This window comes from Coloeus monedula (genome assembly GCF_965178545.1).
Source record: "Coloeus monedula genome assembly, chromosome: 8".
Classification (NCBI taxonomy): Eukaryota; Metazoa; Chordata; class Aves; order Passeriformes; family Corvidae; genus Coloeus; species Coloeus monedula.
This window is the reverse complement of record NC_138788.1, coordinates 7,886,089-8,030,267: the sequence shown is the minus strand read 5'-3', so window position 1 is coordinate 8,030,267 and position 144,179 is coordinate 7,886,089. Positions and strand designations below refer to the sequence as shown.

General features: G+C 40.5%; 1 protein-coding gene across 4 annotated transcripts; it reads right to left on the bottom strand.

Moving 5' to 3' along the window:
* Window positions 1-54,479: 54,479 nt before the first annotated feature.
* Window positions 54,480-116,221, bottom strand: CCSER2 (coiled-coil serine rich protein 2). 4 transcript variants are annotated; one of them, XM_082286251.1, is made up of 11 exons: window positions 116,135-116,198; window positions 115,262-115,446; window positions 102,836-104,309; window positions 101,731-101,933; window positions 88,085-88,175; window positions 84,931-85,093; window positions 84,131-84,317; window positions 78,700-78,783; window positions 77,829-77,915; window positions 76,246-76,344; window positions 54,480-59,687 (listed from the first exon to the last, which is right to left on the bottom strand). In XM_082286251.1, the coding sequence occupies exons 3-11, from the start codon at window positions 104,268-104,270 to the stop codon at window positions 58,866-58,868; spliced, it is 3,171 nt and encodes a 1,056-aa protein (XP_082142377.1). In that variant the 5' UTR covers window positions 104,271-104,309; window positions 115,262-115,446; window positions 116,135-116,198; the 3' UTR covers window positions 54,480-58,865. The 4 variants fall into 4 exon arrangements, with proteins under 4 accessions (XP_082142377.1, XP_082142376.1, XP_082142378.1 ...); XM_082286253.1 differs by lacking the exon at window positions 115,262-115,446 and adding an exon at window positions 67,939-68,023 and having other exon boundaries at window positions 59,450-59,687; window positions 116,135-116,221; XM_082286250.1 differs by lacking the exon at window positions 115,262-115,446 and having other exon boundaries at window positions 116,135-116,221.
* Between the last annotated feature and the right edge of the window lie 27,958 nt (window positions 116,222-144,179).

Genomic DNA, 144,179 nt, shown 5'->3' with positions numbered 1-144,179 from the left:
AGGAATGATTTCCATGGCGCTTTTGATCCTGGACTCTGAAGGTGAAATTTTCTGTTCAGGAGCTGATGTGTAAGTTTTTATGAGGCTCTCATTAACCTTAGCTTGAAACTTTCAGTGGGACACACACTTTTACTAGACACTGTGTAGAGGTAAATTTAAGGAAGATGAAGTCTATTAGAAAACAACAAACTTCAAACCCAACTATTTCACTCAGGAGATTTTTATCTGAAGTCTCATTAGATGACTCACAACTATTCTCAAGCCCCAAGGAACAACCGCCTGGAATGTCACACGAAGGATGCTGCAGACATACAACTCTGGTTTGTAAAATCAAGCCAAGGCAATAAACTTGGTCAACAGGCAAAATCCAGGGTAGCTTTCTCTACAGCACTGGGGCACTGACCTGTGAGAAAGGGGAGGGGGGAAAAAAATTGAAGACCACTTCTTAAGACTGTGCAGAGAAACAGATTCTCAGGTGTTAACCCTCAGCACCAGGTGCCCAATTCACAAGGTAACAGCCTGGTTGTAACTTTTCCACCTCAGCAAGCAGGGAAAACAGTATCAGTCCTTATAAGTTGTAGTCCTGCTTGTGAAGGATGAAATCTTTAAAAAACCTGGTCACTGCTGACCAAACAAATACACAGTATAATGTTGGCTATAAGCTGCAGCTGAAATGTGTGTTTAAATTATACACAGAACAAACTCAATCACCATCCATGCTTCCAAGGGTGTTCAAGAAGGTATTTAAAGATTTCTGTGAACAATTTGCGAAGTGAAAACATCCAAACCTGTTTCAAAAGTTCTTTGCCTCAGACACCAGCTCTATCTCTACATTAAGTTTTCATACACAGAGGCAGAGAGCAGATGGCCAGTGCAAGCAGACAGTTTTCAACAGGGGTGTTTCAGTCTCTCAGTCAGAGGTTTATCTGAGCAGCCTGTGCTCTGTTTAACAGAAACATCCAAAGCCCAAAGATCAGGATCGCTTAACCATTCACATAAAAAGATGAAGAAGAAATGCAGACACTATAGAGTTCATTAAATGATGCTGTTGATTGGCAAGTCATCTGTCAACCTGACACTGGGCTATTTAGACACCTGAAAAAGACCTGTTTTCAGAGTCCTTCTGTGAAAACCTGAACAACGTTTGCTCTGGGATGCACATCATGTTAGCTAAAATTAACATTTTTGTCTCTCAGCTTTTTCAATTGTCTAAATTCTGACCTCCCAAGCATTGTTTCTCTTTGCAAGTTTAACTTGCTGTGATGTAGATGGAAATAGTGCAGAGTATTTCAAGCTGCCTGGCTCTGAAGGAATAGAAAGGATGTAATCTTGGAGGTGGGAAAGGAGAGAAAAAGAACTGCTTTGTTGTAACACACTACTCCTTGTTCAAAAGGCTGTGTGACACCTCCAAGTTTTGACAACACAGCTGCATTTATATCTACTTGTGATGAGAGTTCCCATCAGCTCAAACTTGGCATTGTGCCTGACTGGCAATTCATTACTTACTGTAATGTAGGAGCACTTTTTAAATCACAGCAGCTCCTCTTTACTGCTCTCTCTCCACTCTACCCTGAGGAGCTGACGTGCCTAAGTGGAGATGCCACCACCGAGCTCTGGGGCAGTGTTCCCCAGCTGGTGCACAGGAACAGCCTGTTTATTCCAAACAGGGGCCTCAGAGAGATGCTCCAAATCGTAGTCTGAGGCAGCCTCTCTCCCCATCCACCACAGAGATAGCCAAGATATGCAAAATGAGTAATGAAGGGGAAAAACATAAAACACAGCTCTGTTCAAGAATTAATGTGCTCATTTTAACTCAACAAGCTCAATCTTCCCTGTTTACAGCCTAAATTATCTCCTTTAACACTGAAACAATAGAGGGAGAACACTGCCACTGCTTCCCTCATGGTAAGCAGACAGGTGCATGCTGCTTGTTGGAGTTAAAAAATGAGCCTCCTAATAGGATAATATAGTTTGGATTATATTAGTTAGAGAAAAATTGAGATGAGAAAGCCTCAAGGGCATAATCATCATGAAACATGGGGCTGATTACTGAGAAGTGCTGAGCTGCAGACAAAGTCATTGGGTGTTATATGTGCATGATAATATGATCACTACTGTCTTTCCACAAACTATGGGCAAAAGGTAGATTTTCATACAGCTACCCATCCAAGTTTCCCTCTCTAAGTGTTTTTATACATAAATTTTTAAAATCCGCAGCTCATAATCGTTCCCATTTAAACCTCTGCAAGTGCACAGAACAGCAGCACAATTATTTATAATCCATATGTAGAATGCAGAAATTGTATAGCACTCGATGAACATGCACTGCTGCACATTCATGCAGAGGAACAATATCACAGAGACATTGCTTAAAGGAAGATCAATCCTCTTGACCAATGTAATGAAGAGAAAATTAAGGCTAATGAGAAGATCAATCCAAGAAAATTCAAAAACTTCAGCTATTACTCCAACTAGAGACCAGAGGAAAAGTGGTTTTACATCACTGGGATTTTCCAGTGTGTCTGAGGAACCAGAACACTCTACAGCTTCACAGGCCCTGTTCTGACAGTGAGCAGGGAAAGGATCACACAGCACCAGCTGCACCTACCAGTGGGCTGGGCAGCCTGGACTGTTATCCTATAGTGAAAATAAAGGTACTGCAGCAAAGGAACAAGAAAAAAACTTGGCAATCAAGAGCGTTCTTGAAAAACCTTCACACCTGTGCCAAGGGAACATCTCTGCTGGTATCAACCCAGACAGGAGCTCAGAGCAAACAGGAGGAAGGGCAAAAGTCAGAAGCTCTAGCAGAAAGTCCATCAGTGATACTTTAAGTGACTTGAACTGTGAGCCAAGAAATGAATAAATTATGACATCAAAGTCTGCACTCCTATTAAGTGACAGGGTCCTAATTTAATATTTATTTTTATGTTGGGGGAATTCATTACCCAGAAATGTTTATGTGCTCTCTAGAAAAAACATATTTACTTTCTTCTTCTTAAATTACTGTTATTGGTATTCCTATTGGCAGGGGGAAATACAGAACCACACAAAACTGCCCAAATCACAACATAACACTTCAACATGTCCATCAGCTAATGCTAATTTATAATTGAACACCATGTAGGTACTCAGGAAATCCATTAAACTATATAGATTGTTCCTTCAGGATCAGTGCTTCAGGTTGCTTTACATAAGGAAAGGCATCCAAGGTCTAGGACACTGTGAAAAACCCACAGATCTACAGAAATACTTACCAGGCATTTCAGGAAAGACATCTGACAATCAGAATGCTTGATAACTTCAAAAAGAATACACTCACTGAAGACATCCACCACAGAAAAAGCCTGCAAAGACATAAAAGGACTTGAATGGCTTTGAAAGTCAGTCAAAACTCATTCGAAATTGTGATTCCATGGTTTAACCCTAGCCATTTCTTTTCCTTACACAGATGGCCCATCTGTTTGACTGTGAAAAAAAATTGGCAAAGAAGGTAAATACATTAATGCTTTAACAGTTTTTAATGCTATGTGCTAATTGTTTCTATTACCAAATCAAAGGTGTGGGGCAATAAAATGGAGACAAACCCCATGAAAAATCACAACTGAAATTAAAAAAAAAAGGGAAGTCTTATATCTCCAGCAGAGAGGCATTACACCTGCTGCCTCTGAGTCAAAATGCTTTGCTGTAAAAACCTGCAACTCCCATCCCCTTTTGAAACAAAACTCTGAGCATGCCCTGATGATAAGCAAAATGTCAGAGTGGGGTCAGTGCTGTGTTCAGATGACAAGCACAGGAGAACAGAACACCATTGGCACCATCCAGGACAGACAGAAATGCTCTGCAGCATAATAGAAGTCCTTATATTTATTGAAAAACACATTTCTTTGCAATACTATGCTGTAAGCCAATTGTTCTTTTTCTCAAAGGCTCCTAATTTCCCACGTATTAGTTTTCTCCAGTGGTGCCAGTTGTTTATATGGATTTTCACACGTACAGTTCTCTCTCTATTCCGTGAGAAGTTGGAGATGAAAACTCTTTTGAAACCTTTTCACTGTCAGAAGAGACTGACTGATGAGAGCATAAGGCTGGCAACACAGAGAAGGAAAAAAGCCTTGTTTGAGAGTCCTGTCCACGTGTGACAGCAGCCCAGCAGGGATTTTAATGGCAACATGCAGGTAATTGCTGTGCAGCTCAGCACTGAGTGCTCCAGTGTGTGCACACATGGAAACTGAGAAGAGTCTTCCCTGCTCCATCAGCCAGTGCTGGCTCAGAATTGAGAGCTGCTTGCTCTGATGGATGGTTCAGGCTCATTAAGATAAGCACATGACGTGGCCAACCCCACCTGGACATCATCTGAGCAACTATCCCAGGTAAAACATCTCCTGTCATTAAAAAGAACTGGAGCAATTGAGCTTCTACTGCTTCTCCTGGATTAAGACTTCAAGAAAGCTTTAAAGAAAGCAGTCTCCCACTGTAAGGAAAGAGATGACACCAAATCACTACACCTGGCTCACGGATCTGCTGAGATCTTGGGGGTGAGGACTGATAAGCAGACAGAGCTCATTTTCCTTACTAGCAGAAATGGGAAATAAGGCAAGTTGGAAAGATGTATGCCTTATAAGGGAATCATGTTTCGAGTGCTTTGAGGACAGGCTCCACCAGAGCACTCAGAATTGGCACTCTGAGCTAAAGGAAACTCAAATTATTAGACGACTCTGAAAACAAAAACTGCTGTGCTTTACCCTAAAAAATTCAAGTACCACACTGTCTGCAGGACAAAGCTGAAGTCTATCAGCAAATCTCTTACCTTCCTTACACCTCCTCTTCAGCATTTTAAGATTTTAAAAATTAGCTGCTTATCCCCAGCTTTATCCAAAGGAGACATGGCATTTTGTGAGACATTCATATTTTGATCTGTCTAACTAGCAGGAGATCTCTGGAATATACCTTTTACAATAGGATTGCCAGTGTGCATCTGCTCCTTGTTCCTCTTCAGCTTTGCACTGTTTTCAGTAACAGACTACATCTGAGTTTGATTTCCTGCTTCCACTGGTCTCCTTGGTACTCTGAGAGCCAAAGTCACCACTGAAATCTTGGCAGAGGTCAAGCTTTAATTCACCAGTAATGCAATCCATTACAATTACAGATAAACTGCATAAGTGCTGGATACATTTATGCAAGTTGTATAGGAGAACTTGTCATTGATTTATCCTTTGCCAACCTGTTTAGCACCCTGGAACAAAACACAGACTTTCAGAAAGCTGCTCTCATTCCATTCAGCAACACAACACCTGTGAGTGAGAGCAAATGCTACTTCTACAGGCATTCTTCCTTACTCTGAAAGGGAAAGTAATACAGATTATTGGTGTGTAGAACTTTTACTATTTACTTTTCTTTCATGTCTTGACTTCATGAAAGCATTCCTTCATTGATTTTTTTTTTTTTTTTTTTAAGTCAAAGCCATTGATGAAAGGGAATCACCCTTTACTGTACCATAAAGTGCTGCCTGCCACCCTCCAAAGGGCACTGCTCCAAATTAAAATATGATTAGACTCTCTAGGGTGACCTTGTGAAAAATCAGGGATGTGTTTATTTCCCTGCCTTCCAAATCAACCTTGCTCGATTTAGAAGCAAAGAAAAGATGTTTTTCCTAATTGCCAGCCCTGAAAATTCTTGGAGTTTTCTAAGACTCTGAGTCTGTGCAGTCTCAGCAACAGTAAAGACAAGGAAATAGTCAATGATTCTCAGTGACAAGCACAAATAGTTAACGATCCTGGGAGCTACCTGCAAGCAGACTCCAGCTCACTCATCTACAGCTGGGCTGAATCTGCAAGGCTGACAAATAAAAAAGCAATAAATGTTTCTTTCTTTCACCAAAACGTTAAGTCGTCATTTACAACACAGAGATCCTTCATAGCTGCTCTACAAGAAAGGGGTTTATCTGCCCCTTAATTTCATACAGCAGTTAGCCAAAGCTTTTCTCTGCCTTTTTATTGAAACGACGCCTATTATAGGAGATACATGTTAGCATGGGCAGCAACTCAGGAACTCCTCCCTGGGATGTGGGGCTGACTGGTTTTACATTAATGGATTATCCCAAACAGTTGGCTTCAGTCATGGCCAATGGATTTGACTCCCTGTACTTGAGGAAAATCTTAAATTCCCCTCGAGAGCCAAGGACTAACCTGCACTCCCAGCAGGCTCACCAAGGATTACCAGGAATCAGCATTCATCCAGCTGAGAAGCCAGAGCTATACAGGAACAGGGCACCGGGCCACCAGTTAATCCCCTACTGAGACAGAAGCAGAGGAAGCTGTCAAACCTGCTTTTCTGCCACTGAGGCTCGATGCTTTGGCCATCACAAAACTGACCCTAAGAGAAGCTGGCTGAAAGTGCTGAGCTGGAAGCACAGCATTGATTAGATTGCACTCCCAAACCCTGGCAGCAATCATGAGCAGCACTTGCTGGACAACCTACAGCACTTGACTCAGCACTTACTGGACAATGGCAGCCGCCACTGTCCAGGATAAAACATCCCCAAATTACAGCCATTTTCTATCTACACATCGAGAGTCACAAGACTGTCTTTTCCATGACAACACTTATCTACTTTAGTCCCATGCTGCTCCTTGCAGCAGGACACAAGCTTCCCTTCACGCTTTAGAGACAGACACTAGAGAAGTCTGCTGCTGAGTGGAAATTAAAACTGTAGTAGCCACTAAGCTGGGAAAAAGATATTAATTCCAGGAGATAAATAGGGCAATGCTTATCCTGCCACCTTCTATACGAGACTCATTTAGGTATTCCTATAAGGTGCACATTTCCTGCTCACACACAAGCTCTTCTACCTTCAAATACAACCCCTGTCTGATCCCTAACTGGTGTTAGCATCAGGGGCCTAAGGTGAATTTTGAGACTGGTCATCTTTAGCCCAGCCTTCTCAAGAGAGAACACACTCTACATTTCTGTGTGCTGCACAGGTGGAAAAACTTCCAAACTTCCAACAAATCTACTCTTGTTTTTTGCAAATGTCCAAAATGAAAGGTCACATGGAATGCACCATATGGAGCAAAATAAGGATGCCAGCTCTATTTTCTCATTTTGGTATCTATAACAAAGTTCACCAAACCTCCATGTGTGTTTGTTTTAATGTAACTCACAATCTGCACGATTTTAGAGAAGGCTTCCAAAATGAACTACATATAACGCCACTGGTTACTTTCACATGGCATCCCTTTAAGCCCAGGTGCAAGTCAGAAGCAGATGTGGACATTCATTTTTTTCTTTATTTTCAGGCAAGCTAGCCTATCTGCCCAACTTTATACACCACCCTTGGGAGGTATTCCTGCTGCCTTGGATTTACAGTGCCAAAAGGTAGCTTCTGTGAAAAGACTAATATCCATGCAGCTAAAGCAAAGAAAGGAATTCTCCTGGAGGGTAGCTCAGAGCAGGACCCGTAACCAGGCCCTCAGAGTATCACTTCTGATAAAGCTCTTTCTCCCCACTGAGGAACCAGGGAGAGGAGGAAGGCTGGCTTCTTTAAGTATGTCCCTTAAATCAAGCTATTTCAGTATCTTCTAACGGAACATTTTGGGGTCTGAAGCTTTTCCTGATTTTTTTATACTTGAATTCAATCAAACCCAGTCTATTTACATAAAAAGCCCGTTTGAAAATAACTAGCTAGAAGTGCCAAATTGCCAGCCCTGGAGGTGAAGCATTTTTTATGAGCAGTATGGAGTTCTCATGAGCAGAGGCAATGAAAACCTTTCAACACAGTCACACTTTCAGCACCCTTCACAATGCCTGGCACATAAAGACCACCAAAAGGTGGGAAGGACTCATTTCAATACTCTTTGAAAAGGTACAATCTTTACTAAAAATGCTAAATAGCTTTAAATATGTATCAACACATACTGTCCTTTCTTAGGAAGTAATAAAAAATATGTTGATTCATTTCCCATTGAATTTCAACTGGTAATTATCTTTACAGGGACTAGAAGGCTACAAGGTATGTAATGTGTAATGCAACTTCTAACTATTTCCACCCTGAAATATATCAGAAAAATGGGGAACTTATTGGTAGAAACTTCTTGTGACTCATGGTGGGTTTATGAGTTGTCAGAGTGAAGAATAAATGCAGTAACTGAATGGGAAAATATAACAGCCATTCTGTACACACCATAGCTCAGGTGTAGTTCCAGAGTTGAGAATATCCTTATCCAGCAAAAGCAATTAAATACATACTTAGCTTTAAGTAATCCCACAGGAATCTACAACATCTAAAAAGTAAGCAGTAATCATGAACAAAATTCTCTCTCTGAAGGAATATTTATACAACTGAATGTCCTAACTGAGGCAAAAGAAGGATTTCCTTGTGACTTTCTCACGGTTGAAATTATTTGCCTCATCTCTGAACTATTAGTTTCAGTGTGTGTGTATGTATCTCAGTGAAAGAGAACAAAAAATACAAAAAATATTCATTCTTGAGCCCATTTGCTCACATGTTGAGAACACCAGAGTTTCTGGAAAGTGAGGCATGGATTACAAGAGACTCCTGAGTGGCCACAAAATGAGTGATAAAAGTATTTCATAATTATCTTTCCCAAGTACGTTCCTAATTCTGATTCTAAGTCACCTTAAAGTCCACTCACTGACACTCCTGGCTTCTTCTCCTATATCAGCTCTCCTGGGAAAAAGCTGGTTTGTTTGTCAGCACGGTCCTGTTCAGCTGTGGTTTGCTACAGCCACTGCCTTTTCCCAGAGCCAAATAAAGCACCAAGCATCTCTTTTGCTTTGCTGGGATAGAATTACTGGATGAAGTACTGGGGAGAAGGTGTGTGGATATCTTATTTAAACAGTGGCTGAGGGAAGAGCCCCATGATGGATGAGGTGCTCAGTGCTTCCCTAATAACTCACTAAACCCAAACAGCTCATGAATTTCTTTTTCCTCACAGGGCTCAGGAAACCAGGCATGGTTCTGTCTTTGCTTAGAGAATGAACCACTGCAGGGATGGACAAAGGGTGGAAAGTTTACCTTTCTCAGGTGTTTTCTGATAATAGGAAGTGTAGAGAACACCCGGGATCACAGAAAGGTTTCTAGTCTGCTTAGATGAGATGATTATAGACAGCACCTTGCATGCACCAAACAGACCATTCACACAGGGGTGAGGCTGGGTGAGAACAGGAATCAAAGAGCATTCTCTTGTCTGCTGCTTGGGCACAGCAGAGGCCAGGCCTATGGCACAGTGTCCACATGGACAGCACAGCCAGATGCTACCACACGGCTTAATCATAGCAAGTCATGAACCCTTGCTGCTGTCCCCATCTGTCCAGGCAACCCAAAATTCCTCTTTGAGCAAAAAGTGACACCTGTCTGATAACTTGCCTAAGACTTTGACTTCCTAAGAATCACACATACTGCAAACAAAAAAAGACACAGGACATCCATCTTAAAGATCCTCACGTGTGCCAGACCTGTTGTTCCACTCCCACTACAGCAACACACATCTTGGGGCCTTCCCTCCTCTCCCTTTTATTGTATTTTAAAAGATAGCAAGTCTGTTAATTAGTGTCAAAGAAACAATGCAAACTAGCTGAAAGCAGCTTTTCTGCCACTGATCACTGACAAGCTAATAGGCCTGACATTTCCTTCAGCACACTACTCCTTTGATTAATGCAGCTGCACAATTTTTTTTTTTTGAAAATTTGTGTAATACTCTCTCATGACAGGAATTGATTTACAAATATATGAAAAAGATGAAGAAGAGGTGGACTTTCAGGATGGGGAAAAAAGTTATAATGAGGTTCCCAGCCACAGTCAGGGAGGCTGTTACACTGACTGAATCTTGGGCAGTTTATTACTGACTTAGGTACTAGCAAGGATCTCTTAAAAGGCAGAGGGGTCAGCAGCATTTTCCTGTGATGGGAACCTGTTGCTAAAAATTCTTGGAGGACAATTTCCTTATGTGACACTGCCAACACTTCTTCAAAAGACTTGCACAAAAATAAAGCCCTTCTTCAGTATTTCAGTCTAAATTATTGAAAATAAGTTGCTATTTTTTATTTATCTTCTTGTTCTCTGCTGAGCCAAGCTGCCTCCAGCTGTCTATCCCAAAGCTCAATGGCTGCTCCAGCATTTTTGAGCAAAACAGATTCTCTTGTCTCCAGGCTTACATGCATGAAATGCAAAAGTAACTTTACATTCAGTCTGAACTTTGTATTTTCAAGTCTGACTGAATTTGCCATATGAAATATGAAAACTCAACCTGAGAGGTTCAGTCTGGATTTTTATTTTCAGCTTTTCCTTGGCAAAAAACAACCACCCTCTCTGCTTGTAAACATGATCCCTTGTCCAAGATCATCGGTGGAGTTAGTGGACTGGAAAGTGGAACATTTGGTTGGTTTTTGTTTCCAAAGTTTCCTAGAAGAGTCACGGTAAAATCAATACCCTGAGACGACTCTGCCTGGGGTCCTTGAGGAAAATACCATACATGACCTTACAGTATGTTTGTGCCCATCTATTCTTCTGCTCTCATTCCATCCTTTCTTCCAAAACTTTCCATTACCAAAGTAGAGATATAAACACCTTCAAAAAGCTTCTTGGCTGTACATGTTTTAGCTGATTTTTTTTTTTTCTTCCCTACACACTAAAGATATACAAGCTATAAAATCCACTCACTCCTTAACACATGGAAAATGCAACCCCCACCGAGGATCAACCATCGAAGCAGATTTTAGAAGACTGAAACCCTTCAGCAGACCCACTGCTGGCTGAGCTGGCTGAGAAAGGCCATGCTGAGCCCAATGGGGGGATGACTAAGCAACATTTCACATCTACAGCCAGGGATATTCCCTTGAGAGAGACAGATTCAAGTCCCTTTTCACCACAGTTCTAAAAGTGAAACCCAGGTCTCCCCTGTCCACACCAGATGTCCTTGCCACCAGGCTTCTAGCTGCTCCTGTGCTACAGCATGTGACATTTTCTTTGGCTTCTGGAGATGCGGAATTTCCTGAACACTAATGAATTTCCATGAAAGGTTTCGGTTATAGTGAATCAGCTTTTCCTAATGAAAAATGACAGTGACAGAAATTTCTCTGCCAGCTCTCTCACATTGGATAACCTTCAGAAACTCAATTCTTCTCTGTGTTTCTCCATCTTGAAACAGGGCAATAACACCAACCTCTTTTTCATAAACTTCTCTGGTATATCTGGACAAAAGCACCGTGTAAGAGCAAAGTATCATTATTATTTATTATTCTAAGCATGCCTGAGACAAGAAGGGAAAAGCAAAACACTGCGATACTCACTGAGGTAACAAAATACAGCCATTCCTCTGGTAACACTTTTTAAATGTTACAGCTCAGCTTTCTTTTTTTTTCCTTTTGGTAGCTGTCTAAAGGGTTGATAAAATTCCCCAGTATTAAAACTGAAAAAAACCAATTTCATCTCTTAAAGTAAGTAGGCAAAGTAGACAGGAGAAAAAATTCTATAAGCATACAAACAGCCTCTGATGGTTTTGTCTCAAAGCAAGATTTTTTTGTTGCCAGCATTTTCTTGAGCACACAACGAATCAGTCCTGAAAATCTATCTCCATATTGCAAGTGCCATATCCAGAATATTACACTTCAGGGATTAAATTCTTTGATATCTCAAAATACCACTTAAATTATAGTAATAAAAGCAGATTAAGCACTCAGTATCCTGCCACTCAAATCATCAGCAAAACATCCACACAGAACAATGTTTTATGGAATAAATCTCCATACCAACAAAGTATCTAGATATTTAAATGCCATTCAGCAGAGATTACCACCCAAAGTTATTTCTCACCACATTTCAGTGAGATTATAAAATATCACAAGAAACAGAAATGTTCAAGACGTGCAAAAATCCATTCTCTTCTGCAGAGAGCTTTAGAAGTACTAAAATGCCACCCAGGCTGGTAGAGGACACTTCCTCAACACCAGTTCCATTATCTTTAAATTATCCAGGTACCAAAGTATAAAAACCCTTCTATAATCAAGGGAAATACAAAAAATTATGTCTCCTTTGCTGCCTGTATCTTCCTTTCCTAAATCTTCCATTTCCAGAGTATTTTTCAATCAAGAGGCAATATACCATGACCATAAAAATTATTACAGGCTCTTAAAAGACCCTCTTGGCTTTGGAAAGAGACTTTAAAATGCTAAATAATTTCTGTCAGCCTTCGAGTCATTAAAAACCTCTGGAAAAGATTCAAACTCTGTGCCTGGGAGAGAGAATTATTTCTGTAATTGAAAGAAGAACAGCAAAACACAAATTCTTTAATAGCACATGGACTCTTGGGAGATTAAGCAATCAGCTATCTTGTCAACTCAAAATGTACACTTGGGCTGCTTTTTTTCTGTATTTGTTGGTTTCAAGGTGGAAAACTTATTATTTCATAAAATACAATTAGAGCATTTTGCGTAGGAAGTTCCAGATCCCTAAAAAAAAATGTGCAGAAGCTGGTGAGTCTTCACACACAGATTAATCCATAGAGAGGGGAAATGAAAGCCTTCCTGCTGGCCCATAATGAGTTTCATACTATCTACTAACTGAATGCATCTACCTGTGAGACACTGTGAGTTATTTTCATACCTCAGACACAGAGCAGTTCATTTAAAGTGACTTGTCTTATCTACCTGGTGTGGCTAAGTGGCTGCTGTGCAAAAAGCCATGCATGGAAAGAAAGACACCTAAATGCAACTCCCCTCCCAGAAGAAGACATCGATCACAGAGACAAAATAGGAGTCTGATGAGCAGCAGTGTTATTGGATGGCGTTATTGGGGCATCTCTCTGCTCCTTCAATACCTCCAGGTACTTTACTGAATTTATTTGTCAGAAAAGTCCCTTGGTTTCCATCTCTCAAGCACAACTCTTTGCTTCTCTCCAGAGGGTCAGTCTGTTTCATTGCTTCCATTCCAGTCTGGGCAGGCAGCTACATAAATGATGAACGAAAAACTTAACCCTTACAATGTTCAGAGACAACTCACGGTCAGTTCTTCCCATTTTAGGCCTGGGGAGGTTATTTCCTTCCTTATTTTGCTGGGATTTTTGTTGTTTTGATCAGGGTTGTGTTTGTTGTTTGGTTTAAAATCTTGTTTAGGTTGGATTACCCAGCCCCAATCAAATTACAAACCTTAATATGTCTTTTCTAGTGCACATTCTCACTTCTTTGCAGTCCCAGTCTCTAATCAGGTATGCAGTCTGGGGTTTGCATTTATAACCAGTTTCAACTGGCATTAAGCGGAGCCATAATCGCAGAATCAAAGATTAAATGCAACCATTAGTGGCTTCCCTGTTTTTGCTGGTTATGCTCATTCACTGTTCATTGTCTGCAAGGCTGGTCTCGCATGATAGTGCTGGTTCAGGGCATCAAGGTGCTGCATCTTTATATATATACCCACACATAAAATTAAATTCAAGGTTTGTCTAGTGCTATTGCTCTACAGAGTTTTCTATCCTGCAGTAAATCCCTGCAAGACAGACACACAAGTATTAGGAAGGTTTACAGGGTACAACTGCTCCTGTATAACCAAACCCACTGGGCTGTGAGGTTTGGTGCCTGTTCTTCATTAACCAGCAAATACAGGGAGAGATTAGTTACTGCAGAGAGACAAGTACAGCAGAACTAATTAAAGCAAAGTGCCTCATGAAGGACACTGCACAGTGTTGTAGCAGAACTTCAGAAGAGCTCACAATTCCTGTTCCACCCTACCTTTTGATATAAAATACCGTCTCAAGGCCCAAATCCATATCCAAACACCAACATATCCTCACCAATATCTCTAAGCACCGATGCTGCTTAGAGCAGTCATCTTTCTTTGAGAACAGCAGCCACAACTTTGAGAGCACTGAGTGAATAGTGATGCATTTTGAGATGCTCCCAATTACACAGAATTGGTTTTAAGGCTGCTTTAGAAAAAAAGGAAGAGATCTAATAGGGAAAAGGTTATATGAGAAGAGGGAAAGTAATAGAAAATCAGACAGAATCTAATGAGAACTAAAAATAGAAATTAGGAGATGAAATGGCAATATAATACTTAAACTATTAGAAAACAATCTAAAGATGGAAAAGAGGAATATAGCAAAGGAAAGGTAGCAAAGAGATAAGCAATTCAGGCTTATTAAAATATTCAGAAAAGCTTCAGTTTTATCATCAGTTCATGATAATGAAATGCAAGTAAGTCAAAACGCAGAAATTAAGGTAACTACACATGCAAAACACTGACTGTCTGGTAAAACACATGCCAGGTAACAAACACATGCCAAGAGCAATCTAACTTGCTCATCAAGCACATGAACTACCCTGTCTCTGTGCTGCACCAACACGTCACATTTTGATCTGCTGCACCCCAGGTAGAAACGTAATACAAACAAAGGCTTTATCAGGAACATTTCTTCTGATCCTCTTCCTCGAAATTCTTGCTGTAGTAAGTTACTTGGTGAGATCCTGGTGTGTTTTATCTTCTTCACCAAGGCATATGTGCTACACAGCTACAGGACCTGCACTTGTACTTCAGCACCTGCCTACTCTCTTCCTGTCTCCATGATTTCTGTGCCTCCACTGCTGCTCCTCACAGTGACTCCCCAGAGCAGCAACACTCACACTGACAAGCAGAACCTGGAGTTTCTTGCATGCCTTTCTTTTTCACATGGCTCTGGCCTCCATCTTTCCAGGCACAAATGGCCTGGCTCTACCTTCTTGATATCCTGCCTGCACACCTTTTTGAGGTTCCCCCAACACATTTCTTCCCAGGATTTGCCTGGAGTGATTATTGCTTACAATTCAAGTCAATTTTCTGAGTGCTGAGTGTTAGATCTGACAAGAAAGGTTTAATATTTTCAGTGCTTTTCTGCACAAACTGAATTTTCCATGTAAGCCCAAGACCTTTTCTCGATTTTCATAATGAGAGAACCGTATACACTCTAGAAGAGCCAGTGAGAATACACAGTATTATTTAGGATCCAGCTGCAAGTCTCTCCAGTCCTTACCACAGGCTTTTGACCTTCTGGATCCCTTACTGTCCAGTGGAAACCTAATCACAGGAGTTCTGATTGTTCTGCCTGCTCTCTTCCCCCAACACAAGCACACACTGCCGCAAACAGAATCAAACACAACAAACCCCCTCAACAGAGCATGAAAACCAACATATTCTCACAGAAGCTCTCTCCTAACCCGCTCTCACCATCATCACCAAAGATCCTGTCTGACAGATAATCAACATTAGTTACAACTACACTGTATAAATTACCCAGTGAAGGGAAAAGAACCCCCAACTGTAAGTTACATTAAAACACAATAAATCCCCTATCAAAGTCATTATCTGAATCACTGATGCAGTCAAGCGCAAGGCGCATCTGATCTGTAAAAGGGGTTTGTTTATCAAGAAGAGTTTCAAGTCTTTAAGAAAACAGCATCAGTAGGAATAGCCTCACAATTTATATCTCAACACAGAACAATCTCAGGTATCAAGTAAATATTTTGCCAACACTGAGTTAAATTTGAAGAGGCAGGAATACTGAATGCAGAGAACCCTGACTATTTTCCTGCACCTTAACAGCACAGAGGGCTTTCAAAGATTTTTTTTTTTTTTTGTCATTGCACTACATTCAATCAAGTAATTTAACAGTTTAATTTTGACAGGGCCCATGAATGTACAGTTCCTATTCTCTCCCTCACCAGTCAAAGCAGCGTCAGATTTCACTGCAGAGCTGAGGAATTGGGATGCACAGAGGAAAATATACTCAGCTTAAAAAGATAAATGCTTGTCAAAAGCAGCTGCATTTCCTGTCCGTTTTTCCCCCTCTATTCATTAAACTTAGTGCTTTTCTTTTATCAAAATAAAAATTCTGTCACTGCAAACATAGTCCTAAAGTCTACAGTTACCAGATGTAAAAATGTCAGTACACTTAACACGTGTGTACACAATGCAGAAACTCCAGCCAAGCCACCAGGCTTTGTGTTTCTTTACCCAGTCTTTCTCTGTAAAAAACGTGCTCTAGGAAATTGAAGTGTAAATAAGAACATGCAACTACCAACACCACCGGTGATTTGCAATAAATAGGGAAAATGAGGGGTTCTCTCTTTGCATTCAGCATTATTAACCAGATAAGAAGAAATCCATTGTGATCCTAATAGAGCAGGTGCAATCACAGGGAGGTCTCTTTACAGGTTCTTGCACCATAAAGTGATTTTAAAAAAAACCCACAGAAAATTCTGCAGATTTAGGAATTCTATTAAAATGTAATAGAAAGCATCTTTTTAACATACCTTATTATACCTTAAATTAGGATACTTCTACACTGAAGAAGGATGAATTTTCCAGGAGACTCTGCTGTCTTTCAGTTGCTTGCTTATTTACCAGTACCAGAAGCAGGGAAATATTGCATCCATCCCCATGAAACCAGTCATGGAAATCTCTCCATTATCTCAAGTTAACTTGGACTTAAAACTTAACCAATGTCAGATGCATTCCTGTGTAGAGCACAGGACTCTCTGCCTGCCTCAAACCCCTGAAGAGAAGCATTTCAGCACCAGTTTTTCATGCTCTCTAATCCAGGACGGCTGAAGTAATCTAATACACTTGCTTGGAAATTTTCAAAACCATTTTCAGCTTTGGATTGAAACATCTCAGTCTCATTTTTTTCAAGTGAAAAATAACACTTGCAAGATGTTTGTTCAAGTGGTCCCCTTTTCTTAGGGGAACAGAAATTATCTGTGTGGCAAATGAAGAGGGGAGGTTGATTTTAGCAGAGTTAGGTGGAGGCCTGTGTTTTGGCCAGGTTTCAGGCAAAGGCTGTAAGTCAGGAAAGTCTACACTTACAAGAGAATTGTCTCCAGCAGCACATGTGGCATCTCAATCTTCCAAGTTATAACTTCACCTCCACATTTTTCAAAGTGAGTAAAAAAAAAAAAAGTATTTCATTGATGTAATCCATGAGACAACTGTCTGAGAAATCCAATATGCTATTGAAAGATTACTATTATTGAAGTTCCCAGTAGTTCAAGTAGACACTTTTCAGAAGTGAATCTTGAAATTTCTCATCCTGTCCCTTTATTCTGTTAAGTGCCCATTGATTGAGACTATGATGTGCACAAAGGGTTAATTGCTGTGCATCATTTTTGTTTAAAACAATTCCAGTAGAAAAGGCAGCTGTAATAGCCTATTGTGTACTTACTTTCAGGGAGTCTGAGCACATTTGCTGTGGAAACCATGGCAATTTGAATGTTCCCGGCAAACAAAGAAATAATTACCCTTGCAGCCATTGAAATCAACTATTTGCCCATGATGGAAAAAAAAAAAACCAACTAGGAACAAAGTGTCCATTTCAGCCTTCTTAGACTGCAACAAATTACCCAAAAGTAAGGTATAATCAACTTCAGCAACAAAACTCGACAACCTTTCCCCTCACTCCCTTTTTTTCATTCTATTAATTCTTTGCTGAAATACAGCTAGAATTTTTGTGGAAAAAGTAAGGCCCTTTAAGTACATACAGGCATTTTAAAAGCTGCCTCTCCTGTGTGTTCTGTGAGTCAGCGGCAGATAAAGGAAAACATGAAAGGAAGCTAGAAAAATGGAGAAAATGGAGAAAAACTGAAAGAGTAAAATCTTCAGCAAAAAGCCCCTTCACAGCACTTTCTATAAAACTGTTTGTTGCTGGGTAGCTTGGAAAGCATTCCTGCTTGTTCACAGAAACAAGAAATCCCCCTGAAAGTGGGATCAATTCTAATGAAATTCATAAATCCCACGGAGCAGCTCAAAGAAGGCAGGGACAGGCTGTCCCTGTGGTAGGACAAATGTTTGCAGAGTCTGGAAAGCAAAGATAATAACAACAGCAATAAATTATAGCCATTCCCTGGCTTTCTTGGGCTTATTCTTTTGCTCTGCAAACTTAGAAATAGTGAAGACAAATGTTTAGCTCTTCATTAATTCATTTGCTGTGATTCCTCAAGCCAAATCACAAAATATAAATGGAGGAGCTAGAGAACAGCTGTCTCACAGAAATGGTAACAAGCACAGGGAACTTGGGAAGTACCACTGAAATCTAATGGAAAACCAGGCTTTTCCTACCACTGCAAAACTTTTGTTCAGCCAGTGCTTCTCTCTGATGAGAATCTTCCCTGGCTGACCTGTAACACCTTCTTGGCTGAGGATAAAGAGGAACCATCCTGCCATGTTAGCAAAAACTCTCCCTGCTCAATACTAACACACCACAAGAAATTGCTGCCTGGTCCCCAGAGGATCAGGTGGCAGTGAGGGGCAAACACACCTTGCTCATACCCAAGGTAACCGGCCAAGAGGGCTGGTACCTCTGGAGTTCAAATCCAACATGTACACAAGGCTTGTTGCACAAAGGAGAAAGGCTTGAAGAAATGATCAGGAAGAACAGAAATGATTTATTTTCTTGGGAGAAGCAATTGTGTGCAAATGATCTCCCTTGTAGAATTAAACTCTTTTTTCTTAGCCTGCTAAGAAATGTGAAAGGATGGACAGCCTAACAAAATGGTTAGCAGAGGGAATGGGAAATAATACAGCTTATTGTATTTTAGATTAGCTATGCTTTCACAAAAAGACTGCTCCAGCAGGCTGAACAAAACACCATTCCCTTGTGGGTTAGATAGGAGAAATTACCTTTTCAGGTTTTAATTTTAAGCTTAAATTTATGAAACACTAATCCACGATCCATTAAAGATAGCATTTGCCAGTATAGCCAGCAAATCAGGAATGCTTACAAGCTTTCAAAGTGTGTCTTTTAAAGGAGAAAAATCACTGGACTCAGCCTTTTCCATTGTTCCCATAGTTCTCTGTTTGGCAACACTTCAAAAAGGAATTGGCATAAGAAGCTGTACAATCTGTTCTCCTTAAACGAGCCAAAGTTTTTGCTTTTTTTCTTCGTCTTTGATATATAGGGATTTTTTGCAAAGGGAAGGGACAAAGCAGAACACAGGGAACTTTGTTTCTTTTTTTTTTCATATACAACCAGATATAACCATTGAACAGATCAAAGACCCCTCATGTCCAGTAGCCAGCCCAGCCTATCTGACAGTGGAGCAGGTCACACTACATGTTCAGGACAAATGCAGTGTTACTTCCCCCAAGTGCCCTTTCAGTCTCCAGAAAACGGCAGTTTGGAGCTTTCTGGAGCCAGAAACAATGTCTTGATATTTCCAAGTCTTCAGAGGAATTGTCCCATTGCTTTTCTGAACTCATGCAAGCTTTTAGCATGCAGAACATTCTGCAAGCTGTGTAATCTACTATCGCTTTTTATCAGTGTTGAACTGACCACCTGCCGATTTCATTTGATATCCCTTACTTTTTCTATTGGAGGAGGGAAAAAAATGACCAAACTGTTCTGTATTTCTGCCTCTCCATTATATTCTCTCTCAGCAACCTCTTTTCTAACCTAAAGGCTCTTCCTCCGGATCACTGATTGTGCAGAAGTTTCAGAACCTCCTTTACACCTTCCTATGAAACTTTTCCAGCCAGAACCCTATTGAGCAGAGAAAACCGGGAATAGGCATAGGATTCTGGATGGGTTTGATTTGCTCTATTCTTTCCACAATGTATCTAACATATATGTTTTCCAGGAGAGTAATGAGAATTTAGCTAATACCATCCATCATGGCGCTAAAGTCTGATTCCTAATTGAAAGAGACAGCTCAGAATCCATCATTTTATATGCACAGATGAGATTATTGTTCTCTTATGTTCATCATTTTGTATTTATCTACACACAGTTACATCTGCCATTCCTTTCACTCAATGGCCTCAGCTCATAGGATTTCTCTGCATTTCTTTCAGGTTGGCCTTTGCCACTGATACATTGACATTCTTAGGACAGTCAACAAACTGTCTCCTGTCTATTCACTGCACTCCCAGAATTATTTTGACAGTGACCATTTTGAAGATTATGTGTTGATCAGCACTGACTCAAATACAAGCTTCTCTCTAACAACAATATTCTCCACTTGAAAACTGATCATCCATTTCTATGTTCGTTCCAATTTTGTATCCATGCAATGGAAAGAACATGCAACTTATGGCAAATCAGGGGGAATCTTCTTTCTTGAAGCTCCTTTAGTGAAGATAAAGCACTTTTTCAATATTAAGGCAATCTGCATTATTGGGAATGTCCAATCCATTTGTTTTCTGGCTACTAAAAAAATAATAAAAATTGACGAATCTGTGAGGCTTAACTGCCCTTCTCAGAAATTATGCTATTTCTGCCTCCTCTTGAGCCCGTTTCTGCACAGTGATCTCCCTTAGAACCTTGTCAGTGGTTCTAGTCACAGGGTCAACAGTTGATGTGCACTGATACAGGTTCAGTTTGCACCTGAGACCGCAGCTCTAGAGCCACAAAACCAGGAAAGAGAAGGCACTGCAAGCACTTAAAGGGAAAAAACCCAAACAGGAATTACAGAGTCTTCCATAAGCTATACAAGGGGGAAAAAAAGTAAATCACTAATGTTTTCTTTTACTCTACAGCTTCAACCCAGCTCCAGTTTTGTGTACTGGATGTTCATTAGACATGGCAAAACTTTGATCTTAAGTAATAGACCGAGGCAGAACAGCAGAGCTTTGAAAGGATCCAGTTGCCTTCCCTGTAGTAGTGGTGACATTTGTCCCTCTGTTTCCACAGAAACGGAGACAACAATAGTACTTGCAAATAGTATCTCACCCAAATACATTGTGGGCCCTATTTGCAAACTATCTGACAATGAACATCACTCTGGACAACTTCACAGGAACAAGAGACTGAAGAAATTTACTCCTCCTAGATTGATACTGTAATGTTAAAATTAGGTATTTATCTGCAAATGTGTGCTTATTGTACACATCTGGAAACTCTCTCTGTATTTTTATGACGTGATTAAGCAGCCTCAGTTTGCTAGTACTTGCTTATCAGTCTCTGATGAACAACCTCTTAAAGAATGTTGAAAGATGTTATTTTTCTCTTAACTACTGTAGAATGGAAGTGGAATTGTGTAATTAGTTAATTTTATTTATTCTGCCATTAGTTTAAGAACGATGCACGTTACCTCTCCCAAGCAGTACAACTCCACTTAAAGATTAAATGAGAAGTATCCACTTCAAGATGCAATAGGAAAGACACAGAACAGATTGTTCATGTCCCCATTTAACTATTGCTTAGATTTTAAAATCTATGTTTAACTCAAAATATTCATGTCAGCATATAAAATGCAGAGAATCAGACAGTCCCAGACATGAGATATGTGGTTTGGTTTTTTCTGGGGTGCAACAGAAGTCAGAGAAGGAAGGCTCTGAAAAACTGATTATTGTTCTTTTCCCGAAATATCAGTGAGAACATCTGAAGTATCAGTAAAGTTTTCCAACTTCCTTTAAATGCTGTCTCCTTTTTTTTTTTCCAATTCTGAATGCAATGTTAAAATGAATGAGTCATCATTTTAATATCACCAACTGAAGGATCCATATAAACTGCTGCAGAAGAGTCTTTGTGAAATAGATGCTAAGGAGCAAGTGAGCCACTGATAATGGTTTTATCTCAATGGTTTTTGGTTGAGGCTGAGGTTTCAGCAGATCTTACCAGGCTGGGCAAATCACCCCATCTTCGAGCTGCTGGACTGATAGAGCTGCAAGGCACTTGTTTTCTCTGTGCTGGACAGGAATGGTCGCCTTTGGCAACAGCACAACACAGACATTTGCTAAACAAACATGTGAGCTACAGCCATTAATAAAAGTTTATCTCTAGCTTAGTTTAACTGGCTTTGGAAGGGAATCGACACCAACTGAATTAAATTGCAATTAAGTTTGAGAGAATTATCAGAAGGATTAGTGTGAAGTAACTATTCCACTCCAAAACATAATTCAGATTATTCCCTTTTGCTTGTGTCCTCCCCACACGAAGAAGCTATTTCTCATCAACCACCCAAACCCCACTCAGCTGGACCTGGAAGAATGTATGATTTAGAAACACAATAATTCCACCAATTCCAACAACCCCATCTCTGTGCTTAAAGGTGTTCATCTCTAACTGAACTAAATTAGGCCTTATGCTTATTTTCCATATTTTTCTCTCCCCCTTTGCACAGGAATTTCTACAATAATATTCAGAGAAACCAGAGTTGTGTATTTAAGTGTTCCACTCTAGGGAACACAACTCCTATCTTGAATTATTACCAGCACACTCAAAACCCTCTCTTTTTTAGAGAAATGCCCTAGTCAAAACGGCAATTTTGGTTTCCTGCAGAGATTATTAGGAGGTATCCTTTGGTCCATGCTGTGAGGCAGGTCTGATCATATCCTTGCAGCCTTCCCTTCCAGCCTCACATCTCCAGTTAATCACTGGAAAGCAAGTATTGTTTTAATCACAAGTTTCAATAATCAGCCAAACTTATGGCAGCTGCTGTACTAGAGTAAGAATAAAGCCTTTCTTTAAATTCTTCCATTAATAAGATCTGTTAGAAACAAGAGGAAGAAATTCTGCATCTTGTGCAACATTTAATTAGAAGTACCAAAACACCTTCAGCTCCTTCTGTTTTTGTAGAGCTGGAGAGAAATTTTGTCAAATATTCATACCTTTAAAATGTATTTACCCAATGAGGAGCATGAACCCAGGGGAAAAAAATTCTGAATGCAAAGATCAGATTTTTAATGGAAGAGAAATCAATCTCTCCCAACCCTACCAGCAGCCACAGTCCTGTGGCACATGGCGGAACCCTAATGGATCTTCTGTTGCCCATGTGTCCAATCAGCCTGACTTCCTCAGATTTAACCATCCCTCCTCTCTAGTCAGGCTGGTGCTCATCCTGCACTGCCAGCCTCAGGTTCCTCTGGAGCCCAAGTGTCTGAAGGCAGAGGCTGAAGTGCAGCTGTAACACTCGGATACTGTGAAACCATCTGTGCAGTCTCGCAGCAACTGTTCATCTAAATGTCTTCAGAATGCAGCACTGATGAGCCTTTTCACTTCTGCTCAGTAGGTGATAAGAGAGCATTTTACCCCAAGCTGTGGCCCAGATGTATTGGACACTAAATACATTACTCCTATTTTGTTTTCATTTTAGAGTGAAAATTAATAAACTCTGCTATTTGCAATGGATCAGCTCACTCATCTGCCATGGGATTTTCCCTGTGGCTCCTTCCAGTCACTTCTCGACATTAAGCTACTATAGGGTCATTCATAAACCTCCAGAAAATCTTCAGGCCAGAGGTTACTTTGCTCATTTTAAGAGTGCATTTTCTGTCTGCATTGGAAAATGCCTGTACTAATCCCTGCCATCTCCTCTTCCCTCTTTCTCTCTGTCCCTCCAAGCTTCCAAAGCTGACTTTAACGTGCTATCTGAAACAGAAAGCTCTCACAGGAAGTGACTGCTTCACTGATGCCTCTGTCCTCTCCTGATACTGCCTGAACAATTTTATTCTCATTTACACAGTGATCTTCCTATTGCATGTAATTGTGTGTCTAAATGGTTAATGCAAGGGTAATGATGCCAATGGCCAGCCTACCAAAGTTATTCCAGTGACACAGGTCAGTGGCTCTCCTCCTCTCCACTGAGCTGGTTGTTAGAAACTCACCCTGTTAAGCTGGAGGAGAGCAAAGGTAAACCAGGCAGCAACCAAAACAGGACCTGTGGAGAGCTGGGAAGAAAAGAAAGAGCTGGGAAGGCTGGCAAAGTGATTTTACATCATCACAAAGAGGTGATTGGTGAGACTCCGTGTCATGAAATACTTCATTCCTTCATGTTCACTCTACTCACTGCTCCTATTCTAAACCTCAGAGTTTGCTCTGCCTCTTTGGTTTCCCTTTAAACTGCAGAGTAGAAGGTGAGAAAGTAGTAAGATAAACAGGTTATTTACCTGAACACTTGAAATCTGCAGTTTAAGCAACAGCAAAAGGATATTATGTCTAGTTTCAGACTTTATCTGGAAAGGCAGTAGAGGCACCATAGGAATGCTTCAGAGGAGCTGGCAGTAAAACTAAGAAAACTGGGCTAGAGGAGTATGAGGAATAGCAAGTTTGTAGAGTTCAGTGGCATGTGGAAAACCTGCAGGAAGCATTTACCTCATTTACATGATGTTCACCAACAGGTCATGGCACTTAGGAGCAGCCACTGTGACAACTCCAGCTACAGAGGTAATTTTCAGGACACAGAGGAGCAACCACAGGCCAGTGCACAGTCTCAAGGGCCGATTAGGTAAGAGCTCAGACTGAGCACAGGTAGCCTCAGGAGTCTTTCTTTCAAAGGACTCCAAGGAATTCCTTCTGTAGATGACTCCCATTGCCTTCTGACAAAACAACTGAGCAATTCCTTAACTTGTACAGGAGACAGATAAAGGACCCTCCTGCACACAAAAGCTCAAAAAAGGTGACAGGAGGTAAAATGGAACAGCATTACAAGTGTGTACACACACTAAGAATGTGTTACAGAAATTGCATTTCTTTTCCTCAGACTAAGGCAGCAGAGAAATACTCAGAGCTGTTTCTAGAGCCCAGGTAAAACTGATACCTGTGTGCAGGTTTATTGGCCGAGACGCTTAGGGTTAGAGGATCTTTGAGTCTATTCCCTTTCCAGTGAAGAATATCTACAAAAAGGCATCATTATGTCATTTCACAATTCATGGAAAGAAATATATTTTCCTCCTCTTGAAATCTTGTGAAGTCCCAACAACTAATTAAACCTGATGTCAGAATTTAACCACAGGTGTGAAAAACCAGCTGGTCTCAAAGGCAGAACACCTTAAGGTGACAATCTGTTTCCAATTCCCGTTCAGATTTAACACACACACTTTTCGTTTTTCCATGTAAGATACCACAGGGAAAAAAAGACATCTGTCTCCCAACACTACTTGAATTTAGGAATTGGAAGCCTACCACATTTTCATTTGCACTAGAAGTAAAAGCAAGTTAAAATCCAGTGGGTTTGAGTAATTTTGGAAGATGCAGTGGCAGGTAAGGAGATCTTTGGTCAGATGTGAAAGCCTGGAAGTATAAGAAAAGGTCATGGTTTTGAAGCAGAAGGTTTTGACTTTCACTTCCCATTGTTGAGAATATACTGCTTTAGGACAGTGTGTTAGGAAAGGCAGCTCCTGGATACCTGTTAGGACTACAGGGACACAGAGCAGTCTAATAAGGTCAAGTGTGACAAGTTTTCTCCCTTCTGCAGTGATGAATGGGATCACAGCCCTTGTTTTGGGATAGTCTCAAGGTTCTAAAGCCCTAAGGGGCATACCTCAACATGTAACCACAATTCAGCCTGAGAAAAAGTTCAGAGACATCACTCAGATGCTCCTACCCCGGCCCAAAGGACAAAGCTGAACAAAGTTCTTCAGTCTGCTGCTACTGTTTCTAGCTAAGTAAAACTTTATGCGCTCTACATAACCCCCCCACCTTTTGTCAAAACACACATTGCCATATTTCATCTGAGCTTCCACCCTCATCCAAGACACTGACTGGGAGAATGCAGAGAAACATCCGAACAGCTTCCTTCAAAACCAAAAATCCTGTTAACACTCAGCCAAATTGGCCAACAGACATCCCAAATCAGAGCACAGCACCTGTAATCTGCTTTTTTGGATAAACCTATAAGGATGAGGGCAACATTACAGACAAGATCATGAGAAGCAGAGTAAAGCCTCCCCCACCCCAAAAAGAGACAAATATAAAACAGCTGCAGTAACTCGGAGCGGAGTGACTCTGTGCTGTGCCTTGCTGCATCCAAATGAAATGGCAGGATAGATCTGCTGGAAGAAAAGTTGCTCTACTCTGCACTGATAAGGGCTTAGTGATTTAAAGGCTCATCAGAAGGACAAGTGCTGAGGTCTTGAATTGCCTGTTAGAAATAAGTTGAGGAAGCTGTTATTTACAAAGATCCCAAAACTTGCCTGCTTGGGCTTTGTTTTATCTTTTTGTTGATTTGCTATTTTTGTTTGTTTGGCTTTAGGTTGTTTGTTTCAAGCCAGTAGAAATTTAGTTTTATTAGTTATTTTAAAGTAATGTTTGGGGCTTTTTTAAAAAAAATCTGATACTTGTGGCTGGAGTTTTTTTGTCTGTTTCTTTGACTGGCCTCCAAAAAAAAGACAGCCATACCTTATGCTTTACACAGCCTAATCTTGCAACCTAATATTTATAGCATTTATATCCTAACCTTTTATATCAGCAACTGTTGAGTTATCTCTCTGCCCTTTACTAGACTTTATTACATGCAGTGAGAACAGGGTGGATCCCAGAGGTATATGCTCAGTAAAAAAAATAAAAATCACAGGTTTTAGTCTGTCACGGGTCTCATTTCATATCACGTCACATGCAATGATATGTGCATTTCTTATTTTTTGATTCAAAACTGCCTAAAGTGAATAATCCACTGACACTCCTCCCCACCACCAGGTAATTATGGTCTAATGGGTCTGATACACTGAGCATAGCTGCTGAGCACACTGACATTCTTCACAGGCTAAAACTGTTTCTGTGAGGTTAAATCCTGCCAGTTTAGCTCTTGGAAGCGAGCCCCACTGCACATGTAGGACAGGATACCACCTGAGGGAAGGAGGGAAAAGCTGTGCATTAGACCAGGTGTGTCATCAATCTGCATCTCTCACAAAAGCTTTATTAGAGACACGGGACTTCAGGAAGACTCCACTTCACCTCCTGGAAGGACTCGGTTGCTGAAACTCCAGCTTCCCACTGCTGTGGCTCAGAACAGCACTTCATCTTTCACGTGATGTTTCACAGCCCTCAGGTGGAAGACAGCAAAGTGGCCACACAGATACTCTGAGAAGTGCAAATACTTTGGTGGTGTGACCTTGCTTAGCCGTAGAACAGCTTAGGCAGATTGGAACTGCTTGATTCCAAATGCCACCTGAACGGGAAACAAACAGGATCCAACAGTCCCAGTCTAGCAGTAAGATTACATCTGTACATAAGCTTGGGCATGAGAGATAACCCAGTGGGCTTTTCTTTCCAGACTACATATGAACTTTGATTAGGCATTGCTTTATTATTTTATGTTTATTATTTCAGACATTACCTTGGAAAACTGCTAGATGGTGCTAGAATATGTACATATGCAATACCATGCTAATACAGGGCTTTAGCTGCAATCCTTGTCCCTGGAATTTGATGCAATTGCCTTGTTGTATATAGACAGAGAGCTGTGTCCAGGATGGCAGAATCATATTTCTCATGCTTTGCAGGGGGTGAACACAGAGAAACACTCAGCTGGACTCACATCAGGGCCCAGGTCAAGGAGATTAACTCATCCCCACGTGGCTCAGTGAGAACATGCAGGGCACAATTCTGCACACATTTAACAAGCCTGCAGCTGTATGGGTTCTATGTTCCCAAGAACAAGCCATCCTGCATAAAAAGAGCATCTTCAAGAGACCACTGTGTTCTTCCTCAATGCAAATATTCTTGGAAAGAGAAAAAAAAGAGGCAAAAGCAGGAGAAGGGAGGAAAGAAGCAACCAACCAACAAAACAGAAAAAAAAAATCTGCTCCTGTTTACAGCAAAGGAGAATTTAGTAATGATACCCAACTTGTCTGCAACTCATGTTACCAGTTTAGCTAATATTATTGATTTTTGAGTGGTTTGTATGGGGAAGTTTAAGGACGTCATGTCATAAATATATGGGATTATAAATGAGAAATGCAGTTAAAAAGAAATATGATTACAGAGGAAGTGTCACTCTGGAGCAATTGGGTTTACACAGTACAGACTTGATCCATAATCTATTAGAGCTTTTATATGAGGAAAAAAATATAGACATTTTAAAATGGTATTAATATACTTGATTCTTAACATTAATGGCTAAGCACGTGGACAGTGAGGGAAAAGAAAACCCCAAGAAGACTAAAACCAGCTTTAATTACTGTTAATCTGCAGAGACATTCACATCAGAAATATCACCCTGGCATTTTCCTGTTTACCAGCTGCAGATCAAGCTCTGTAACATTTAATCTTTGTAAGTACTTGCCCTTTGAAAACCTCTCCTTCCCTCATCTTTCCCTCAACAAATCAGCTCCTGTGTTCCTGCTGCACAGCACTTTCTGCCAGCTTCTCCTGCCTATTCTCTGGCTGGGGAGCTTTCTTTCCAAGCCCCTCTCTGCTCTGCAGTTGCTGGGAGGGGAATATCAACTTTCGTCCAACAAATAAAAGCCCTGGGAGCCCAGGACCTTCCTGGGCACATTCCTGGCGAGGGGCACTGCATCTGGAAAAGCAACCAGAACTTGCCCAGCAGAACTGCATGGTTGCCATTAAAGGCAAAGGAAAGTGCCTAAATAGTTGTTGAGATCAAAACAATGCCCGGGCCAGCCTAGAAACACAAGAGCTACTTCAGGGGATCTAGAGCTGCTTTGTTCCTAGATAAAGGCAGCATTTGCACCACCTCAGCCAACAAACCTACACTTCATGGGATGGCAAGCACCAATGACCACACAGAAATAATGTTTACCCTTCAGGCCAGCAGCACCTGAGAAACCTAACACCTAATTTTGCTAAGCTACTGTATCCAATAAGTTGTAGTGTAAATCGATTTGTTTTCAGCTTCTTGTGCTTGTGTGATTCTCCCATATAGAAAAGTTTTTCAGCAGGTGTTTTTCAGGTGTTCCTGAAAATTTCAGGTGTTCCTGAAATCTTTCCGAATAAAAAGTAAAATAAGAACTGAAATTATGAAGTGAATTCACTTCTCAGAAATCATTGTGCAAGATTAATCTATTTTCTCCTGGAAAGTGAGCCTGTCATCACACATCCCATCTCTTATACTCATTCAGACCCCTAGGTAACTGGACCCACCTCCAGAAGATTGCTTTAAATTCCGGTCATGCTTCATGCATTCCTAGAGCAAAATTAGATGGAACCACCTTCCCTTGACCTTTCCTTTTCCAGCATGTTATTTCTACATTTTTGAAGAAACCATATATAATAATAATAATAAAAACCATCTATCAAGACTTATTTCTATAGGTCTTTCAACTCAAGATTTTTTAGTTAGTCTGTGTGACATTTCCAAGAAAGCAAATTACTGGCATTAAATTTATCAACTTCTTTCTGTATTTTCAACATGAAGCATAAGAGAAAATTTTCCTTTCTTGGAGAAAAAAAAATCTTAGTTGCCATGTTGCTACTTGGACTGAGGTGAGGATCTGTTCTTTGCACCAAATAAAAAGAAAAAATAATGGAGAGAAAAAGTGCATAGGATTAGCACAGCTTATCTAAAATCACAATTGCCAACAGAGCTTCTGATCAAAAAGCATCTCAGGAGTAGAACACCCTTATTAACTTTATTGACTCTTTGACACTATTATTATCTGCAAAACACCCATTAAGAAAGATTTTGATTGTTCTTCCTCTGAAAAAATAAACCCTATTTGTTCAAACAATTCAAATTGAGGATTCAAGCAAAGCATTCAGGCACATTTCCAACTGCTGATCTTTACCTCTAATTGTTTCTGCAGTAATGCTGTACCCACCACACCAAGCAATGCCTATTTTCCAGAAACACTCTTAGATAAATGGCTGTACCTGGAGACAGTCTTTTTAAACACAGTAAAGAGCACTTATGTACAAATAAAACATCCAAATCTGGAGAACCACAGCCTCTAAATGGTCAACAGAACCCTCCAGAGACTATAAATGCCCAGGCCACACAGCTGATGAAATTAGCACCTGATCACCTGGTGTTCCAAATCAGCAGATGAGGTTCAAGTGGCAGTGGAAGAAAATCAAGATCACCTGGTGCTCATCAAATGAAGCAGCTGATTACCCAAACAATCTTCATATGAGGTTAATTCAACATTAATGGCATTAATGACATTCACATGTCACTCATTTTGGTCAATTCTGCCTGAAGTTACCTCATTACCTAATCATTGACTAAGCACAATTTCTGTTGCTCCCACACCTCTGCACACCCCGTGGTTATGCTTTTATTCTAGGTAACCAAAAATAAAATTAAAAAATTCATTTTTCTACAGCAGAGTCTCTCTATTGCTCTTCACAGTTTCTCCTAGAAAAAAATTTAACACAGATTTAACAGCAGTACCAGGCTGTAAACATTACGATCTTCTGGGCCTTAGCTTCTGCTCCAGCTCTGCTAACTCTGAAGCCTACTGCCTTTGAGAGGACATTTCCCAGAACAGCTTGCTCCAAGCCCATCCAGAGCTGGGAGATGCTGACTTGCAGAGGGTGGAGAACTGGCAACATCCTGTGGTGCCAGGAGCCAGTGCTTAAATGGAGCTGCCTTATCAAGAGTGCTTCTCCCAGGAGCGCTGGGCCTCACCGGAGGCCGGCACAGCCCTGCACAAAGGAGAATTTTCCTCGTCTCTACAAACACATCAGGAGTCCTACTGATTCTGGAATCCTCCTCTTCCCCTATGCCACTTTTAAGGCCAACTACACACTCTCTTTTCCAGACCATGCAAAGAAACTTGCTTTCTCAGGTCACCACCCTCTAAATCCTGCCTCTCCACTCCCGCAGCAGTCAGACTAGTAGGAATTACTTATCACTGGGCAATATGTTCCTACAGGTCTTTCAAGTATCTGACAAAAGCTGAAACATCCAAACATCAAGTCTGGTGCTCTCTTAATTTCTTGTCAGGAAAGAGCAAGTATTTTTCCCCTCTGACAGTAGTAAAAGAATGAGGCAAGAAAGGATGAGATGTATTTTAACTAAAATTTTCTTACCCTAGTGCTCATGCCACAAATGTGCTTACTGCCTTATCACTAAACCTTATCTTGCTGACAAAAGTTTCCATAACATCCATAGGATTCACAGTGGGAAGTATATGGTCTGAATGCCAGCAGCTCCTGAAGAGCTACTGAAAGGCCAAATCACCTCCTTCATGTACTGACTCAGAAACAAAAGCCTGAGCTGCAGGAGGAGTGCTGCAGTGGAGAAGCTCTGGCAGCATCAAAGGGTGGGAGAGGAGTCAGGGATACAGACTGAGGGACTGGAAAGGCTGAAAGCTGCTGCCAGTGACAAGGAATATTCTCCTTTGCACAGCAGAGAGGTCCCACAGGGACTCTGGACTGCACCAAGGGGACAGGCCCAAATCACTCCAGACCACCTCACTGTAACAAAAGCAGGGAAAGTGCCTGGAGGCACCGGGACAGTGACCAGGGTAGCTGCAGGCCGGACAGGGCCCCAGTCCAGACATTCACAGTCTTTTGGGTGTCTGCAGCTCCTGCAGGAGCTTTCACACAGTACTGGCCTTGTGACAGCTGTGTCACATCAGAGTCGCCACAGCAAAGCACTAACTCACCATGAAGACCTCCTGCCACAGGCTGCCCCGGTGCCATGTGGCTAGCCCGCTGTCCTGGGCACCGGGCAGCCTCGGCCTGCTCCGAAGGGGCGGCCGGGAGCCAAATCACGGCGTGGGAGGGCAGGCAAAGCTTCGGGCCGGGTTCACCTTGCCCGCCAATGGTGAGGGCAGGAAGGAGGAAGGAAAGAGCGGAGGGACTCCTTCGTGCTGGGAGAGGGTTTATCAGACTGGAAAAACCCACGGAGAAAGCCAAAGCCAGGTGGCTTGCAGGGCGTCCTGTACTTCGACAATATGGGCAGCGAAAACACACAGTAACCGATGGAACATCAGCCACAGGGTGTTACCAAGGCAGGGAGAAGGAATTACAGCAAATGGGAGAAGGGGTAGGCGGGGAGGAATAACGAGGACCAATTAGCTACCGAATAGCATAGAACTCTCTGGAAAGCAACCAAATATGAGAAGTAAGGGGAGGGGAGGGCTGTGGCCAATGGTAAGGCACGGATTTATGTATTTTTCACAGCCTTATGAATGCTCGAGGCTTTTGGGCTGTGGCAGCATCAAACCAATGGACCTTTGGGTCCACTTGATCCCGCTGACCCTGGCTTTGGCCATGGCTCACCACAACAACAGGCAACCCCCCATCACCTCTCACTTGTGAAAGGGAAGAGAACTCATCAACACAAATTAATTCGACAGTAACCTTGAGAGAGTGCAGGGAATTCTTTGGCTTGCCTAATGGCTACAGAGGGACTTTTTGCACTGGGATTTCATGTAATCTAACTGTTTGCTATTTAAACAAAAAATAATCTTTTAGAGCCTGCAACTACCTTGGACTGAGTCCCCTTGCAATTACAAAAGTGATTGTGTTTGAGTAGCTAGCTTTCTCCTTCACTGTTCTGCTTCTCTCCACTCTGGTGACTTCTACAGGGAAATCATCCTTTGGACATCACGAGTAGATGCTCCAGGCATTATTGGATTGTCCAAAGCTCAGTATCTCAGCCTCACTGCTAGTACTAGTCAGGGCAGAAGAGAATTGAACTGGTGCAAAGAAGGGCAGTTGTTTAGACACCTTTGAGAATCCTTATGCACACTGAAAAAGTCTCTTCCTATTAGCACTCATAACTAGGAATCACTTAACCTTTGACTGTATAACAGAGCCAAATTCCATGATATATTGGGTTGCCACGGTAGAAGTAATTAAGGAAGACAGTGCAGGAAATAATAATTTACACTGGCATGTCTGGAATCCCAAGTTCTCAGCATGTTCTACAACTGTTAATGAAAAATAGGCAAAAGAGAATGGGCTATGTGATTAATGTTACAGTCCTTCCCTGTGCAGAAATGTCATGGAAGGAGGGCAAAACTGACAGAAGGGGGAATGCCTGGGGTAACAGAATGCACCTCTCTCCTTGCTTAGTTTCATTTTAAAAAGGTATGGGGCTGTTATAATTTCATGCAAGCTTGCAAAGTTGACTGTCCTTATAAAAAGAGCAATTATACACACACTTCAAGCACGAAGCAGCACAATAATTAAATGAGTAATTACCTTCCCACTTTTAAGCTGTCATGCAATTAAACTTAATTAAACATTCTCTATACTTCACTAATCTTATACAAACAGAAGAAGGTAAAAAGGGTGTGGCAAAGAAAGGGCATTTGGCAGAAGGTTGAGCCTATTATTCTGTCTATAATAAAAAATAACACTGTACAGTCAGCACTAGGTTCTCATGTGATTGCCTTGTTCCTGGCCAGAATATAACCTGGTCTGAGCTGCAATATGAGCAATACACTGAGGAAATTCCATACAGTTTAAATTTGTGTCACATTCTTCTCTGTAACATTGCAAAATGCTCTTCAAAAGAAACAAGTTCAAGGAAAGAGAAATGCTGGCATTTTAGAGCAGAGGGAATAAAGAATTCTGTACAGAAAAGCTGCCCCAAATGTATAACAAAATCTTTAACGCAAACACAAGTCCAAGGTTTCTCTTTTCCCCAGCAGAGGAACTGTTGTAGAGACACAATAGAGGAAGGACCAAGAAAAGACATGGGAATTTTGTTGACAAGGAGACAAGACAGCTGTGGTGCAAGAACAATTGTGATCTTGCTCCCATCCTGGTCTGAAATACAAATAAGCTTTGTAGAGGCACAGCCCACATATTTCTGCTAATTATTTATTCCTTCCCAGAAAGCTACTGTCTCTAGCTTCATGTTATTATGTCAAATGACAAAACTAAGACAAAAAAATTCATCCTCTCAAGTAACAAGAATTGTGTCTTCCACCACTCTCTGAGGCAAAGGCAAGAGCAGGCAGCAAAACATCTAAAAGCAAAACCTGACCACGCTCTGTAAATATAAAGTTTAATTCCAGGCGTCCTCAGATTTTGGCCCACCCCCACAACCCACATGTGTGCACACACCTTTCTGCTCCTTTTCTTTGCTACTGAGTCCTGATTCCAAGTGCCACAGAAACAATTTGTGCACATCTTATCAGAACGTAGCTGGGAAAGGCAATTTTGCCATTTTCTACCCTCATTTCTTCCAGCATCCAGAGCAGTTCCACAGAACTGAAACCTGCCATTAATATTAGCAGAGGGGTCTTAACATAGTTTGAGACTATCAGCACAATGATGGGACAAAGACAGGAAGCTTGAAGATAAGGTGTTATTATTAAAACAATGGGGGGAAACCCAATAAGAACACGTAGTGGTTTGGTTCGAAATATCCATTACTTACTTATTTCCCTTCTATGAGATAAGAATTAGGAGAAAGCAAAACAGGTTCAAACTTAAACGGTTGCGATACAAAGAAAGAGTTTTATTACTAATAGAATTAGAAGTAGAAAGAAATAACAAGAAATTAGAGCAAACCCGCTCCCCCTTCCAGCACTTTCCTCCTTTTACCCAACTCATACAAAGGATAACAGAACATGGGATGTTAGTCAGTGTTGCAGTTCTTGAAAAGCATCTTTCTTATGCTTAAGGAAAAAGAAGGGTTTTCTTCTGCTTTACATGGTTCCCAAACTGCCACCAACAGCAGAACTGCCCAGAAAGAAACAATCTGCTGTGGTATAAAACATCTCTCCCATGAAAAATCTTACAGTTCCTTCACACTGTAAAACATGGGCCATCACATGGGGTTATTAATCTTTTAAAGGATGAGTTACTTTGGCCTGCACACAAAGGCTTTCTTCACCACAAGTCTCTAAAAGCCTCTCACTGCTTCTATATAGCCTGGCATAAGCACTCTTCACAATCTTCAGAGGCCACACATGAATTCTCCATCCCCCCATGTTCTTCAAATGGATTAAAGAGACAAACAGTTTGTGGTATTACAGTTCCTTACCACGGCCTGCAAGAAGTTTTTTAAGCTACGCGCCAGAATCGCGGCACCGCCCTCTTTTCTCCCGTCGCCATTTTCAGCTTTGTCTCTCATGACTCACTTTCTCTCTCTCTCTGACTCTGAAGCCGCCATGCTGAAGGGTATTCTTGTTCAGGCTTTACGGTGGGGAAAGCCTCGCTCCCTTTGTGCTGCTGGCTGCGTGGTGTCTCCTTCAGTTCAGCTTGAAGTGTGCTGGCTGCAGACAGGAGGCTCTGCCGGCTCCTGTTGGCTCCGTGTGGCGAGGAGAGGGACGCGCCGGTCCCAGGAAGCCGCGCTGGATGGGTTTAGCCGTGTGGCAGTCCATGGCTGGTTTTAGCCACGTGGCAGTCCATGGCTGATTTAGCTGTGTGGCAGTCCATGGCTGGTTTAGCTGTGAGCAGTCCATGGCTGGGTTTAGCCGTGTGGCAGTCCATGGCTGGGTTTAGCTGTGTGGCAGCCCATGGCTGGTTTAGCTGTGAGCAGTCCATGGCTGGTTTAGCTGTGAGCAGTCCATGGCTGGGTTTAGCCGTGTGGCAGTCCATATCTGGTTTGAGCCATGTGGCAGTCCATGGCTGGTATGAACTGTGTGGCAGCCCATGGCTGGGTTTGGCTGTGAGCAGTCCATGTCTGGGTTTAGCCGTGTGGCAGTCCCTGGCTGGGTTGAGCTGTGTGGCAGTCCCTGGCTGAGTTTAGCTGTGTGGCAGTCCCTGGCTGGGTTGATCTGTGTGACAGTCCCTGGCTGAGTTTAGCTGTGTGGCAGACCCTGGCTGGGTTTAGCTGCCTGCAGCTCGTGGACAGTTCCCCCAGCAGCGACCCAGGGTCCGTGCCATGGCATTGGGAAAGGGGGCAGGGAAGGGCCAGGGCACAAAGACCCCCCCACCTTCCAGTAGTCAAGCTCAAACGAAAGGCAATTCCCTCCTTTCCACGTGGTTTAAACATGGAAATTTTGGGAAGCGTCATTAATCTAAAAGAGTGTCCATCAACTCAGGTTCAACCCACTACACAATACTGATCAGCTTTCCAAAACACTGCTTGTGTCTGAGTGCTGAGAAACCTGAAAAATGGGTGAGAATCACCACACTATACACCCGGCCCTGCTGCCCCATACTATTTATTTACCATTGCCTGGTGATAAACTGCAGCTGTGCTTAAAATGGGTCAAGAAAAGTTTTATGTTTGGTTCTCATTCCAACTCCCACAGCAAGTAAAACATCACAGGTTGATAAAGTCTAAAACACAAGTTGTCCAACACACAGCGCTGTATCAGCTACTGAGAAGAAATGAACTCTATTCCACCTGAAGCCAGGATGGATGCATTTCTCTCTGGAAGACAACACTGCTTCTTCTACATCATAGGCCAAAACAAGTAAATGAACATGCTGAAAACATTGGAAGTGCAGCATTTAGGAGAAGGTTGCTACAGACAGTCCATGTTAGCTTGCAGACAAGCCTGACAGGCCAGGGAACACTGCTTTTGGCTGTTTTGCCCCCACTGTCAGCCCTCTGTTCCACCAGGGGTGGGCAGGGCCATGCAGCCCCTGCCAGGCACATAGTGACAGGGCCAGTGCTCCAGCTCTCTTGCTCCATGGCTGATTTAGAAGCTGAGGACTCTGAATCCAGTCCCAGCTACCTCACAGCTGCAGGGAGCCTTCAGGAGAGCCAGCCTCAGCTGTTTAACCCAACCTGACAAGTTCCAAAGGATGATTTATTTCCTGTCTGCGACATGATATCATTTTGTTAATGGCCTGGAAGTCAACAGTCCTCTATATCTGACAATGAGTAAGTGCTCTGTGATTTGAATTCAAAATTGGCATCATAGAAACCGTATTAAAGTTATGGTTTCTGCCTTATGATTCATTTCCCCACCCATACCAACATGTCCAAAAATGAAATTCCAACAGACCAGAGCTCGTTCACAACTAATATACCCTTTTTTCTTGATTTAGGCTCTGGTTTGGAATTGTTGATTTCCACTTTTTTTCCCCTCCTGCTTGTTTTGTTTCCACCTCTTTCTGTTAGATTTGGTAGTATTACCTCAAGTCCTGCTGCTTTCTGGCGCGGATGCAGCACAGCTCCTTCCAGCCCCAAGAGTGAGACTGTCACCTGCTATTGAGGAACTTTGTTCAGAGGGACAACTTCCATGTTACCTTCACTACGGGAACAAAGAAAACAGTCATCTGAAACTAATTTCCCTATAGGAATGCTCAAGGCAGTGCTGTGGGACAGCAACGTGAACTAACCCACACCATCCCTCTCTGCTTGGCATGCCCAGCCCAAGTTAGTTTCAGCAGATCCAGAAAGCTTGCGAGAGAGATTGTTTCTGTGCCACAATTTTCTTTTTGCATGGTTCCACGATGGTCCTGACATATTTTACTGCATATCTGCAAATATCAGAAACCTTCCCTCTCCTCCTGGATTTACAGCGTGCAGTAAGTGAGGCCCAGGCAGCACAGGGTTGTGTTTAATGCTGGGGGAGCTGCCTCAGGGATGTGTTTAACTGTGGGGGGTGATTGTCTCTTGCTGGTAGGGGCTAAAAATATGGTTGGATTTGTTATTTGCTGGGTTTCAAGGAGCACTTTGATTTATATCAGCAAAACTTGTAATATCACTGAAATACTTATGGAATGAACAGTTGGAGCCTGCTCACACCAGACTCAGCAGCAGGCCTTGCTTTCTGCACTGGCTATTCCCTCAGGATTGCTCAGAGGGCACAAGCAGGCTTCATTAAAGATACGTGATTTTTTCAACTGGGCTTTCACATTACTTCTTCAAAAGGCACAGGAACTCTCAGATTTAGAAGCAAAAAATATAGAAAAAGTAAGTGCAGGAGGAATCCAGACCTCCTCAATGCAGGGTGCTCTAAGGTCAGGTTAGTCAGCTGAGCTTGCTCTTAGGATAACCTATTTCAGTATTTCACCACTGTCATGACCAACTTTTCTCCCTAATAACTAATGAGAATTTCCCTTGCTGTAATTTGTCTCTGATGCCTTTCTTTCTTTCCTTAAACAGCTCCAGGAAGATGTTGGTTCTGTCCTTTGTACACTCTCCCTGCCATTACATTGCAAAATGATCTTTTCACAGTTGAGCCCATAGCAAGGCAGACTGAAAGAACCCACAGTGCCACTTCCATCTTTAGGGCATGGCTGCCATCCCATCACCATCGTGCCTCTAATGTATCTCCTTTCCACTGCACACATAGGCAAGGCCTGGTCCTTTTGACACCTCAGACAACCTCAGGTCTAACCAGCAGAGCTACAACAATAGCTGACCTACCTTACATTGCAAAAACATTGTGATTTCACAATTAATAACTGCATTAAACATTAAGTGAGAAAATAGACAGTCATGAACATGCCCTGCCGGAAACAGCCTCCCTGCCACAGTAACAAGTAGAAAAACAGAGCAATAAAGACCCCTTCTGGCTTCACTCTGGTGCAGTGACAAGTGTATTAGCTGTTCTCACAATCTTTGTTATTGCAATAATAAATACGGACCTGAAAATAAGAAAGAAAAAGAAATCCACTTGGCTCAGAGACTACTTCTTGGCAATCAATACACTCTGAATAACCTACAAAATTGTGGTCTAGAAGAGGTAGTCAAGTCTCACTGTCCATCTTCCTTTAAGCACCGGTGTTCATAATGGCCCCTCATTTAGAAGTGTTCATTTCCATCACTGCTGGAGCTCAGCTCCATTCTCTTTCCCCAAAAAAGAAAGAGTGAACAGACTGAGGCAGCCTTTGACTACACACTTTCACTGACCAGGCAGCTCTTAACCCTGCCTCTCTGAAGTCTCCTCTAAGCTGATTTGCAAAGATCCAGGGGTACAGAAAATGGGGCAAAACCTGCAGAATTACTCAGAGACTTGCTAATAGAGTTCAGTAAGGAGGAAAAAAGCTTCACAGATCTCTTTTTTTTTTTTTTTTTTTTTTTTTTTACCCTGGTAAATTGTTATAGGGAAGAGTTCTCTCTATGCAAGTCAGTGTAACCGGATCGTGGACTCTCATTCTTCAAGCCCAACTCAGGATATTAGGACAGAAAAGCACATACCCCAGAATATTTCAGAATAAAACCCAGGGAGATTTACCTTTTATAAACATGCATCCAGAAGTCTTTTGTTGGAGAAAGTGTTATTTCTGTGGAGAAAAAATGAGCCCTACTCCAGGATGTGCTCACTATCAAAACAAGGAGGTGCAAATGTCTAAAACAGTCAGCACTGTCAGCACCACAGATTAAGATGTGCACTAAACCTTCACACAAACCATGAGACAAGGCTTGTGAATGCTGTTTCATACTGCCTAGAAACAGTGTTGTCTGGTTTTATATATTGTGCTTCTAACTTCTTCAGAGTGCTTTCCTGTACAACACATTAGGCTGTAAGAGATTCAAACATGCTGAGGGTCGCTCCCTTCCACACTGTCACATGGCACCTGAACCTTCAGCTCCACAAACTCACATCTTCTGGGGCACTCCTTCCAATCCTTCAGAGGTAGCTCTGGGTGCAGATTTCTCATCTCCTTTAGCAGTACCTCCCACACAGTCCCATTACCAAAGCTGTGAAAGCAGCTTTAAACTCCCACACAAAGCTCTCCAACAAACCCAGAACGGCCCTGCAGAGCTCCTCACCAGGATCATCACCCTGCAGCAGGAGTCAGAAAGCCAACCGCAGGCACAGAGCAGGCTCACAGCCAGAAGTACCTCACAAAGCACAGAGGCTGGATGTGTGTTAGATGTCCACGTGTCCATGGGAGCAGAAAGCTGCTGCAAGGAAGGCACAACAAAGAAATGCTGGAGAGTCAGCTCAAGGAAAGGAAAGAGAGTATTTTTAGAAGCTTCTAACAAAAAGCTGCAAACAGAACTCCCTTGTGCCTCCTGTGGCCGCTGGGATGTTAAGTGACTGTTCTCTCCCCCTTCTGAAGGAGTGTGGGTGTCTGTGGACAATGAGTGCTCATTAACATCGATTCATTAACTTAGAATTAAGGGCATTGTTTATCACAGCAGCATAAATGCCACAGACTGAGAGACGCTGTGCATTAGGCAGCAATTTCACTGATCAGAAAGATAGGTTTAAACTGCAAACAGCTGTCCATGAAGGGATTGGCACAGGTGATAGATCAGCATGTGGACCCAGGCCTCGTGCAGCAAAACACATTCATCAGTGACCCAGGCTCAGTTCAGAACCACTTAAGGTAGGAATCTCAAGGTGGCAAGTTGGGTGTGTCACAGTCCTAATCCTCTAAAGCAGCTAATCCACAGTTAAGATTTAAATTCAGGGGAATGGTCCAAAATGCTGCTAAGGCTTTTATGGAGTTGGCAGCTTTTCACAATCTAAAACTAATCAGCAAGCCTGCATCCCTGAGCATAATTTGGTCAATTTGGTTTGTGGAAACAAAACTCGGGGAAAGTAGGAAGCGCTGGCTGAGGGCTGGTGAAACACATCTGGAAAAGGGAAAGTAGACCCATGCGTCTGAAGCCATTCTCAGTGCTGTCAGCCCTGAGACACAGTTCAGCCATGCCAACAGCATGCTAAAAGCATGAAACTGCTAAAAGCACAGAAACAGGTACCTCCCAGACTGGAGAACAACCAATCTGTGCCATAGTCAGTACCTTGAGCCAAATGCAGGACTAGAAGCAGATGGGCAAATGGGAAACATATGTATACACAGTTCACACAGAGTAAGGTACACCCAGTTGTTCCACAGGGTGATGCAGTGAGAGTGGCAGAGTTGTAAAGCCCCATCTTCTTGTTTGGTTGGATGCTCAGCTCTGAGTCCCTCAAGGTGAATAGCAATTTCTTCTTGTGAATGAAAGAGCATATCATCAGCTTGCTGTTAAGGGGTGATTAACAGAATATTGAAATTAACATTTCTCCTTCTGACCCTTTAACCTTGTTCAGTTATATTACTTTGACACAGCATTAAATCTCTATCTTATTTGTACCCACCATCAAGCTTGTAAAAGCTAAAACCAGCAGCAACACATTTTATCTTTGAAGGAATGTGCATGGTTGAAAGACTAAAGAAAGCTGCTATCTCCTGTCTTATCATTCTTTATACAAGTTCTTTTTATGATTTCAAAATGGCAAGAAATATGCAATGAAATTCAGTGATAAAATATCTGAAAATGTCTGAAATACTGGTAGTAACTAAAGTGCTTTAGCATCCTCCTCCTTTAAATATCCTCATCTGTGAGGGGATATATCATCTTACGTCGACTGAATTCTGTGAAGTCCATGAACAAAACAAACAGGATTTTCATTCCAGGACAGAGAAGAATAATAAAATCAAACAGAGACTTCACTGGAAGTAGCCAAGTATTCAAAATCCAAAAGGAAATCATTGAGTAGCTTTTGGAGATAGGAAGGTCACACAGTGTCAGTCACAGTATTTGACCTGCCAATACACTGAGCACTGATGACTCCTACACAAACTGAAAAGATTCATAATATCAATGAGAGGGAGAATTCTTTAAACACTTACTAGCACTTTTCAAGCTGCTTTCATTACCTTACATCGATAAGTACACCTCGAACAGGCTTGAATTAGTTATACTGCAATTAAGATGTCAAAAGCAGGCTCTGAAATGGGCATCTATTAACTCTTTCAATAGTCTAATTAGGACTGCAAAACAAGGAGTACATCACAAGGCAATACACATTTCAGCCAGCTGGCCCAAATTGAGATAACATTACTACTTGTAAAAACCTTGGAGAGAAATTCCATAGGAAGATTGGAATTTGAAGGCAATTCTTTTAAAAAACACTTAGTGAATTAAAATACTTAAAGACATAAATCCTTCACTAAAGCCATCTGTCTTACTTGACCCTTTCACATAAATTCCTAGGGAATTTGTTCAAGTGCTTCTGCAATCAAGTCACTCCATGCTAATAAGGTACAGATTTAGCCTGTAAATATTCCTCCCGTAGAAAAGTTGTTTTCCAGCTTACACCACAAAACAGCCTCTCTGCCATTCATCCAGCAGCTGAGGTTTTTCCAGCTCACTTCATGTTTGGCTAAGACACTTTCCAGTTAGAAAACTGAAAGCAAGTCCATATGGAGTTGTTTTCAAAAGGTTGTACTTGCTAGAACCACGCCTACCTGGATAAACTTGTGTGAGAAATGAGACAACTCTTAAAAAGATTAATTTATTGAAAACAGGAAAAAAATTGAAAAATTACAGAAATCAGAAAAATATAAAAATTTGGGATCCTATGGCTCGGTAGATGGTATGCCCCAGGAGCGCAGGGATTTGAGATCTTCTGGCTGAGACAGCACTAGACCTCAGGTAGAGAAAAAACTTGCAGTGCTGGGTTGACTTTAAAAAATTACTAAAAGCCCCTTAAAAGGGGTAAGGCTTTTAATGCCCAGCACCGGTGTCTCCCACAGCTAGTCTGGAGAGAGCAAGAGGGGAAGAGAGAAGAAAGAAGAGAGAGGGAAGAGGGAAGGGAGAAGAGAGGGCCTGCCTCTCGGCTTCGTCCTTTTTATAGTTTTTGCTCCGCCCCCAATCCGCCCACAGCCCGCCCCTTCGGTCCAAGGTGATTGGTGCTTTCCCTTTGATGGATCATCTCTGTCCACCAATGGTTCATCGTTGTCAAGGGGGGTGGTATCAGTTAGAGATAAGGGAATACAATGCCTTCATTAAAATTCAGGTATTCAGGTGCCCATGGAACTTGCCTGCAGAGTAATGGCTCTGCAGCTAGAAATAGCTGCTGGCTATCAAGACTGGGTGGGAGGGTTTTGGCCTTGGAATCAAAATGCAAGTGAAACACCTACAAAAAGTATTAAAATACATCCAACACACCTCAGAACACTTGTAAAAGTATACAGTAAACACAGGAAAGGTAACTCTTATGGTGTACCAGTGGTTTGTAGCTTGAAAAGGGGCAAGTTTGTGATTTTTAACTGGGAAAATTTTAACTGGGAAGGGTGCAACTCTATTAATAAATTTTAAACAAATAGAAACACTGATAATGGAATTGGATTTTTGTACCTGGGCTGATGGGTTAATTGTAACATTCAATTTAAAAATAATTAACTCAAAATTAATTATTTAAAGCACTTAATATGCAAAGACCAAGCACAAATAGGGATTTCATGTATGACACTTGTGTTGTGCATTCTCTTCCCACAGCAATCAGGGCAAGTTTGGTACTTTGAGCAGCACTGTGACTGATGGCCCTGCCGATATATCAGTGCCACAGAGGCTTAAGGAAAGGCTCAGCAGACAGGCAGCTTGTGTACTGAACACAGTCACCATTGCTCCTGTGGCGCACAGGGACAACCTCGGAACACCACTAACCTGGAATTTAACTTCCTTTGACTTTCTCAGGTTTTCAAGTTCAGGATTTAACTGCTTGGCTCCACTAGGAACAGCAGGACGTGAGCAGTTAAAACCCCTAAAAAGGCTTTGAAAGCTACTCGCTAAATGTTCAGGTGTCTCTCTGCAAGTCAGCAGGTGGCAGGAGGGAGGGCAGGCTGAGGAATGAGGGAGCAGTTAGGGTAGGAAAGGGGACAGGAGGAATATATGAGCTGAGTTTGGCTGTTGTGAAACAAGCAGCTCTAAAAAAGACATTGAGGAAGAGTCTGCCAGCTCCCCCTTCGTGCCTCATTACACAGGGTACTGTTCTTCTGCGGAGCTTCCCAGATGTGGGAAAAGTTACTGAGGCTTCTGAAGCAGCAGTTTGTTCTGTTCTTCCAAGACAGTTTGATTTGGGCTTTTGCAGTTTGGCTTGGGCTTTTTGCCCATTGCATCCTGCATTTTGACACTGAGCCTGTAAAACTGCCTCAGCAGCTTCCAGGGCAGGGTGGAGCCTCCAAGCCTCTCTGGCAGGAGGATCAGCAGCTGGAAGCCCTGCAATGCGTGTCATGGCTCAGGCTGTTCTGTGAGCTGGTTCTCAGGACCACTTAGAGCAAGGAGGATGGATGCCTTCCAATAGAACACTTCCGAAATCCCAGAGTGGTGACACGTCATTTCAGTGAGGTAATTATCTCAGATACAGACAAGTCTGTCCACTCCCATGAAATACCAACATTCTTCCTCTCACTGCCCTGGAGCCTGATTTGTCTCTGGCCAGTACAGATCAATTATTTTCTTAACCTAGTTGTAAATCAATTCTCCTGATTGATGCAGACTTCTGGGGGCTGGGAACAATGCTGTAAAATTTGCATTGAAGTACAAATTCAGGCTGTTGTTGCAGCAGCAGGTTCCTAGAAAGATCACAGCAGAAACCCCATTGTGGCCACTCCTGCTGAGAGGGTTGGTTACTCTCTCAGTTGTTTAAGGACTGCTGGGAAGGCCAGGAATGATTCCCACCACAGGAGCCATTGGAACCTGCAAGCTACGGCTCCTACAAATACAGGGAATTTGTTTGTCTCTGTTGCAAAAAGGGAAGAAAACCACCAAAATATGCAAAATTAGGCATAAGTTTCATGGTTATCTTACAGCAGAAAAATTCTTTTGGGTGGTTTTTTACAGTGATTTCTAAAGATTCTTGGCTCCATTCAGAGTCACACATAGTACCCCTTTTTGAATACAAATGCAGTTTATTTTAATTATTATTTTAGTACCTTTTCTTATTGCTAAAGGAAATATACATGTATTTAAATCAAGGATTTCCTCCCACAACATTCATACATATATGTTCTTATACCATCAGAGTTGCTGTCTCAGATACTTACAGGTAAAATGAAATGTCTGGGATAGTTAAAATCCTTAATGAGTTCCAGTTTTTTCCCCTGGTCAGACAGGGAGAGTATGACAAGCCTCACTGGCTATTCACAGGGCCAGGTACAGCTGTGACCCAAGAAAGCTGTAAAAGAAAACAAGCTACTTGGCTGAGTAAATCTTCACCATCAGAGCAGAGCTCAAATTGACAGGTTCCAGTTGATTTCTCTCCCCAGTCCCCATTAATTACAAGCCTTTTTAATTACTACATGCATGCGAGGGGTGGAAACAACAAGATTTAATTACCAGGCTCCCACCAAGAGTGACCCAGCTTGGCCATTGCAGCAGGAGCTCTCACAAAATGCTGTTCAGTGACACAGCAGTGTCATCCTGTGGCACTCAACCCGGGAAAGCAGCTGTTGGTGGAAGCAGAGAGGTCTTTCTGCCTGTTCCTCTTCCTGCTCAAGCAGGGGCTTGGCACAGCTGGTCACCCCACAGCTGGAGTGCTGCTGATGGCAAGGAACATCCTTGCAACTTTCCTGATGGGCAATGTCCATATTGATTCTCTCTCCCCCAGTTCTCAGATTTCTCTTCTTCTAACTCCCCAAAAGGTAGGGTAGGAAGTTCAAATGTTCCAGGAGTCTGCTTTTCCCCTCCTGAAACACACCCATGGTTGGTGTCTAAAGTGGACTTGGGCAAGACCAGACATCCTGATGGGAGCTCAGCAGCCTGGAAGCAGTTCCACCTGGGAGGGGGCAGACAGGAACCCACACATCCCAGGCCCCAGCCCTTTCACTACAGGAGATCATGCCCAGAGCCCTGAAGAATGAATAACCCTGGTGGGTCCAGCTGCTGCCCTGACTCAAAACAGCCTAAAAGTGTTAAATAGTGGAGGAGAGGGACCATCTAAGTCCACATCAAACACAGCAAGGCATGCAGAAAACAGAAACAACGCAAACAATTGTATTTTCACCTTTAGAGCATGCACGTGCACAGCCTGCACTCTGCAACACCAGCCAGCAGTAACAATCTCCCAGCAAAAGGCAGGGGATAGGATGGATTGAAACAGGGACCCAGCACTGCTCAGCCCCTCTGGACAGTGCCTCCAGTCCAGCTGCAGTTGTGTTGAGAAAACCCTGCTCTGCAAGGGTTCAAAGTGAGCCTCAGACAGCAGCTTTATGGGTCTCAAACTGCAGCGTGGTAAACAGCGTGTACAGAAGCCACCACAGTCTATCAGGAAGGATATTAAGACCTTCTGGTAAAGGAACTCCAGCAAACACTTAGTCAGCCTGAATTTATGATCTGATCCTTCAGTTCTTGGCTCCAGAAGTGACTCACCCTTGGCTCCTTCATACAAGCTGTGCTTAGTCCTGAGTTTGGCTTCTGGAGAAGACAGACGGGAACTTAGCTGAGCACCAGCTCAAAACCCTCAGTTGCTGTTTTACTTAACTGTTTTCTATTAATTCTTTCTTGAAAAAAGAAAAAAAAAGTGTTAGCTTCCTGCATGAGCTAGGAGAAGAACCAGCAATAAAGGCTGATAAAAGAATAATTTAGAGCTGTGAACTCAAATCAATAAATAAATTGGAGATCTGTTCAGTCACCACCTCCCAAAGCCGAGGAGAATTAAAAACCAATTAAAAACTACACATCTGCCTCCAAATCAATCAAATGGAAAGTGAAGGACAATTATAGGGCAATGATTGTCAAGAGAAAGTGGATCTTCCTGGACCACCTTTTATGGCTGATCATATAGCAATTAACTTACAAATAACGTAACCCAAAATCACTGCAGTATAAACCAGTGGTTCCAGTTTTAGAAAGCAACAGACTCTTATTGATCAGCTCAGCACAGTTTGCATTTGATTCATGAAACCATGCCTCAGGTTGCCAAGAACAGAGTTGCTCCTTAATTAATAATAATGAGCACCAGCTCAGAAGCCTCACACTCATCGGACCCCAAAGGGGCACCAGCTGAAGCAGGAATCTCAGCAGGCAACTTTTATCCAGCCAGAAGCAGAAGCACAGAGATTAGTAAGAGACAGTGTTTACAAAAGGTGCATTAATGATCTTTGATGGTCTTTCAAAATGTCTCTAACACTGCCAAAAATAACATCTTTTTGGGCTTTAGCAAAGCACCACAGCTCATGAACCTGCCCGGAAGTGGCTGCATCCCTAATTTTCACAGCCATAACTCATTAATAGGCTATCAGAGAGCAGTGAGCAAGCTCATTGTACCTGAGAAATAAAATGCATTTTTTTTCCTGTGGCAGAACCTTCTGGAAAGGAGGAAAAAACTGAGGCCATTCATGACTCATTAGCATGATGCAAAAGCATTTACTCACAAATAAAGACAGAAAGCCCACTGAATGTTCATGTTAGGCAGGAATCATTCCACTTTGGTGCAGGACACCCAGCATCAGCTATTTGCATAGAGCAGATCACTTGCTTGCAGAATTAAATCCACTAAAGCACAAGTGGTGATGCCAGGTCAGAATTTTGTCCCCAGCTTCATCCTCAGGAATACACCAGCTAATCTCCAAATCTACCACCAAGTCTGACATTCAGCAATCTGCTTGGCTCAAAGTTCTGGCACCCAAAGAGGGAAAAGGAGCATCTTGTAGTCAGGGCACTCATGTCATTGAGCTCCTCGAGAGCCCATAAGGTGCTGTTCAGCTGGCAGTGAAACAAATGGAAATGTCACCTGAATGACCGATGCTGTGCAAGGTAAATAGAGACTGAACTGGCTTCCATGGAGTATCTGAGGCACCAAGACAAGAAAAGGTAAACCATTTCCCTTTTTAAAACTGAGCAACTATTTTCTTCAATCCCCTTATTTAGGGGGAAAAGATAACAGCCCTTTCAAAGTGCCAAGAAACCTTCTGTACCTTTCAAACCCCTCATGAATTACACCCACGTACCATAACACACATCACTAATCCTTTCCTTGAATCTGGTCCAACACCAGGTGCTCCAGCTGCAATGTCTTAGCTAAAAGCCTCTGCACCTCAAGACCAAAAGGCTACAGCACCTCTTCCAGAAACTGCCCCAGCAGCTGGTTATTCACAGCCTTTTCTGCAGTGCAGTGCAGGGAGTTCTCCCCACTCTCCCAAGCACCCAGAGACCCCTGGCTCCTGCCCCTGGGAGTGCCCTGTGTCACACGTGAAATGGCCAACGAGGAGGGAGTTGGGGGCTGTCACCCACTGGTATGATGCCTACCAATGGCAATTCCCCTTCCAGAAACCTCCTGAGATGTGGATCTTTGCACCAGAGCAGTGCTGCCATGACCTGGCTGCAGTGTGCAGTTCCCTCCTGGTCTAACAGGGATCACAGAAATCTCAGGGCTGCCTTCACCAAGCCACAGCCTCTGCAAAGCATCAGCCCCAGACCACAAAACATGCCAGAGAAGCACAAAATTAAGAGAGACCCTGGGCTGAGGGAGTGAGTTTCCTTAATCCCTGGCACTGGTACTGCTGGCCACGTTGAGCATCACGAGATTCATTGGGTCAGTCATGACAGGTGGTCACTGTGATCACCAGAGAGCCAAGGCACCAGTGTGCATCCAACCTGAACGTAACAACTGCTGAACAGGCAAGTAACAAAGTCTGAAGGACATCCAACATGGGCAAGTGGCCAGAGATTTCCATGTACCTTCCATCATGGCAGGAAGGCACCTTAGTGTTGTGCAGGTAAAAACCCAAACAAAACAATAAAAGAACCCAAGGAACCCCAAAAAACCAACCACGAAGACCATGTCAGAATAAATGGTCCATCCTGGGAAATGGTCTTGTTTGAGCCAGGGCCATTAGCTTCCAAAACAAAAGCAATAGAGAAGGCACAGCTCTGTACAGATCTGTCAGCAGCTGGGCCAGCTGCTCTGGGAGTAAGGGCTGTGCATTTCCACCAGATCTCACTCAGATGCCCTGCTATGGCAGCAGGCTCAGCTGCAGCCAGTCAGAACACAGCAAGTGCCAAAGGTATGCTGAGAGGTCAGGCATGTTTTAATGGAGCAAATTAAAGGAAGAAAACAGAGGTGGAATCCATACTGAAGCTGCAGCTTCAAAGAGACTCATAAATAGCTGACTTAAAATGAATTCAGAACAGTGTGTGCTTCGTTTTTCCACAAAACCACCCAAACCCCGAAGCTGAGAATTAATTATTCCCACATCTTTGATAGCACAGAGGCTGACAATAGGGCTTTGGACAGCAAGGACACATCTCTGAGGAGCAGACTCGGGACATTTCCTGGTTCCACAAGTAAGAGGTTAATTCCCTGTCAGTCTGCACTCTGCTGTTGAAAGGTTTGTGTCCTCTGTAGTTAGGCAATGAAAAGATAAACTCAGTAATGCTCACGGCTCAGTGGGGAAGAGAGGGACAAAGAAGTAGCTACCAATAACCAAATCACAAAGTACAAAAACCAAATGTAATCTATGACTGACAGGAAAAGTCAGCCTTCTACACTGACATAAGGCAGCACCAGCTTCCTGCTCTTCAGGCTGCTGGTAGGTACCAACAGTAACTCGTACTATAGCGTCTGTGGAACATAGGAGAAAAAGCCATCACTACTTTAAAAAAATCTAACCAAAACCCAAACAACTCCCTCTGCTGGATTCAGTCTGAAAAAATGAATTATTCTACAGAATGGTACAAAACACAACTGTCCTGAGAGATGACACAGATCCAGCAGCAGCATGTTTGCTGAGTACCATGTTGTATTTCCACAGAGCTAACAGTCAAGGTATAAAGGCCTGGCTGCTTACTGCTAAAATTAAAATAAATTGTCATTTAAGAGTGATTTGCTTGCTATTGGTTAAAATAAGGATTCCATCTGAGAAGAGAGACCAGGAAAAATTTTCTGAATAAACAGTATAAGGGAAAAATTATATGTGAACATGGGGACAGGCTAATGTGGACTCAGTTTACCTGAAGGGTCAGAAGGACATTTTTAAACAGTTGCATTGTAGGGGTTATTAAGAATCTTTTCCTTGAGTACTGGAACTGCTAGAAAAATAAAAAAGGTTGAGTCCAAGGTTTCACAGAGCTATAAGTCAAACAAACAAGAGACTCCCAATGTAAAGCCCCAGGTCTAATATATTAGTAATGGAATTCCCTGAAAAATTGCTTGCTTACATCTATCTTAATTCAGGGCAGTAATGTGTAATTTGTAAGTTTTTCTAACCTTGATTAGTACTTGCTCTACTTGTAGAAATCTTATCTTCAAATTAAATCTGATCACAACAGGCCTCATGTTTCACAGGAATAAAATCCAAATAAAGTTTTGAGCTCAAGCACAAGTGATGACTTCTGTTGCTGAAGGTCTGAGGAGGAAGCGTTACCTACTGGATACAAAATTAAAGGAAGCTTATGAGCAAGTAATTATTTCTGTTTAAAGATACAACAGAAATATGCTCAAGAAATCAGGCTCATTTAAAATGCAATGAAAACAGGACCCAATAGTGAGACTGATTTCTGCTTATGTACAGGAAAGTTTACACACGATTAAACAGGAAAGTAAATACACAGAGGTTCTCCTTGAGTAATTTTCCAGCAGTGACCACCAGCACAACAAATTGTGTTGGTGTAGTGAAATGATCACTTCTTCCCTGCAGGATTTGCTCAGCAGGGTTTGTGCACTGAAAGAGCAGTCAAAGATTTCTACAAGGGCTTAGAGTTGCCAGCACATTTGAGCGTTTAGTCTTTATCTCACATCTCCCTTGTGGATTTCCCACCTGAGCCGTCAGTGAGCTGAATGATAAATACAGCCGGCTGAAACAAGACAAGCCTGTCACAGAGACCAAGCAGGGAAAACAACTAATTTATTCCAGTTCAAATTACACAGATTCTTCAGCTGGGGCTTCCAAACTCTGTTTTACCTCCTCCACCTCCTAACAGTTGATTGCGTCTTTCCACTGAGCATCGTTGCTCCTGCTCGCTGGAAACAGTGAATCAGCAGTGCTTAGTTTGGGGCTGGCCCATCAGAGCAAGGAGGACAGGGCGAGGAGGCGCCTGCTCCGTGCTCGTCGCAGCGCCAGAGCCCCACCTGTGCCTGGGAAGGTGTGTGACACACGGGGACAGGAGCTGGCAGGGCCGGCTGCTTGCATTGCACTGCCCTCTGCTGTCACAGGAGCCTGCGCACGAACCTCCTCAAAACACCGCTTCGCTTTGAGCTGACCTACAGAGAAAGGGAATAGACCCAAGGATTTCCCCACGGGATTTTTCCCCACACAAAGTGTTTCGTCTTGCTCGCTCTTACCCACCTGCCTGCTATGAATTTACAATTAAAGTAATAATCCTAATTCTTGTCTTTTCCTGTCAGTAGGGCTCCAAGTGCTTTACCAAGAAAATGTTTACGATCAGATTTTGGGTTTTACCCTTCAGACACTGCCTAAAGCATGTTTGCTAAGGCCTGGGCAATTGGTACTGAGCTTAGAGCGCTTAGCACAACACAGAGACCCACGCTCCTACTCACAGTAGCTGCTGAAAGGCCCTTCTATAACATTTATCATGAAGCCATCCATGTATTTCCAACACCCACCCCTCCTCAAATTTGCTAGTTTGTTCCCGCACTAGCACATTCCAGGATGGGACACAAGAAAACATATGAAACAAATGATGATGCAGTGTTCTTTTGTGCCAGCAATATAAGGAGTGTAATGCAGCTCTGTGAAATAACTTCCAGGACCCTTTTTTTCCTTTACAACAAATAAATTTTTATGACATCAGACTATATTACATGACAGAAAAATAACTTGTGAAGGTAATCCCTTGAGAAAATGAACACTCTCAAAGCAGCTCAAAAAAGTGTAATTAGAATTTTAAATTTTAAAAGGAAATACATTTTAAAGGAAATACGCATTTTTCATGCCTAAATACAAACTCCAAACATACAGTATTTTTTCAGTGCCCTGCATGTCCCAGAAATGCCACACACAGAGCTTTTAACAGCTGTTGATATAATGCTCACACACAGACCTTAACTAATTCCTTTGAAGTCGGGAATCAAATGCCGGGATAAAACGCACAGGAGCATGATTAGCAGAGAGCTTGTGCATCATTAGGCTTCTCTGCATGAGAATACCAAATCTGCAACAGCTTATCAGCATATGGTTTGAACATCAGACTTTCTAGAAACATAAGCTCAGATCCTGGCAGATCAGCTCAGCCTGACAACCTTCTGCTGTCTCTTGCTTCCCTACTCCTGCCTGATCCAGCATCTCCCATGACGGGCTGTCCCCTGTCACTGCGGGCTGCTGCCTCGCCACTGGGGGACAGGAAAACACAGCAACAACCCCAGAAACTACCTAGCAGAGAGTTATAAACCAGGGCTGAGCTCAGGGTTGCCTGTAGCAGTCTCAGTGACACACAATCACTCAGCCAAAGGTGAGTGGAATTAAAAAGGAAGGATCCCACAGACAGCTGTTGGTATAAACATGGTGAACACCTTAGGGATCCTCCTGGAAGGTGGGGCCACAGGTTCCTACCACCCCATGAGACTGCCAGTGCACTGCTTGGGATAGAGATTCCCATGAGGATTTCCTTACAGACTTCAGAGAACTCGTTCACTGTGCCATATTTAACTCACACAGAGAAACCATTCCCTCTCATTTACATGTCATGAATTCCTGTAAATAACTGCCACAGAACCCTTACAAGATGGAAATTCACTGGATCTAATAAAAGAGTCTCAACGAGGTCCACAAAACTTGCATGCAAGGAATTAAAAAAAAAAATTTTAAGACTCCTGAGCAGGCAAATGCAGGAAGATTAATATAGTGTTCAAGAAAACAAGGGAGGATTCATTTCCTCAGGGAATTTTTTCATGCTGTCAGCATAGAATCTTGCAAGCCTTGACTTTGCTAACACTGGTGCTATTCTTATTTTATTTATGAGGAAACTAAGGCAGAGAGATTAAAGGTAGCATGGGATAATTAGCACAGTTTGTCAAACTGAGTAGCAATTAAAATGGAATTGTGGGAATAGCTCAACTTTTGTATTACTAAGCACTGAAATCTATCACACCAAATGATCCAAATCCTTAAATGCTCATAGGTTTAATATGCACATGCTTCTGATACAGCTAAATTAATATATTTACCACCCCTAGACTGATGACTGTGTACACAAAAGGCACTCTGATGCTCATGAGGAAATGAGGGCTGCTTTTCAAGGGTGCCTCTAACTGTAGCACCCAAGATAACGATGCTATCAGGTCTCTTCAGAATAAAATCTAAATAATTGTTTTGATTGGAGAGGTGCTGAGAACAACATGTTGTCAGAATCTGAAGCTCCACTGAAATCTAAATGCTTCTCCCAAATTGCTGCATTTCTATGGAATTTTTGGAAAAAAACCAAACCAAACCCAAATGAAGTAACTGTTGGAATTTCCCATGTCTACAACTGGTTTTAAATGCCTCTCACCTTGGACTATTTCAGGGGCTTGCACTGTAACAGGCTTTAAAAGCCAACCTGTGTCATGAAATGCTTTCAACAACTGAAGCGATTCTCAGAGCTGTGGGGGAGGGCAGCACTTCAAACAGCTCAGAAGTTTTCAGATTGTGCTCTCCTTTGGAATGATCGAATTCAGAATCCTTAGAACAGAGCTTCTGGTCAATTACTTCTGCCTTCAGCATCTTACTAAGAACTCATACTGTATTTTCCATGAGGACTTGGAGCAAGCATGCAGGGCAGCCCACGTATTGTACAAGACCCAAGGGCTCTTACTGCCTGTGGCTTCAGAGAAAACTCCTGGAAATCCTAACAGAAACCCACCTTTTTAGTTTTCAGATTGACTGATTAGCGCTAAATATCGGAGTAACTGGTTTTTAGAGCTGGAGCATTTATGTTTAGTGCCTTCTGCTACAAGCCAATTCCTGTTTGAAACAGCAGCTAATATCCATAACCCAGGCCAAGCCGCAACTGCACAAATCCAGCTGATGTTACAAATACTTCAATATTAACTTTTGTGCTTCAGCTGTATTCAGTTGTGCTCATAAAACCTCCAGACATTTCTGTCAAAGGAAAGGTGCCAGGGGTGTTGATTCTGGGTTGCAAAGGAAGGGAAATGACTGAAATGTCTTACCCTGTCTGTCTCACTCTCTCCCCACGTGTAACATTCTGCCCAGCAGCAATAAAGCAGCTCCGCTCCAGGCTCAGGAGACCACTGCTCTGAGTTTGGAGAGCAGAGGATTGCTCACCACGGCCAAGCAGCCTTTGCCTCTGGATGAGGAAGACAGGGAAGCTGTCAATCACAGCTTTTAGGGACACTATTTCCATAGTCATCAGCTGCACAGTGCATCAGCTGTTTAACATCTGATGATCACATTGGTAAGGATTAGACACCACGGTAACATAATCTGGTCCACCAAGTAATGAAGAGCACAATTACCCAGGAGAACTACAAGGCAGGAGGATTCATTCCCACTACCTTCCTTCCTTCTTGGGCCTCGGTTAAGGAGGTACCTAAAACATGTGTTTGAGCTTGGAAACCCTGTGCAGGAGTTCTTTCCACCCTCAGAACCCATGAAAATTTCCAAAGGCCATCTTGAAGCTCAAAATAAAACATTAGAGGTTAAAGATTACAAGTGCCTGCCTGCAGTATATTTAAAATGCTCTTACTTCAAACCAGGATTCTCCTCCCTTTTTGATCATAGTTTCAAACTTGAACTTCCATCTACTGAAGTAGGTCAGATTAATTAATGGAGCAGATTTCTTTTCATCTCAAGAACAGCAAACCATTCAAACTATGGGCAAAATACTGACATACAATTAGGACTTACATATTTGCACATGTTGTATTCATTTGGACTTCTGTGGGGAAATAACCTTCTCTAAGTATCTTAAAATGATGATTTTAACTAGTTAATTGCGTAAGAGAACTAATAAATACTCTTCTCAACTGCATTACAGGTGCCATAACACACCTTTAAGAATTAGCAGTGTCAGTCCATGTTCATCTGCAATCAATACATTAAAATGTTTAGCTTTTCTAAGTCTTTTTGCCCCCTCCTTTTCTTTTTTCCTTTAATAACAGTCTCATGCTAAAAGCCTGCCATTTCTGTTGGAGAAAGATAGTTCCAAGAAAAAAATCCACTGTAAGCATAAGCCTAATCTCCCTGTCCCCCCAAATTTTCTGTCTACAGTTCTATCTACATTTTGCACAATGGCTTGAAAAAACATAGAAATGAATAGTCAAGAGAAAGGGATACTTATTAGAATTATGACTTTTATTTTTATTCACTAGAGCAACATTGAGGAAAGAATTTTTACATACAGGTTTTTTAATCAACTTTACAAGCAAATTCCAATATACAGTATTTACTCTGGCCTGTGTTAAAAAACCAAAAACAACAAAGCAGATAGCAAGGGTACCTCTTGTTTTAGCTAGTACTGAATTGAAGATTTTGTTACACAGGAATTATATTGGGTTTATGGTGGTGCTTTTACAATTAAGTAGGCAGTGAGCAGCTTTACCACAACAGTGACTGAATTTCCTTGACAGCACAGTTGTAAGATGACTATACTGAGCCCTGCCACCAGGGTCACATTAAATCCACTCTGCTCAGAAAAAAGCCCCTGTAACAAGATAAGGAACAGCTACGGAAGCCCAATTCAAGAACTGATTTCCATTTGTACAGCAAGGAAATGTCCATATTAGGAGGATTATGTGCTGTGCAAAACCAGAAATACTTCCCCCCCAACATGCAACCTACCCCAGTATGACACTTTAGAATGTGCATATGGCTGTGACATGCAAACAAAGGAAGTCACGCAAATGGTATTCAGTTTTCAGGCATTGTTACAACAAGTCAGCATTTAGATCAGGGATGAAATGAACTGGACTGACCTATGATGCAGTCTAGTTGTTTTGTCTACTCTCACTGCTACAAGATGGAAAGCTGAGGAACCCTTTTTTTTTTGGAACTGTTTCAAAATTGCGTTGTTTTGGATTTTCAGGGCCTTCGTAATTATTTCAAGAAAGTCTGAGAGATAATATTGCACTTCTTTTCTCAAAACCATATTCTGGGACCATTATTCTTTAAGAGCTATGCTAGTCCTAGGGAAATCTTGCCATTAGCTTTGATTGGCAGTAGGAAGTTCTAGCTTCAGGGAAGGGGAAGGCAATAATGATCTGGCTGCATCATCAGTGTTAGAATTCCACGGTTAAATTAAAGTCATTGCACAACAAAAACTCAGTACACTATATGAATACTTTTAAACATGCTACAGTGCATATTGATTCTGTGAAAGTGATGTGAAAATACCTTGGAAACAGCAACACTACCGGGGAAATTTGTTTCAAACAAAAGCCACACACAGCAGGAGGCATCTAGATTATTTTAGGCACAACTCCAAGCAATAAAGCTCATTTAAAGTGCAATTCTGTTCTCTTCTTTTGTGTTTATTCACTTGTTAAAACGCGTAATTGCCTCTGTACACACATACTGAACAGTAGTTTAATACTTTTGTGAATATTGCACAAAAGAATGAGAAATCAAAAACAAAAAAAATGGCAATAAATCAGTTTTATAAACCTAAAAAAAAACCCCTGAAGATATCAAATACTTAAATGTATGCATTTTGGATAATCTGCACCAGTACTGATGATATATCTGCACCTTTCATAAGGTAGATATGTTACCTGAAAATACTTAATCCCATTTGACAAGCACTCTCAGTGCCCTCTCATCCATCACTCCCCAAACCCCATCTTTCACCGAGGTGAAGCTTCAAACCTCACTTCACCACTTCTCTCCCAGCTGCCCATCTCCTGACAGCCTTTGCCCGTACTCTGGACTTACTATACGTGCAACAGAGCCTTCCCTGGAAAAGTCTGAAGAGCCCAAACATGCAGGTGTCTTAGAGGGATGCGGGTTAGCAGCTGAACACAAACACAAGCCAGGCTAGCATCTGTCTCATCCATGATCAAATCCTGCTGGCTCCAGCTCAGTGTCTCACTAATCTGTCAGAACAAAATGGGGAAATGCTATAAAAAAGGACTATAATCTACTTATGTTCCTTTAACACATATATACATGCCCATATAAATATAACTTTTTTCTTCTGGAAAGAAAAATTAGGAACTGTCTTTTTAATGAAAATCTTGATCATCTCGATTTTCTTTGCTTAATTTGCTTTGATAATCTCCTTAATTTTCAATAAAGGTGCAGACAGATATCTATACTTTTAAATGTAAACATAAAAATTGAAACATCACTAGATCAGGCTGGCGATACCTCCAGTATAAGAAGCAGAAGATGATGGATCTCTGCCAATAACATTAGGTGAAAATCGTATTTTTACACAAAATCATATACAACTAACAATAAAATCAGCTTCTCTTCAAGGAAAGTAAACTTAAAAAAAACACACCTTCCATAGAAATCTATATGGACCGGAAAATGAACCAGGAATCTGATCATTCCCTCAGCAGTCTTTAAACTCCTGAGAAACAGTTAGCTGCCAGGAGCTAGTTTTGGGGAATATAAAAAGTCACTTTTATTTTCTTATTTAAAGCAAATACGTACACTAAATGCCATCTGATCCAATGGTTTTCAAGGAAATAAATTATTCCCGGAGCATAATTGTTACTGCAATCTCAAGTTATGGTTTCTGATCCTATACCAACTATCACAATTAACATTATTTGTCTTGTTATGTCTTGCTTTCATTGTCATCGCCTCAGTTCACAGAAAGTCCTGCAGCTCCCTTATTTCAGACTGATATAAGTAGTTCTGAAAAAGAATCTCCCCCTACCCATTTTTCACCCCCAAGCTTTTCATTTTTCCACTTCATCGTCAGTTAAATAAAATTCCAGTGTGAGAAATGCAAAATGATTCTAGAACATCAACTATGTACTGAAAACTCAGGTGAGACAACTCTTTTCCTTCACCCAACTGAGGTGTCCATCAGGATAGCCACAGTTAAAGGGCTTATATTATAGAAGCTGAATATTGAATTCATTTATGAAATGTCTACACCCACTCACTTTAATTCTCTCAAAGAAAATACTGTAATATGTCCATGTCCTACAGCCAGAGCCTAGAACAAACTAACACTGTGTTGCATTTTACTGACATCATGTGCTCTTCAGGAGCAGATTTTGAGCCAAGTTGTTGCAGCGACCTTCTGCTGCTGATTTTAAAACCAACTCAAGAACAGGAGGAAAAAAATCCCCAACCAGTAGCATCCAAGAGAGTCATGGGAAAGAAGGGAAGAATTGGAGATGGGACATAACATCAAACTTCTGGAAAGCTTCTGCTTTCTGGATATGCACACATGTAACTCACATCATTTGTGTCATGGTCCCAGAGTGCACCAAGACTACTTTCAGAAAAAAATACTTCTCCTAGAGAGCACAAAAAAGTTGATTTTTTTTCTGCTTTATTTCCCCAAAAAGCTCCTTATCATGCACTTCTTCAGAAATTTAAAAAAAAAAAATTACAAAAAAAAACCCAAAACCAAAATAACACATCTCTGAAAAACTCTTAAGAGTACCAGCTCTGGATTAGGACATAGTAGGATTGCTCAAGGCAAATAAGTGGGTTAATTTTTTCCTTTTTTAAAAAATAGTTGCATTTTTAATATAAGTTTTATTCTGTAAAATAGTTTCAAATTCTTACACATATGGCAAAGTTTGTGCAAAATTTCAAGTCAGGTACTTCAGAGCCTTTCAATATTAAACAGAAATCAATAAATACAAGCAGAACAATAAAAGTTTAAAATATTAATTAAAATGCATGTTGTGCAACCTCAACATAGGTGTTCTGGACCCCTTATTCCCAGAGGTTCCCTACTTACCAGTTCCCAAGAGCCTGCATTGGAAGGTTTGGACAAACATCCTTAGCACTGCATTTCAAGGACCTACCCAGTAATGTGTCTATTCAACACAATAAAAACATACCACAATCGTTTAACAAACGATGATGTTTAAGCGAGAAGATTCATTTCACCCTGTGAAATCTGCCTAATGGCTGTGAACAGTGAAAACGGGATAAATAAAGAACAGAGCAACTTCAGATTACAGCAAAACAAAACAACACAACCCACCCAACCCCTCAGATTAAATAACATTAAATATGTCAGTCTTGAGAGAATGATAAATACAAGGATTTTTGCATAGGCCTCTGGAATACAGAGTCAGAATTATGGCCAATAAAACATCTGCTAGTCAGTCTAATTTTCTACCACTCTGACCTAAGGAGTACTCAGAACCAAGAAGTTAAACAGAACAGCAATTTCATTGTCTAATAACTCAAACAGAGGTAAGAAATAATTTCTGCCATCCTGAAATAGTGCAGCATTCTGGCATTTGTGGTCACCACAGGACTTCAGTATTTGCTTAATGACCAAGATTGCAATACCATCTTTATTACAGACCAACGATAAAATAAAGCACTCTCAAGAGAAACTGCACAGCTCGTAACATCAGCCTCAGAACACGGCAGGATGGAGAATGCAAGCCCTAAAACAGATGCAATTTTGAACAGTGACTTGGGATTTGCAGGCTGCAGGTACAGCAGGCTCCAAGGCAGTCACAACACAGAAGTGGTTTATGGCATGGCATTGTGCAGTGAGATGTGGGTACGTCCTCAGTGTGTCTTTGTTTTCGGGAGACGGGAATGCCGACCGAAGGCCGTGCTGTCCCCGGAATGCAAACCAGCGGGGTGTGTTTGCACGTTTTCCTTTCTCTGGGCTGGTGGCCTTGGGATGTTAGACTTCAGGAAGGTGTTCTGAGGCTCTGGAGGTACTGGTGTGGATTTCTGACTGCTCACTTGCTTGGATTTAACAAAGGATGTAGTTGGTGGACGAAGTTTAGACACTCTCTGACTCTGTTTACCCTTTAGGTTATCCTGCCCAGATGTTGGCTGTGTCTGAGTTGAACTACTCAGTGGTAGAAGCTCACGTTCCTTGGAAGCAGCGGAATGATCTGCAGATCGTACGAGAACGGCCATGGTAGGAGGCACTAAAGCAGTTGGGGGTTTCGCGATTCTCGAAGTCTTTGGCTGAGAAGCCTGGTTTGTGAATGAGGGTTGACCTTTCACAGATAATCCAGTCTGCACCTCTGGAGCATCAGCTCGTGTAGAGGTCTGAAAGTGGGAACGAGGTGGTAATGTACCTTTCTTATTATCAGCCACCTCTCCAGGGTCTTCAGTGTTTTTGTTTTTCAAATTGTCCAGATAGGATGCATTTTCATCTTTTGTGTTTAACTGTACGCTCATTAAAGAGTTTCTGTCATTCAGGCTATTTGGGAGAGAGACATTTGCAGCATTTGGATTCTGATCATTTCTATTGTCATGCAGATCTGGTTTAGGATATTCACTGTGGGCCTCGGTATGTGGAGTTTTTATTAGTTTTCCCTGGGCGAGGTCTGTGGAATTGGGAAGGCTGCTGGAAGGCTGTAGTACTTGAGGCTGTTGAAGAGAAAATAATACAAGAATATATTAGGCAGAGAAGACACCAGATACGCTCTGAATCCAACGTGCGCTGACAGGATGCTTGATAAGGGCTGTATATCTGGGTCTTTAAATCAAAACTTTGACTGTGGCCAAACAGGATGGGTCATGGGATGCGCACAAATGGAACTTGTAACTGAAGTGGAAAAAAAATATACCAGCACTGAAATAAACAATAACATACAGACCAAAAAAGAAACCGATCGGCTTAAAAAAGAAACATGAAGAAGGCATGGTTGATGGTTTCACCCAAATCTGCAGGACAGCACAAGAATTAACGTCGGTGCAGATCAGTTCTAATGAAGTGCTTAACCCAACGCAACAGCTGTGTCCAGCCTACAGTCCCTACTCACTGCATACTGACCTCAACTATCCCAACCTTTTTACTGCACAGGCAGGAAAGGAGTTTGGTGGACCATGTGCATTTAGAGGGTTTTTCCTTGCCTTACTAAGGTCAGAAAATCTGACGGAAGTATGTGGTAATCAGGCTACAGACTGAGCTTAGGTAACTGTTTTATCTTGAACTGATTTTAAATGGGCTGATAAAGAAGCAGAGTACATGTGAAACTAGAGATCACACACTACTACACTGATAACCACAGGATAAAGGTAACTGTAGAAGATTTTACATTTTTTCAGAACATACAATCTAATCAGACACACATCGGACAAGAGAATTGCCAGTACCTCTTCTGGGTAATTTCTATTCTCTTTGCTCTGTCCTGTAAAGAGACTTGAAAGATTAATGGTGTACTAGCTTCACAATACATCCTAGACCTGCAACTTGGATACGGATCTTGGAAGCATTATTAAAAATTCTGCAATTCGTGGCAAACTCCAAAACCTAATACAATTTAAACTACAGTTTTAGCAGGCTTGGATGATTTTTCTCATTTTCTTTACAAAGGAGGGGAACTGAATTACTACAAATTAGTCATCACTCAACTACCTGGATTCTCACCAGCTGACAGATTGCATGTACACAGTAAACAGGCTTATTCTGTTTACTAAGTGAAATAGAGCAAATAAAAATGAAGCAATGTTTGTGTTTGGGAGGTTTGACTAAAAGTGTCATTTTAGTCACTCTCCTGAATTATTCACAAGTTCTAAAGAGAAAACCTGTTATTTGTCTGGTCTTTTTAGCTCTTCTTTGAATCAGAGGGAAGAATGCAATGATAGCTGTGCATGCCAGATTCCTGTTAAACTTTTAGGGCCATAGCCCATCTCAGGATTCTTTAGGCTTTTCATCTTTTCCCTGGCAGGATTACTACTGAAAACTGAATCCTCAAAATTCCTCGTCAAGAAAAAATTTAATGGTTGAGGAGAGGATAATCAAGGTTTCTTGTTCTATTTTTAAGTTTTCCCCTTTAGAATATAACAGTTCTACATGTAAGGAAAGGGAAAATCTGGATCTGTGACATCACCTATCAGTGATAGACATAGAAGGCAAATATCCTGAACAGTCTGAAAATTATTCTTTTGGAAAGAGGGAAAAGATTTTTAAATAAAACAAAGAAGCCTCCAAAATGGTGTCAAATGAGTACCAAACTATTATTCCTTGTGTGACCCAAAACTAGTTTAACTTTGTGAATCCTTCTTAACCATACAACCCTACAGGAAAGAAATGCTAAACACAAGGAATAATTCAGTACACTGAGAGGGTTACAGCTTAAATAAAATTAGTCCTCCAGATATTTTTTTCCATTTTCCAGTGTTTATATATGGGTTACAGAAGTTATTACCCTTCCAGTCTAGGAGCTGACAGGCAGATGTTAGCCAAAATGATTTACTGATTTGAGATTTCACCTGCAAAACCGAAACTGCTAATAATGAATGCAAAAACCAAAGCAGCATGTACCCGATTCCCATGCAAATACTACAACAAATAAATCATATTTTCTAATTCTACTTGAAGGAAAAAAATTAAAACATTTATAGCACAAAATATAGTGTCAAATGTGGAAAAATAGTTGTCAGAAAATATTTCCCCCTCAGCTAGGAAGGGTTTTTAAATGTCAGTCTTTGAAAACACAGATAAATATCTAATCTGACCAATAAAAATTCTAACTAAATATCAAATAATTCTAGGTCTACTAAACAACAAAATTTAAAAACTGGTAAGTTACAAAATAAACTAAATTTGTGTGGAAAATGGAGTTAAACATGAACACATCTGAAATACAACAAAGCCATCAAGGTTTCAATAATGCTATTTTGAATTCTTCTGACAAAGACTAGGTAGTATTTGAGCTTTTCCCTCTGGGTAATTTTGCATTTTACATATAAAGATAGCCAGATACATGTTTTCCTCATTATCCTTCATAACCTTAAAAAGTCTAAGCAGCTTATTACTCAGAAAGTTAGCAATTCTGAAGTAGAAAATAGCTACGTGCTCAGAATTATGAGGACACTAAAGCTCTGGTATCAGCTTTGCCCAGTTGTTTTAAGTACTGTACTGCTTTCTAATTGTGGATTTCTAGTCAAGGTCTGTCCAATTATCACAACTACAGATTTTAATCTCATCAAATTGCTACACGCATGAACATTCAAGATGACACTGAAAGCAGCAAAATGCCACTTGCAAAATATGCAAGTAACAGTTCACAAGGTACCTAACACTGACAACTGAATTATTGTCACCACATCTCATATCTTTGCCTTAAATACAAGTTTTCCTTTTACAAAGAAAGTCTTGGAAATTCTGACCATATTACAGGTAAAAACAATGAGCCAGCTGAAGGACTGAAGTACTTGTGAATTCCATCACTTGAAGGAGGAGAAATAGATAAAGAAGCCTTCTGCTTTCCGGGCATAGTATTTTATTTCACACAAGTCCTTGATGAAAAAAGGGTTTCATCTACATTGTTTTGAGAGCACTTCTGGAAATATTTCTGGGCTGGGACAGACCATGACTTGGTACAAACTGCCATGCTACCCAGACTTCTATTTATGTCCCATATAGAAACGTGGTAGACAAACACCTGCACTCCTTTGGGATGCTCCTAAAAAGCGAAGTTGGACTCAAACAATTCAAGTGCAATGTAACTGGAGACAATTAGTTCTCCTCAAACTGGAGTACATTCGACAAAGTGCTCTGTGCACGTGCTCCTTTCTGCACAAAGAAACAGATTTTTCTGTACTGGCAAGAGCTTCAAAGCCTTCCAAGTATTGATGTGCTAATCAAAATTACTCAATTCACTCCCTACCTCATTGCTTAAGAGATTTTTGTATTATTTCTCTCAAGTAACACTGGCTGTTACATCATCCGGAGAAAGATGACATCCACGACAAGGATTACTACTACTGCACAGTTATGAAACTACTGAGATTGTACTAGCTTTGTGTTGGAAAACTGAAACATCATGTTGTACTGTTAAACAAGTTAACTGTTCAAGAAGTTAAAAATGTGGTCGTGACAGTGATACTCATTCAAAATCTTTAGTTGAAAATCCCCTTCAGTTTTGCTTTGGTTATCTCGATCCCCATCTGGATTCCCTATATAATACCTCCATAGAATGAAATAAAGGCATTTTCTCCCTGCAGTATGTTGAGGAAGGAGGGAAGCGATGCAATGGAAAATCTGAGAACTGCATGCACATCTCCCACAGACATGCATCATGCATAGGGCAAAGAAAAAACCCAACAGTGAAAATGCGTGAGGGGGAGACGGGAATAAATCTGAAGTTGTACTGTACCACGCTTTATCACAGAAGTAATGGACTAACTTCTCAACTCCTTGCCAATGGCATAATGGAAAGCAGAGACAAGAAAAAGACAAGGACAATGATGTCAGAGGACCAAGACAAAACAATGAGCAATTGCCATGACAGAACTGCAACTTTTCCCCATTTCAATTGCAATTACCACATCCCCCATTGGTTTTTAATCTGTCTTCAAGAACCAGAGGTAGCAACAGTGTTTAAGTAATGCAGTACAAAAATATTTATGGCAAGACCTGCATTGAATACCTTTGCTCTTACAACTTTAAGGTTTTTAACACAGTTAATCTCTTACACTCCAAATACTGCAACTAGAATTTCTGTGTATTATTACAACTGTATAAATCAAAAATCTTTGCATCCATGCTTATATACATTCAATATCTAACCACGAACAACAAGGTCATAAAAGGCACAGCATTCTATCCTTGGATCATGTTGCCTGTATTTTTAATAACTCCTCTTCCTAGCAACTCATGAGTTGGAAGAGACAACTACCACAGGTTCCTTTTGGAAAGGAGTGGAAGGAAAGGGTCAGAAACCCTGCTTCATAATTCTTTCATTTCCTCATCAGTTGTGCCATCCCTCCTCTCCCTGCCTTGGCACAGGATAAGCCATCATTTCAAACCAAGGCCTGTGCAGACATAGCCCTGCTGAAAGGCTACACCAGACAGCTCTCATTTTCCACCTCTGGAAAACATCAACATTTCACACCTTAAATCTGTAGCATTTGCTAATAGCTTCTTTTTGAACTTCATTTTTTTTTTCTTTCCCTTTGATCTAGCTGTATTATATCCATATTTCAACACTGAAATACAGGATTCTGCAGTATGGAGTATCACTTCAAATAATGACAAAAAACAACCCTAATTTTTTTAAAACCACCATTCACCACCACCATGAGACTAGTAAAATAATTGGTAATGTGGCACAGCGTTACTTTTTTTTCTCCATAGTCTGTACAGAAACCGCAACTTAGAAAATTTTATTTTCTCAAATAAAAATTACTTCAAGTAATAGATACCTAAATCAAGGCAGGTATTTCATCTACAAATATAGATATATGTGCAGCAAGCAGATAAATATGACGATAAACAGAATTAAGTTTTGTTTGCAAACATAAATTTAGTTAGGTACAAGAGACATTTCTCTTGTAGTTGAATCTGCAACTACCCAAATTGGGAGGAAAGAGTTTTTCTTAAAAGACTTTTCTTCATAAAGCTGAACATTCGTGGAGCAAAAGTAATTACATTAAAAAGACAGTAAAGTAATGATTCCAGGACATATTTAATAATTTGTCACAGAACTTGCCAGCTAATGCTCTGGAGCAACTTGGTTCTTCTAACACAAACACTTTGTACACCCTCCAAAGAAGCTGTATTGGTCAATAAAGCTTTGGAAACATTTCAGTGCTGAGCAAAGTGCCTTTATTTAAAAGAAAATGCATGAAAAAGCATAGCCTGCATCTGATTTATAGTCACTGCATAGAGTAGCTTTCTTCCTGGTGATAATAAGCTGTGTGTCACCTGCTAGAATTGCTTAGATTATCTCTGACTATAATGCTTACATACAAAAAGTGTAAATACTTTTTCCAGGATGTGCACAGCAAGTGGAGATGTAACAACTGCAATGCTTGAATAACAAAGCAGTTTTGATCAGCACTTCTGTGTGGAGAAGCACTTGGGGTAAGGGGCCTAGAGAAGGTGGTGTAATATTCTTGTATTACAATACAAGCTCATGATTGCTTCCTTACCAATGTGTATTCTAAATGTTTGTTTCTAGAGCTGCCTCATTAAAGCTCCAGAACACAAATGGAAAGGGTTTTAATTGTATTGAACAAAGTTTGAGATGTTATCAGAATATATCCTAAAACCAAATGAAAAATAAATGACCATTACACAGGAGTTTAGTTCAAGACACGTGGGAATAACAGAACAAAATTATAAGATTTTTATTCTCAAAATGACAAAATCAATGTACTTTTATCAAAGTGTTTATGAGATGCAAAGTGCTGAATTGTTTCCAAGGCTGGTGAAGAAACATGAAATTGATAAATGTGAAAGTATTAAAAATTAATTGTCATTAAAAGTGAAAAACATACATCCAACGTTAAAGTGTGCTGCAGTGCAGTGAAATGCTTGCTGACATTGGTGACTGGTGCATAGAGAGAAGAACCATAAACCTACACTAGTGTAATATTACCTAGCAGGGATATATTTCCTGTTCTGTTCAGCAGGAGGGAAATTATTTTTAGTTGTTTATACACTGTAATATGAACAGTTTACAGATTTATACCCTCATAATCTACAGTGCCTGTAAGTGATCTATGTATCCATCAGCTATCAACAGCACAGTGAAGAAACCTGCAGAATTCACAAGCAGAGATTGTATTTTAGCTTCAGGATCCAGAAGTTAGGAAAGAAGTGCTTGACTTCCAAGTCTATACAGAAAACACAACCAGACAAAACCTGAGACTACCTCATGTTTCCATCATCTTCTCTGTTTGTATTATTGCAAAAGAACACTGACATTAGTGTGTCAGGCTGTCCTACACTCAGTGGTGATGCCCAGCTCACCACATGCCTCAAAACCCCCTAATGTGGCATTTCATACCAGCTCAAAAACCTGCACACTGAAACCACTGAACCAAGTGGGAAAGAAGAATACTAGTGACCATTCCAGTAATGTTCTACTTTACAGAACTCTTCACATAGTGAAGAGGATTTCATTAAAAATGTCTAAGGAACCTCCTAATTTATACTAGATTTTTATTCCCAGTATGGCTCTTTAGAGTAAACCTAGGACTTAAAAGCTAGTGGAACACTCCACTAGTGGAAACTTATTTTCCTAAACAATACATTAGTTATAGTTTAGGTTAACTAGTCAAGGGCCCATTTTCATCTACTTTACTTCCTTTACTAGTACTTCATAGAATGCAATATGTAAGATGCATACTAAAAAATCCAACCTGCTTTAGCAATAAAAGTTTACTGTGGAATCCCAAGTAAGAGGCCACTGCTGTTACTGGAGGAATGAGGTGGAGGCTCAGAAATCTAGCAAGTAAAGTATTCTTCTTCAGCTAAGCAGCCACTGTGAACGATGTGACACCAGAGGCTCACACATGGCAGCTGGGACACCATCCTCCCATTCTGACTCTCCAGTCACCAAGCCCCAAACCCTTAACATTTATATGATCCTCAGGTCTAAAACTGATCTCCTTGAAGTCAGTCTCTTCAATAGGACAGTGAATTACCCAGGCTGTGCTACTGCTGGGCCCTCCACTCAGCAACAGAAGGCACAATCATCAGATTTTGGGGTTCTAAGTTCATTACACACACAGAGTCCCACATCAAACACCACAGAAAAATGAAGCACATCCCTTATTGCACAGAGAAAAGCCCATGAAACAGGCTGTGCATTCCCGATGAGTTGTTTACATGAACATTGTCACAGAAACGTCAAGAGAGTATTTGAAACACAAATCACAAAATGTAAGATTTTTTCTTGTGATGATATAAGTAAGGATCATTGCAGCGTGCAATACATGTAAGCTTAGTTTTCCAAGGTGCAGCTTACACTTCAGATCTCCATTGGCCCTGGAAATCTTACTTGGTTTCCATAATTTTACTTTTTCCTTTATTTCTTGTCCAAATACACTCTTGAGCTTTGCTAGGCAAACACTGTAATTTGGAAATTACAGTACATTTAAAAAATATAACTTTAGCGTTACGAAGTAGTTATATTTCTTCAAACACTTATCTGTTCATAATGCAATACCAAAGCACGAAATAAGACTTACCATTTCTCTATGTCTACGTAAGCATACACTTTTAAAATCAGCAATTGTCTTTTGTTTTGCAGATCGAAGCCAAGTGAACAAATGCATCTTACATCAGCCCACATTGTAGCTAGCACATAAGGAACGTTAATAAACATGCAAGTTGTGCAACAGCCACTTCAATGTAAGAGAAGCCTTTTTACAACAAATACCGAGGGGGTTGGAAAATTAGTTTGAGGGAAGCCATTCTAAAAAGTTAAAACTTTTTGTGAGAGACAATGCAAGTGACACTTTCCCACCAACACTTTTCTGTACAACCACGATGCGTTCACGTAAATACGCCGACAGACGCGCGTGCGGACGCATGAGCAAACAGAACACACACATGGACGGGAGAGTGCATCACAGCCATGGAGAACAGGGAAATGCAGCAAGCAAGACTGATGTTAAGACAAGACTGGAAACAAGGGCCTACTCGGGTTTGCCTGAAGAACTGCTGAGGTCTATTGGCATTTAATGACTGTTATAAAGCTATAAGTCGTAGCTGCTCGTACGCTGGCTGAAGGAAGCGTTTGGTTAGCCACAGACTATCGTGTATGCCTGGAGAGAGATCTGCCTGAGAAAGGAGGAGACTACAAGATGAACAGTGCGTGCAAAGGGGAAGCTTCTACTGGAACACGGTGAGGGAGATGAGTGAGAGGTACAGACTCACTCTGTCTGCGGTGCGGTGGAACACTCCGAGGGATGCCCTGGAATGAGCCCTGCCAGGGAGAGAAGGAGGGAGCAGAATACCCACCCTGTGCAGAAAGAGAGAGGGGGAGAAGTATAATAAAAAAAGAGAACAGGGAAAAACAAGACACCAAAAAGCCACACCATTCTTTTTCGTTTTCCCCCAGAAAGGTATCATTATATTTCCCAGTTGTCCTATTTTGTAAAAGCAAATGTTACACGCTACCAAATCCCAGATGTCCTAAACTAGTCAGAAATCTTACAAAATACCTCCATTTTTATTCAGTATATAAGCACACATTTCTGTCCAAGATAGCCTTTGGGGAAAAGTATAGAAGCTGAGCTTTTCATGATAAAAATACATGATAAAATTGTATTTATACAGCTTTCAAATGTATTTTAGAAATGCCTCACCAAGTAGTAGCTTGCTTAGTTCTAATCTACTGAAAAACCAGTCAACTTTAGCTTACAACAAAAAATTTCTAATGCATAGAGACAAATCTTCCAGCAAGTCCTGGTGCTTTAGAGGCCACTTTACTCCAATTTCAACAGTATTATTTATCGTGGTAGAGGAGAGACAACACAGAACTGTTTTCCTTGCACTTTGCTCTTGGAGCTTGAGTCTTCCACGAAAGGATCAGGGAACCGTGCAGATCCATGCTGTGCAGGGTTTGCCTGTCAGAGCTCTCAGATCACCACAAGTGTGACACACTGTGGCTGCTGTGTTCTCAAAACAAGAAAAAGTAATTTTCTTACTGCTTATCCTTTTCCCCACACCCTTACCTTTGCAAATCCAAGCTGCAACTTCCCTCTTAAAAAACACAATCTTGACTTCCTATTTCAGCAGGACAGGCTTAAGTATTTACAATCCTTTTGCCATTTAAGCAGCTGAAAACTGCTTTTCTAAGTCCAGGAACACTGATACTACAATAAAGACTGCCCCACTCCTCCTGACCAACAGCAACTAATTGTGGCTACTCTGTCAGCCAGTAGGCTGAAGGTATCTGAACAACACCTGCCTGACAGAAAACAGGAACCCAGCTTGCCCCTCCTCTCCAGATTCTCTGCTGCAGATCATACTGCCAGGGCTGGACAAATAATAAAGTATTTGATTTCCATGCTTCTTGTAAAACAATGTTAAACATCACATTATTTCTAGAAATAAATATTCTGTGTTTGTCTTAGGAGAGTTTTAAACACTTCCCCGATCTTCCAGTTATCCTAATCTAATTAGATTTTATCCACCACTATTCCAGGTTTCAGTACTGCTAAAATGAAACTTAACACATGGATTTAACCAAGTCTTTGAATTTGCTAGTCAGAACACTCTTAATCTAGAACAGGAAATAAAGAAAAAAGCCTGACAAGGCCGCTTTACTGTTCTTCAGCAGCTGAGATAGATTTTGCTGCAATAATTGTTTTAAGGGAAAAAATGAAACAAGTTCTTCAGTCTGATTATCACTAGATGGAGATACTGATTACCTAATGTGTTCTTACAGTCCTTCATCAGTGGTCATTAAGATCACAATTTTTAGACTGTTGAATGGAAGTACTGGAACAGTACTAGCTTCAGTCAAGCAATGTGACAAAATAATATAACGTGCTGCATCAACTGAATAGGTATTAAATACATAAATATTCCCAGGAACACGATTAATCCATCAACCAATGACTGATGAGAAAATTATCAAAAGCTTTGGATTTTCATAGCATGGTACAAAAGAACACTACATTTTCCAGGTTTGCTCATATTTCATCCAAAATTGTATCCAGGTAGCAAAACACCAAGAAAAACTCTCTCCCTTCTCTAAACATATCTGAATCTGCACGTAGTAAAAAGCACATTATTACCAGGCACAAGTCTGATTTTGTAGACTTATCTGAGTTGGCAATGAGCTTTTTCCAGACTTCTTTGAAATTTTTAACACATTAAGAAGGGAGGTGAAAATTTAATATCCTCTCCTTTTTACTCTCTGAAAAGAGAGATTAAGACAAGCACAAGCCATCTGAGCTAGCTAACAGTAAAGACACTATTGTAAAGGCAATGAAATATTTGCATGTCTTGACACGTTCCAGAAATTTTTAAGCATCCATATTAGCACTTCAAAGCACAGCACTAAGTACAGTCTTCTCAATAATTCTTCATACTAGTTTCTCATTGCTCTGACTGGAGAAGCAAATGAAGAAAGTGCAATAATTTCCTTGAATCTTTTGCCTGCTGAAGTGAACTGGTCTGCAGGCATATTTTAACCCCCTTCTCCCAAATGCTGCAGTTGACATTGCTCCATATAAGTAAGCGTCAAATAAATGTCTGGGGGTTTTTTTGTAATAAATAAATTAATTAATAATAAAAAAAAAAACAAACAAGAATTGTTTAATTGTACATCAATAAGGTAATTAAAATCAACATCAATTGAAAAAGTAAGGATCAGGAGATACAGCACTGGGAATTTATTAAGATGAGTGTTATGACTTACACTGATTATACAAATTATAAAGGATGTACAAATCCCATTGATATAGCACATTATGATTTAAGTATCTGTAAATACGCCTGGCTTATGAAAAGATTAATTTTCTTTTAATAGTATTTATTGTACAAAATTCCAGCAAATTTACTAAGCTTTCTCCTTTAATCAACAACTCATATTCATCTCCTATTAGTGAAATGTGTACTGAGGTTCCCAAGAAATCCAAAGAGGAGGAAAAAAGAAACACACCAATAAACACATCTCCTCAGATGATGGTACGTACTCAAAATACACAGATAAAGTGGCAGTTTCCTACTAAAAGTAAGAAACAAGAAAAACCTGAATCCCCACTTCTTATTACAATGTCTGTAAAAGTCTCAAGCAAGGAATGCTAGAATTGAAAGACGAGAACATGACTTACCTCAATTTCTATTAAAAAAACCAAACCCAAACAAAAAACATTTGATGAGATTCTTCTGGGTTCTGAAGCAACTTTTTCCACTTAGACTTTAAAATTAGACAGCAGTTGGAACAGTCCCTCCCCACAGCTATTATGTGCATCCAGACACTACTATTAAATCCCATTCCTCTTATTTTCAGATACTGGATTCGTGAAACAGCAAAGGCATCCCCAAAGAGAAGGGAATCAGAATTTTAAATCAACGTAAGATTCAGGAGTGGAAAAATAAGAGCAGCTGAGATAAAGCAGCCTACAAACCAGAAAGACAAATGTTCTTCAAAGAGCCTGATGAATTGTACTATTGCTTTATGTTGTACTAAATGCTTTATGAAGTTCTGACTAACTGCACTGGGAAAATCTGTTGGTTGTTTCTTCTTTTAAATGCTGCTATGAAGCCTAAGGCCAGACTTTTCCATTGTTAGTTATGAGCAGACCTCAACCTTAGAATAAGAAATCACATGAACAAAAGCAATTGCTTCTGCCAGAAAAGGAGAAGCAAAATATTTCTAAGCTACTGCTGCACAGTAATTTTAGCCCAACAGCCAGAGATATTCCAGCTCTTTTCTCAAGGATACACCAACATGCAAAACTGCTACTGCTTTAAAAAGTCTTTTCTGCTGCAGAAACAAATACAAATACAGCAAATATCCCTTTTTTAATCCATTCAACTGAAGCCTCTGAGCACTTCAATGAGGAGAGGATTTTTGCTGCCTCTCACCAAGCACTGCCAGCTGTTTCATAAACCCTCAGAGCTCCACATCATGAACAAACCCAGAAGGACAGACTTCAATACTAAGGCAAACAAAATGTTTCTGCAGCAGTCTCCTGGCCTAGCACCCAGAAAGAAACCATGAATGAGCCGTTCTGACATGCAATAGTCCTTCTGAAAGTATTCAGATAAAAAACACCACCAACACAGTTTTATGTGCTGGTTTACACTAAACCAACAAGAATTGTTTGTGAAGGGTTCAAAGACCTCTCTTCTGTGTAGTCCCTACATGTAATGCACAGTCACAGCACAAGAGACACGTGCACAACATGACCACCTGATCCAGCTATGGTTTTGTTTCACCAAGAATGTGTATAAGAACATGAAGCAAACAGCAGACCATTGCACAATGAGAGAAACCAAGGCTGGATATGAAGGTGAACACTGATACAGTGACTGGGCCTCAAAACCTGCAAGTTTAAATTAAGAGTTGTGGAGCTGACACAGACAGGATGTTTAAGGCTAAGGTGGAAGAAGATACTAAAACCAAAAGGACAACAGCACTCAAAGACAGACAGAAAGGATGACAAAGGTTCATCAAAACAATTGACATGAAAGGCTTTGGAATGACAAACTGGAACAAAATTCAAAAGGGAGGCAAAGAATCTCAGTGCAAAAGCAGAGAAGATGGAGCAAAGAACAAGACCATGCATGTTCCCATGCAAACTGACAGGTTCTGTTATTCTACCAGAGACAAGAATGAACTTGAACACACATTTAGGCAGCAAAGCTCATTCTCATCACTGGGAGCTGTTACCAAGGGGAAATACCCAGCTTTTACTGTACACTCTATCTACTCTTGCAGGCACTGGAAGAGCAACCAGGAACTCAGAAGAACTGGTCCTCACAGGCCAGAATCTTCTGCAGGTATCTTGGACCAAATTCAGGGCTTTGTAGTTTGTTTGCTTGTCATTTACTTCTCAGCATCTGCAAACAACCTTTTCAGCCCAAGAAACCAAATTATTTATCAAAAAAACTTGACTTCTAATCCTCCAAGTCCTAAAAATATCAGTATTTGCTATTACAGAAAGAATGCTGCAAAGCCTGCAAGAGAAGTGAGGCAATAGATGCTCACATTTTTCTTCCTTGTAAGCTGTCCATTAACGTTAATTTCTTCAGGTAATTTTTATCTTCTTCCAGGGTTTGCTTATTTTCTTCCATGATAGTAAAATCCTAAGACACACTAACTGGAGTAAATTCTGTATAGGAAATCTGTAAGAGATCCTTTTAGAAATGTCATGGTCTACCCTGCCAGCAAATACTTGTACAAGCCTTCATCCCAAGGATAGTTAACCAAGAATGGAACACAAACAGTAAGAAGTTACCTAAGCTTTGAGCATCCTGCCAGGACGCTTACAAGAAATACCATGTCACAGACACAGTAGACAGGCAATAGGTAGCTACCTATCATTTTTTAAGAAGCCCAATTGCCAAAACATTTCTTTTCAGCCCCTAGTTTTTATTACGGGAGTACTAAGTTTCAAGGATTAACTTAAAGTTACATAGCTTCCATTTATGTACATATTTACCTTTAAATAGAAAAAAACCCCTGAAAGTACTTCGAAAAACTGTGGTCCCTGAAGAGAACAACACCAGACAAGTTTATAATCACATCAGAATGGGCCATTTTCTAGAAATATTTCATAACAAAGAAACTACATGAACATGACTTTTAAAAGAGACCACGTTTAATGATACCCACTTTAGTGGCAGAACCATGAAATAATCAGAAATAGCAGCCAGTTCAAATGGCCAGCTGAATAGCAACAAATTGCTGCAATTCATATGGTCTTAAATTCCCAGCTGAAACAGCTGATTTCCACTCTCACTGTTCCCTAGTTTATTCTAGCATCTATTCTTTATGACACACTGCATTAACAATGTTTGTTAGGCACATTTCAGTAAGCATTTAAAGTATTCCTTGGAACACTAAATCACTGTGTTCCCAGACTGGTACTTACTCCTGAGGAATAAACACATTGTATCAGTTCTGATTTGTATAGAATATGTAGAATTTATAAACAGTCACATTAGTCTTGGAAATTTTGATAGCTGAAGCACCTGCCTCATATCCACCATCATTTAAAATGACTGGCAGGTCAACACAAATAGGAAAAAATGAAATAGTTAAATATTCATCAAAATTGAAAACCATTACCAAGCTGAAAGAAGCAAAAAGCTTATCTGCCTCAAAGGAGCCGTTCTGTCCTTGCCAAGACTTCAATTACAGTTTGGTTTTTAAAAAAAAACCAGCTACTCTATATAAAACCTGATAATTTCATAAACATTAACAACATTTTAGGATTTATATCACATTTAGGACCAATAAACCTGATTTCTCTCAGTCTACATTCTTAGGTCAAGACCATTAAGTTAAACTGAACAAGAATGTTAATAAAGCAAAACAGCTTCTTCAAGAGGGTTTTTGGGATTTTTTTGAGTAGTGAGAATACGTTTTACTTAGGTGTCTCCTTCTATTTATTGTACTCTTACCTCAAGAAAATAAGAGCTGACTGTGTCTCCTTTCTATTGCAAGAGATGTTTTCTGTTATTAGGTTCCTGATCAAAAATTATTTCATACATTTATACTTCTATTAAGCCATGCAAGGAATCATCCAAATGCATGTTAGCAGAGGGAGCATTAAGCCAGAAAGCTGGGGTCTGACCACTAGAACTGAAATTTGGCTGTAACAGCCAGACCACTGTCCTACTTGAAGAAATCCCACATTAAGGAGTTCCTGTTTCTGTTGGCTGACAGAAAGCCTGTGACCTACAAATACGCACATGAAAACATTGAAAAGACCCCAAAACATTCTGCTCCAAACTTTTGAGCTATCAAAAGCTCCTGAAAAGCAGCAGTTTCAGTATTTGTCAATATTTCATGAATTTTCCTAAGTCCTTTATTAACTTCATGAGAAACTTTGCACGTGGATAAACATACTGAGATGTTTACATTGTGCATGTAGTGACCGTACGTCCAGAAATATGTGTGTGTATCATACACATATATCCACACACCCAACCATGAATAGAGCAGAGGTTCCTTCATCTCTTCTTACAGATACTGTCCCTTAACCCAAACTTCCTCCTGACAATAAAATGTCTTTTTAACAAAACTACAATGTAACTTAGAAGAAATATATGGGCCAACCTGACCAAAACAGACAATTGTGCTGAGTGACTCCTTGTGCTTGAGACAGCAATGCAAATTTCCCATCTTCTCTAATATCTTTGTCTTGTCAATTCACACCACAAGTTGCACAAACTAAAACTTGTGTAGTTAGCAACTAACTTCCCAGATTATTAGACTGTTTCTGAAGCCATTTGAAAAGTGAGCTAGAAAAAAAGGAACATGGAAACAACAGCCACTAACCTGGAAACAGGATCAATGCACAAAGACATCAAATGAACAACACACACATGAAATTAAAACTTGGGAAAAAGAAACAATGCAAGGGCTCAGAAGCTTCAAAGCAAAAGGAGAAGAAACAAACGAGATGAACAAAGACATTACATGTACATGGGGGAGAAGAGGTGTCAAAGCAAACCAAAAGCTACTTTAGGTTATTATCTTTTGACACTGGGTTCTTTATCAGACAGAAAGAAGGAGGTTGGAAAACAGGGATAAGGCTGTTTGCCAGTAACTGGTGAACACACAGCACGGTGGTGTTTCTGCCCTAGTGCTATATATTTAAAAGAGCGATTTTAGAAGGATAACGGGTCATTTTTCTTTACTACAAGCTTACTCAAGTAACATCGAGCAGGATAAAAACAAAGAAACAAAAAAATTAAAACCTATTTTTAACGTTTTAATAAAATCTCCTAGGGTTTCTAGCTAGAGCAGTAGATTCAAGATCCAAATGCTATTTGCTGGTGACTAACAAAAGCCTTGTTTAGCATTCAAAGGTAATTTCTTCTTCATATATAATATCAAATATGTTGTCCCTCCCCCATCTTAAGTATTCTATTGGTGTTCCATGAAGAATGTGAATTTTACATAGTGGAAACAAATGTGATCCATGCAACAACATATGGGAATGAAGATGTCTTTTGTCAAAGTGATTTTCACACAATAATTTTTTTAAATGAGTCAAGTTATTAAAATAAATTATAAAAAAATAATAAGAAGAAACACTAAACAATATTAACTTTTGCTTTTACACTTATGCACCGAAATTTAGAATATATTGTTGCTTTTCCTCAACAAATATGAGAACATCAACAATGAAAGTTTGACCAGGAAAAAACCCAAAGAGACACCTATGACTTTGAAATCAGGATATAAGAAAATATCTTAAGTACAATTAGATATACAGTTTGGATTGACTGTAACTTAAATACTGCAAATGGTGATTATTTAAAGAGAAGACTTCTGAAGTTTAATTATTTATTTTTAAAGAAATGTGTGTAATATTTGTTTACATAATAGGGCTGCAAAAGAACGCAAGGGTTGCACAGCAGGAAGGACACTACTCACACACAGCACAGAATCTCCTGAACAAGGCTGACTTGTGTGAGAGCCAAGGTCATAGAAGGGGGGAATGAAAGGCAGAAGGAGGTACCCAAGCAGGAAGGGCCCACTTTACTCACAGAACTCCTCCTCCAGGAGGTTTGTGTGAATTTATCGGCACACGCGCGCGCTGCCCCCGGAGGTTTTTGACTGTCCTTCTGGCAGTTACATCTAGTGGCCTTAATCACCCCCAAAAAGAGAAAAAGAAACAAGAATTAGTTAGAAATTAACCAGTTAAGCCTCTTGACAAGTACAGTCAAGGCCCAGTGTTCAAATACCAAGCATTACTTGACTGTAGAGCACAATATGATTAAACTGTAGAAAACTACTATTCATTTAACTGCTGCTTTTCCAAAAGGATACTGAGAAGCAATCCAGAATAAATATTGACTTTGGAAAGAGTTTTTGTTCCACTTAAATTTCTGAAGCACTATGTTCTTCAAGTCATCTTTCAATCATTACAAATACAAGTTTTACCCATCTCTACAGCAGAGTTCTTTTGCTGCACCAGTTACAGGTTACTCCAGTAATCAGGTACATGACTGAGCAGGGAAGGAGAAACTTCCTTCTAGGAATCTTTGAAGGCTGATGGTTAAGAGTGAGACTAAGTGTACCAAAAAACTAACACTTACTGCAAAATACTAACAAACAAGGTAATTTGGTTTGGTATGGTGTGATGTGGAATTCTGCAGTTTAAACAGCACAGCAGAATGCCAAATCTTCATCTTTCAGCTTTGTTTTCAAGGGAATGTTCCCAAACCAGAGACGAAGAGAATGAAGGCCACAGCTCAGTTTTAGTGCACACACCCACAAAAGCACATGCTAAATGTTTTATTAGATTATGGTCACACAGTACTGTCTCCAGCTATGATAAATATACATGGTGTGCACCTCTTGGCATCTCATCTACCCTGCCTGTAGGATCTTGTTGTGGCTTGAAATGTGTGGAGCTACTTTACAAGAATTGTCACAGCAGGTGAATTTACCAGAACCAAATGCAAAGATACACATGGCAAAATCCAAACTCAGACCAAGAGCAAAACTTTAAAAGACACACGCAATTTTTGCTTGAGGCCTTGTGTCTCCCTGAACCTAATTTACGATGAAAGTGCCCCCATAACTTGTCCTTAGTTAGAAAATTTAATCTATTCGACTAGTTTTGCATTGTTTCCTAAAAAAAAAAACCAATCAACTTAGAATATTATCTTCCTCAGCTTTAAATTTTATGGTGCAATTCTTTATTAAGCTAATGGATATTAGAGGAAAGAAGGGGGAGGAAAAAAAACTAACAAAAACTTTAAGCAGAATGATAGGCCCAGTACTTGTTCACTTTTAAAATACTTTAAATGTAGCCTTATCTTTTCCTCACTGTTATTTTTGAGCAGTCTCTGTAACTTTGTGTTCAAAACTGTTTTGGAAATTAAATACATTCAACATCATTATAAACATCCTTGCTTTGTGCCACACAAAATCATGACCAGATTATGGAATTAAAGATCCCAGGAGAACAACTGGGAACCCAAACCTACCTTTGTTATAGTGAAAGCGCAGGAAAAAAATTAACTGTCTAAGCTCTCTTAAAGCCTTCATCAGTACTGCCTATTGAAGTTCTGCTCTGCAGGGCACACCTGGGATTTTGCTAAACATTTAGGATTATACTTACAAGCTGCTGCTCTAATTGGTTGATTGTTTCATCCTTTTTCTTCAGTTCATCTTTAAGCTGCCTGATCTCGTTCAGCAGATCATCCATCTGCAACAGAACAGTGGTTTTCTATAAGGACTGCACTGATCTAAATCAACATCTCTCCAGGATATATGACATTAGGCATGCCTGGAGGGCTGGGAGTAACACAGCACATGCTTTCCTCCTCCTATTCACACAGAGAGAGCGGCTGCAGGCACATAGAATAAAGAGTGAAGAAACTTGACCAAAAGTCTCTTTAAGAGAGGCCAAATTCAGCTGACCCACTAAATTTCCAGGGTAAGTAAATCAGCTGCATTTTTGAAACAGTAATTCATCTGTTGTGCAAACAAGTGACATATGTAGATGAACATGCCCAGTCAGCAAACACTACCTACAGTCCTCTTTATCAACAACAAAAATTACTGAACTCAGAACAGGCATTAGGTTTTAAGTGCTCTTCATCTTCAAGAAGTATTTATAACCTTGTTGTATCTTCAGTAAGCACTGTTTCCCTCCCATAAATACAGAATTAGCGATCTTTGTATCATGATTTTACAATAAGAGCCAAGCAAAGCTACAAAACCTTACCACCACAGAAAACACAACGTTACAAGTCTGTGACTATAAAAGATGATCCCATCTGGGATATCCGTTGGGGTTTGTTCTGCCTTTAATACCTGTTCTAAAACAAGAAACTTGCCACTGACTTTGTGGGGTTCACCTATGTTAGCATTTAAACAAAGAAAGAAGCAAGAAGCAGTACTTCAGTAACACACAAGCTTTGGGTGTGTTTTCTAAATATAAGCAGGTTTGTACCTCTTATTCTTTAAAGTCAATCAATGTCATTTACCTTAAAAGTTGACTCAGGTTCTTGTGGTTCTGGACTTGATGGAACTGAGAATGTGATGTCCTGGAGTGACACATTTTCATCATTCTACCAGGGGACAGAAACAAGAATACAAGCTTGAATTACTTGCTCAAACAGCACGTTTCCTTTTCCCCCCCATAGGAAAGCCTCCCTTGCTGCAGCCTGTGTACAGAGCCCAAGTAAGGGCCATGCTAGAGACACCTACACTGAATTGCCATAACTTGGATAGAACGCTCCATCTCACAGATTTTTGGTACTGTTTCAGTTTGGGTTTTTTTGTTTCTTGGGCTTTTATATAAATAGACTGTTAATTTTGAGAACAGTCAAGTTTACATTGTCCAGCACCCAGCTGTATTCAGTTCTCAAGTAGCTGCTTGTCCCTTCTAGGCCCATGGCCAGCAAGTGAAAGACTGATGAAGCAGCAGTTTACACTTGACATTATGGACAAGTTCTAACAGAGTGCTTTGAAATAATTTGCACAATAATACCATAAAAACACAAACATTATTTAGTTCACAACATTTCTAAAATGCTAGAGGAAAAGTGCAGCAATGAGAATCCTAGAATTACTTACAGTTTAAGGAATTATTTTTTGTATATTTATACTGTATTTTATATTTATCTTATATTCCCCAATAACAAATTTCACCAACATTTTATTTTAAGCAATGATTCAAACAAATACACACACTCAGAAGTAAAGCTACAGATGGTCACAGTTACAACTGTGAAATAGTCATCATGAGAATGGGCAAAAATACAAAACAAGACAAACTATTTCAAGCAAAAGTATCTTGCATGGCTTTTCAAAGCTCTGTACCTCCAATATACCTTTTACTACTATTAAAATGCAGGGAAGTGGAGCAATAAGAGATTCCACAACAGCAGATTAAGACCTAATTGCAAACAAGTTTAGTATGTCACACACTCCCTGGTGATACAAATCAGTACTCCAGGCCTGGGCTACGCCTGACTCATTCACCAGCAAAGCAGGAACAGAGGTCATCTGCAGCAATTCCCTCACCACTGTCATAATTACCTGAGTAAACATGTAGAGAACACAGGACAGCTGGAGAAGGAACAGTTCTAACATTTATCAGTAGGAACTCAAGCCTCCATTTGAACACATGCTAGGATTAATCTATGAAATCTGTCTTGTGCTTTTTGTTTCTTGCTTATCATATTGCTAAAATGAAACAGGGCCAATCAGCAAAATAGAGATATCCTTGTACAAAAAAGAAATTAGAATTACCAAAAAGATGATAGACTTAGCAAAGCAAATGCAACTGGTTATATGCATATGCTATTTTTGGCAGGCTAGAAATACTAAGAAGTATACCAAGATATCAAATTTTGGAAACTTGGAGAGCATATATACTTGAAAACTTTAAGTAAAGATAAAATAAACTTTATAAAGGTATCACCACATTGCATGTCACAACAAGCAATATAAAAAACTACCTCTAACATTTTTACAATAGCAGAACATATTATTTATTTTAGTATAATCACTAATTCAGAGCAGTGGCAAGTTTACCAGGGTCTACTGAATTTTTACCAAGGTCTAACCGTTGATTCTGAATTCCAAGTTTTCTGCAGTCCAAATCACTCATTTGAACAGTCTCCTTTGCTAGTGGCATTTCTATAAAGATGCAAGCAGAAGATGTGTTAACTGGCCATCAAGCAGAGGGTGCTATTCACCTGCTGACTGCTCGGCATTCTGAGTGTAGTTTCATCCCGGTCATGTCAATCTCACTGCCCACTGTCAAACACTGCCACAGTGATGGTGCAACAGTTAAACAACTGCTTAAACCCAAAATTTACCAATTTGATTTGCTATTGTTTGTTCATTTCTTTTGGTTCTGTTTCTTTCAAGCAAATTTAAGTCACTGAGGTGAACTATTTTGTGGCTAAGAAAAAACAGTAGTAATTGTAGGGGCAATTCATACAATTTAATACATGACAGAAAAAAGGCTTTTTGTTTCTTAAGTCTGTTTCTTTCTCAACTTCAGGCTTCTCATAAACAAAGATGAATCTCTCTTGTGGATCTCACCAGATGCAAAAAGAAAAGAACAAAATGAGAATGTATTTCAAAGGTACCCAAGTGACTTACTGATCTAAAGCCTCAGCAAAATGTACTGATGCATTTAACAACTTTGCATTACATGGTTCACATCTTCATTCACACCTCTTCATACAAATGGAACATATCTGATAAGCTACAGTGAAGATCTGTGCTTGAAAAATAGGATTTCATTTCCATTCATAAAAGGTAAGTTGAAATGAAACATTTTTCATAAAAGCTGCCTCCCACAGAAAGAAGAGCTTCACAGATCTCACAGTTCTGTGAGGTGCTTTGTGTTTCAGTCCTCCTTGCAAGAGCAGCAAGTGCTGATCTGAGGTAAAACAGGGTGGTTGCAAGCCATTGCTGGGTTACTACAGAGGACGGTCAATCCTTGCCAAGATGAAAGGCTCCAGGGCAACAGAAATAGAACATCCTTATTTAAAATTGTATTAACACATTAGCCTCCACCCAGAGCAGCAAGTTTATGAAATTAATTGAGGAGGAGGAAGAAATTTTTAAGATCAGAAGAAAACTTATTTCTTAATAAGCATGCAAATGAAGTACCTTAGTCAATGTTTAAGAGGCATTACCATTTACATGTCAATTATTACTAGAGTTAAACTTCCAAAACATTTTCCTCTTACTGGAGTTAGCACTCCAGTTAAGCATTAAAGAGAGAATGCTCACCAGCAGTACACCTCTCTGTAAATAATTATAACTGCATTTAGCACAAGGACAATCTCCATTTTTCACTCCATACAGGTTAGTATAACAATTCTGGGAAGTCAGAGAAGGTTATACTCACTACCGTGAACGTTTTTTAAAACTCTGCATGAGAGAAACTCCTATTGCTGATTGCACTGTTTGAAGGCACAAGAAGATGGCAGCGTGTGAGGAGCAAGCAGACAGCACGAGTTCTGCTGGCATTGTTATCCTGGTCACACAGAGCTCAGCCAAGGCTCTATTACTCAAATAACTATTTATTTTTCCAAGCTGAACTGGGAATGCAGCACCAACCCCACGCTGCTGCAGCTATGTTGCTAGCAATACTCCAGCTAATTTATATCCAGTTATGTGAGCTACAGTCACAGCAATGAATCCAGTACAGCACATTAAGTCTCCCCAGGAACCTGCTAGGTATACATTCATTATGTGCTGTGCTCTACACTAAGTCATGCTACAGCTGATTAGATAATTGTATAAAACTGAACTTAATTACTAACTCTTCCTATTTTACTGTAACTGTTCCTCTGAGACCTCGTGCCTAAGTCCTGACTACGGCTGTGTTTCTACCTATCCAAATTAAATATTATTGCTGAACGTCATAACTAGAGAAAGGCGACACATACACTTGAATGTGTAATATTGGTGGAGCTAATAGAAGAACTTCTGCTTCCACTATTAAAGCTGGAGTTTGAAAGCAATTGACTTTGTACCTCGATTTTTCATATTTTGCAAGAAGCTGCCTGTGATCCAGTCCTAGTTCAGAGCTCAGAATGCTGAAGTTCAACTAACTGTTTTCAAACTATATTTCTGTTCAAGAAGTAAAAAAGAATTGCAGAATTTTTACTCATTCCTGTTAGTATGAAGTTCAATGTTTACAGTAAAGGCTTAACACTTCAATGCAATGAAAAAATACTTCATACAAGTTTTGCCCTAATTGTTTAGTAAATTAAGGTAGTAAAGGTCGAAGTTTGCCCCTCTGTAGCAGGCTAATTTACTTCTATATTACTATTCATGTTCTTTGATTAAAAGACTGGATCATACACAGGAGAGTAGAATAAATATTCAGAAGTCCAGTGATGAGTTTTGGAAGTGGTGAGTCAAAACAGGGTTGGGTTAGGTCAGGAAAATACAGCCAAGTATGCCTGAAAAAGTTTGAAGGGAAGAACACCACCTGTTGTTACCAAACTCACTGTTACAGGGAAGAAGGGAAAGAGGATCAAGCATTTGTCAAGACAAGCAGAAAATTATGAAAAATTTTCAAAAAAAAATTTTGAAAAATATTTAAGAGTAACTGCTTCATTCTGCACATTTAAGTTCTTTTAAAAAACTTAATCTGAGCTACTTGAGGCAAGGTTTTTGTTCTGCAACCTGGCTGTTATAACCTAGATCAAGACTTCACATATGGTATTTTGCAGGGCCACACACTGCTTGGCTAAAATGTGCAAACCTTTACACTGTGAACCACACACACAACATCCATCAAGTTGCCAAACTGTCCTTGTGTTAAAGGCATTAAAAGCCCTGGAAAAAGGTTCCCTGCTACCTCTGTATTAATGCCTGGGGCTGTTGGGGGGGCACAGTTTATGGAGCCCACCACTCAGACATTAGGTTCTAAGAACATACCTTCCCCCTCTGACACTGCATTATTTTTTTTATATAACTGATTTTCCAGTGACAAAATCAGGAATACATCTCAGTTAACACAGGAAGCAAATGCTCACATTTCTAAAAGGCACAACTGTACAACTGAATTAGCCTCAAGGCTGATTTGCTTTTTGTTTTGCTGTGTTTTGTTTTAGTGTCTTACTTTTTAGGCACAAACTTATTTTCATTACATTATCCTATTAGGAAAACAGAGCAATGAATCTGGTATTAAAAGACAACATCACACAAACACTTTTCAATGCTAATCTGTATATGCCTCCAAAGAAAGCCTCATGGACTGTTCTTTATTATGGTAACAAAGGAATTTTTGTAGCTGAAATGCCATACTTCTGCTGAGTCATTTAGCAGTTTACCAACTCCCACAACTTGCCAAGTTTCGAGGTGCATTGAAAAAGCTCCTTAAAAGCTTTTGACAATTTCATGACATAGGAAGGATAAATTTGAACACTTCCAACAGAGATGACCCAGTATGATTTGCTAAGCTTCTTGTCAAACACACAGAAAAGATTAAAAGAATGAGGAAAACAAAGCCTTAAGAAAAAGCTGTTAGCACTGACTTGCTGAATGAAGGTTTAATCCATGGGATCAATTTTAATATTTTTAGGGTTTTTTTTAACTCCCAGCTTTTTTTAATTTTATTGGATAAAAGCTGGTTTTCACATCCACTGATTTTCTTTTTTAATTCCTAATTTTAATTTTACTCATGAGAAGTAAAATTTAATATTGAATAAATATAAAAAATTTTAGTATTTAGTATGTTTTGTAGTCAGTAAAATGCTGACAAGGCAGAAGAAGTACTCTCTGAAACAGCAATAAAAAGTATACTTACTTTCTGGAACTTTGTAATTCAATGTCTAAACGAAATGCCGATATCCTAATAAGGCCAAAGAGAGCATAAGGCCACCTTGGCCCACTCCCCAGTCTATTCTACTGCTTCAGTTCCTGTGACCAGCTCACCTGGTGCAGCAGCCTCTTGAGCTTGAGGAGCTGGGTCTTGACAGCGGTGCAGTCCTGCACCATGTGCCGCAGGGTCATCTCGTCCAGCATCACCGTGTTCTCCGCCAGCGGCCGCGCTGCCTGGGAACCGCTGCCCGCTCCGTAGCTCTCCAGGTGACCCACAGCAGACTCCAGGTAGCTTGAACCCCTACAAAAAATCCAAAACATAAAACCACAGTGATGACAAACTGGAGCTGGCCAGCATTTGGCAAAAAGGAAAGTGTTACGCAACGTGGGCTATACTTACATACTGTGGCACACAGCAGGAAATAAATAAATCAGAAAATGTCAGTGCTATCTCACTTAAATACAGAGTTTTCCTTTCCACTCCCAGAGACCTCTCTCAAGCTGTAAACTACAGTACCCTAAAACCAGGTTGTTCAGCAGAATTTCTATAAGCTGTCATTCAACCCTTTAAGGATTATAGGGTTACATTTACGTTACCAACAAATTAAAAAGTAAAAAAAGCTGTCCAAACTTATAAAATGCAAGTAGTAAAACATTGCAGCGGCTTTCCATGGAACACATAAGGTATTTTAATCAACATGTATAATATTGCATCAACACAAACAACAAGTACTTGGAATAAAAACAAGGAATAAGTTGTGAAAAGAAATTGTTATAACCCTCAGTGATGCTTCCACTCAGACATAAAACTATTCTGAAAATGTACTCAGTTATCACTTGAGACCCCTTTGTGCCAAAAATGAATTGCTCACTGGTGCTTCAAACATTTGTGAGGATATAGAAAAGTCCTTTACCTGTTCAAATCATTTTTACCATGGATATAATGGTCAGTATGGCCAAGATGATAGTGATCCTGTGTATTCCATCGCTGCTGAGGTGCTCTTTTCCAGAATCCCTCCTGATGCTGTCTCACATTTCTGTCTTGTCTGTCATAGCGGCTCATATTTTCACATTCTTCTACAGAGAGCATAATGTTAAAAAAAATTTTACGACTTGTTTCCAGGACCTTGCAAATAAAATATTAACTATGTGCTGGTAACAGATGCAGTGTAAAGTCTGTGGGGTTCGTTGTTTTTTTTCTTTTTACCTGATCCAAAACAGTATGCATTTTAGAAGTGTCAAGCAGACTTCTATAACAATGTCACATTTTTTATTAAAATATAAACTTGCTACAAGAATAAGAGCAGCCTGTAGCAGACACTAAAGAATCCAGCTTTAACAGTATTTCCAGTTTAAGTAGAAAGTCATTTGGGGAGGTAGAGATTATGGAACAAAATAAATTTAAAAGTAACAATTTCTTGGCTTTCTTACTGATGGCATCTCCAGGTCTTTAACAAGCTCTAACAACACACAAACACAGAAAGACAACAGTGTAAAAAGAGGCCAGTATTGCACTGCAAAAGAAAACAGTTTCGTTACTTAAAGTACAGATACAGCTCATCCTATTCATCTTGTTTGGTTTTCAGATTCAGAGCCATTTAATCTGTATTTACCTGGACAACCAGCATGACTTAAAAAAAGGAAAGCAAATATCTCTTTAAAACATCAACTTCTACAAAGCCACAGGAATTCCACAAACATCTTCAGGGAACAAACGCTAAATTTGGCAACAGCCTGGAAACAACTGAGAGAAAGCCAAAACAACTTCTACTCGGGCAGCCAGACCCAGCAAAACAAGTCCTAAACTGCTATTCTGCCGCCACACTTTGTCCTTCACTTACCCAAGAAGTTTCCCTCACATTGTCAGTCCTTTTCCAGCAGCAGCTCCACACAAGGGAGCAGTGTTTCCGCGCTGCCCCTCAGCCCCGCTGCGCACAAGGCTCCCCTACAGGCCTTCCTTCCTGCTGGGTTCCCAGCCTGCGTGGGCTGGGAGCGAGCCCAGCTTCACCCTGTGATTTAAGCGGCCCTCCTCACTCCCTGCATACTTGTTGAGCTAGAACTGTTTCTATAAATAGTGGCCAAGCGGCATCCCAGGCTCCAAAGTGAAACCAGGAGTTTCTGAGGACCTGGAAAGTCTTAAGAGGCTGACGTCAGTGAAGGCGTACATAATTATGGGAAAAGTGTTGGCAAGAAGTGCTGTTAAACATTATTAGAACAAGTACTCATACCTACAATTCAGTTTTTATCACCTAGGAAATAACCAAAAAATTGCATAATAAAATAAACTTATTCACCTAAACTAACAGAAGATTTATTTTCCTTTAGCAGCATCTTTCTACAGCTCACAACACATGAAAATTCACAACAAAATAAGCCCTCAGTAAGTTTATAAGCAATTATGATTTTCAGCTTTGGAAAAGTAAACTGAGTAAAGACACGTGGAGATTAAACAAGAACAAGTTTTGCTTTTTCAGGTGGTCATGTTTACGTAAGGGAAAACCTGGAGGTGGCTTTTGAATTCTTCTTTTCAGAACCTCTTTGCTGAAAATACAGTGATTCCAAGCTAAGAAGCAGAGATACCCAGTTTATGCCAGATTAATTTTATAAGGAAACCCAACCTCTAAAAAAATGCCAAAAGTAACAGTAATTAGCTTTTAATATTTTTGTGGCAAACATTCACCTTTAAAAACATGCCCTTCTAGCAGATTTTAAATTAATACTTTGTAATGGAATTACTGATGCAAATGCAGTGCATGTTTCACATAAAGAAGGAAATTTATGAGAAATTGATCTACCCTTTAAAATTGTTTCTTAGTTTTCCCCAACAGAATTAAATTACCCTTACTGAAAGAATATGCCCTAGGCTTGCATTGTTACCCATTCTGAAAAATTAACTGACTAAAAAAGTAGAAGATTCATACCTGTCAGGGCTGAAAAGTTGCATACTTGCAATGTTCTCAATCAATTCACACAAGTACTTTGAAAAACTCATTCTGGTATTTAAAAGATTACGTACAGCACTTTGTTATGTGCACAGTGCTAAAACACAATGTGCCACCATCGTGGTAGATGGAAAACTGTGCTTTATTTACTGTAAATCTGGCTTCATATCTAACATACATGGAGGAGTCTTCATCCAAAAACTCAGAGGTGCTCTCAAAAACCCCTGAATATCCCCATACTTCAGCAAGCAGATGAAAGTTACACAAAATAAGTGAAGCCTTCTTCCTTTCAGTGCCTCTTTGCACTGGGTAGGGCCTGACAGTGCTCCACATTCAGTGTTTCTGTTCACTCGAACATAGATTGGCCTCCACTGAATTTGGAAGTAAAACTAGGACCCATATTCACATAACAATAGCTCATAACAATAACAATACTCATAATTCCTATGAGTAGGTCAGGAATAACAAAAGCAAATGCCTCAAACCTTTCCAGTCTGACATTTGAGAAAGTGCAGCCGTAATTTCCTTTACCGTGTTCCTTCTATTCTGAATTTATATTATTGTACTACCTCCTCTGTCAAAATTCTGCCAGCACTCTCACTGAAAGCAAGAGCGCATAAAAGACATTTTGAAAACACATATCTTAAATTTTACACCTTCTGCTACCCTGAATTACATGTATATATATTAGATATTGTCATTTTGTAGAATAAGTAATTATCTCAAAGAATTATGCTGTCATTCACCAAAACTAAAAAAAAAAAAATACTGTCCCAGCATTTCCAAATACAGTTGAAACACGAGACTGAAAGACTAACTTAAAACTTTGAAATTGATGCTACAGAAATAATTTTAAAAAAAACACAGTGTGAAACAAGGTTGCACTTTTATTCAAGGCAGTACACTTCTATATTGAGAATTTTTCAAATATAAGGATTGTACTTGGGAAAACAGAAATATCTCTCTTCCTGTATTTCAGAAAAGAAAGAGCTTTTACTTTAAAAAAAACACCACAATTTGAAGAGTGCATTGACTTATTAAGTCAAGAGTCAGAAGAAAGCAACTCAGAAGTCTCTTAAGCCCAGGAAGCAGTTTCACAGTGAGATTGCTTGGCTGCCTTACTAACCTTTGTCACGAGGTGGGTCCTCAGGCAGGTCCACATCAAGCATGAGATCATCATCTTCAAGATCACATGAATCGAGATTATTCAAGATATCCTACAAGAAAGGAAAAGTGAGATACAGCTGCTTCCATGATATTTCATTTACCCTGCCTTCATAAAAAGTTTTGTTACGTTTTTATTGTGCACACATCCAATGTTAGCAGCAGCTCCTCTCCTCACAGATGAAGACTGGCCTTATTTGAGACCATCTATACAAAACAACAATCATCACACCTCTGCTAATATGACACAGTAACAGTGCTAGATGAAACAAAGATGGATTAAAACACTGTTCTGCCTGATGCCTACGGAATACTCCACAGACTTTTTTATTCATTAATATCTGGCCTTCTCTGCAGTTGCAAGCATTTTGAAACTCAATTACTTTGTTTACTTAGGATTCAAAAACAGCTTTGTGACGAGATGATGCTAAATCCCCTTATTTCGTTATTACAAAATCATTGAAAGAAAGTGGGGAAAACCTATGTTATCTTGACCTTTTAGGAAAACAAAGCTTCAAACATGCTATTATGAGCACTAAATTCTGCTTCTTTTTGTCTTTCAGACTGTGGTTCATATAAAGCTGTCCCTAAAGGGACTAACAAACAATCACGTTGCATGGGTGTGCTAACGGCCCAAGAAAAATGTAATGAAGTGTTAGTGCTAAATGAATTATACATATTAAATATTGTCAGGTATATTAAAGGACTGCAATGAGGGCAAGCCCAGTCAGTGTTAAAAAGACAGACACTGACCCCTCTTGCTTGAAGAATACTGAAAGAAATATTAACTGAGGAGGTCAAGGGTGTGGAACAGCCAGCTCACAGTGCAGTCAGACACTGCCAGCGCTGAACAGCCCCAACAGCCCGGGCAGAGAACTCAGACACTCTTTCACTTCATTACTCCAAGAAAACTATAGTCACTTGGTGTTAATGAGTTTAGCACGGAGCAGGTCTGAGGAACTGCTGTGGATATCCAGTTGCAGCTCTTGAGCTCCCAGTAAAAGTCAGGCCTTTAAGGCCCAAGACCAGACTCAGGCACTTCACATCGGCCTCTTTCCTAATAGCAGAAACACAGATTTTTCTTAGCTTTATCGGCTACCCCTAAAGGTGATGCCTGGCACCAATACTGAAAAATTTACCAAATGGCAAGTCAAGTAAGTGTTTTATAACTATTTCTCATAGTAATGTGATCATTAAATATTTAAGTGAATACTTGCATACAGGTTATGAACACACTGCAAAACAATATTCCCTTGGAAAGCCACCCCTTTGCTGGCTATCATTTCTTAGATTTGCATTGTCACAGGTGAAAAGGAAGAACATTAACAGGCACTTGTCAGAAATGTTGCTCCAGCTGTTCTTCAGCAGCCTTCCTACAGTGCTCACAAAGCACTACTGTATTTGATTATAAATGGTGGCAAGAGCTAAGTATATTTTGAGATTTTTTTGGGGGGGGTGGGGGGGGGTTGGGTTGTGACACAGAACATTAAACATTTTGCATTTCTGCAGGGCAAGTTATTGACTTAGGAGGGAGAGTATGAGATGAAAATAGTTAATACTCACTTTGTAAAACATGAGTAATAAAAAGGAAAGATGGAATACTTGAGACAAAACCACCTGTTTTCATCATATTTCAAAGTCCCATCTGAAATGCTTTGTTCACAAATAGCATTCTGTGCATTTACAGGAAAAAACAGGAAAACTTACACAGCAAGGCACGGGGAATAATAAAAAACCCAACTATGGAAAAGCTTCACAAAAAAATGGAAGTCATTTAAATGAAACATGGATTTAATATTTGGGACAACAAAATGCCTGTATATTTTTGCTACTTTTGCTTCTATTTCTTTACATTTTTACAGGAACCGGAAGTTTTTTAACTAATGCATATTTTTTTAAACAATTCTGCAAAACACAGGCATGCTTGAGAGGCAGTTTTAGTTTGTTAGTTGATTAATTGTTTCTGTGCCATGCTTTCATCTTCCAAATTAGTGTGAACAAGCATTATTTTCTTCTACTGCAATAACTTCAGTGAGCACGACAAATAAAATGGGAACAGTGGCCACAAACACAAAAGAAAGTGGAAAAGCTTTGCCACTGCTGTGCAAATGCATTTAAAAATGCACAATATAAAAACACACTATGCCACAGAGTTTACTAATAAACCTAGATAAGCCACCTTACTACTTTGAATCAGAACTTCAGAAGCCTAATGGTGTCAGAGAAGGTCAGTATTTGAGATTCCAAACATACTTTCCTGTCAACAGCACATTTCATTATGCTTCCCTAATTATATATTCTTCACCACACTGAGGAAACTCCAGGAAAGGAAACTCCATGCTACAAAAAGACCCCACAACTGCAAATACCAAGACTGTGTAATCACTGAGCCATGTGTGAATGCACTTTGAGCATTTCCCCCTGCAAGCTACTTGGGAAACACAATATACAAGTAGATGTCAGCAATGTCCTCCTGAAATAGCTGTAAGATAAAGTACAAGTTTCATCAGCACATTAGTGCGTTAAAAAAAATTAAATTTAGATGCTGCCACTGATACTCTTTCTACTGCATAAGGAACTGCAGTTAATTACATGGGAATAACATAGTTAATAATGTGTGCTTAACAGCAATTAGCATCATGAGCTCAAATAGAACAGGAAATAGAAAAATTCTTTCAAAGTGCATCAGCTCCAACCCTAGAGACTATTACATGTTTCAGCAATTATTACAAGGTACAGAAAGAGAAGAATTCCATTCTATTTGTATAGGTGAAAAGAATAATGTATATTAAAAGGGGTATGTTTTTTACAAGGCTGATTCAGCACTAGATTTTCAAGCTGGTACAACCCAGGAAAAGTTTGAGTTTGGGACTGTGAAATCCCAGGTCAAACTGCAATGCTGTTCCCAGGCTCTCTCTCCACAAAGCTCTTCCACTGGACACAGGCAGTGGTGTTTTGTTTGCTCCTGCAGTAGAACAGGGAAAGCATTAGGTGAGACAGATGACCTGTGAGTCCTGGTGTAAGAACTGAGTAACTTGAGCACCCCCATAGTAGGGAACCCTCATAACTCCTAAGGAGAGGCTAAAAAGACTAGAAGAGGCAAGGGCAAGGCATACCACCTGTGTGTAATTACACCACATTCAGCAGGTTCACTTCATTGTCCTGCAAATCCTTTCTGGAGTGATTGTCCTTAGGTGCTGTGTTTTACCCCGGGTTCACCAAGCACACACCAACAGCTCACCTGCAATAGCTTGGGATTTAACCCAATTTGTTGGATGCATGGAGCTCAGCACCTCTTTCTGGAGAGGCATAACAACATCAAGTTGCTTTGATGCATCAAGTTGCTTCAACTGCTTTGAAGATTGGGGAACTCTATGCAGAAGTGCTTTTGCTGAAGTAAAACTTGAGATTTCATTGTAAATTCATGTTCCCCATAATGAACTGGAGTGCAAAATATTCTTTTAAAAAAGTTCAGTTTCTAAAAATTCCGCATGCAACATGTATCATAAGCTTTTTCTTGCACTGAAGAGCACTATTTTTCAGTCCACCAACCAATATGAGTTCAATTTAGCTTAACAGCTGGACCTAGGCAAGAGGCCTGATTCTCAGCTTTCCAATTTTTTGAGCTGAGTATTGTAAGGTTATAATGCAACCAGAGTAAAGCATAAAGCACCTGAAATAGAAGACAGATAGATACTTGCATTTTCTCCCTACTAAACATAAATATGTTGACCAGTGGGAGTTTATAACACAATGTATATTACAGTGGAATTAAAAGACAAAGGAAGAAGGCACGCATTGAGGTTAGTGCAAAAATACAAAGCAATTCCAGATAAACAGCCCTCGAACAATTAATTTCAGAGAGTGTTACCAGAATTGAGAAGAGTCTGAGCTCAAACTATCAACGCCAAGTTAGGATATTTTGCTGGAAAAGCAATTGCTTAGAGGGAGTCATGAACTGATGGTGGTGAGTACTAGGAACAACTCACAACCTCAGACCTCACTCATTTGTTCCACCTCTAGGAAGCAGACAGCTAAAGGAAAATAATTGTTTTTATTACTGATTTAGTGACTTAGGTCCTGCTTCTGATGAGGATGAGAAAAGACCACAGTAGAAAGTAAGTGTGAGTGAAGGGAGAGAACTACAGGACTGTGAACCTGGCCATAAAACTCAGGCAAAGCATTTGAGAGTAGCACAGAAACTAACAAACCATCATTTCAGGTGCTTGAGGAATGAAAAAAGGAAGTGGCTTTTAAAAATAAACACAAAACAGACTGGGTAAATCAGTCATCTGAAGGGCAGCAAAAGGATAACTGCCTAAGTCAAACACAATTCAAGGCTGACAGAAGAAAAGAGGGAAACCTCCAGTGTCTTTTTCAATGCTATTTTCAGCATTTGACAACATCTGAGATAGGGATAAACAAAGAAATAGGAAGTCTCCAAAAAGGCAACTTTATTTAGGAACTGAACAGAACTCTTAAGTGAAGGCAGAAAACACAGAGAGGAAAAGCACATAATGTACTACAGGGATGAAGAGAAAAGCCCACTGTAAATGAAGTCCTTAAAACAGAGAAAACCACCCAGGGAAGAGGTGGGATAGAACTCTGCAGGTTACCAAAGACAGGACAAGAAAGGAGTACACTCTGCAAGTCACATTAAAGATAATTAAGCCAAACAGCCAAACAAGTATTTTTTAATTTTGCCCATGCTCCGTAACTGAAGGTTGCTGTGACAACAAATGTAACAAGAACTTGGTTTTGAAAATCCAAAACATTTTTTATTTAACTGTTAAATCAAATGGTCTTAAATAAAGATATGCTATTCCTGAAAACATTTTTACAGAGGCACTGCATGTTCTACCTAGATCTACTGAAGGTATAGAGAAGTTCACTATTAGCTTAAGTTACTACATGCTATTTCTGAAGGATCTATACTTGCTCTTTTAAAATTTTTTTTTAATATAAAATCAGACATCAGACTGTAAAAAAACTAAAATTCAGTAACACAATGATAAAAGAAAACCAGAAATATTAGCCATTCTGTTGAGACTTCACCAATTCATAAGCAACAGCACTTTCAAACCCACAGCACCTCAAGCAGCATTCTTTGACTGCCATCTAGTCTCCACCAATGAGGAAAGCTGAATGGGGGGAAGCTGCAGAACCACCCTTCTACAGAATTACAGCAAAATTTAAGATTTCCTATTTTTTTTTTAAATGGGCTGGTGCTTTTAAGTAGAGAGTTTCCTGTTTACTTTTAAGCACAATCACAGAACATGGTCAGCAGTGATCATAAATAGTGACAGAGGAGGAGGAAAAGCAGTCCTTCCTACTCACTGTTTCCAGTCTGTTTGCACAAGAAGGCTACCAATACCAGAGGTTCAGCACTGCTCTTATAGTTTACCTAACCAACAATGGGGCATTTTACACTATTAAGCAATATGTAATTGCTATAGCTACTCTTAACAGGTAGAAATAATTGTGAATGATTCTCACTCCACTGACTTGCACTTGTATTAAACATGCAATGTTTGGTTTAAGGAAAATATGGAGGCTTCCAGTAATTCCCAGCTGAGAAAGGAACCAAACAATAACCTCAGAGGAACAGCACGGGCACGGCTGTACCAGCAGCTCAGTTGTTTCCTCTGTGCAAGAGTTTTAATTCTACCTAGAGAGACTTTTGAAGTAACCTGAATATGACACATTATCCAGCATTAATGTGTTCTACTCTTACACAGCCAGCTTAATACACTTGTTTCTAATTAAAACCAAAACAATCCTCAAGTACCTCCAAACTACTTTGGGGTGATTCTATTTTGACCAATCTCTACATGAGCTGCTAACAACAGGGGAAGGATTCCCTCACTTACTGCACTGCTGCAGAAATGTATTTATGCCACATTACCCTGATACATTTTAACAGCATGAACCAAGAGCATAAAACCTCAAAACCAGCTCACACATGGATATGCAGTTACCAGCTCATATAGAAAACGTCCCTCACAGCCTGTGAAATAAACCAAGTGCAAAGTTCCACCAGTGTTTGCTCTCATATTTCACACACACCGCAGCAGCTGCTGCACTCCCTCCCTCTCTTCACCACACAAATCCAAAGGCACAATTAATGGATGCCATAAACAGAACACGTAAGCACAAGTGAAGTTGCCCTACTTGGTTTTACAGGCCAAAACAGCATGAGAAGATTTACTGTGTCAGGTCTGAAGGAAGCAGCTCTCGAAGGCATATAAGCTTTCCCATCCCACAGGAAAAAAGGTAATTTGCCATGAAAGGTTGTTCACAAAATGTCATGCCTCTCAAACCAGCATCACAAGAGGTTTGTGAATAGTCATATAACCTCTTAATGTTTGACAGCAGGGACACCTACATCAGACAGGACAGACAGAAGGGCCATCTCATTAAGTAATTCAGTTTCTCACCCCCTTGCCTTGCTATTATAGCTAAACTCTGAAGCTGAAGACTGGAGCAGAGGTAGGACAGTAGATGGTGGCTACTTTCACTCTAAAATCTGTCTCTAATTTCATGACATTTCCTTTCTCTGCCATGAGCAGAAAACTGCCTGCCAGCAAACTCCACCAAAGGAACGGCTGAGGAGCTGACAGAACACACTGAAATGAGTTTGTGCTCTTAGTTCTGTATGGACAAGCAACAATATAGACTGAATTTTTCACAGCAGTTGCAGTTTTTTAGTACAAATTCTGGACATATTAATCAAGGATGTTCTCCCATTACTTTAGTCATGTTTAGTGTGTTCACAAATATTATCTGTTCATAATGAAGATTAAAGGCAAAAAGGTGACACTGACTTTTGAGGATTTGAAATCAGAACCAAGCAGTCTAGTGGTTTTCCAAACATAACTTTTTAGGCATTGGCTTCTTAGAAATTAAGAAGATGAAAAACAAATGTCACAGATGTTTATACTTGTATTATTGGAAAAATGAAAATTATGAAGCTAGAATAGTACAATTTAAGTAAATCAGAATAATTTTCGTCAGATTCTGGAACATGACATGGACATGTTGGGACAAAAGAGCTTGGAACTTGGACATGAACTTAGGAGCTTAAATGGAAGTTACCAACTACAGCAACTTCCAATAAGCAGCTTCCAATGAAAAAGAGCTGCCAAGGCTGACACATGTATTCGATTCCAATCCCAGAATCACTATATATACCTGAGCAGGAAGTTTGACCACAGAAATGGCAGCTTCCCAGATCATGTATTTCCAAGAAATCCTTCTGTATCCCAAGTAAAACTTCACACATTGTTTGCCATTTCCTAGAATGCATCAGTAAAAGCTAAAATCTCAGAGAAGACTTCCTGTGCCAAGAGAAATACTGACGTAACCCAAAAGTCAGACTTTCAGGTAAAGGAGTGTGAAGGACCAATGAATTATTCAATTTGTCCTACAGGACAGAATTTCTCTGGTGATGAAGGCAGATAATGAAAATTCTCTGAGCAGAAGCAGAAAACAGAACTCCATGCTGCCATTCCTCATTAGTGATGCTGTGTGCTCTCTACCCATAAGAAGTGTTCTCCACTATGTTGGGCATGAAGGGAAATGTTGAAGGAGGGACAACACAAATTGAAAAGTATCTGACGCTCTCTGGGTCTGCTCTCAGTCACTCCCAGGAGGTTCACAGACACTTTGTACACTGCATCCACACCCAGTGAGGAGTATCTGCCACTAAGGATTTCCAGCACTGCCCATACACACCTCCACACCTGCATCCGGTGATTTCTGAAGTGCATTTACCTTGGTTTGTTTGAATACCTCCTGAGCAGATAAAATGACCTCCTCCTCCACTGGCACTACAGTCTTGGGCACATTTTCAGAGTCTCATTCCTCTGCCACACCGATGAATCGTGGTATCCACTCACACATCTACAGGGAGAGGTTACCCAGTTTCCTCCTCCATGGTCCTGTTCTTCACAACAGTGCCCAGATGAACTTGGCAGCTGCAGGAAAGACTAAAATCTCAAGCTTTACAGGCTTGGTAGGCTGCAAACAGGCAACAGCTACTTCAAAAATCCAAATTACCCCAATATAGGTATATAAAAAGATTCCCCAAGACTAGGACAATTATACTTTCTTAATTAATTATGCCACAAGAATAATGTCTTCTCTCCTTTCAATCTCGCACCCTCAGTAGGTACTGGGCATCTAGTAGTGTCACCAGTTCTCGCTGTACCACATTCACTAGCAAAAGAAATAAATAAAAAAATCTCTAACCACAAACAAAATTTTAAATCTGTATTTATTAATGTCATAATGAATTCTAGTCAAAATGGCACTGACTAAGGTGAAATAATCCTTTGCTCTCAGGCACAGAACAAACTCAGACCTTTCTTCAAGAAGAGCTCAACTGAAGTACACAAATTACTTCTATGAAGCATCATGGGAGCACAAAATGCAATTAATTCTCTGTATTAACTTCACCTTTTGTATTCTAAGAAAGGAGGAAATGCAGTAAGTCAACACTGTTCATCTGAGTACAGCCTCTCAATAAGTATGTGTCTTATAATGCTGTTCACTGCTTTGAGAAAGGTCTTCATTGTTCTTTGCAAGATGAAAAGAAAAAAAGAACTAAATTTCAACTGGCTCATTAGATGAAAGACTTTTAATATGTGCTTCTTGTAACTAGCTTTCACCTGAAGGGCTCATCTCATGACTACTCTTCTAGAAAATTATAGCAAAAAAAGAAGTTTGTGTTGAGAAAAGATTACATACTCTTACATTACTTGCACTTCTATTTTCATTACAGCTGTAACCAAATGTCCCAAAATTTAAAAAGCCCGGCTTCTCATAGAACAAGAGGCAGTGTTTTGGCATTAACATACCGAAAAGAAAGTTCAGCCAAAGAAAGGAAGATGGGTAGAAGACAACACCAAGAACACTTCACTCTAAGAAAACAAATGTATTAGAACTACACATATTACAAGTCTGAATTCACATTAATAAATTACTCATTTGAGAAATCAAACTGGCAATTTAAACCTTACTATAAAGTCATTCTGAGAAGCAAATTATCAAAAAAATTTAAGGTAATTAACTCTAAATTACTTGTAAATAACTAAATTACTGAAAGACATTAATGACTGAATTAAACAATTCTATTTCAGCAAGTTTGTTTTCTCTAAGAAGTAGAGCATATTTCACTGAGTACCAATGCTTCAGGACCCAGAAGCATTCTGACCAGTCTCAAAAACTAATTCAGACCTGCCCTTTCTCAAGTTCCAGTCACAAAGGGGAAAACTATAATGAAGAACAACAACAAAAATCTTACAAGATTTCACAAATTGCCTGGAAGAAGAGAAAAACCTAAGTGTTTCATACTCAGGCTAAAATTCTGGCCATGTGTCAATTCATTCATTCCAATGAGATCCAGATTTCATCCCAAGAGCAATTAAATTCTCAGCAAAGCTGTTAAAACCCATCTGTCTCTTCAAGCCAGATTTCAATTATTATTCCATAATCCCATGCCCTTATAATTACATTGATGCTCACTGCATATACCCAAAAATACTGGCTTTATTTACTCCAGGAAAAATTAACACAGCAGAAAGATTCACATTGCTACTGGAGCCTACAGGAAAAAGGGGTAGAGAACTTGATCTGATAGTACAGGGAACACTCTGAAAGCTTCCTGTCCAAACCTATTGACCCGAATGAAATTGTTTTAAAAGAAACGAAAAAAACCCAAATCACACCACAACAACTTGTTCTCTTTGAGAATATTACAGAAGGAAGCTGAAATTACTGGAATGTTTTCAGTTTAAAGTTTTACTTCTTGCAGACTTTTGAGCACTAGAATATTGTAGCACCTTTAAAAACAAGCAGATAGCTCAGAACAATAACAGCTGTGCTATCTACCCTTCTCAATGTAAACAAGGACTTGAACTTGACAAAAATATTCAAAACTTCACTCTGAACAAACACATATTAGAACTTCTGTTTCTCAAGTGTCTATTTAATGCACTGGAGAAGAGAGAACACCTCAAACCTTGCTATAAGAAGAGAGGGCAAGCAAAGGAGCCATGAGACTGCAGTCAGGGCACCTGAGGCTACACTGCTTACACATATGGTGAACAGTATTTTCAGACCAAAATTAATGAAAACAAAAATCTAGCAAGGCTGATATACTAAACTACAACCAGGAGTTGTACCTCACACTGCTGAGCAGCTTTCTGCCATGAAACAGTAAAGGAACTGGGCATCATGGTCAGCAACTGAAACACAGGGCAGGAGCAAACAGCACAGCTAAAATCAAGTGAGAGCACCTATAGATAAATATTGCCCTTGTTGCTAATTTACAGAGCCATCAGCTGCTCTGCTAAGCATCAGTCAGCTCACACAGAGCTGAGCAGAAACAGCACCAGTGGCTTGGTGCTCAGCAGCAAAATCAGCTGTTGAAAAGAGTATAAGGAACCCCAACAAAATCAGTGCTTAGAAATGTGAAAGGAGTTCAGCACTTAGAAAGTGACCCAAGTGATTTGTTCACTTCAAAGCTGGAAATGGAACAACAACGGGGATAGTGGAATAAGGTATTTTCTGTTATGCAATTAGACAAAGAAAATATTTTCATCCTTACAAAACCCCACAGATTTCCTACCAAGTTCTAAGTCCCTGTCATGGTTTGATGCCAGTTAAGCACCAGGCACCACAAAAAACTATTCACTTATTTCCACCTTTCAGGCAGCTCTTCTTTTTTTTTTTCCCTCTGCCTATATACACCAGGTTTTGTTAAACCACCACAGTCCCCCTTATGATATTATATAGATTTGTACAACTCTTAAAACCCCAGCACTGGATTGCACATTTTCTCTATAGCTGTTCACTTAGTTAGTGAAGAACAACAGAAGAACTATATTAAAAGAGGCCAAATTTATTTTATTCTTTGCCCTCATGTCTTTATAACAAAGATGTACTGAGAATAGCAAAGATACTGCCTTTTATGCTCCCCAAAAAGGAACAGCAAGCTTCAGGGGCCAACAAGTTCCTTCTGTTGCCTTCCTGTGCTGGTTCTCATTTTAGAAGCCCAGTTAAAATCCCCCTTTCAAAGATGGTCCAAGCACTCCTAATCGAAGATTACCCAATGAGAGCTGCACTGCCATCTATGGGAAAGCTTAGGAAAAGCATTTAGCATGTAGTATTTGTTGATATTAAGAAGGACACAGCTTAGAACACTAACAAAACAACAGCAGGATGGAAATGAGGAAGAAGAAGGCGAATTGTGCACTAAACATGACCAGTTACTCACCACACAGTTCCCTGAATTGCTACTCAGCTGCATTGCTTCTACTCACCCCAGCCTGATGCCACGGGAACTCCAGAACTACAGCTTTGGTGACTGGCCTGGAAATACTAAATCCAAGAGGCAGGCAGGCTGGCATTAGCCCAAGCACTCCAAATTCTTAAATCTGACTCTCATCAATTGGATTTTGACACACAGATAGGAACTGCCTTTAACTCACCACACTAGAGGATAGAAACTGCATAATTTGATCACGTATCTCCCAGCAATCAAAACATCTGACGTGTTGACTAATCACAATAATTATTCTCAATGCCTTCACTTTTTTGTCTTTATACTCCTTGCTTGCAGAGAAAAGGAAAAACATGGAACAAAAGCTTACAGTAACCTGCTCAAGAGCACAATTTTTCAGAAATAATGAAAAACTGCATCAGAAATTCTTCTGCATCTTCAGATTACAAAAGATCACTGTTTAATCTTTAGGCTAAAGAAATCAAATATGTCATAGTTTCTACCAAAACCAACAAGTACAGGAAAAAAACCAAAACAAATCCCACTACGAAGAGGCAGTTCAACACTTCAGAGCTACATTTCCCCCTTAAAACCCAAGCTACTGAAAATACATTTCTGCCTTGAAAAAATAAAATGTGCTATTGATGCTTTTCTCATTCAGATAAAAGTCACAGTAGAGTAAGCACTGAAATTCTGGAAAAGCACTAACAGGATAAAAATCAAAATGGGTGGAAGCAACACAATTTTCTAGATTCAACATCAAGTCTTACAATCTCCTCCCTTCTCCACTTCCCCAAAAACTAGTAGTACGTTCTTCCATTTTTAACCCCTCTCTAAAAGCTATTTACTTTCAATAAAGAAAGAAATAAACCAAAATAGTGAACAAGAATATCAAAGACTTCTAAAGTACCTCTGCTTCACACGGCTTACAACAGCTTCTGTCAATCAGCACATTGATTCAGTATCAACTCATACACATGCACAAATTAATTCACAGGGGCTACATGTATCAAAACCCAGATATACAGTCCAAAAGCACGGTAAAAGAAATGTCTTTCCTTTGTTTGTTACATTTCAGAGTATGTATCAAGATATATTTAAAACTTACCAAGGACAAAGCTTAAAAACTTCCCTCTTTTCCTGGCATGTGCATGCATGTGTCTGGGGACAAGAATGTTTGTTTCTGTAGTGGCCTACATTAAACTTGGGTTTTTCCCCATAAACATCAATAAAGCTACAAAACTCATACTATGAAAATCTCTAACAGCTTTTCCAAGCTGGCCACGATTGCCACAAAAAGTTAATAACCACTGCTAAACTCTTTCATGCATTATACCCCAACATCATAATTTAAGACAGAGAGCAAACAATACCACAAGCAGCTGAAAATAGATCCAGAGTTCATATTTAGTTACACACAAAGAATATAATTATGTATCTGTGCCGAAGTCTGAAAGTGGTATCTACATACTAAATTGGCAGTGGTGACACAGTACCTAACACACCTTAAACATACGAAGCATTACAATTGATTAAACCAAATTGGTTTTGTTAGATGTTCTGGTTGTTAACATCATACTAATAAAAAAGTTGTTTAATTCAGAAGTCTGTGCAGATAAAGGAATATGAACAGGATAGACATAATTTTCCTCAGGCCCACTGAAATCCCAAGGTTGGCTCCCTGATCTCAGATGGAGGATCACAGCATGGCAACAACTCTCCATCCACTCCTCACACTGAATGATGTTTCTTGCAGATCAGTTTGAGTTTAGCAGCAAGAAAAAGGCTGTGCTGCATCTTGTGTATCCCACAGAAGATGTATGAAGAGCCCTGCTAGTGAGCTACAGCCAGCTCTCTACCTCAAAGATTCTATGCTTGAACAAACTGAGAAACCAAAAATCAGCTCCAGCTCACGAGGGCCCTATGAGCACAAAGCACAGAAACAAGAAAGGCAAGAAGCCACACAGGCAACAGCTATCTTCTGGCTTTTCACTCCTATGTTTAGAGGTTAGTAGGAAGTATTGAACTTATCCTTTGCAGAAGTCAAATCCCTTTATTCTTTGTGACCACTTCTATGAGACTGTTTAAGGAAGGATCTGTTCTGCCCTGGCTTCAGAATAAGGAAAGAAAAAAAATGTGTGCAAACAGCCTAATCAAGGTCACCTGTCCCGAAACAGGAGTTCCTAAACAAGAAGTTTCACAAAGCCATCAACAACAGAGGAAAGAATTACCAAATAAAAAAAAAGGCACTAATATTTAAAAAATATACTTAATAAGCAATACACTCCACACTAACTATGCAGGTTATGCACAGAAATACATACTATGCTGTTCATTTCTGAAGAGTCGTAACTTCCACACGGATGGACACTTCCTATAGGTTCCAGCCCCTCTTCATCCCACATGTACGTGCCGTCAGAGCTGTCAGATGGAGAAAGCTCAAAGGAGGAGCCAGCTCTGTAGTTCATCTCTGAAGAGATGACATTCTCAGTAGTGTGTTTTGTGCTTTCACTGTTGTCATCCACTGCTTAAAGAAAACAGCAACTGTTAAGATTCCAAAACCAATCCAATATTCCACAAATAAAAACTGAAATGCCTGCTACTGGTGTGCTAACTTTCTGTTACAGTACAGCTCCAGCAAAGACCTGAAAGCCTTCTACAGTACTGCTCCCTCATCCCAGAAGGGGGAAAAGCTCAAGGTGGTTTGGCAGCTACAACTAAGGAATCTTCCAACCTACATCTTTGCTAACCTTTTACACTGCCCTAATTCACCCACCGTGGAAGCTACTTTCTAGAAATCTGCATCTCTTTAACATATTAGAAGGTGGGTCCAAAAATATATCCTTTGGATCTCATCTTTCAATTGCAACATCTCTCAAACAAGCTTTTGTCATGAGAAGCCCATCAAAGATTTGAAAACGTGGCTTTCAAAAGCACCTTCGTGTGTCTTCATCTAATGTTTAAAGAATCAATACGCAACAGAAAAAAACAAAAAAACCCAGTAACAATCCTGTTTATAATTGAACTCATTTAATTACACATCCTACACTTATTTCCACTACTCAGAAGCAGTTACAGCTGTTCTCTGCCTACAGAGGTAGAGGGAGCACAAGGTGAAATTTTCTTAAAATATCACCAACCCAGAAAATGAATGGCAAAGAAAGGATATGAGAAATCCCACAACCACACCACAAATGTGTTTAAAGGAGGTCACCTTCATTTTTATCACAAAGAGCTCTTCAAAGTAATGCCTGGGAAAAAACTATTATGCAGAAAAGGCATAAGCAAACAAATACACCAGCATAGAGCCAAGTTCCATTCTGAAAAAATGCAGAAGCAATGGGCAGTTACATTTAATAACTTAATTAGTGGAATAGATTTTTGATTTAGCACCTAAAATTTCAAACAGAACAGAAGAAAGGTATTTACCAGACACATTTATATCAAGCCAGTCATCAGCATTACAGCAAGATCCTCCACCTTCCTTGAGAGACGTGAACGGCTCGATGGACGTTCTGCTCCCATGCTCTAATTCCTGAAGGCAGCTCTCCTTCTGCTGCATTTGTACAGGTCTGTTTGCATCTTCTATATCTATGAAATCATCACTGAAGTCTTCACTCAGATCGTTTTTCTCCGAGGATGACAAAGAAGATATAGATATCTCATCTCCATCATCGCTCATACACATGACTTTTGACCCATGTTTTCCCAGACTTTCATACAGGCCCTCACCAGGTTCTGTTCTTTGAGCACTGCTCTCTAGAATACTGTTTTTATCCACGGCTCTATTGATGTTTGCTGAAATATCCACGTTTTCCACGATGCGCGTGTCCAGAGCCGCGCTTTTGCTGCCATCCACACCAGTATTCCCAGCAAACCGCTGCCTGGTAGGCTTCAGCAGAGAGGGCCGACTTAATCTGTATCCATAGGAAGGTGCTGACCCAGATCCATTTGACAGCGGGGGTTTCTTGGAACAAGGAGCTGACATAGCCGAGTACGGTCTGGTAAATCCATACTTCATGGGTTCATTGCCATTGGGTACATCCAACTGACATGCATTTCTTGACAGCAGAGTAGACCTCTGCGACGTCCTGGCAGCGAGATTTTGACTATGATAAGGCCTTGTAAGATCCACAGCTTTATTAAAGGAATGTGACCTGGTTAGAGATGCAGTGGGAAGGAAAGAATTCTGAATGGAATGTGAAAAACTTTGTGATCTTACCATTTTGTCACAGGAGAAAGCCTTGCTGTTGTCTGTGGATTGTGCCAGGCTTTCTCCTGAACTTGTCCTTGTGGTACTGGAATTAGCTCTAGGTCTCTGCAAACCTACCACCGGCCGATTTCCATAAAATCCATTCAAATTTGATCTTGGAGCATTGAGTCCAGAGTATGTCCTTCCTGACAGGGTACCTTTGGTGAATTTAGCTGAACTAGAGAGTCCAGGTATAGACTTTGGGTTCAATTCCTCAGTAGAAGATACAAACATATTGGTTTGCTTTGCTGCTTTTGACACAACTGAAGCAGTCCTGTTCAAACCCACCCTGAGCTCATCATTGCCCAATGCTCCTTGAGATTGAAAATGTTTCTCAGAATCAATTAATTTTTCATTACAGTTGCGTTTGGAGTTGGCCTCCCTCCCATTCTGATCGTTAAGCTGATATTTATTTGATTTTTTCCAGTTGAAAGCAAAGGAAGACATTCCAACAGTGCCATTGTGCTTGCCAAAATTTTTGCCACCATTACTCCCTGCTAAGTTCACAGCTGTCCCGTTTGGCATAGGTTGCAAAACACTCCCTAAAGTTTTCGTTCCATATTTCGGTAGCCTGGAAACCAAGGATGTCCTGGTTTGATTTTTTTCTTCCATGAGCTATTGGGTACATTGGTCCTTAAAGGGTGCTTGAATCTAAGAAAGAAAAATAAAATAAAACAACATTAAACCTGAATCAACCACACATTAAACCATATAGTTTTCTGTACATTTGCAGCTATAGGCTTCCTGCATGTCTGTGCCTAACTCCACCATGCTGATAAAAAGTAACCCAGACACATTTTGGGAACTCCAGAGTCACAGCAGTTATTTGGCAGTAATATGCTTCAGATCACAGCTCCATCCCCCAACTTTCATTCTCTACATAAACCATCTTGGTTTTGTTTTCCTTTTGTAATCTTTAAAATAAACTTGAAAATCAAAAAAACTTGATGATTTTTTTTTTTCCATTTACCCATTTTGAGTAACAAACTGAACCTTTCAACTGTGTTACAATTATTAACCAATAAATGTAAGATTTAATATTTTTTAAAAAGCCACAAATACGACATAGCACAAACCTGTGGTCAGCAACGTAAACCTGCAGAAACTATAATGTAAAATCTGATTGAAAGTTCATTTTTTGAGATTTTTTTCAGTTTCCCTAATGCGTAAAATGTAGGAAATAACCACACATCATGCATCTCACCACAACATTTTTTGTTCCCAGACCTAATTGACATCCCCAAATCAAGATTCACATTCCTAGTCACTGTTTCTTCTTTTTATAGACACTGTAGTCTATTTTGAAATCATCTTATTCATGTACAAGACCTGAAGTATAGTGCAACAGTTGCATAAGGTCAGTGTCAGTAAGTGAATTTAAAAGTTCTACTTACTCAAAGTACAGAAAATATCTTGTGCAACCACACCAAGCACTACCCTAAAGTGAGTCACTCCCCAAGTTGCAAGACCTCACTAAGGAACGCTTAGTTTAAAAACTCTTAGATAAAACCGAAGATAAAGTCAAAGATAAAATCGAAGTGGCATTAAATTCATGCAAATTGAAATACCCTTAGGATTTGTCAGTGAATAGGATGTCCCAGAGCAGTACTTCTGGAAGCAGATCTACATTACAAAGACAGAAAGAGAAAGGTACTGAAGACAGGGCTTTTAGGGGCTCCTAACTTGTGAAAACATCAGAATCCACATTCTGCAACTGGTGTGTGCATGTCCATTTTGAAATACACAAATCCCGACTTTTCAAATACTCAGTGAATTCTTGTGCCTCAGAGGCACAACCCTCACCCCAGGTGTGCAAAGAAGGACACAACTGTTTCCCCCTGGGACCAGCAGAACATTTCATTCACTACATATGACACCCGCCTGCATGTGGATTGAAGTGTCTCAGGTCAGACTTCTTGCCCATAGTGCACCTGCATACCTTGTACAGGAAAATATCATCAGGCTTTAATAGCAACATCAAAGTTGCTATTTACTTCATGTCAACTACATACAATAAAGCACACCTTTTTTTCTAATAACTCCATGAATAAAAAATGGCCTTTACCATGCTGATGAATTCATTCCCAGCAAGCATCATACTGCAGATCCCTCAGAAGATAACGCAACTCTAAAGAAAAGGCAAGTCTTGTGAAGAAATCTTCCAAACTGAAAAAGTTAAATTAGAAAGCTGCTAATTTAACTTGCATGCTTTATGGATAATTCCCTTTTCACATCTGTCTACCATCTCTTAGGTAACTGCAAAATTTAAACGAGGCCATTAATTAGATTACTTTAATCCTCCACCAAGTGCTGCAAATTAAACATGGAAAGGAGACCTTTCATTTCTCAGTAGGAAGGGCTCTTGCTCATTTATCCTTTCGACAACACATTATCTTCAAGAAAACTATGCTGATAGCTTAGAACACTTCAGATAATTAAATTAAAAGACAAACAATACTTGTCTGTATTTTATTAGCCACTTAACTGTAACTACTGTGCCATCTTCTCAAGTCCAGGTTACATTTGTTTCATCGAAATACAATGTCATCAAAAAAAACACTAAAACGTAACAGTATTGTGTCTGGCAGATGTTTCCCAGAAAATGGGGAATTTTCTTATTAAGTTCTCTGAAACATTCTTTATCTTTACATATGTATACTAGGAAAGATTATACTAGCCTAACAATGAAACTTCCTTATCAAGCAGCACTGTACCTACAAGTTAGAGTATGATTTCTGCATCCCAGAAGATTCAGGTTCAATACAATTTAAATTGTAGCCTGCTGTACTATAAAGAAATTCAAAGTATTTTTAGACTTAAGCAATCTATGGAATTTTTAAAAACTGACATTTGGGCAAACAAGTTTTATATTCTTTGCCTTGGGAAATTCATTATCTAGTGCACACAAGCCTAATCGGGAATTAAGCTAATTATGAAGAGCCTAGCCTTACATAATGATCCAGGGAAAAGGAGTTAAAATCCACAGACCCTCTCTGAAGTACAATCTGAATTAGCTGAAAAGCTGCTACATCCTTACCTTCAAGGATATTCAAGATCCTGGTGATAAGCAAAAGGATATTCATTCTTGCCCTCCTTGGTACTTTCTCTACAGGATTATTTACACCTAGACAAAATGCTGCACTGTTAGTGGCAAGCACAACATTCACTCTTATTTCATTCACAGCTTTTTTCAGCTCCACCAGGAAGGCAGTTTCCTATACATTAGCTTCTCAGCAAAGTCTAGCTTTGCATCTGAGACTCTGTCCTACAGAAGAAGACAGGTTAAAGATTCATCCATTTGAAAGTTTAAGCACCTGAAAATACTGCCATCCCTATAATCCCTGCCACCAGGAAGATAACAGCATTTTCCAGTTCCAGATTCCTGAATGGGACCAAGTTCCCCTCCTATTGTCACAGCAGTGCAGAATACCCAGCTGATGGATGAAACACATCTGACAGACTGGTGCCAGGCCAGAGCAATTCCCCTCTGCAGATCTATCGCCACGCCAACAGTTTCAGATCTGTGCTTCATTCACAGGAATGAAAGTGCACGTGTATTTCAGCTCTGTCCTGTGCACAGCTTATAAATCACCTCTTACACCTCTGGGTTTTAACACTGCAGCTGCTGGTTATTTATTTGTTTTTCAGGACAAATATTATGCAGATCTTTTCACCACTGATTTGTGGTGAAACAAACACAACTTAAGATCTATTCTTCTTAAAGATGTAATTAAAAATGCATTAGAGCAGTTACATGAAAATAGCTTATTTTCACCAATGTAGGGAGGCATTGAATGTCACCAGGGAATAATCTGGGAGGTCTCTGCAACAGAAGCAGCAAAAGACTTCTTTAGCATGCACTTAAGAACATTGCAAGATGGGCAGCACGGCTGCAAGTCAATTTTCAGCTTTAAGAGGACCATGGGAGCTTAACAGAATACAAAAAACACGCAAGAGATCCAGCTGGCAAACACCTGCTCTGAGCATGACAAGCCCCGGGGAATTAAAGACCACGAATCCTGAGGAAACTGTGTGTGCTGTATGAACTCAAATGAATCAGAATGCAACCAGAAATTCTGATGGCTTCAAGACTGAACCTTGAGTATTTACAAGTTTTTGTGTTGTTTCCTCTGCACAGACTGGTTTCAGCTTAGCCAAAAGCGCCTTCTCTACCTCCAGTCCAAGATCCAGTAAGATTTATCAGCTCTGCAGTAAATTCCTCCAAGCCTGCCCTCCTTCTCCTGTCTTCAGTTTCTCCAAGACACCTGTTCTTGAATCAATTCCCAATGCTTTATGAAGGCATCCATGAATTTTAGCCTCTCTCCCTTTCCTGTGTCCAAACTGCTCTGATTAACACCAGCTGCCCTCACACTGCCTTGTGAAGCAACATAGTCAGGAAGTATAGTGGGCAGTTCCAAGATTGTGAACGCTTATTGTTCTATTTTTCTGAAATCACCTTGCTTTTCTGTGTCCCAAGTTGTGGGATTCTGTTTTCAGATCTCAAGACAGCTTAGAGATATGTCCTTTTCTATTTTTCCTCTTTCACATTTATGAGGTTCTAGCCACTTTTAAGGGTTGATCTATCAAACACCAAGCAAACCAGTTATCCAAGCTGCTCTTGTGCTCAATTTTACGGTCAAAACATACTAGGTCAAAGAATATGAGCAGAACATAACAATGAATAGAGATAAAGGGAGAAGGAAGCAAGAAATACATCATAAAGAGATTGGAGTTTCTGGATTTTTAACACTGAGCAATATCTTTAGTCAATACAGCAGAAAATATGACATCCCATGCCATCTCTAAAAGCATTCTTGTGATTCATCAGAATCCTTAATGTTTGATAAGACAAGAGGATATAAGCACTTACTGGAGAAAAAGAAATAGGGAAATGCCGCTCTATTTTGTAGAAGAAAGCTACCACAATGCTTCCAGAATCAAAAACTCTCTTTGCATCCCTCAGGGCCACACTGGCAATTCACTCTGCCATTAATGCTGTTCCACAGAGCATCAGGCACCTCAAGGAAGCAAAAAAGGGCTAAGTGCTATCTGCCCAAACATGGATGCTTTGTAATTGTTGCCCAGTTGTGCATTTCATATTAGTAAAACAGAAACTATACATTTTTCAACTCCAAATTTTTACACCAAACCTTACCAAAACATTGAAACAAAACAGGGTATGGGTTATCACAAGCCCTTTTAGATTTTATTGGAAAAAAAGTAATGCATATTTTACCTACAAGAAAGACTTTTGCTAAACACCTGTTTCTCAAACAAGTAAAGTTGCCCTGATTTTTGGCATTCTTACACAACTAACAAGGTGGAAAGCAGCCAAGGTCCAGATGTTTAGCCAGCTGCAGCAAGGAGCAGCTTTAGCACAAAAAAAAGAAGATGGAAGAGGGTAACTGGGGGATAGATAAATTATTCTCAGTGAAAGAGAGCATCAGGGTCTGTGAAAAGGAAGGAAGACTTGCCAGTGCAATTTCATGTTCCTCTTAAGTGTTAATGCAGGTTATTATGGGTTATTCATAAATGAGACATGAAATGCAATGACAGTTACTCTTTCCTGCATTATGGTGACAGCCTAACTGTTGTCAGGGACAGAGGTTAGGTAGAAATTGGTATAAAGCCCTGGAGATGCATGACTCCTCTCTGAAGCTGCTATTCATCTGATGCATCCTCCTAGAAGAGGTCATCAATTCCCTTCTTCAGCAGATCCTGTTAAACCTGAGTAAGCAATGTCCAGTCTGTACCTGCAGCAGATATGAACAACAGGCTAGTCTGCATACTCCAAACTCCAACTCCAAAACACAAGAACCAGAACACAGTGGAGTTCACTGGACATCCAAACAACACAAGGCCCTGATGATAAAAGCACTACAAGCGCTGACCCCAAGAACACTGCAAGAGGTGGGAGGGATACATTGCCATGTATCAGAAACAATTAACATAATCAGGAGCAATACATCTGGCTCCAGAGCAGAAACACCCCTGCTAGAAGGAATTCAATTATGTGGATTATTCACTTGATATGTTACGCAAGGAACAGGCTCCTGTGAACTGAACCAACCCAAGAGATTCACCCCCAGTGAGCAAGTCAAGCTTCTTCACTAGGGTTGCTTAATAGGTCTTAAACTGCAAAAGATGCATTGTTTTCAACATCTTTGTTGGAGAAACAAAGAGCCTTTACTTGCTCCTCTCTTTGATGATACTTAAAACTGTTACCAAATTTGCAGGTATAACAAACAGAAAGGAGGAAAACTGAAGTAAGAAAAGACAGAAACTGTCTGCCTGCCTTACAGTTCTCTTGCCCTGCAGCCTAAAGACAAAGTCACACAGCTGCAAAGAAGCCAAAACCTGTTAATTATTCACCAGCACCGCCTCCCAAAAACAACCCCAAACTAAGGTACTGTGACTATAAAGCATGTTTATATCTAGGTTCCTATGTTGCCTTAACATTTCCTTGCATTTAGCAAGATTTCTGTCCTGGAAGATAAGCCATAATTGTGCATATGCTTCTGTGCAATAGATGTTGGGGATTCTCCCACCAGAGTCTTTTTTCCAAGGTTTCTCAAACAGGTAATTTTTTGGCATTCTTACATGACTAATAAGGCAGCAGGTAACCAGAAACCTGCCTTTCTGAAGAGTTTTAAAAGTAGCATCACTGTTTACATCATAAAGGCAAAATAAATTTTATGCTGTGTCTAAGATTGACCGAAAAATCCCAAACATCAGTTGCAGTCTAGAATTAAAGCTTTCTACCAGTGAAATGTCAGATCTCGATCTCTCCTTAAAAAAATTTGTGATTATGTCAGCATCAAAGCAACTGACAGCAGAAACAGGCCCCTGCTTGTGCTGATGCTATTAGTCCTTCAGCAACAGCATTTCACATTGGTAATTTAATCTGTCTGTAAGAATAAATCCAGAAAGATTGCATCTGTCTCAAAAGCAATGTCCTACTGCAAACCAGTAGGAATTACCTGCTGTTCTCTGGCAAATATTTCACTTAAAACCAGAGGAATAACCCTTTTTGCTCAGCACTATCCACTGTCACCAAGTGATTCAAACACACCATTCCAATCTCTAACTCTTCTAGGAAAGATTCACTTCACCATTGACTCAGTAACAAAGAGCTGGTTACCAGTTACTGTTTTCTACTTCTTACATAGTATTGCATGTTAGCTGGAGCAGGATTTTCTTGCTGATAAGAACAGGCAGGCTGAAAGCTAAGTGAAACGTGGTATACAACTAATTATAACTGGAAATATCCCTTTTTAGACTGCCATGTTGTCCATCCTACTCCTCTAGTTTGCTTATTCAACTGACGCATGCTCTCCATGTAAAAACACTGAGCTGTCTTGAGCTAGAGCCCTCTTACAGTGGTATAAACGTATTTTTCAGTATGTATTTTGCAATGATTAAATAATGACTAATAACATAACCAATACTTCCTGTCTGAACTGCTGATGAACAGTTTATCTATGTGAGTATCTTAAGATTAAGAATTTCCATGGGTTTAAATCTTCAATGAGGCTGTGCTTCCAACCAATATGGAAGTTGCTTTTTTCCCCCTCCAGCCACATAACACTCATTCTTTCTTTTTTTCTTTCTCCTGCTGCCCAGTAAGAATTCTAGTTATAGGTTAAGCTGAATGGCAAGCAGAGATAATAGGAAGAGATGGCATTTGATTCATAGACTCGCTGCTACTGGGGTATCTTCAATAAGCCTGAAGAGGTTCACACGTGATAACTGAGCAAGATTAGACAAGCTGAAGCAGAAGGAAGCTAGAAAAAAGTAGTTCTGAGATTTTCTGTTTTATATATTGCCAATGCTGTTTCAATATAGTTCAGTTTTTCACAGAAGATCGTGATCTTGAGACAAGAACATGTCAGCACATTGCTATGCACCTTAAAAAAAAAAACCACATTGTTAAGTCAGCCACTGATGGATTGAAAGAAAATACTAGAAAAAGGACTGACTAAGAAAATCCTTAACACTGCTATCATCAGAGACAGACAGTGAATCCTGGATAAGCTGGAAATATTATGTAAATCATGGCATTTCACTGTGTGTGGATCGTGGCACTTCACTGCCCAGATTCAATTCCCCATATAGGTCTGCCAGTCAATTTTATTTTAGAGGTAAAGAATACAAAAATCCCATTATCTCCTGTGGCTGCCTTAAAATAAAAATGCACCAGGGAAGGGATGATCAGGGCAAACACAGAATGTGACTTCCTCAACCTTCAACTGCTTTCAATTCACAGAATTTCTTAAATCTGATGCAGTTTGTTTAGGAACCCTCCACAGATCTCTTGTCCACTATTTTGCATCACCTATCCTTGAGCCCCCAAACTTTTTGCATCCCTGACTGCCTTAAGCAAGGAGTTCCAGAGCCCCAGTAACAATTCTTTCAAGGTTATTTAATTGTCTTGCACAGATTCCCAGGGAAAACTACTAAAACTACTTCTAAACTCCCTACATTGCCAGAAGAGGCTACTGACACCTTCTCTCCTTGCTACCAAACACACCAGTTTGTTTCATATCTATGTGCTTTCAAGAAGATACTGTATTATTTGAAGTTTGACTTCTCTTTAACATCCACCGTTGATCAAAAATACTGCAGCCATACACTGGTGTATTACAGCTTTCAGCTAATCTTTTTTATTTGTAAACCACATCTTCAAAGTATCACTTTCTGGCTACTGAGTTTCATTTCATTAGTGCTGGACTCAACGTAGCTTCTGTCTACAATTCCACAGCTATATATCAGTTCCCAGTCTCAAAGCCAAACTCTCTAAAAATGTTTGAGTACCAAACAACTTTGCAGGTTTGCCACAGCATAACAAATGCCAACATGTTTTTGACAACAGACTGGCAACCTCCGGTATTTTAACGCATGTTTTGTGTTTTCCTACCAGCTTTCTGACACACCAACAGCTATATCGGAATGTACTTATCAAGGTCAGTTTCCTACAACGTGGAAGACACAGATATTTGTTATATCCTGAGAGGTTTGCAACTGAAGGGAAAAAAAAAAAAACCAAGATTCTCCAAGAAACTGAGATGCAATTTTCAGTTACCAGTGACAGTCTGTCACATGATCATTTTCAGACTCAGTCATCTATGTTGTATTTTATTCAAACTTACAGGGAGGAGATATGTATCATTTGTTTTGCTTAATTGGGATCTCAATGTAGTCATAGTAAAGCTATACTTACACAAATTACCATTTCAGAAAGCTTTCATGATTAAAAGATTTACAGAGAAAGATTTTTTTCTGTTTTTATCTGTTTACTGATAGACAAGGCTACGCAGGTTTGACAGATTGTGCTCCTCTCCTCAAGGCTCCTGCTACCGACAGCAGCAGCCTGGGCCTTGCCAAGTTTCTACCTATGTAAGTCTGTCTTACTGAGATGAAGGTTACTCAAAAGCCACAGCATCCCTGAACTCATCAAAAATATGTATCAATGTGGCTGTGTAATGACTTATGAAACATATGAAACCAGAAAAAAATTCCATTTAAGTAAAGCCTATCTTTAATACAATTTACAAAAAGAATGTGTATTGAAGTATCATCCAAACCCATACTGTAGTGATAAACTCTGCATCTATCTAGAAGAGATTTTTGAATCTCCAGCCTAAAGTAGACATATTATTGAGTAAAGAGAAGCTGGGACATTCAGTTCTCCCGGGATGCTTCCCTTGTGCTGTGTGTGTCACAAGCCATCTGCGCTGATTAACCTAAAAGCACAGAATTTCTTTGGCTTCAGGGAATAAATACAGAAATTATTTGCAATTTAAGGGTTATTCCTGATCCATAAATTGTTCAGTCACCTCATCAACGTAAATCCTTATCATCCATTCCCTCTGGCTAAGAAGCCAAGCCTCCTTGCAGCGAGGACATTGCCAGCATTGCCAGTACTTCTTCAATAAAGGCCATTAAAATGCACTCTGCAGAGCAGGACCTCAACTCAGAGCAGACTAAGTGCTCACGAAAAACCCAACACTCTGCAGTGAAAACAGCATTTTAGCAAGAACTTGTGACACCAGCGCCCCATGTGACCAGGGATAAGCAAAAACCCCCACCCTGAGGAGATTTCCTTCAATTCCTATAGGACATTGTCAGCAGAACTGCCACAGCTGAATCCTCCTTTGAGAACAGAGAATGGCTACTGAGCAAAGTCCACATCTCTGCAAATCAAATTACTTTTGATTACGGAGAAAACAACATTCTCAGAATGTCTTCCAAAACGCACCTACTTGGTAGCAGTTTAAGAGTGAGCTGGGGTGTGTGTCCCAGAGCTATGAAGAAATGCAAAGACCTTTCCTGACTAGCCAAACTTCAACTTTGGGACAATTATTCAGTGCTGTCGGGATTTTACTGTAACATACATGTGTGCAGGTATCCAGAGATTTACATAATCTGTTTTTATTGCTCCAACTGAAACACAATACAGGATTTTAAACCTAATTATCAAAAGCACCATTAGTATTTTGATCTCCTTAGCATCCCTGTTGGCATGGAACTTAACCCTGCCTGAAAGCTTCTAATTAAGAAGATGGTGCTGCTGTTTACAGCGAATGGTGGCTAAAAGGGAACACCAAAACCACTGTTGATATATTTTATCATATTACTTTCTGTAATCTTATATTCCTTCATCTCTTTTCCATTTTGAGAGATCCACACTTTCTAAAGATTGCAGGCGAGCAATATTCATCTCAACATTGATGGCATGATGGCTTTTTATCTAAAGAGCCCGTGCCAACAGTTCCTACTAACTGGTTTATTCCAAATAACCAATCCCTCTTAAAGGATGATCAGGTCCAAAAGTAATGGATTTTACTCCACTGAGCTTTTACACGAACAGTTCCATTAAACAGGATTACTCATTAGTATAACAATACATTAAATGAGATCATTATGTTAATTGAGACTACTTCTACAGTTTCAACAGCTTTACAATTAAAAGACAATACTGGGCAGTTTTTGGAGCCCAAACAGTGATATTCCTATAATGAAAAGTACTATCCATGAGCAGAAATTAAACCTCAACTCCAAAAACAACTTTTCTAGTCTAAGTTGTATATTCACATAGATCCTTGGCTGACATTTAGGTAGCTGGTTTTTACTCATGTTCCATTTGTTAGGCCATCACCTCTTCAGCTTGGAGGCATGTATTTCAAAATGGCCCCAGAGAATTTCAAGTTATGTGATCATTACATACATGAGAAAAAAATCTTGCCGATTTCATTCATTATCAGCAAACAATGTAAATATTTACTTCCTCCAGCTAACCCAAGACTTTTGTATATTTCTTCAGAAGAGAGAAATTTACTAAAGTCTCAGTGAATATGTGAAGTGGCTCTCAATTGAAAAACATAAAACAATGAGAACTTAGATCCAACTTCACTTCACTTTTAATACCTTCATAACAAAAAATTCTATTCCACACCAAATCAAGGCTCGAAGCCCACAGACACCAAGAACAAACCTGTTACGAACATAGCGTTCTAACCCTTCGTGTTGCACCGATTCCGCTGAAAAGTGCTTTACATCTTTACACAACATACCAGATGGAGTACCAGATCGACAATCCTTACCTTAATTTGTTGTCTGGCCTGGCCACTAACGCTCTGCTACAGCATAAAGTTCCCATGCAGTTTTGCTTTCTTAAACTGAAGATAAACAGCTCGACCTCCTCCAGCTCAAAGTTAAAGGCTGAGGTTGCCTACGTTTCATTGTGTGCCAAAGTACATTTGACAGAACGTGAAGTGAACAGCAGGCTCTGGGTGACGAAAGCAAAGTCTCAGTGTCATTAAAGTGAAATCACCACAACGTACAGAACATCCCCTTGGTATGAATCTCAACAGATCACTGCTAAAAGAGAAATGCCACCATTATAATTCTTTTCCACCGTTACTATTCTTTTTTTTAAATTGTTGTCTTTGAACAAACACACACTGGGTGCTTTTGCTTCTTCCCCTTTTCGGAGATTAAAACCTTCGAGATACGAAACCTCACGCTACAAGACCTCTGCGACCGGGGCTCGCAGCAGCTGCTCCCAACGCACCTGCAGGTGCGTCTCCCCGAGCATCGAATTAAAGGACGCACAAACCACCGCAGAGCCGGCACCGGGGCGCTCCCGGCGCCGGGCCCGCCGTGCCAGGCTGCCCCCGAGCCCGTGGCACCGCGGGCGGCTCGCCCGTGACATTCAGCCGGCCCGGAGGTGAGCGCTGCGCCCGCCGGGGACGCGCAGGAGGCCGCCCCGCCCCGCCCCGGCCGCCCTTCCCCGGCCTCCCGCGGCCCGCGCGGCCGCCGCTGCCGCAGCATCCCCGGCCGAGCGGCGACCCCCGCCCCGGCGCAGGGCGGCGGCGCAGGGAAGAGGGCAGCGGCCGCTCCCCGCCGGCAAAGAGCCCCCGATGAGGGGGCGGGGGGGCAGCGCGGGGGTGGCGGCACGGCCGCCCCGCACTCACCGCCGGACAGCGCGGGCCGCCGTCGCCTCCTCGGGCAGGGCCGCTCCGCGCCCTCGGGTCCCGCCGCCCGCCCCGCCCGGCCCGGCCCGGCCCGGCCCGCGCAGGGAGGGGCGGAGGGCGGGAACACGCAGCCGCCCCGCGCCCCTCGGCCCGCCCTGACGTCAGCGCGGCCGCCCCGCCCTGCCCATGGCGGCGGCGCGGCCGGGACGCCTCGCTCGTGGCTCTCATCGGCCCCATGGCCCCCTCCGCCGTGCCCCGGGAGCCACCGCAGCTCGGCCCTGTCACGCTGCCACGCCGGGCGGGCAGGGCCCGCGGCCGCCTCTGCCAGCCCGCCCCAGCCATCGTCGAGCCCGCTGGCAGAACCAAATGAGAGTTGTTAAAAGCATTGCAGGAATGGGCCTGGGGGTGTCCCGGCCCTGCGGCATGGGAGGATAGAATCGTATCACCGTCAAGGGCGGAAGAGACCTTTAAGATCACCCAGAGCAGCCTGGCACTGCCACTGCAACCCCTGAACCATCACCCAGCGCCGGATCCCAATGACTCTTAAACACCTCCAGGGACGGTGGCTATACCACCCCTCTGGGCAATCCATTCCAATGCCCAACCACCCAAACAGTGAAAAAATTGTCTTCTAGTATCTAATCTGAATCTCCCCTAAGTCCCTTCCCTTCTGTCCCCTCTCTGCAGACACGGCAGAAGAGACTGGCCCCAGCTCAGTACAACCTGCTTTCAGCGAGTTGCAGAGAGCAATGAGGCCCCTCCAAGCCTCAAGACTAAACAACCCCAGCTCCCTCAGCTGTTCCTCACAAGACATGTTTTCTAAACCTTCCACAAGCCTTGTTGCCCTTCTCAGGACACACTCCAGGTCCTCAATGTCCACTGTAAAGTGGGGGCCCAGAACTGAAGGCAGCACTCGAAGTGCGGCCTCAGCAGTGCCCAGCACGGGGATTGGGATGATCCCTGCCCCGGTCCTGCTGCCCACACCACACCAGAGAGCACTCACTGGGGAAAGGCCTCACAGGTGACCGAGCTGTACGAAAAGCCTGAAGGACTCCTGCAGCCAACTGCAGGAGAGTAGGTGCATGCTGGTGCTCACAGAAATAAATTGAGTTTAATTTCCTCAAATTTTCTGCCTGTGCGAGGAATTAGAAGGCACTGACAGAAGGTTCAGGAAGTTCCTTGCCAGTGAGGTGGATCACTGAGTCACTATTTACATCTCATCACTCTGCCTTAGGGCTTGTGTTTCTGCATCTCCTGTGGTTTGGGGCCTTCGTGTTTGTGTTGTCACAGCATTTCAGCAACTCTGTTGCTGTGCTTCAACATCAAATGTTCAAAGTTTCTTTTCTCTCAAAAGTTTTGGTGGCCAATTTTTCTAAGCTTTTGCCTGCCTGCTTCGCTAGGCCTCCCAGAGGGAGGAAGCCGTGCAGTCGCCTCAGGCTATGTTTGTGTAGGAATAAAACCAACACCCTGCAATTGATAAGCCTTGTTCACCTCTTGACTAGAAGCTGGGCGTGCCCAGATGTCAGCCCATCTGCAAGTGCCTCCTCATCTTTCTAGATACAGGGCGTGAAGACTTTGGTACATTTGCCCCGTAGGCAGCAGAAAGGCCTTTTTTAAAAAAGAAGAAACGAACTGAAGCTTTTATATGTTTGGTTTGTTTTTTTGTTTTTTTTTTTTTTGCTTAAACTTAAATGTACCGGCCACATTAATGCATTTATTCTTAGAACAATCTGAAGTATAATGACTCCCCTGTGGTACAGGAAGAGGGGAAAAAAAGGCAAGCAGAGAGATTAAATCTCTTGTTTAAAGCTGAAGAGATAGCAAAGCCAGGAAATGAACTCAGATTTCCTCAGTCAGGCATCAGTGCTTTGACCACACAATCATCCTTTCTTGCAGTCATTCTCAGCTTCTGAGCAGCAACTGCATTAACATAGATTTGATTTTTCCCTACTTTGTTCATCAAAACAACTTCACCGTTCCCACTGAAATTTCTTCCAAATAACTTTCTTCTCCATTTCCTTCACCAAAATAAAAGAAATTATATTACAGACCCACTGGGGGAGTTATATTTCCCGCTGCCCTTCTGCAGGCACTGGCGGGTGTTTCTTCAACACCAGTGCTTGAAGTCCTCTCTCACAAAGCGATTGTGGAGCTCCCCTGGTGCATCTCTGAGGCACAGTGGGGGAGATCAAGGAATAAAGATCAGACAACCAGAACACTTGTAACCAGCAAAAAGGAGGCACATAAGCTGTGTGTGCTGACCTGGAAGTGGTGGTATAACCACATTTTTTAACTCCAGCTCATGCTTTTATAATCTGGAAATAATTATGAAACAGAGCTCTGAAAGAAAACTGCGTATGTAAAAGAAGAAAGCAACCTCGAGATATTTTAGGACAGATTTGAGGACCTCCACTATCTGTTTAGGCATTTAACAGATTTTCATATGCTTATATAGGCTAAAGATTAAGATCCAGTCTTGAAGCAGAATTCACAGTTTTTGAAAAAGGAAGCATTACATCCAGCACTCCAGCTTCTGTCTGCTTATCTCAGAAAATGGTGTTAACCCTCCTAGCGACAGAGTGCAGACTGACGTCCAGCTATGATCAACTGCAGTATCTTTCCTACCAGTTTATTATCAGATGTTTTCAGCTTGAGGTCTTCACCTTGAGGTCTTCACCTTGAATTGATTTTCTATTAAATTGATTTAAATGGACATTACATTACACTGGGAGATGGACTAAAAGCTTGTTATTATCCCCTTTGCTCACTGACCTGACAGTATGCTGCCTCCAAAACCAGAGACACAGCAGTGGGTGACACAACCACCCAGAGAAGAGCTGGGTACGCAGCTAGTAATATTCACACAAATATTCTCCCAGCCCCAAGAGTTCACAGGCCAGGGATGCCACTCAAGTGGAAAAGGAAAGAAGGATTTCTCAAATTTGACCGTGTAACAGAGCCTTACACTCTACAAAATCTGAACTGGATATTCCTAATTCTCTGCATTACAATGAAGCTGAGTTAGTCTGCTTGAGTTAAAATTATCCTCAAAGCAAGGACAGTCTGCTTCCTATGTCACTTCATAAAAATTGTCTTTACCATGATGGTCTTAAAAAGAATCCTTGCTAGGTAGCTCATATGCTGTGACTGCTGCAAACTAATCTGTTCACAATAATTTCACTTCTACTTTGTGCATCCACTTTCTGTTACTGCATTCAAACATGTTCTGCTTGTACTCAGATTTTATGCTGATTGATGAGCTGTATTTTCTTTGTTTGCATTCTTTCTAGTTCAAAAGGGCTAAGCACCCAGGTGCCACTGTTTTTTCCCCCCACATACAAGTAATAATTTATTAACTGTGGGCATTTTACTTTTACAGAATACTGCAGCATGGACTCTCACTAACTCACCAACGTTCAAGAAAAGGAAAACAGACATTAGAATTAGAGGCCATATGCTTCTTAGGGGTCTAGGTGGACTTTTGATTAAAAGGATGACAGTGCATGCAGTTGGATGGTTAAGGGTTGAAGTTTTTAATTTCAAAATATCTCATGATTCTGTAAAATTTATTCATCAACAGGTATAAAAAATGAACTTTCAGCTGTCTTCTTAATCTGTGTCTCTACAAATAATGTTTTTCATTAAGGAATAAATACATCCCTTATATTTTGCAAGTTTTACTTTGACCTTACGGAGTCACTGCCTCCAGAATTATTTACTTTTCAACTTCTTGTACTTTTTAAGCTATACAGGTATTTTCATTTTTCTACTACCTTAAAAATATGGACTAAAATGAATCTTTCAAGTTTATGAACTTGTTTGCCTAGATAATAAGGAAAGCAATGGGCTAATGTCACATAAAGAAATACTTAACACAAGTGTGCTCATGTATTATTAATATTATATATTATTATTATTATTATACACTTGTATATGTATTATTTTCATGTATAGTATCCACAACTAATTAAACTTTGTACCATTCTGCAATAAATAATTGTATAAGAATAAAAGGATTCAGTTTGATGCAAATTGAGGTCTTTATAGTGGTTCCCCATCACTGCATCTTCTTCCCTTTTTACTTAAGGGAAAACACAGACCTGAGCTCAAACTCATTCTGCTGCAATACGTGTTTACCTTGTCACATTTAAGACTAAGTCCTTTGTTTTTCTTATCCTTGAAAAATAATCCAAATTAAGTACTTGAACATTTGATATCTTTTCAGGCCTTAGTGCTATCTACCACTTTCTTAATAACATTCAGTTAATAGGGCAATCATTTCAAAAATGAAGACCTGTTCATTGCCAGTTAACAGCTGCTTCATTATTTAAATTAATTGTCTCAGATGCCTACCTTGCAAGGACACTGTTGCTGTATTTATGGGTTCAGTGAGCCTTCTTATCCTTCTTCTAGAAAAGTTTTTTTTGGCCAAACACTTCTTCTGAACGCTGCTTACAGAATACTCAAATATCAGTCCAGGATGTGCTTTTAAAACTCTGTGGTGTGTCATTCTGTGGCCAGCCCTGCTGATGTTCAGAGATGCTCAGGATGCATGACACTGTCGGTTCATGCAGGAAAAACAGTGATTTTACATAGGCCTAAACTGCTCTTATTTTCCAGTGGTGCTGGAGTAGAAGTAGCCTGGACCAGTTCAGTAAAATCTGCCATTGAAACCTGCCTCAGGAATCTTTACACCTTGCTGCTGCTGTGCTCTTTCTTCTAAGGCTGTCCATGCATGATGTTTCAAAACACTACATTAGTCTAAATAATTTAGACCTACTTATATCTAAATTATTTAAACAGACTAGTTAAACAATTTAAGAAGCCTAGTTAAAGCTGCTTTTAAAATACAGTCTTTGTTTTCTGCACTGTCTTCAGCAGCCGCATTCCAGCCATCCACACATCCACACCACTTTTACAAACACAGGGAAGCATTTCTAGGCAGTCAGTAAAATGGTGCAGCACATTTCTAAAATCCAAGTGTGCTGTCTTTCATTTCTTCTTAAAGAAGATACTGCTTCTCAGTGTCTGACTGCTAAAACACATTAGTGTATAATATATTTCATTTAAGTCTGATGCAGTTTCTTCCTTATTTTTCATTGCAACTTAATTTGTATTCATGTAGGCTGAAGGGCGAAAGGAATATGAATGCCTACTGTTTCCATTATTCAGTGGGATTTTGGAGGATTCTGGAACATAAGTAGAACTCCTTATTTCAGCTTGACGTACAGCTATGGAAATTATTTCCTTTATATAATTTTTTTTTTTCTAAATTGGGACAGATTAATGTTTTTCTTGCATTTTATAACTGAAAGGTTGACTGATCATCTCAGATCTCAAAAAATAGCCTTTTTCTAGTGACATTGTTAAGGGACTTTATCTCCTATGTTTGGGATTCTTTCTTTATCTGTGAAGTATTTCAGTTACACAACAGGAAAGACAGCAGTCATGTTTCTAATAATGGCCTTCAAATTTAACAGAATGAGAAAAGTTGACTCGAATTCAATGAAATCTCAGTAGAAATCAGTAATAAAGATGAAAATGTATTTGCAATTTTATGGCTTATCATTATGTAAACACTGTTAAAAAAGAGCCTGCTTTAAATTAATGCTAATCCTGAATTGATTAATGTGGATAATTTGTGGTTTTCCTAATTTTGTTATTTAATAACATTTTAAATCCTACAATCCTTACAATGTTTAATGAATATGAAATGATGGCTTTTTTGTTTGTATAGGCAGTGTCCTCCATTTCACAATATCATGACAGCTTTTAATCCTGAGATTTGCAGAAGTAGTAATCTACTTATAATCAGCACACAACACAGTGCATAATGGACCAACAGAGCTGTACATATTAAGAAATAAAATGTAAGGGAAAAGAAAGCCTCTGGGAGAAGAATACAGCAAGAGCATCATATTTATGTGTTTTCATTTGACTGCTCAAAGAACAACATTCCTGTTAACATGCACCAACGGGGAAGAGTCACAGCTGGAAGTGAAGAGCTAAACATGATCCTTCTGGTTCTTGTTCAAAGCATGTTTAGAAAGGACAAGACACCTGGGTGGAACACCCAATTCCTACGTGCTGCTGGCACACCATTAAATGTGATACACAGAGAGCAGTTTGAGTCTTGGCACACGCAGTGTCCCCCTCTCCTCTAGGACTGCCAACTCACCAACCCTAACAATAGTTTGATTAAATGATGTTCTCTCACACCTTTTTTAAAATAAAATACCTGCATAATCTCCTTATCTGTTTCATTGTAACACTTGCTATTTTGTTTCAGAGGTTTAAGGCGTGCCCAGAATTACCTTTATGTGCTCTAATTTTGTTTCTTTAGATACTGTTTTTACCAGTGACAGATACTTTGTAATCGGTCAGAGACTACATAAGAGTGATAGAGTGACATCACAGAATGGTTTGGGTGGGAAGAGATCCAAGAGTAAAGAACTCACAGTAAAGAATTTATGTCTAGTCTAAACCTGCCCTTTTTCAGTTTAAGAATCCGAAAACAGAAGGATTTATAGATTAATCCCACCTTCCTTTCTTAGGGAAAATTCCTACTCACTGATTAGGGACTTATGAGAAAAGTATTACATGAGACACTTTTGCATATTATAAGGAGGCACTAATGATTAAAATATGTCCCTGATCAATTTAATCATCTACTTCTCAGTGCAGATAGATGAGATCACAGGAAAGAAAACAGACCCTGCACTGTAGCTGTACTTCACATGGATTCTGGCAACCTGAAATGATGAGGCTACAAATCCTCCTGGAAAGGCAAAGTCACAGCTCAGTCTCTGGCCTGATAGATGCAGAGCATATTCCACCTCCCTGAGCTTGGCTCATCTGGATCCCACGGAGGAGCCCCTGCTGCCTGTGCAGCACAGGCCAGTCCTTGGCTGAGCAGTTGGTTTATGAGCAGCCATGCCCTGTGCAGAATTCCAACTTACCAGAAGCTGGCACAGGGAATACTTCCTGCCTGCTCAGATGAAACAGGAAGATGTTTCAAGAAGATTAATATATTTTTCAAGTCTTGATTCATAGCTGAATCAGATTGCAGAAAGGAATTGACTCAAAGTGGTGTTGTTTCCACGAATACTACTTCAATCATGCTATTTTTTCATATGCAATTCAATCACTTCAATTATCTTCAAGAAAAATACAAGCAGACTGTTCCAGTAGCACACAGAGGTTTCAAAATACAGGTCAGGACTTTAAAAATAGTTTTATTTCATGTATGTATTTGACCCTAATCTTTCTTTTCTGAACATGTCAAAGCATCAGAAGATAAAAAATGAAAGCTGAAATTCCATTACATTTGCAGTATTAAATGGCAACGAAAACCAAAGATCAGATTAAAAGATGCAATTGGTTTTTCTCTGAGCACATGGCAGTAACATGTGCACAGAGAAGCGAGCTGACCTTTTCCCAAATTATGTGTGACCAAGAAGTAATTAACCGAATAACAATGTTTCAGGGCTCCATGGGAACATCAAGGACAGTCACGCTATATGCCCAAAATCATAGCAGCTTGGAAAAATCAGGAGATATTGTATCACAAAATGTTTATAGGAATCCTCTTCTTCTTTGATGCTTACACTATCCCTCCTATTTTGTTAACTCTGGTTACTCAGGAAAGCAGTGCTTATATATGGGCATGTATACAAATAAAAACATATTGCTATAAAATGTAACTTTTACATATACCTTCATTTACATGTATGTGTATATGTGTGCATATATGTACATATACGTGTGTACATATGTAGAGATACAAAAATATAAAAATTATTCTTTTGGGAATCATCTGGAGAATAGTAGTGGATGTTTAGATGATTGCTAAATACCGACACTAGGCAGTTGGAGATAGAATTTCCTGGATCATTAGTGACTGTTCCTCCACGTGGGGTTGGGTAGCCCAGCTCAGCATGGGCCAGAGGATGAACCCTCAGTCTGTCTCCAGGGTCCTTCCTTAACACTGAATCTTTCTGGATACTGTTCTCAAAGTCTGACATAATTCAGTTGTAATGAGTGGTAAGTCCTTGCTTTCCTGTCAAGAGACCTGGATTCTCACAAAGACAACACAGACATTTTATTATTACACCTGCCTCTTATACATGGATTTCTGAAGGCATTTATCCCAAGAGATTCTGAGTTTCCTGAAATACTGGCACCAGAGAATCAATCACTACTCCGTCCAGGAAGGCACATAGCAAGGTTCTGCTGTGCTTTTAAATCACAAGGTGTGGAAGGTGTTTTTCTCTGAGTTGATAATTTCTAACTGTTGGTAGTGGCAAGTTGGAAAGAGACTGAACTATTTTAGAAATGCATGCAATAAATAATAATGCTTTCCATGGCTGTCACAAGGCTCAAGGACAAATACTAAACAGCATGACTCTGGCATTTTAATGGCCAAAAATATGTTTTCAATCTACGCTGGGAAATAGAAGATACAGGCAGATGAAAAGTTACATGCAAAATCATGAGAAAAGCTGCTGCTCTTTCAGGCTCACTATCAAGGCAGTTGTGAGAAATATTTTGCACTCGATCTTTTGAAATCAAGGAACTCCTGGCACACTATAAACTTGAATGTACCCTCAGAATTTGCTTTGACAGAGTTAGGGCTACTTCTAGTTAATTGTAAATAAAGTGAGGAACAGAAGGGTGCTAGGATCAAGCTGGCAAGCTCATGGCAGAGCTGTAATCCACCATTCCTCCCTGCCAGATCCATACATTTAGGACTGAACCATGCAGACCCTGTATGGATCAATCCCATACCAAACCGGTGTAGAGAAAGAAAATAAAACCTGATACACTGAGTGTAAGATACCTGTTACAACTGTGAGTAAACAGGAGAAATATTTTTGGATATCTGCCTATATGTTGATGGTTAAATCCAAGGTTCCAGAAGTCCCAGAGGTGCTCCCAGGAGGAGAGACTAATGCAAAGAAGCTGGAGGTTATCTCTTTACTGAGAGGGCAGTTGAAGTACAGAACTAACTCAGACTGCAATGATGGACATATTGAAAGTATTATTAGATAAGCACGTAGGAAATTAAAAACCTACACAGAATGCCCAGATAAGTGGATAAACTTCTAGAAAATGGCTGGCTTTCTTCCATTTAATCTAATTCTAAGCTGTTTATTTGATTGCAAACATGTTTTATATGTCTGTTGGGGTTTTTTAATACTACATTTCTATAATCCATCACCATCCTTTTTCAAGACCAGGATGGTACTCTGGTAACCTGACTCTAAGTTGCAAGAAAAAGTGAAGGCAAATATTTTAGAGAATGAAATCAGTAATACAATGACAGCTGCTGGGTTTGAATACAGTATCTATAGGGAGAGAAGGATCTTGGTGAAAAGGGAATGTTCTTCTGCATGATTCACTTATCCCAGTGAGAATGGAACTACCTGAATTACGGTTTTCCCAGTGCATGCAATGACACACATCACTGGATGTTTAGAGCATTTAATTTCTTCTGAGACCCGTGATTTCGCTGCTGTGTGAGTGACACACAGTGTTACACACCTTAGCATGGAATATAATCCTCTTGTGCTCATCAGAAAGCACTTTAGGGAAAAAACTCTTTTTGGAACCAGAATGTCTAACCATAATTAGCTCAAGATGCACTGTGGTGTCCAGAGGGAAAAGGGGTTTGAAGCCATTTTCATTATAAAAGAGGTACCTTATTAGTCCTGTGAAAATCTGCCAAGATGACAACCCTCACTGATGTGAAAATTGAGCAACTAAAGTTCTCCTACTGATTCCAAAATACGTCACAAGAGAGAAATTAAATGGGGAAAAAAAGGTTTATGTTAATTTTCCTTAGGAAAGAACTCTTTACAAGTATAATCTCCTAAATAAGTAACTGCACCCTTCATCCTGGCAGATACAGTGTGACAATGTGTGTTTAAAGTGACTATTTCCTAAATATATTTAAATATTAAGGAAATAGTAACCTGTGCTGCTGATGCACCTGAATCATGAGCAGTATTGCAGGCTCTAGGTAAGAGAAATGAGCCTTAGCTTTCCCTGGAGCTGTGTTTCTCCTACAGTCACAGTGAAAGAATTTTGCTTTGGAAAGCATCGAAGCAGCTGCAGATAGTAACATGAAGTATCATTTCTCTAGATGCAGATGCCCCAGAGTGGTCCAAAGATGGGAGAAGACAGAGGGAAATAAGAGATTAGGAAGAAGGGGAATCAGAAAATTACAAAATGAGACACATAACAGTTTTTCCAATCAGAAGGAGAAGACGACCTTGTTAGTAAAAGAAGATCAGGTCTCATGAAATATTGAAGAGAGAAGTGACAAAAAAATAGTCCTGTCATGTTTCCCTGGAGTGGTGGAAGCCCCTACTTGGCACTTGGTCCATGCTGCTTTGAATTCCTGATGCTCCTGCGGGGGCATCCCCTAATGAGAGAGATATACAGGGATGTCACTGGGGAGCCACAAGTACAATCTGTAAAATTTTACACCTGAGGCCAATTTTTAGTACTTAGCTAAATATACACTTTGCATATTTAGTGAGTGAATTAAAATGTAAGTGTGTGATGGAAAAATGATCATCCTTAGACCTCCTTTCTAAATCAGTGTTTCTGTGACTCTCCCTTTGTCACTGAATGAATGAATAGATGCCATTTCATGAGTCCTGGAAGGCCACTGTAGTTCTAAATGCAGAAATGCTTACCTGGCAATGTTGGTATGTCAGTAACCAAGGTTACTGGCTTTTAAAAAAAGCTTAAGCAAGAATCTGCAGTTCTCTGACACTTCTAGTTCTGTCCTGTTCCTCTGGGTACAAATTGTAGATTCAATATCAGCTTGGGTAGTATTTTATTACAAATATTTTGTTTTCAAATGTTATTTAAAGGAATTCATTCCAAACACATATTTCCTGTAGGTGCATGATGGATGCGTAAACATTTCCTCGTAAGATTTTTGGCGTAGGCATGATGAACATATAGAATTATTGCTTAAAATAGCATACCCTCATAAATAAGTTTTCAACACTAGGATTCTAGTTAAGGGTATATTGGAAGACACAGTCATTTTTTCTGCATCCTTAACAGATCTTTATTAAAAAAAAAAAAAATATATATATATATATATACACCTAATCTCTCTCTGCTGTTAGGGATCATGAAAATCACGGAGCTGCCTGCTTTCTTCCCCAAGATATTGCCCAAAAATTATGTTGATTCCAGCTTACTATCACCAAGACTTACTACAGGGGTCCACAGCTGATGACTCTTACAGTAAAAGTGAATTTGGAAGAAAAGCAACCCGCAGATATGTTGATGGATCTTTTCAGATATTTCCATGATTAATAATTCAACAGAGGATGATTTGAGCTTCTTACAAATTTAGAAAGCTATGATGATAAACGTACCAGATTAAGGAGCTGGGAAACCATAATCCTTTATTTCTGCATGACTTTGAAACAGCTTTAAGGAATATATATTCCACTGCCAACATATCTCTCCTCGGAGCTCGGAAGTCCTCTTCAGAGGAAAAGACCCTTCAGGACCCATGTCTAATTAGTCTGCGGCCTTTTTGCCAAAATACATAACCTTCAACCTTAGAGAATGAAGAGCACGTAGTCACAAGACTGAAATGCTGGTAACCACTGAGAAAACCATCCTTCAGTGGTGCTTTGATCTCTGAGGACTAGCCTAGGACTAAAACTTACTCTGTTGCTCTTTTAATAGCCATCAGACCATATTGTCTGTCAGAAATAATACACTGCCTGCACTGAGATGTGACCCAGTTGGTGACAGCAAATTAAATCTCACTATGTTCCCTTTACAGCTCCTTTGAGATAAAGATCTTATTATCCATTACCTCTGTCTTTGTAGAGCATGTAATTTCATATGAAATTTACTCATTTAAAGGCTAAGAATGTGTTTAATGCTCTGTATTAGATGGTCTTTGGTCATTGCCAAGAGGGAATGAAGCTGGCACTGAAAGTTCATCCATGTGGACAGTAAACAGAAAGAGTAAAACCCAATTGGTCAGAATGGGGTTTATATTTGCTCTGCAACACTGAATTCTGTAAAATAATATATACACATGAGAATACATTTCCATATCAAAATGCAGTCAATAGTAGGAGACTGTATTTTAAATAGCATAGTAAATTCTGTATTGTTTCGCTTACAGATAAACTGGGGGGAAGGAGGAGAAGGAAGGAATATACTGGAGACCTTCTGTCTACAAAGGTGTTTCTTTTCTTATTGAAGGGGCAAAAATCATCATGACAGATCTGGTGCTTCCTTGTTTGTACTTAAGGATGAAAGCTACGTCCATATTTTGGTTTTCTGCTTGTTTTTATCATTCATTTTCCTGTCTCCATTTTTTACATCTATTTATATCTGTAAGAATATACATCATATATATGTATCTATATGATAGCCTTGGCAGCTTCTTCTTGGAGGAATGAACTCAAGCACTCAGTCCCATTGGCTACTCAGAGACTTGGCAAAGGGACACCACTGCTGAGCCATTTCAGGCATTGCTCTGAGATGCTTCTCAGGCCAGCAGCTCATGGAAATACTGAGACAGAGTCTCTCATGTCTTGCTAATGCCTAGTTTTTAAAAGAGCTGGGAGAAGTAAAATAAGGCAGAGAAGAAAGAAGAGGTCGTCCCAGATTTTGTTTGCTGGTGGAGATGAGAGTGCAATCTCAGCATTCCTTATCTCTGCCTTATCTAATCGATATGCATCCCTGGATCAAGCCCAATAATGATGCAGTTTTGAAGAGGGTGTGGGGGAAGCAGGTGTGCTTCTCCAAATCCCAGGGATACTGAAGATGGCAGAGATGACAGCAAAATTCCTTCCATCCTCCCAGCCTTTCTCCACAGTCACTTCCCACACTTTTTAATCACTCCAGAAAACCTAAGGAGCAGAGTCACCCCCCCCCCCCCCCACTGCCCTGCCTGCCAATTAGTTCTAATTGCCAGCACATCAATTACGATCCATTAATTTCTGGTTACATTCCTCCCTTGTTTACCAGACATTATGTCAACCCAGTGCTGAGGTTGTATCAGTAGCTGTTTTTGTTTCCTTGCCTTCAGCAAGCACCCTCTCCACCCTCTCTCAGAGACCATTGTTATAGGCAAATGGGACATTCTATGAAATGTCTCTCATGTAAAAATCCAGCTTACAGTCTGGTTCTAGTATGAGAGTGCCTCCTATGAATCGACCATCTTTATTTAAATGTTAAAGCTAATGCCATTATGAAGTCAAATTAGTCTGCACTCTAGACCTGGAATAACATTTATGTAGGAAAAGTATTATGCTCTGTGTTCACTCGGTCAACTGCGTCACTCCCGAGTGCTCCTGGTACCAAGAGTATTTCCACAGGGGCGGGATTGGTTTCATTCACCCACTATGTGCAGCATGACAAGTCATTCTTTTCACGTTTTGCACTAATTATAAAATAAACATGTAGTATGACAAGTTAGGTTCAAAAATCTCTGAAGGACAGACCTGCATACAGCTGATACTTTGTGCCCTCAGCTATGACTTATCCCTATTCTCTTAAATTACATTCAACTGGCTGCTCAGTTCATAAAGTAAATGGACAGCTGCAGCAGAGAGCAGACATTTTAATAGCATAGTGCTGTAGACATGGCTGCCTGCCAAAGAACACATTGTTAAAGCAAGCAGCATAAAATGAAAAATTAAGATATTGGCATCACGACCTACTGGTAAGAGCTGAGGGTCAGTAAAGGACACAGCTATAATCTAAAAGATTTCTTCCACTAGATTAAATTTAGGACAGGCAAAGCATCCTTGCTTTGGAGAAGTGTTCTGCAGTGCTGGGAACTGAGGCAAGTCTCCAAACAAACATAGAAGCCGCTGTTGCTGTCCTGGCCACCTCAGCTTCTCTGCTTGGCAACTGGCAATTTGGTACAATCTCTCTTTATAGCACAGCTGTCGCAGCTGGACATAGCAGCACTCAGATCAGCTCTGAAATGTGCATTCTTGTAATCAATACTTATTTTAAAGTATGTGCTTCATTTAATACTCTGCTTTGGCTATTGTTTATTTATTCGAAAAAACATCAATGACTTCTTGAAATTGCCTTTTGCCTAAAACAAATGCAGAATAACAGCAGCAAGGGAAAAGAATATATTCGGATACTCCTTCCTCAGTGTCTGCCAGTGTTATCACCAGTTAACAAACACTGCATGAAAAAAAAAAATGTTTTGGAGAAATTCTCTAGTTAAATGGTTCAGCATTCATTATTCAAGAGCTCCAAGCATAGGAGTGCACATCCCTTCCTCTGGGTGCGGGCACTGTGCTCCAGTCTTTGCTTGCTTATCATCATGTGCTGTTAACAGAGCCGTGATTTTTTTATTGCTGTCCTATACAATGACTATGGTATAGGCTGTGATGTGTCTTTATTCCCCGCAGTTAATTCTTCTGTCACTGTGACCTACTGCCTCTTCTTTGATTTCTTTGCAGAAGTTGTGTTTTACTCCACAGACATGTTTAAATAGCTTGTCAGCATCTGTATGCCATCCCGTTTATTTCTGTGCCTGAGAGTACTCTTTCCTTTGGAGCAATTTGGAGCTGACCAATTAAGCAAACAGCTAAAATTGAGATGATGAGACTCTTCAACAATATCTTATAGGACCGGTGACAATATTACAGTAAAAATTGAAATATGTTTTTGCTTGTTTGTTTATATGGAGTCTGTCTAGGAGTATTCCCAGGGATCCCTGGAGAGCACAGGTAAGAACTGGAAGTCTTCTCAACCTGTGGCTGTTCACAAGCAAGAGGCAACAGTATCTACAATTTTCATTATTTGCTATCACTTAGCCTAGACCATGAAATGTATGAAATACAGCCTGTGCGTGTGCCAGGAAATCTTGTCAGCTCAGTGCAGCGAGATTTTCTTCCACAAGGCAGAACAGCTCAGAAATTTCTAAGGTGAATCATCAAGAGTGTCCTTTGGTGAATTTTTATAATAAAGCAGGAGCATTACTAAAGCTTTCAATGATTTACAAGGTGTGTAGGAACTGAGCCTGAACATCTCCAGCCCAGTATTCATTATTCATCCGCGTTAGTCAAGCAGAGCTCAGCCTTCCCTGTGCTGCACTGGGCAAGCAAGCAGTGTGTGATTATCCAGAAAGCCAGAGCCAGCCTTGCCACGTGAGGTGATGAGAGCAGGGAGAGAGAAGGGCAGCTCTGCTCAGCCACGTGATGCCAAACACGTCCCAGGACGTGGGAGCTCTTGTGCCACATCCCGCTGTGCTCACACGGGAGCGCAGGAGGTTTTACCTCCCCTGCGATTTTTTTCTCCCCTCTTCACCCCACCCAAGTCCAGTACATTTACCTGCGGGTTCAGACCATCTCATTACAATTCCTACACTTTCAGGCTAGGATTTTAATGTGAGGTGTTTCTCTGACCTCGCTCCAGTTTATTTTTACACACCAGGAATGAATTACTGTTATGAATAATGGCGCTTTCAGATATTTTGGGTTAGGAAGGTATACAGAAGAGCTTGGGAAACCAACTTCTTTTCAGTGGTTTAATAGAAGCAGATGAAAATAGGAAAAAAATAGTCTTTTTCACATTATACATTTTAACAGGAAAGCACATGGTGTTTGTACCACTATCCAAACTTTCTTATACAAATCATCTCAACAGGGCATGAAATGAACAGCTGTAGTTTCATTCTCCTAAGCTTCCTCCATGAAAGTTTCAGCTTGGATAACCCAGTGTCTCACACCCTAATCAAAAGGTGTTTAAAAATGCAAGTGCCTAACATACATAATCAGATATAGATGTTTTATAACTGCATCCATAGGGATTTTTTGGGCTTATCCACACTGGCCCTAATTGACTGTGACTATCCCCTCACTTTATTTTAGAGCAGTCAGAGAGGCTAGGTCAATTTCTTGCGAGAAAATGGAATTAAATTTGCATTATGTTAACACAGGATGATGAAACAGGCTGGGTATAAGGGAAGGTTAAAATCAGACACAGAAAAATCAGTCTGACCCTGCTTACTCACAACTTCCTTGTCCTGGGCTGTACCAGTCAGGGCTACTACAAACACAGATATTAAGCTTCCTTCAATTTTAAGCAGCATTATTAAGAAGGCCTGGAAAAGTGGGACAACTGAGCAGCTTAGTATCACTCTCACACAATGTGGAGACTAATCTCTCCTGTCTTTATTCAGGACGCTCCTTCTCTGGGCTCTCAGCTGACACCTTTCCCTCAGCCCTGTCTGGGCGAGGGAAGATCTGGGTCCTGCAGTGATTGAGGTCACTGGGGCAGCAAAACAACCACGAGGCTGCAAACCGCGGGCACCTGAGCCTGCTGCAGCCCAGTCACAGCCACTGGCTGACCCACACGGGAACAGGGCAGCCACACAGGCTCCCAGCTGAGCCACACATCCCCACGGATGCCCCAAGGCCACAGAGATTCTCACTGATCCTCAGCTCTGTGAGAGCAGGAGGCTTTTAAGCATCATTTCTCACTAGGATCTCTGAACAGGGAAGCGCCTCTACCCTTAGTTAAGTGGCTACATTAAATAGGCTACAACAACACTTTCCTCTCCGAGGGCTGTATGGAACAGGATAAGTCTAATCAGGGACTGAAGATTGAAGACTAATATGAATAATCTTTATCCCAATGTCTCCTACATGCATTATTGCTGATAAAGTTGAGCTATAAATATGAAAGGCAATTTTAAGGAGAAAAACTTAAAACAAAGTTATAAATTAGTGAAGCTAGAGTCAAATGTAACAGTAATGAGTGCAATAAAAAAAGTCAATTTGTTGCATCTTCAGGAGATGAGACTCTGAGAGTAATAAAAGTAACATACATGCTTAAGTATGAGCAAAGTTAAAGTGACACCAAGGCTCACTTATTTCAGTTCCTCTGCCTTCTGAAATCCTCTCTTAAATCTTAAGGCTTCAGTGACATCTGCTGTTGAAGACCTATTTAATTAATTAGCAGTAATTTAACAGATATTCCCTCTAAGTGAATTCTTCTTCCACGGATTTTCTACTATCCAGCTATATTTGCAAAGATTCCTACCACAACTTTTTAATCTGATCAAAAAACCTCTGAAACCCAGCTCTTTTCTTTTGTTGTCATGTTCATCCAACAAGGTGTTAAATCACTCTTACCTTTTTAAAGCAACAGAATTTTTCTCCCTGCCTTGCTCCTGCCCTTCTCTTCCAATTTTAATACACGGAAATTGCATGAGCACGTATTTAACTGCCAATAAATATATTCCCAATGTGTTCAAATCCATTGGTGGAATACCAACATGGATTTTATGATCAAAAAGCAGCCGTGACAAGAGGAAACATGATCCTAAAGCTTTGTAAACTAATGCTTCTGTGCTCTCACAGGAGCCTTCAAGAAGCAGGAAACAGGAATTAATCCGTGGTTCCCTTTCATGTGTGACTTTAATGCTTCCAAGAGCAGAACAGAAAGCCTTTAGTCCAAGCAGTTCAAGAAATGCTTAAAGTAAAGCTAAAAGTCTGATTGTTCACCTCAGGGCAGAGATGGAATTATTCAGAACTAAACTCCCTGCACTGCAGGTCACACCTCCAGATATGTGATATGGTGATTTCTATCCTGGATAAAAGGTGTGTGTCAACATAATACTCCAATAACAAAATATGGCCTAGCAGCAGACAGGATGCTGCTGTTTAGTTGCATTTTTTTCTTGTCATTCTGACAAAGAGCCCTTTGTCACATTAAATTAATGGCCTGTGGTGCACTGGAGTTAAGGCCACAGAGTTGGGGGTCCAGAATTTTGCATCCTGCTTCTGCTATAAAATTTGCTGCGTGAACTTGAGTAAGGCACAAAGCCAAATCTTCAGAAGTATGCAAGATTTCTGGATGTTACACTTCAGACAGCAGATTTGTCTTGCAGAAGTGTCCCCAGAGCAGCAACAGGAGTGACTGGAACATGAGAGTGGTTTGTGCCCAGGAAGCCCTTTAGACCCAGGTCTGCCAAGCTGCTCACCCAGAAATGGGAGTGCTCAGCATTAAAGCACCCCTTGGAAATACAAATCTCCTGTCCCCTTTCACAGAGGTGGTGTGCTTGATACAGGAATTCCCCACTGGTTAGGCCCTGTTTGTTGGTATTTTAACAGTTGTTGGTTTGTTGGTATTGAGCTGTCAATAATAAAAAGTAAAGTATGAGGTAAAACCTGAACTACCACAGCCCAAAGCAGAAAGGGACTTTTTAATTTGATTTCATCAAAGTGTTCCACAGGTTAGAAGTGACACTCGAAGGAGTGAAGGAAAACAGCCAAGGGGAAATCTGCCCCACCAGACTTTCAGTCCTCCACGTCACTGTAAGCCAGTGGAATTTAAACAGTTACTAAGCATAGGATTGTATTATTTATTTCTAATCTCTTTTAAACTGTGGCTGTGACTGAAACATCCTTTCTCTTGAGCATTTTGACCTTGGATACAGCTGTAGTAAATAGAACTAGTTCAATTTAAAGTTTTTCCTCACTGGAGGGGATCCAGGTCCAACTTTAGCACGATTTGGAGATGCTTAAGGGTTCCTGTACAGCTGCCTAGGCAGAGCAGGGTCCAAGGGTACGAAAAATAATTGACTGAGGAGGAGAGACCTCTCTACCAAAGAGGTAAGCATTAGCAATCCATACATTTAAAGAACTGAACTAAGTGGGGCAGGGAATCTAAACTCCACTTTAGCTAATCCTTTTAGGAAAAAATTGATGAACAGTGCGGATTTACATAGAAAAAAATAAAAGGGTAAAAAAAAAGAAACAAACAAACAAAAAAAGAAGTTTATCTTCCCAAACTGTTTTTACAATGTACTTTAGAGTTGGCTACCTTACACATTGCTTTATCTTATTTCATTTCAAAGCTGTGTTTTTCATAACACTTTTTGCCAGTATGTATCAACTGAAAAAAGCTGCTTTAATATGGAAAGCTTACTCCAAGGTTATTTCCCTATTTTTGGAATCAAAACCACATAAATGTTGTACCAGTGAGAGGTTTCTCTTGCACAGAATAAGCAAATACTGCTCAGTTTATATTTTGGACTTTGTCACTTCTTCAATGAAGTATTGATTGCATTTTTACTTATTTGTATTTCTGTTAGGTTTCTTAAGCCATAAATTACAAAAAATTACAAAGTTATATTTCAAAAAAATGTATCTTTTGTTCTCTAATTAAACATTTATTCTTATTCTCAATTAAATATTATATTCTAACATCTAAGGTCTAATTAGTAACATTCTATTAGCATTATTTAACATTATGCTAAGTCATACAATACATTACCCAAGAAATTTTCTTCCACATTTGGACTGTATGAAAAAGTCTTCCTTAACTGATTTATTTTTCCCTTTCGACAGAAGTGGGATTTGGGTAATAATACACTCCTCTTCTAAAATTCCTGATGCTCCAAAATAGCATATAGATCCCAAAAATCCCCTTATTTCAGTTTATACGGCAGTAGATTTTCATTATCAAATAATTTACAGTGAGTTTAAGTCAGGCTTTTCAATATATGTTCTTCTTTCTATAATTTCCACTAGCAATTAAAGACTCCACCCATGAGTGGAATACTTAAACACAAAGTCTCTGATTATCACCAAGAACTTGACTGCTAATTGCACATTTTCACAAAAGTGAAACATTCTGAGTTTGACTTGCAAAAGCCACTGCAAGACTGTAACACTTCCTTGCTTCCAGTTTTTCAGGACCCCATGAGACTCCAGCTGGGAGTCCCTGGAGACAGTTCTGCATCACATCCCTGATTTCATGTCCCCCCACAGCCAGGCACAAAGGAGCCCAGGCTGCTTTAGTCCTTGCTAAGAGGTCAGAGTGCAATAGGATGCTGTCCCCTGAAAGCTGGGAAGGGGCTGAACACAAAGGTGGGTAAAACTTGAAATACCCTGTTTTCTCAGATTTGTCGTGAACCCTTTCACTTATTTATCCAGCTGGTTTAGACATCCTTCCCCCTTTCTGCATCTGCTGTAGTTGATGTGAAAAGCCTCCATTCACTTTTCCATTCCCTTGAAGTTATGCCCCAAAGTTATCATCTCTTTTGAAATTATTTAAACACCCTTTTTTCAGTCCTTTGACTTGCAAAAATGACTGGAAATATGAGATCAGAGGGGAAGCTACTATGCCAATACCTGTTGAAGTCCAAGACCACCCAAACCAATACATGAGTTTGAGTAATGAAGCATTCATCTGAGTGAACTGTTAGTTCTATTACTTGCAAGTGAATATGAAAGAATACTTAGCTAAAGATTCCAGCTAACACATTTATGACAATTCTGAGTGAAAATTTACCCAAACATTACAATGACCTAAAAGAGAACTGAAATGATTGCCCTGCAGAAGCCCAGCTCACTCCCATTTGTGTGATAGACTGAAGTTTGAAACACCACAGTCCTAGAAACACCCTTGAGCATACTTGAAAAGGCTGGAAGGAACAGATGGCTTTTGAACCCTGATGCTATTGGTGCTGTCGGCATGATGGAGCACTGTACCCTCATTTGTACTGATTGGGGTCAAATCAGCTCTAGCCTGTAATTTACCCTAACCACTGAGTCCTTTTTTCTAATTAGAATATCTGTCATTACCTATTCCTACAGTAATGATAACCTACTGAACTCTAATGAATCAATCCCATCTGCCTTGCTGTGCATATCCTTGGCCATTCCGCTGCTCAGAACCAAAAGAATTCACCGTGGCACACAAGCCAGCAATCACAAGTGCTGCTCCTTGTATTGGGATGTAAATGGAGCAGTTATCCTGGGTTGGGCTGTGATTTTCTGCAGGATTTTATTACTGACGGGTTTGCAAGGTCATTCCCATGAGAACCTTTGGCAGCCTGCACAGCTAAACACGACATACAAAGGCACAGGCGCTGTTTTTCAGCCGAGAATTGATGGTCTTGTGTGAAGGAGAGAGGTGAAGGGCACCCAACAGCTGCAGCCATCCAAACCCCAAACTTTAAACTCCAGACAGTTCATCCATTACAGACTGAATTCTCCCAGCTTTGACACCTGGGTTAGATCAGAGGCATCTGAGCATCACCCCAACAGGTAACAGATGAGATTCTGGCAGCTCTTACAGAGTGATGTTCAGAGCCCTCACAGTGCAATTATGTCCTGGAACGCTGCTGGAATAGTTCATTTGATCCTACCAAAGATGCCTTCCAGGCAGGAGCGCTGTGGAAGGCCCACGTGCCATGTGTTAAGCTCAAAAACAATTTGGAAACTGCTGCTTATTTAAAGAGGATTTAACTACTGATTCCAGCTCATTCTGCCATGGACAGGAGTGTTTTGCAGGATAAAGAGGACAACAGCAGTTAGATTACTAACATTGCATCCGGTTTAAAAACAGTTTTCACAGGTCTACATTTGGTGGGAGAAGAGATTTGCTATATTTTTTCCCCCCATAACTGTGCATATTCAATATAGTTTATTGACTTCTATTTTTTCCCTTCACGCTTTTCTTCTTGCTTTCATGCACAAATTGCTGTTTCTTTAGTTGTGTTGAAAAAAGCTCAGGAATTAACTGAATGGATTCAAAATTTCTGAAAACAGTTGTGTATTTGATCCAGCACTGACTACAGTGCAGGAGGCTGCATTTTTCTGGAGGAGGTCTGCTCATCCCCATGAGCATGTGTTGGAATAGAACACTATCAGCAGCCACAACGAGAGAGTTTTAGGGTATCTGGAGACCATGGCCATGTTTCTTGAACCCAAGCCACTGGCCACACATTTGCCTCCTTAAAGGATGGCAAAGAAAGCACACACACCCTTCTAAATGATGCTTTTAAATTTTTGCCCATAAGCAAAATTTTACTGTGAAACTGGACAGCAGCTGTAGTGGTACAGGGAGACAACTTGAACTGGGAAAATGATAGCTAGATTGGGAAAATTTAGAAATAACCCTTATCCTTTACATTATCCTTCAACTCAGAAAAAAATGCTTTCCCATTAACTCAGAGCAGATCCCAGGTGTCTGAATGAGTTACAACAGCGCAGCAGAGCTGCACAGAGGTTGCTTACTTGTGCATATCAGCAGTGGCAGAAAAAATCTGCTTTGATCAGCCCCACAAGACCTTTACGGGAATATTCTCTTTCCTCATGAGGGTGTTCTGTGACACACAGCCTAGTTATGCTGGCAGGAAGATCTGAAGTCTCAAGACTGGCTGCTCTGGGTTGGCCTGCAATTATACTGGTGGCTGAGAGGGAGGATTGATTAAATTGTTACATTCTTTTGGCTAAAGCACAGTTGGGCTGACTTCATGTGCAGCTCAAGAGTGAAAAGAGATGCTTCTAGCTTTTCAAGTTCCTCATAATTCACCCTAAATTAATCACCTCTATCATTTCCCAAAGGAAAGGCTTAGGAGCATTTGGCACATGAAACGTTTTCCAACCAACTCTGCATTGCTAGGTCTTGGCAAAAAACTCATATATCATTTCCAGGTACAGGTACTTGCTTTTGGAGCATGAGGAACAAAAGGCTTGTTTCTGGATTTCTCCACTGGATCTGTGTTCTGTGGATCTGTGGATCTCAGTGATCTGCCAATAAAACACAGATGCAGCAACAGCCCCCAGATATTTTGCCAGGATCAGACTGATGAACAACTGGAATTCTGTAGTGACAGATTCCATACCAAGTTCTCCGGAAGGGATGCACCAGGGATGAATTTTTATAGGAAGGAATATTAGATCAGTGTTGTCCAGCTGGCCTGAGGCTCTCCTGGGTCCCACAAGCCCAATGGCAGCAGGAACACCAGTGTCCCATCAGTATTAATTATGAAAAGAACAAGTTGCTTTCTAACAGCTTGATATACTATTTTCTTTCCAATCTTTCTAATCTGGAGTTAGCAAAGGAATAGATGGCAACTGCCAGCTCCGACACAACCTCAGGGCAGGATCTGGTGATGGCTTCTTATACAACTGCACCAACCAGGCAGAGTTCAGGACGTGTTGGACAATGCCCTAAGGCACAGGGTGTGACTCTTGGGGTTGTCCTGTGCAGGGCCAGGAATTGGACTTGATGGTCCTTGTGGGTCCCTTCCAGCTCAGGATATTCTGTGATTCTAGGAACTGAACAGCAGGCTTTGCCTGGGACTTGAACACTGTGTTACACTTTTTCATTTCTTGGCTTCTCTGAGATTTTAAAATTCAAAAGCTGTGCTTAACTATTACCTGTAATAGAATCCAGTTCTATTAACTGTACTGTAAGGAAATACATTCATGTTCACAGAATAATTATCGTATGACTTAAAATAAAACTTGACCTATACTTAATTACTCATATAATGGAAATCTCATTGTACTTGTACATCATGTATTTATACTTCTCAAACTTCTACATAAAATCAATATTTTATGTAGGTCTGAACTGTTTTACCTAATGACTATTTGATACCATAACTGGGACTAATTCAGACAGAGAATTACCACACTGTACCCTCTAAAACAAACAAAAATCCAACCTAAAAAACCTAACAAAAAAAAAAAAAAACACCAATAAAAAAACAAGATCTGGCTTTCTCTGGTGGGTTGACCCAGGCTGGATATGAGGTGCCCACCAAAGCCCTTATTTGAAAAATATTAATGAGTTATTTTGCCATAACTGTTATGGCTGTAATTACACACGTTATTCTCCCTTGTCTATCAATGATAACTCACCTATACTTAAATATTGCTGCTTCATCCTGACAGATACATAGATACTAACTTAATCTTTTTGCATTACCTTACTAATATAGAGCTTGTAATCACTAAACACTTTTTAGTCAATGTGGTGCTTTACAGCAGTGCCAGATAGAACGCTCAGAACCAATCACTCTGCAGGAAAAGCTTCAGATGGCTCTTGGCAAATATTCTGGCACCAGTGATGAAAAAGGGCAAATGCAGTGCAGTCTGGAGGTACAGATTTGCATAATATACTGCTTTGAGCTGCCCAAGCAGAACTGGAATAGCTTTCAGGGTCTGTCTTCATGGTGTTAGAATGGCAATAACAGGGGTTGCTCTAATGTTTTATCTAAAGCCACAGAGCTACAGTTTTCAGAGGAGCCTATGAAAACAAAGCACAGTGGAACATACCCATGGACACTTGCTGAAATCCCTTGCAAAACTAAAGCTTTGGATAACAAGTAAGTTCAGGAAAACCTTCCTGCAAAAGTAAGAGACCCTCCCAGTTCTTCCCCCACTAATTTCCAGACAGTTTGATGTATAACCTTAGAAAGGAAGCACTATTAGCATACTGTGGAGCTGCAAGTGTTAGCAATTACTTCCAGCATGAGCATGGACAAACATTTTGCCAGCAAACCCAAGGGCACACTTATACTGCAAAAGCTTTTAGGTCCCATCAGCTTCAGGAACACTCCTGATGTTTCCCACAACGTCAATTCCAGCAAGACTCTTTGCTTTCACACTTTTCAATTACCACAGCTGCATATTAAAGTGCAGAGCACAAACTTTTCCTTCTAGGCCACGGCAGTGAATGTTTACGGAAGGTCTAAACTATTATTTACAGTAGTATTTGCTTACGAATGTGCAAACAGAGTTTAAGTACACCAAGTCAAGCTCTGCAGTGCTGCCTGTGTGTTGTTCACCATTGGTACATTCTGTCCTTAGCAGGGAGCTCCTCTTGTACCACCAGAAGAGCCAGAAAAGCTTCTCCATGTGCTAAGGAAGCACCAGGTATCAGAGCCACATGGGTTAATGGGATGGGCCAGGGAATTGATTTGTCTGCAGCGATACAGCAGAACGATGCACCACAGGATGACACTGCAGAATGAGGGAGTTGCACCCCAAGGGATCCAAGAGGAATTTTCCTGGTATCTGAGCACTCTATATAGCTATCTAAAATAGATTTTAATGTGCTTACGAGACTGAAAAGGACCTCTATAAGGGCATCCAGCAAATTCTGCATCAATAAAACGTTTGCCACACAGAAGTTTAACTTGCAAATGCTACAGAATTTTCCTTATATTTAATACAAGGGACGACAGCTACAGGACAGTGATAGAAAATTAACCAAAGCTCCCCCACCCCCACCCCAGTCTGTAACAGCACTACTGGCTGCAAGCTGGAATGCATTCAGCTCAAACACTGCTTGATCCAATTTCATAAACCAGCTTCTCCTTTTTTCTCTTTTGACCATTGTATGTAAATAGCTTGAAAATTCGAGAAGCTGCCTCAAATTGGATCAGTGGGCTAATCTCTTGGGCTTTTGGCTCCTACCATCATCATAATTATGGCAGTAATAACAACATTCAGAACAGTAATAGCAGTCATTTCTGCAAAGCCTTTACCCTGTGGCATCCTAAAATCTCCATGGTCTGAAACGGGAGCTCTCACAAGGCTGGCTGTGGGAAGGCAAGGACACAGCCATCTTCCAGGGACCTGGCCAGCTGCACAAGGGTCATTTATTTACTCTTTTGTCTTAGTCATTTGTTATCAGTCTGGCAGCTTCTGAGCCAGCAGAGAAGCAGGCTGCTTGTGCTAGAAGCCTGACCCTATCCACTCCAGAACATAATGTGTTACTTTCTTCATCTGGCTGTGGGGGCTGTCCTTTCTGAGACACCATGTTCAGGAACAACACAGTGGGTGCTGAAGTTTCCTCCTGACCATCCAAAGAAAGAGCAAGGAGGGCAGTTTCTGCCCGGTAGCCTCGGGAGCTGTGGGGATATTGAGCATATTGTTACCCTGTGAAGGGGCTCAGCCTCCCAAAGGTCACTGTGCAGCTCTGGAGGAGAGCAGAGCATTAGGGCTGCTTCACCCGAGGCCACAAAGCAGATTAAAGCTCCCTCTATTTCCCCAAAGCACCCTTGATAAGTTTAAGCCTGGCTACACACAGTATGAGGAACACATTGCAGGGTTAACTCTGCCAAGCGTATGAGCTCATGGGAGCTGTTTGAAAGTACCCAAACACCAAATCCAGCCTAAACAAAAGGGAAGAGAAAATTCGAGGCAAAGAGGACAGAAGTTTCAGCAGTTAGCACATGAACAGGGCACGCTGTGCAACTGCTCTTGAGTTACTGCAATGACATATGTAGCTAAATTGCCAGATCTAAATGGTGATGCAGTAATTACAGTTTAGGAGCTTTTTCTATTCAGAATAGCCACTTTCTGCCTTTTATAACTGTCTCAAGCTGTACAATAGCCTGAAGAAGATCATGTAAGTTCTATCCCAGAAACACTAAATGAACAGCACAGCCATTTTTAATTAGGTGAGCAAAAAAAGTTTAATTTTTAAGTACCCCTTGCCTCGTGCTCCTGTTGGTACATCCATCTACCTAAGCCAGCTCTGCCTCTTCCCAGCCCATAGGCCTGCTCATGGCAGCACCTAGGGATGGGAGATTAACACTTCTCACTGCATCTAAGGCCTTTTCCCTTGCACACAGGGAGTCTTTAATGACCATCCTGATCACAAACAGCAGGAATCAGTGTAGGACATTTTTATAGACTGCCCTGCAAACACGGTGGGATGGGTACTGCTGGGATGTGCAGGTTTTGGAGATTTCTGGATGAGTCACTTCTTTCTCTGTGACTTTCCAGTCACAAGTGCTTCAAGGACAGAGATATTTTCCTCAACTAACAGATAAGCTACATCAATAGCTGGTGCTGTGATGGGGTTTATGTACAGAGGGATGCCAGGATGTATAAATCCTTGGCACTCAGAGACATTAGAGTACCAAAGAGCTCCCATAATCTGCATATCCTGAGACAGAGACTGCACCTGCAGCAGCAGGGACACAGCCTGGGCTACACTTTCTGGACACTTCCCACTGAGGGCAGTTTTGCCCCACAGGAGCTGGGGAAGCCCTGGGGTGAGGCCAGTTGGCCCCAGAACAGCTCAGTGCCTGCCAGGTCCCTGCTCAATCTGACCCTACCCTGACACTATTCAGGCCTGGAGTTTATACCTGCTGGTGTACAGGCTTCCAGTCAATCCCCTTCCAGCCCGGGTGATTAACCCCAATTCCTTGTGCTGGAATCTGCTGTGGGACCCAGTGGAGAGCCAAGCCCAGCTGCCCTTGTGCTGGGAGACTTGAGGAGCTGGTGCTGCACAGGGAGAATGACAGCTGAAGCCCATTCCCACATCACCTTCAGGAAATCTACTCGCTGATGTACTCCTTCACTGCTTGGCTTTTTCAGTCCTTCCTTCCTTCCTGCTCTGCTACAAGCAAAGCCCTACCCAGACCTCCTGAAGTCAATGGAAGATTCCCATTGAAACAGTAACTTTGAAGGATTTTTTTCTCATGGTCAATTTATAGTTGAATTAACATTACAAATTTTCTACTGTATTAATTCAAGCATTTAAGTCCTTCTATGCAATTCAGTAATTAATTTCAATTCTCAATAAGGGCTTTCATTAAAGTATTTGCAGTGTTGAAACCTTATTTCTACAAAAGAATGGGGTGTTCTCTGGAAAGATATTTAAATGGTTCCTCAATTTTAGATAAAGTTACAGTGTGATTGCTATTACTCACTCTATACTATTCCATTTAAGTTTTATGATGTTTCCAGGCCCATATCTAAAATTAAAATGAAGGCTGGCTTCTTTCACAAGCTCATACAGGAGCTGCTTTGTTGCTGGCTCCTTAGCAGGCAGTTGTTTGGATTTGAATTCACATTGCACACAGATATCTATAACAAAATAATTTAACAAACTGGTATGCTCTACTTAAAAATTTCACATTTTAAAATAAAGTACAGGTGACTGCCAACATTTTTTTTTTTTAAATATTGCCTCAGCAGCATGGGATTTAATTATTCTATTGAGTTTTATAGATAATTGAAATCTTTTTTGTTCTCTTTTTCTCACTTGCTATGAGGCACTGACCAGCACTACAGCATTTTATGCACATGTATCAAAGGCTGTGAAAAACCAGCCTGCAAGATCCCAACTCTCCAGGCTCTACACAGGGAAAGGAGCAGGGAAAAGAGGTTGCCCTGTAAAACCTTTGTGCTTTGAAGTTGTTTTTACAAACCTGGTCTTAATCCAGATTCTGCACAGTCAGTACAAACTGGAACCA

Excerpts from the sequence above, each read along its gene's own strand:
- CCSER2 (XM_082286250.1), bottom strand. The coding sequence starts at position 104,270 with ATGGAAGAAAAAAATCAAACCAGGACATCCTTGGTTTCCAGGCTACCG. Across the intron at positions 88,176-101,730 it reads CTTCAGAAATGAACAGCATA|GATATCTTGAATAATCTCGA; the intron begins GTATGTATTTCT and ends CCTTTCTTGTAG. Across the intron at positions 76,345-77,828 it reads ACCAATTAGAGCAGCAGCTT|GCCACTAGATGTAACTGCCA; the intron begins GTAAGTATAATC and ends GGGGTGATTAAG.